Below are 144,179 nucleotides of genomic sequence, written 5' to 3'. Positions count from 1 at the left end.
TCTTTCAAAGAACTCATCCATGCACCCTAACTTTCTGTTTTCAGCAATCAAAATCCACCAATCACTGTTACTGCTTCATTAACACAGAAACTCCACAGTTTTTTTCATTTTAAACTCTTATTTTTTCAACTGCCATTTCATTGCCACACTTCATCTGACTGCAGCAGAACTTTCTCTCACCATGTTTTCTGTCTGGATTGTTGGACATAGTTACATCTATTGGGCTCAGAGGTATGCTGAGAACAGAAATTTACCTAACCTCAATTTACAAGATGTGGAAATTAAGTGGTTTGGCCACAGAGGATAAAAATGTCACCAATTGATACCATTTGTGAAAACCTTTATGCAATTGCCAAAACCTGACCTGTTAATTGTGCACTGTGGAGGTAATGATTTGGGCACTTTGACTGGGGTAGGTCTGGAAATGCTTTTAAAGGACACCTTTGAGCAATTGATGGCACTTTTTTCCTCAAACTGCCTTGGTATATTCAAATATATGCCAAAGACAGAAATGGAGGTGGTCAAACCAATTTTGTCCACAAATTGAGAAGTCGAGGAAGCATGTAAACAAATCTGTTTCAGCTTACATGAGAGACCATGGAATGGGCTCCATGTACAACAATAACTTGCGTTACTACATGCAAGATATCTACAGAGGAGATGGAGTTCACTTCTCAGATGAGGGCAACAGAATTTTCATTCTGAATTTAAGACTGTGCATTGGTACCTACTTATAAGTACCTAAATGTACCATAAACCCAAAAGCTCTTCTCAGAGCTACCCTACATCTGATCACTCACAATTATTATTTTTCTCTAACTTTTTTCACTAATTTTCAACAAAGTACGCTCCCCGGGGCGCTACCCGGTACGCGAACCGGAAGCTAACCTCGCGAAATTTTTAAAAAAAATGGTTTTTTTCGCACATATAAGCCTCCTCAGCCACCCTCAGAAAACCTAGGGGGTCAAGATAAGTCTACCGTGCCCCCTTCTACCCATTCTGAACATTATTTGCCCACCATCTTGTATCTTAAGTCGACCGAAACACAAAATGGTGGACTCCCGTAACGCTTCAGGTTCGCGTACCGGGGCGCTCGCCAGTTCGCGTACCGGGGCGCTCCCCGGGAAGCGCACCATCAAAAAAGGTGGGAAAGTAATTTACAGAAAAACGACTGGAGACACTCTCACCAAATATAGATTAGCTCATACTACATACCAATCCCTATCATTTTCACAAATTTGATTGAAATTCCATTTAGCCATTTAGCCTGTAGACCTCTCTAAATACCGTGAGGTAAATTACTTCTCAAAACACATCTGAAGTGCTGGAATTGACAACCAATGAAAATGTTACTTTCATTTTCTACTTTTATTACCTGACATTTGATTGGTTATATACCTGAATATATATAAAGGAAGAGAAGGAAACACAGCCATTTTGACTACTACTTGTTGTACATTTCAATTGGATTTTCACTAATCACTTCAACTTCTTTGTAAAGGTAAGTTGTTATTTTTAAAACTGAAGTATATTGTGCACCAAAAGTTAATATGGTAAACTTTTTCTGATAGTTATATACTATCCCTCTGTAGTAGTTATAGATTTAGATAGACTTCTCTGTTATAGTTATTGATGGAGTTAGGTTTCTCTTGTATAATTATGAAATTACTTACGTTAAATCACATACACTTTTTTATATTCCTACTTCCACTCTGATACTATACACTGCCCAAAGATAAATTCACTGATAAAAACTGCCTATCTAAAATTAATCCCAACAGTGCCCTATCTCTACTAATAAATAATTTTTTTATCCAAATTTCAGGCAACATGGAAGGCGAACAGAAAGTTTCATTTCAAATTGTCCTGCAAGAGAGCAGCCAAGAATTAATTGATCCAAATTATATAGAATTTATGGATGAAACTTGGGACCAAGAACTACTGCAATGTGTTCAAGCAGTAGATGACCTCCTTCAAAATGAGGACATTTTACACCCTCAGAGATTACAAACTATGTTCAATGAAAATGATGACATTTCAGACAGTGAAATGTTAGAAATGTTATTAAATTTTGAAACACAATCACAATAATAAATAATTGCTTAAAAAATAAAGAAATTAAAAAATAATCAACAAAACCAACAATCAATTAACATACAGTATTTGAAAAGTCTATCATTCTTTTTTCCTTATAGTACGCTCCCCAGAACGCTTCCCAGTTCGCGGGGCCCTTTTAAAGCCTCCACATCAAACCTAGGGGGTCAGGGAGGATCTACTATGCCCCCTTATGGTCATTTCCCCCTTTGTTTTGGCCTCCTCTTGTCTCTCGATCCTACCGAGAGACAAGATGGCGGCCGCTCCGGACTGTTTAGAATGTTGACAGACATCGGAGAGCCAATCAGCTTCGCTTCGCGAAGTTCCGTTACGCGTAAAGTAAGCGAACCGGAGCGCTGCCCAGAGCGCGCTTACAGATATATATCTTTTTTTGAACGTTAATTTCTCAAAATCCACTGGAGCACATATATTGAGACCTAGCAAAGGCACATCGGGCTAACAGTCCCTACAATTTTGCCAAGTTTCGTGCAAATCCATTCAGCCGTTAGGGCTAAAAGTGAGGCCAACCGCCCTATGGAAATTAACATTGGAAAAACATGTTTTGGGACCCCCCTTTTTTCTCGGCCCCCCCTTGACGAACCCCCCCCAAATTTTCAGGGGCTGCTCAGAAACAAAATGTTCCATTTTCCTGAAATTTTCAGCCAATTCCGTCCACAAACGCCAAAGTTATTAGACATAGAATTTTCAAAAATCCCATAGGGAAAAAATCCTAACTATATATACCTACTGGCGACCGCCAGTAGGTAATATATATATCCAAACTGAAAGGGCTCCATCTGGTAATCCCTCGCTTGTTAAGGGGTGGCTTGTTTCAGGCGGAGCAGCCGGTGTAAATATCCCTTCAAAAACGGCGTTCCAAACGAGCGCTCGGGCAAAAAGAAATCACAGATCACGTAGTTATTCCGAAAATTAAGGTTTATTCCACCATAAACCCGACATGACGCATTTCGCGCTCCAAAGAGTGCTTGATCACACCTTGGAGCGCGAAACGCTTCACGTCGGGTTTATGGTGGAATAAACCTTACTTTTTGGAATAACTACGTGATCTGTGGTTTCTTTTTGCCCGAGCGCTCGTTTGGAACGCCGTTTTTGAAGGGATATATATATATATATATATATATATATATATATATTACCTACTGGCGATAGCCAGTAGGTATATATAGTTAGAATTGTTTTCCATAGGGAAATCGCAACATTCTATTGGGAATAACTTTGGCGCCGGTTGAGGAATCTTCCTGAAATTTTCCTTAACTTTGCCTCGCGGCGCTCCGCTCCTTTCCTGAAAGTTTGGGGGGATTCGTCAAGCGGGGGCCGAGATAAAAGTGGGGTCCCAAAACGTGTTTTCCCCATGTTAATTTCCTTAGGGCGGTTGGACTCACTTTTAGCCCGAACGGCTGAATGGTTTTCCACCAAACTTGGCAAAATTGTAGGGACTGGTAGCCCGATGTGCCTTTGCTATGTCTCAAGATATGTGCTCCAGTGGTTTTTACGAAAATTAACTTTGAAAAAATATATATTGGGCTACATTGGGCTATATATATGTTAGAGCCCAAATGTAGCCCAATGTAGCCCAATGTTGCCCAATGTAGCCCAAAGATGGCCACCAGAGACAAAAAAAACAAATGCAGCCCAAATATCAGCCAGATGTAGCCCAACTATAGCCCAATGACAGAATGTCCCAGAGTGTTCTAAAGAACAGTCTTACTTATGACAAAAGTATGGCACACCTGAAGTCATCTTGATTGGAATAAAGTGTTAACACTTAAAACATTTAGTTTGCAAAGGAACAAAATGAGGGGGTTCATTTTGCCATAGAAATTATGATTAGTGCTGAAGAAAGAAAAATTAGGGCACATTTTGAGTGACTTCTCAAATCCTCTTATATTTCATTAAAAAAATTCTGATATGCAGTCTCCCAAGATGGCCACCAGAGACAAAAGAGCCCAAATGTAGCCCAAATATCAGCCAGATGTAGCCCAACTATAGCCCAATGACAGAATGTCCCAGAGTGTTCTAAAGAACAACTAGAAAGCTAACAGTCTTACTTATGACAAAAGTATGGCACACCTGAAGTCATCTTGATTGGAATAAAGTGGTAACACTTAATACATTTAATTTGAAAAGGAACAAAATGAGGGGTTTAATATTGCCATAGAAATTTTATATATATATATATATTCACATAAAACCTTTGAAATTCACTGAAAAAACCATAGGTTTCAGGCCTTATATAATTAGGAATTAGCATTTAAAAACCTTTGAAATTCACTGAAAAAACCATAGGTTTCAGGCCTTATATAGTTAGGAATCAGCATTTAAAAAACCTTTGAAATTCACTGAAAAAACGATAGGTTTCAGGCCTTATATAGTTAGGATTTAGCATTAAAAAAAACTTTGAAATTCACTGAAAAAACCATAGGTTTCAGGAGTTATATAGTTAGGAATTCGTTTTTAAAAAACCTTTGAAATTCACTCAAAAAACTATAAGTTTTAGTGGTGTTATAGCTAGCTGGACATTTTACTCATACAAAACCAATAAAATTGCTCCTATATAGTTAGTTGTACTAACTATATTTCGCGCACCCGCAATCCACTGCTGATGATGTCACATATTAGATCATTCTGTAGTGTAGTTCCTATTATCCCAATAGGCTCTGTGCATTGGAATAATACCTCCAATAGTATAGACCTAGACCAGACGTTAACTAGGTCTTCTACTGTCGATATTAGACTTAAAGTTTTGGGTTTGCCAGCTAGCTCAGAGTTCACTAGAAACTTTCTCGAATAGACAAGGAGGAGTTGAACCTCCCTGGATAGACAAGAAGGGATTTAGTTTCTGACAACCATAGAACATGACAACTTTGCTCTCCCCTAATCAAGAGTGTATCTCTAGAGTCGTGTCAAAACAAAAGACAACTTATTTTACTCAGTCAGTACGTGCATTCTTAGTTTCACCAGATTGTAGAGAAAAGGAAGAGACGGGCGTGTTCAATAAAAGATGTTATTTATTGATCAGTCTCTTTTCTCGTACAAGAGAAATGGATCGATATTATTGCAATACTTATGGTTAAGTAAAGTGCATACAATAAAAGCAGAATTATAAAATAATACTGTAAAAACATTGATATGGTTTCTAAGCCATACGTTATATAAAATGGACAGAATAGATACATACTTATAAACATTTGACTAATCGTACTCAACTGGTGCTTCTAACTACGCCTACCCCGGTGTACCTGACCTAAGCCTAATACGTGGGCGGGGATAGAAAGTAGCAGTTTAAGTTAAGTTTGTTTTGCCAAGTGACTGACTCAAGAATTCTCTGCAAGGGGTTATTCAGCTCCGTACCTGAGGTCTAGGATGGTTGAGGGATAGTATCTCTCGTCTGAGGTCTCGAGATTCCAAGCTGCCTGCGAGGGCTGCTCGGAAGCGCCGGAGCTGGATTTCTCGGCAGGAGAAAGCAGCGTCTCGTTCTCAGCGCGTCAGGAAGGCGGGGCAGCTAGTGGGCTTCGCTCTCTGCTGGGCTTCGGCAAGTCTCGCTGCTCCGATCTCGTCACCACCGCGTGTGTTTGCTTAAGGCAATGTCGGTAATATTTATACCTGTAAGGTGCCGAGATTGACGTAAGGATGGACATAGATACGTCAATAAGGATGTCATACGAGCTGGTCGTTAGCACATTCTTTTACTGAAGTTCTCGGTGAAATCAAAACAATGGCCGCAGGGTTTTTCCCAGGTTGTCATAGGTTTGATTTGTTTTGAGGACTCCGTATGCCTTATCAGGGGCTGGAGGAATATTGCTTTGCCTAATTAGATGGCAAGCGTTATGACCTAATCAGATAACGCGCTCCTGTGCCGTGGTCTGGCGTAATCAAATAACGGTTTCTGCATCATGGGATGGCTGCTAATTAACTCGTTAACCAGAATAGGGTCAGGAATAGGGGGATCGATACAGAACCTATAGGAATACATCACACCCACTCCACGCTAACTATGGCCATATTTACGAATCTAGGGATAGTAAAATATACTGTAGAGTATCGTGTATACCTTACCACCCCAAAATACACATAATGCATTTCGAAATTATGTAATGTACGGGAAAAATAAAATAGCCATATGTACTATATGCACTTAAGCAGTAGACTAATGCTAAATTAATCACGCATGTATACATTATTAGTAATCGAATATGAGAATTACACATGAAATGGCTCTTAATACAGAAGAAAGGTTCGAGACCACTTCATCACAGTTCAAAAAACATTTACGAACATACCAGCGGGCAGCTAATGTCTATGAAGTTTCTAAAAACAGAAATTAGTTCTTTAAGAATAGTTCTTACTTTAAGCAGAAGATAAGTGTCCCGAAAAATCGTAAAAAAAAATATTTTGAGGCTGCTAAAAAAATTGCTGTCCGTGGACTGGAGGAAAAGTTGATCTTTCTATTTTATTATTAAGGTTGAAGGCCAAATTCAAGGTGTCGGGATCGCCGTGTGCTAGCTTGTTCAAGAGTCATTATTTCTGCTCTGGTGAGAACATCATATCATTGAGACTGCTGAAAAAGCTGTCAACAGCTTCCTGTGAGAGTTCCACTAATTCGGAAAAGGATGTAACCATGAATTCATGTGCATGATTGTCTCCATTGACGTTTTGAGTAGTATTGCTGACAGAAGGTTGTACCTGATCGATGCTGCTTTCATCTTGATCTTCACTACCCCTTAATCGTAGTGGTGAAGTTTCCACGAATGCCGTCATCAGGATTGGCAGTCGTTGAGGGCAGCACAATGCATGAGCCTTTACCGGACCCAACAGTGTTTCTGCATCCATTGGCGCATCCGATTGTAGCGTCAGACAGGTGTCCAACACGCATTCTTCTCCGCACAGCATGCACCTTAATACAGGTAAAACACATCTTTGCCATATCGGTCCAAATGAAAGAAACCAAGTCATGTTCAGGTCTCTAAGCCGGGGTAGTCCCAGGATTTTTGATATCCGGTCCCGGTATCCAATGGCTCGGATTGTTTCTTCCCTTGTCGCAGGTGTTTTGTCTGTGACATGGTTTGCCATAATGAAATATAAGGACTAAGAATAGGATTCCTGCAATTAGTCCCAAAATGAGGGGAACTCCTCCAAAAATCGAATGGACGAAGTCTGGAAAAATACCCAGTATGGCTTTGAATGGTGTTAATGCCATCAAAAATACTGTCTTAAATACATTTGAGACTCCACTGGTATCAGAAATATTTAAGATTTCATTCAGGATTTCTGCGAAATGTATGGGGGAATTAGTTGATAACAATGAGTGAATCTCTGCAGTCGTCCTTGCGACTAGGAGATCATACGTTTCTTTTGATGACGTGAGCCTGGTCGGCGTCTGAAGAAGCACTGTTTTCATTCTGCTTAAAGTATCAACTCGAATAGAAGTAATTTTCAAGTTAGGCCATGCCCTTGCCTCCCTGTCTGGAAAGGAGCTGGGGAACAATAAGCGTCCACAGCACATGACCTTCGCAGTCGTACTTATGAGATAAGGAACCCCGGGCAGTAGACTACAACATCTGCGATCCACAATTAGAATGTAACTCCCGTTATAGAGTCTTTTAAAGAATGGTTCTATCTCTGTTGCAGGTGCGCCTAGCTGGTGACATGAAAGGTTATTTGAGTTCCCTTCACAGGCTCCATGCAAACTAATTCCATTACACAGAAGTGTACAGCTTAGTGACATTGCACAATTATTGCCACTAAGAAACACTTTCTGTCCTTTATTACTGACACATGCATGTGAATAGGGCAAGTTCCATGTTGTCTTAATGTACCCTTTTCCCAATTTTTCGTACATGCCAGCCTGTATATATTTTTGGCAGTATTGAAACCTGAAAGTAGATATCGGAATATTAATTATCCCATGTATTATCCATTCAATGACAGGTCGTTCTGACATTGTCAATGGTAATCTCTCGAGTTTCTCAATGCTCAGGATTGTATAATCAGCACCCTTCTGTGCCATACTGATCTGTTTATCAGTAAGGTTAAAGATATTGAATAGTGACCTTGTGTTGATTAAACGCCAAGGCACATAGCCTGAACGCAGGTTTTGTAACGTCCAGCCAAGCTGTACAATAGAACGCAATTGAGACTGACCGTGTTGTAACAACAGTAAGTCTTGCGATATTATGTCGATTGCTGATGACACAATGCTGTCCAATGAAAAGATTCTGGAGGACAGAGTCATTAACCCATTGTCCACTACAGAAAGCGATTTTTCCAAATTAATACGGTCAATTTCCCGTATACTTTCTGCTGTCTCAATTTGAGTTATCTTCCAGGCCTCGTTGTAAGCTGCATATATGGAGGCAGCTATGAAGCGTTTTTGACACTGTTTGCGTGGTCCCATAATGATATCACGCAAGTCAGCACCATCAGTAAGTAAAGTTAGGTGTTGCTTAATTTCTGTCAGTGTTTAAGTTTTTAGCCATTGAAGGCAGAGTTTGCCCACACTGTAGGTGGTGATTATCCCTGGGTGTTGTCTTTGGGAATATCTAGGGTCTGGCCTGGTCAATGTGAACCCCTGTGTTTTGTTCAGGAATCTGTCTTGACAGTTATTAGTATCTGTGGGCCAGATCAACCATTGTTTCCAATCAGGATTTGTTCTGTTTTGGTTTAATACATAGTTTACGTCTATCTCTTCATCTGCAGAGTTATTGCTGTTCATTGTTGGTTTTGGAATAGACGGTTTATTTAAGTCTTTGATTTTGGCTAATCCAAGACAGGTAGTTTGTTGAATACTTTCATTCAAGTATATAATTTGTTCTGGGATCATGCAGGCTCTAAACAATGATTCTATACCTTGTACTTGCCATTCTTTTGTACCCTAAACACTTTTTACTTCAACATTTTTGTCCCAATAATCAAAACCAAATGTATTCATTTGTTCAAAAAATGAGTCAGAATATATCAATTTCGTGTTTGTAAGCATGGTTTTTGTTCCTGTCTTATTTGACAATTTGAAATAAAATGTTTCAGCATTACTTGTGTTGAACCCTGAAAAGTATGAATATTTGTCATAAAAGGTTCTTGAGCTTCCTTTTGGAAGGGTTGCACAATGTTCCCATTGATTATAATTTAAAACATTTCTAGGTTGTGCCGATTTATGTAAAAAATGGTTACCATAGTGGTTGTAGCAGTACATACTATCATAATTAGATGAACCCTGCAAATAATCATGTTTGGTAAATTTAGCAGACATCACTAGATCAGACATCATGTTATTAATACTTTCAAAGTCCCAATCATCAGCAAATGTGTTTGGTTTTACAAAGTCACTCAACGAGATCTTGATTTGGTGTGGATATTTGAGGATCTCAACCGGACCATAAATTTCATAGTCAGTATTGTCCCATGCTACCCCACCCGGTATAGGATTGGCTGTGAAATTGACTGAAGAAAGTTCTCTTTTCTTGACGTGTGAAGACGTGTGTGGCTTGAGGATCAAGTTGATTTTCTGGCTTGCTGTGTCCATTTTTGCATATTTTCCCTCAATGAAGCATCCCAAGCATAGTACCATGATGAGCCAAAGTATGAGGATAAATACACCAAAGGACACCCAAAATTCAATCCACTGAGAAATCAGATAGGTTTCTTTCAGCTGTTTCAAAAGTTCCTTAGCTTTATCTTTAAAAGTTTTTGTTGATGGCTGTGTCTTTGATTCACTTAGATCTTCAGAAGGATCATCAAAGTTGATGAAGTAGCCGGATGCCGTTCTGTCTATTGTTCCAATTGCTTCAGGATTACTGTTTCTTGCAGCTTCAGCATATTCATTTGTTACTTCATTGTAGGTTGGTGTGTCTCTACTAAATGTTTTTATTTGGGTTTTCAGAGGTGTGAGTTCCATTGCATTGTTGTATAGTCCTTGTTGTTGTTCTGTAGGCGTTTCGAATGTGATTAGCCTTTTAGTTAGCACCTCTGTACTTGTAGCAAACCTTGATGTTCTACTACTTATCGGGAGTCCACTTGGCCTACTGTTTGTTACCGGCCACATGATTGTGGTTTTACCAGGTCGATGGATACAACTCGGTTCTCCTTTTTACCAGCAAGTGGCGGTAATACAACTGATCTTGTCCCGTTGATGGACAAGACAGGAACTGCTTTTCTGTAAGAAGGCCCAAATTCCTTCTTTACCGCGATCTTTTCTCTGACTAGATCCCCGATTTTTGGAATCCAGACAGGTCTTGCTGGGACAGGTGGTGGTTCTTCAGTGGTTGTTGGCTGCTGTTTCAACTTTATGTTGCTCAGGTCTTTTCTTGTTTCGTTTAAGTCCTGTAAAATAGCCAAACGATCTTTGATATCAAAGCTTTTTTCTTTCACCACTGAAGTCTGACTGTCAAGATCTAAGACTAGCATCCTAGTCCCAAACAGTAATTCGTATGGACTGAATCCCTTCAGAGAATTTCTTGGCAGGTTGTTTAGACTACGTTGGACACTTATTAGATGTTTGACCCACCCAGCTCCCGAACCTAATACCTTTGCTGTTATAGATTGCTTTATGCCTTGTTTTTTTCTTTACACCATCCCGTATCCCTCAGGAAGGAAGTGAGAAGAATCCCGCTTCGCTATGCTCATTTGGCCGTGCTTTCCCACAAGCTTGAGGGCTAAAGTGAAAACATTGGTCAAACGTAGCATGCTCCTAGCGTATATGCCATTTAGACTCGCAAATCTTTGTATAACAGTCCCGACGTCAGCCGAGTGCTGGGGTCTACATTTATAAGTGGAAACTAGTCTTTATTTGTTAATGGGACGCATTATTTACACTTGTTTCACTGATTATTGTTTAACCCTTATTGAGTGAAACGCCATACTATTATCCCGTTCCTCTCGCCGCTGCGATCTCTGTTGCAGCCCGGGCATTTTTTTACAAAAATGTGATGATGCAGGCTCATGCCTGGCCACCAGTACACTGATTGTAGTTCTTCCAGAGAATCTTTTAGTTTGAGGTGTCTGAGACCCTCGCCCATATGTGCGTCTGCTATTAACAAAGTTCTCCTGTCCTTGTTTGGAATTACTCTATCCCCCACTCCAGGGATTCGAGCAAAAGGAACGGAGTTCGCATCGATTATGTATGTATATTTGAGTGGATAACTGATCGGTAACGCTGAGCAGTCGCCTTTTGATGACGTTTTCACCGCCAGCATTGTTTCACCGTCAATGTATTTTACTGCACGCTTTTTTCTAGCTACGGAAGCCGATTCAGTTGCTTCCGCTGTGGCTTTCTCAGCCAATGAATTCCCTGCAACGTGAACGCCATCACGCTGATGACTCAGTGAGTGTATCACATGAGTCTTTGGTAGTTCTTTTTTTAACAGAACTATTTGTTCCCAAAGCAGTTTTTGCTTTATTGTTGCACCTGTGTCATCTTTGTAACCGTTTTGAATCCATTTCTCTAAATCGCTGTTATATGATTTGACGCAGTAATACGAATCGGACACTATGAGTGTCGGGAATTCGCGATCTGCATTATCTAGCGCCATTTTCAATGCTATTATTTCAGTCTGTTGTTCTGAATTAGTTTCTACTGAGTGTGTTTTTGTTAATAGAGGTCTTAGTATACCTCCGCGCCACACTTCTTTTGTAATCTCACATGTGGGGTTGTATGCTTGTTCTCCCCAAACGGATGGTTGAGCATGTCCATCTGTATAGATTACACAAGCGTACTGTCGTAATGGCAGAATGTCGATTGGCAGAGGGAATATTCTTTCATATTCTAGATATTTTAGTTCCTCTAGTTCTGGATCAAAGTAGTATTTTACTTTGTCCATTGTAATGGAATTCACCCATTGTATCCATTCCGGATTCAATGCTGTTGTTGGTAAATTACACGGGGTTGTTAATGCCTCAAAGGCTGATTCTGCTGTTCTGACTGTGATGTGTCTACCGTCAGCTTTATCTTTTTCTCTAGCTATTGCGGTCTGAACTGCATGAACAATGTTTTCTTTAATGCTGAATTTCTTTTCAGCTTCTGTGTACAAGTGTGATTTGAATGCAATTGGTACCTTTTCTCCCTCGTTAGAGGTCAGGTATGTGAATCCGCATCTTCCTGGGATGACTCGAATCACAAAGTTGCGTGTGTTATCACGTGTTTCTAATTTTGTTTTAAGTAACATATCTGTTTGTAAGGATCTCAGAATTTCTGTGTGTTTTTGAGTCCAATTGTTTTTTTTTTAAATCTGGTTTTATTAGATCATAAAGGGGTTTGACCCTTTCTGCGTAATTTGCAATGTATGTTCTTCCGAAATTTAGGAAACCTAGAATTGACTGTAGGTTTTTTAGTGTTCTAGGTGCTTGGAGTACGGCACATTTCTCTAGGAAATTGTCAGCCAGGCTTTTGCCTTCACTTGATAATTCATATCCTAAGAATAGGACTGTTAGATGGGCAATTCTAGATTTTTTAAAGTTGAATTTGTAACCCTCTGCCGCGAACCCAAGTATTATGGTGTTCACTCTCTTCAAGTGAGTATCCAAGTCATCATCTGTTAGGTATATGTCATCGACATAAGATAATGCTTCGTCATCATATGTTTGTAGTAACTCTGTTACCCTCGCTGAGAATACTCCTGGGCTGTTCTTGTACCCCTGGGGTAACCGACAGAATTCTTTTTGAGCGCCATTTATTGAGAACGCTGATAAGTATCTGCTCTCTGGTGCTATATTTTGACAAAAGAATCCATTAGAGATGTCTAAAGTTGTTTTGTATTTTTTGCGCACTATGTTATTCATTAGTGCAACACTATGCGAGTTTTGTACTGCAAAAGTTTTGCAACATGAGTTAAGGTGTCTGTAATCCAAAACTAGATGATATGAATTGTCTGGTTTGGAGACAGGAAACAAAGGGTTGTTCATTTGTGAGGTGCAAGTTTCAATCACCCCCTGGTATTCTAGTTGATCTAGAATTTCTTTTACCTGTTTTTTAGCTTCTTGCTTGATTGGATACTGCCTTTGTGCAGTAGGTTGTGATTTTAACTGGATTTTGTGTGGAGGAGATTCCTCATCCCATCCCACATGATTTTTATATAAAGCAGGAGCTTGAGCTACTGCCCACTTTCTTGCAAGTGTATATTTTTTATGAATTGGAATATGATTTGAGAAGGCAGGCATAATTATTTCTTCGCCATGTGGGCACTCCCTGGCGAACTCTGGTGGCCAATCTTTTTCAGCTAGAAGGATGTCATAGCCCTTGGAGAGATTATCCCAAAAAAGGCCCCTTATTTTCCTAGTCTTATCCCCTTCTATACGTAAAGTTATTTCATATATTTTGTGAGGTTTGCTAACTCTGGTGTCTGCAGTTTCCACCTGAATGTATTCATTCGTGTCCACTGTCTCCAGATGATTCATAAGGACTTTGCATGCTATGCTCACTTCTGCTGCGCTGTCTAGCATTGTCTGAGCCCACTCTCCGTTTTTCAGCTGTGTCCTCAGTATTCTCGGCATTGTTGAATACTTTAATACTGGCTACCTTCTTTTTTGGAAACTGTAATTTTTTATTTGGATGAGCAGGTTCCTTGTCTTTGGACTTGACGTGCCCTTCCCTGGGTTCCGATCGTCCTCTTCTTTCCGATTTCTGCGAGGAAGTCTGAAAAGATTGAGAGGGACGTGTATCAAAATCTTGATATCTATCCGGTTTCTTTATGTTATCCCTATTTCTAAGGTTGTATTTTTTCACAGAGGGCTCCCTTTGGGGAGACTTGGGTCCTTGGTCCGGAGATCTTTCTCTCCGCCGAGGAGACCTTCCTCTGGACTGGAATCTCTTTTCTTTTGGATTGGATTGTTTGTTTCCATCCCAGTTCTTCTTTTGACTGTTTAGATTATTTTTAATAAATATTTTTTCAGGACTTTCAATTAGTTGGGGCTACACTGGTATTCCACCCAAACTATCTCTACCTAGTTCTTCATAGGATGTTTCTATAATTCTGGCAATTTCAGCTGGTTGGTCTGCTATATCTGTCTCTTTTAACCTCTGGCGGATCGCCACATTCGCTGCTTCTCCTTTTATGTTGGCTAGTAATATTGCCGAGACCTGCTTGAAGTCTTTTAGTAATTTCATACCAAGAGTTAAAGCGGGTTCTGGACCGTATTTGTCTTGAATTTGTTTTAGCACATCTGGTATTACCGACATGGATGGTACACCATGTGTTTTTGTGTAAATGGAGGCAAAGACTGTACCCCAAGTGTCACAGTCCTCCACGTGTGGTGCGATTCCCATTGGAAGACAGATAGTCAGAATCCTGTGTTTATCCACAGGGGTGGTGTCTGGAAACACCGCCTCTATTTGGGTGATTTTTTGTGCTAACCAGAATGGTATTTGTTCCCGTTTAGCTGGTACTTTACCTAGGCAGGACTGTATGTTCTGTGGTGTAATTTTATTTGTGTTCCCCTGATGTGGGGTCAGCTGTGGAATTTTAACTACAGGTTGGATGGTTGAAGTCCGCATTACATATTGAACTAGTTGTCTATATATTTTAATTAATTGTTTTAGTTGTACTAAAACATCTGCTGCAGACATCCTTTCGATGTCTGGATGTGGTGTGTATCCGGCTAGGACCGGCCACGTTGCTCCTGGTCTACCTAGTGGACCGAGCCTGGTGATGTGATTATTATGTTTTAGGGCGCCATTAAACAAGAGCAGATGCTCTTGGAATTTGAGTGGTACTTCCACTTCCTCGAAAGGAGTGTAGGTATCCGGTGGTTCCTCTATTTTATAATAGTGGAACTCCTTTGTTACAGCATTTGCTGCTGGAAAGTGTATCCATGAATAGAATACCTCTGTCTGCCGATATTCGTGTGCCTCAATTACGAATATGACTGTACCACCTCTTGGTGTCAGTCCATTGTCTATAAGTTTTAACGTTATAGATCTTCTTATGTTGACCGGGATAAGTTTTATATCCGGGTCTGCTCCTTGCATAGTATTATCAGCTTCTATTATTTCAGCTGCTAATCTAGCTCTCTCTCTTTCATCATCACTTTCTGGCATTTTACTGTCAGGAAGGTTATTCTGTTTGTTTGCAGATCAGGTTTCTTACGGAAACAAAGATTAGATGCACAATATTTTGGAACAGTGCATCCTTCAACATTGATTGAACCAAGAACCATACATAGGAGTTCCCTCCTGCGAGGTTTGGCGGATTTTACCTCTCACCCACTCCAGACGTCTTTGGAGTATTATCGGAAAAAGGGGTCTGAGTGAAAAAGCACGACTGAGTTACTCTAAAGTCTTGCGTTAGTTTTATCGCCTATCCAAACACGTTGGGCGCCATGTAGTGTAGTTCCTATTATCCCAATAGGCTCTGCGCATTGGAATAATACCTCCAATAGTATAGACCTAGACCAGACGTTAACTAGGTCTTCTACTGTCGATATTAGACTTAAAGTTTTGGGTTTGCCAGCTAGCTCAGAGTTCACTAGAAACTTTCTCGAATAGACAAGGAGGAGTTGAACCTCCCTGGATAGACAAGAAGGGATTTAGTTTCTGACAACCATAGAACATGACAACTTTGCTCTCCCCTAATCAAGAGTGTATCTCTAGAGTCGTGTGAAAACAAAAGACAACTTATTTTACTCAGTCAGTACGTGCATTCTTAGTTTCACCAGATTGTAGAGAAAAGGAAGAGACGGGCGTGTTCAATAAAAGATGTTATTTATTGATCAGTCTCTTTTCTCGTACAAGAGAAATGGATCGATATTATTGCAATACTTATGGTTAAGTAAAGTGCATACAATAAAAGCAGAATTATAAAATAATACTGTAAAAACATTGATATGGTTTCTAAGCCATACGTTATTTAAAATGGACAGAATAGATACATACTTATAAACATTTGACTAATCGTACTCAACTGGTGCTTCTAACTACGCCTACCCCGGTGTACCTGACCTAAGCCTAATACGTGGGCGGGGATAGAAAGTAGCAGTTTAAGTTAAGTTTGTTTTGCCAAGTGACTGACTCAAGAATTCTCTGCAAGGGGTTATTCAGCTCCGTACCTGAGGTCTAGGATGGTTGAGGGATAGTATCTCTCGTCTGAGGTCTCGAGATTCCAAGCTGCCTGCGAGGGCTGCTCGGAAGCGCCGGAGCTGGATTTCTCGGCAGGAGAAAGCAGCGTCTCGTTCTCAGCGCGTCAGGAAGGCGGGGCAGCTAGTGGGCTTCGCTCTCTGCTGGGCTTCGGCAAGTCTCGCTGCTCCGATCTCGTCACCACCGCGTGTGTTTGCTTAAGGCAATGTCGGTAATATTTATACCTGTAAGGTGCCGAGATTGACGTAAGGATGGACATAGATACGTCAATAAGGATGTCATACGAGCTGGTCGTTAGCACATTCTTTTACTGAAGTTCTCGGTGAAATCAAAACAATGGCCGCAGGGTTTTTCCCAGGTTGTCATAGGTTTGATTTGTTTTGAGGACTCCGTATGCCTTATCAGGGGCTGGAGGAATATTGCTTTGCCTAATTAGATGGCAAGCGTTATGACCTAATCAGATAACGCGCTCCTGTGCCGTGGTCTGGCGTAATCAGATAACGGTTTCTGCATCATGGGATGGCTGCTAGTTAACTCGTTAACCAGAATAGGGTCAGGAATAGGGGGATCGATACAGAACCTATAGGAATACATCACAATTCATGACATGGTCAGTGACATCACTGATGACATCTCAAATGACATCACTGATGACATCACTGATGACATCATCCACGTGACAATCACATACACCTTTTCATACACTATTACAATTTTTCATCACTGTTTGTAAAATACAGAGTATCATATTTAAATCCATTGTCACAGCAATACAAGTATCTAAAAATCCACTCAGTGATTCATAGATGTATACACACATCTAATCACTTACCTATGGATTCACTCATACATGCTGTCAATGAACAATAGAACACTATAAAAAATACTTATACATCTATATCGACATTAAACAACAGCACGCATCCTATTCACATATGAAGTCATCCTACTCACTTATTCAAACAATGGATCATACTTACATATTTACTTAGCAAAACACTTATACAAACACCACTTCTTCTATTCATTTAGATAGTAAGTCATACTTAGTGAATTATAAAATCATTATTACAAGTATACAGTTATCCATACAGTCACTCACACAATCATTGAGTCTTATGTATACTTATTTATATACAACTGACACATACACTGCCTTTTATTTTTCTAGTTTGTTGGACCTGTACAATTGAGAAATATATTTGCTCATCAACACACCCATAAAGAGATTCACTCACCCAAACTGTTAGAACATGTAGTTTTAACTTCATATATCTACTGAATCAACTATTCACACATCTTTGGACAGTCACACACCCCCCACCGAACCACACACACTTTCACACTCCCATACAAATACTCAGTTAACTAATCAATAACTAATATAGACTTTCACAGAGCTAGTAACCAACTGTAGAATCAGTTTACACAACAACTGACAAAGTGATACAGATATTCACACAGTTTAGTCACTATCCACTATATTTAGTGAGACATTATAAATTGGTCAAGTAAACAGTCAATTACACTGCTACTAAATCCTCCATCCAAATATTTATTTATATATATCCACGCATTCTTCAATGTAAATTGCTATATATAATGCATATTTAAATAACGAAGCAAACCACATTCACTGGATGATGTCATCAGTGATGTCATCAGTGATGTCATTTGAGATGTCATCAGTGATGTCACTGACCATGTCATGAATGATCTAATATGTGACATCATCAGCAGTGGATTGCGGGTGCGTGAAATATAGTTAGTACAACTAACTATATAGGAGCAATTTCATTGGTTTTGTATGAGTAAAATGTCCAGCTAACTATAACAGCACTAAAACTTATAGTTTTTTGAGTGAATTTCAAAGGTTTTTTAAAAACTAATTCCTAACTATATAACTCCTGAAAACTATGTTTTTTTCAGTGAATTTCAAAGGTTTTTTTTAATGCTAATTCCTAACTATATAAGGCCTGAAACCTATGGTTTTTTCAGTGAATATAGATATATTATATATATATATATATTACCTACTAGCGGTCGCCAGTAGGTATATATAGTTAGGATTTTTTCTCTATGGGATTTTGGAAAATTCTATGTCGAATAACTTTGGCGTTTGAGGACGGAATTGGCTGAAATTTGTTTCTGAGCAGCCCCTGAAATTTTGGGGGGGTTTCGTCAAGGGGGGGCCGAGAAAAAAGGGGGGTCCCCAAACGCGTTTTTACCATGCAATTTTCCATAGGGCGGTTGGACTCACTTTTAGCTCGAACGGCTGAATGGATTTACATGAAACTTGGCAAAATTGTAGATATTGTTTGCCCGATGTGCCTTTGCTAGGTCTCAATATATGTGCTCCAGTGGATTTTGAGAAATTAACGTTCCAAAAAATATATATATCTGTAAGCGCGCCCCGGTTCGCGTACTTGACGCGTAACGGAACTTCGCGAAGCGAAGCTGATTGGCTCTCCGGTGTCTGTCAACATTCTAAACAGTCCGGAGCGGCCGCCATCTTGTCTCTCGGTAGGATCGAGAGACAAGAGGAGGCGAAAACAAAGGGGGAAATGACCATAAGAGGGCATAGTAGATCCTCCCTGACCCCCTAGGTTTGATGTGGAGGCTTTAAAAGGGCCCCGCGGGGCAAAAAAAATAATTCGTTTTTTTTGCGTGGGGAGCGCCCGGTACGCGCACCGGGAAGTGGTCCGGGGAGCGTACTATGAGGAAAAAAGAATTATAGACTTTTCAAATATTGTATGTTTATTGATTGTTCGTTTTGTTGTTTTTTTAAAAAAAAATTTATTTTTGTGATTGTTTTTCAAAATTTAATAGAACGTCTAACATTTGACTGTCCGAAATGTCGTCATTTTCAATGAACATAACTTGCAACGTTTGAGTGTCTGAAATGTCCTCATTTTGAAGGAGGAAATCTACAGATTGTACACATTGTAGTAGTTCATGGTCCTGTGATTCATCCATGAATTCAATGTCATTTGGTTCAATGTTTTCTTGATTGGTCTCTTCAAGGACAATTTCAAATGACACTTTTTGTTCTCCTTCCATTTTGCCTGAAATTTGCATAAAAAAAATATATATATATCAGTAGAGATAGGGCACTGTTGGGATTAATTTAACAGTGAATTTATCTTTGGGCAGTGTATGGTATCAGACTGGTAGTAGAAATATAAAAATGTGTATGGGATGAAACCTTAGTAAATTCATAATTATACAAGACAAGCCTAAATCCATCCATTACTATAACAGAGAAGTCTATCTAAATCTATAACTATTACAGAGGGATAGTATATAACTATCAGAAAAAGTTTTCCATATTAACTTAAAGTGCACAATATACTTCAGTTTTCAAAATAACATCTTACCTTTTAAAAACAAGTTTAAGTTGTCAGTGAAAATGCTCTTGCAATGTACTTCAGGAAGTAGTAGTCAAAATGGCTGTGTTTCTCTCTCTTTCTTTATATATATTCAGGTACATAACCAATCAAATGTCAGGTAAAAAAAGTAGAAAATGAAAGTAACATTTTAATTGGTTGTCAATTCCAACACTTCAGATGTGTTTTGTGAAGTAATTTACCTCAGGGCATTTAGAGAGGTCTACAGGCTAAATGGTTAAATGGAATTCCAATCAATTTTGTGAAAATGGTAGAGATTGGTATGTAGTATGAGCTAATCTATATTTGGTGAAAGTGTCTCCAGTGGTTTTTATGTGAATTACTTTCCCACCTTTTTTAAGCGAGCGCTTCCTGGTGCGCGCCCCGGTACGCGAACCGGCAGCATTACGGGAGTCCTCCATTTTGTGTTTCGGTAGAATTGAGATACAAGATGGAGGGCAAATAATGTTCAGAATGGGTAGAAGGGGGTAGACGTATCCTGACCCCCTAGGTTTTCTGAGGGTGGCTGAGGAGGCCCATATGTGCGAAAAAAAAACATTTTTTTTTCACATTTTTGCGCGGTTAGCGTCCGGTGCGCGTACCGGGTAGCGCTCCGGAAAGCGTAAATCGTGAAAATTAGTTAAAAAAAAGTTACATTTAAAATTTGTTTACAGTGATCATAGTTAGGGTAGCTCTGAGAAGAGCTTTTGGGTATGTGGTAGATTTAGGTACTTATAAGTAGGTACCAATACATAGTCTTAAATTCAGGATGAAAACTCTGTTCCCCTCATCTGAGAAGGGAACTCCATCTCCTCTGTAGATATCCTGCATGTAATAACGCAAGTTATTGTTGTAGATGGAGCCCATTCCATGGTTCCTCATGTAAGCTGAAACAGACTTATTTACATGCTTCCTCGATTTCTCAATTTGTGGACAAAATTGGTTGGCCCACTTCCATTTCTGCCTTTGGCATATATGGGAATATACCAAGGCAGTTTGTGGAAAAAGTGTCATCAATTGCCCAAATGTTCTATCCCTACCTCTCATTCCACATCCTTTACTATTTTTCTTCTTATTTTGAACATTCACTCACATTCTCTAAGAAACTCTTGTTTATTATTCTTCTACTCTCCTTTTTTTCTTTCACTTCCTTATCTATTTTGTTTTTCACAATTATACCCTCTTCCATCTTTTCTTCTGTAAATAGATCTATTAAACAGTATCTCTGTGTTACTCCCTCTAGCTGTCTTTCTTTTAACATTACTTTCTGTTTCCTTCCCTTATACTTACTCTTCTTTTATAAAAAAAAAAAAAAAATGTTGGTTCGCTTCCGGTTCGCGTACCGGCGCGCGAACCGGGAAGCGAATCAAAAGAAATAGAGGTTGCCAGAGTGCTAAACATTCTAGCAATTTTTTATAAAGGGGAGGTAGTTCTGAAAAGAACTTTTTTTTAAATTATTTTTGTGGTTTTATATTTTTTTTATTATTTTTCTGAAAATTTTTTTGTACTTTTTTTGTATTTTTTGAACGATTTTATATTTTTTTGTTTTTTTGGGGGGGAGAAACGAAAATGATTCATTATAAAGGGCTCAACAGGAGCAACAAAAAAAAAAGATAATTTATTTTCTGGGGAGTTTTGGACAAATATGATTGTCGATAGCTCTGTTGATTAGAGTGATGCTACTTTCCCTGTAGCAAATCAATTGGCCGCAATAAACGCAGACTTGTTTGACACTCCCAAACTTCATCTGTATATTTGGGACCGTCTCCCTCGCCTCTGGTCCCGTCACTGCCTCTACATTTGATGTTCTGGTAACAGGAGGGGGGTTATCCTGCAGGTCACGTACCTGCGCAGCACTATAATTAATAGGGTGCCACCTCTGCATATGGCGATGCATGGTATAATTGCCATAGCTATATTTCTTGTCTGTCCCTCTGGACAGATCTTTCTTGCAGATAAGGCAAGTAACATAACGGGCATTCACTTTCTTTTGGCCCTGGGGAAATGAATAAAATTGCCATATGAAATCTTCCTTTACATGGGAAATTCTTGGCTCCTCAGGCAAAAACTGCCTCTCCCCTTGCGTCTCTTCCTCTTCTTCCTCTTCTTCCTCCTCTTGCTGAATGATAATCTGAGGAGGTGGTCCTCTCTTCCTAGGAGGTGGTGGTGGTGGTGGGGGTGCACCAGCTGCAGCTACAAGACTTGCCATTTCTAAGTAATCAAAAAAGGTCTTCCTCTCACAAAGTTGAAAGTCAGAGTGAGGAAACAAGGAGGGGTTTTCATCATTTGGGAAAAAAAATAATTCTAAACCAATGAAAAGTGTTATTTTTAGGTCACATGACCTAGCCTTACATCATTAGGAAACCAAAAGTGAAATGAACCAATGAAAAGTTTTGATAACAAGTTACATGACCTGTTACGCTTACGTTACGCGCTGCGCGCCGCGCCCCGGATCGCTTCCGGGGTGCTGCGCTTCGCGCCTCGGTTCGCGCTCCGAAGCACTTCCGGGTGCGCTAACGCGGCGCGTCATAAGACGCATTATGCGAGAACGCCATACGTCGCGATTACGCGACGCGTCACGATGTTGTTTTCTAACACGGCAGTTGCGCAAACGGAACGTTTACCGGTTCGCAGACTGGGTCGCGGCACCAAATTGAGCTAACGGGAAGCTACCCGGTTCGCGGACCGGGAGCAAAACAAAAAAAAAATAATAAAAAAAATACATTAAAAAATTGTATTAAAAACATATAAAATACATTTTTCGAATTAAAGAAGAATACATTTTAAAGCTTTTGATATTTGCTATTAAAAAACCATTGAAATTCACTGAAAAAACCATAGGTTATAGACCATATATAGTTAGGAATTAGCATTTACAAAACCTTGAAAATTCACTGAAAAAACCATAGGTTATAGACCATATATAGTTAGGAATTAGCATTTACAAAACCTTATTTTACTCACACAAAACCATTGAAATTCGCATATATAGTTAGTTGCACTAACTATATATCGCGCAACCGCAATCCACTGCTGATCATGTCACATATTACATCATTCATGACATAGTCAGTGACATCACTGATGACATCACTGATGACATCTCAAATGACATCACTGATGACATCACTGATGACATCTCAAATGACATCACTGATGACAGTACTGAGCACATCACTAATGACATTATTCATGTGATAATATGGTGAACCTCTTCAGACTCTAATATAACCTTAGATACACTCAGTGTAAACAGACACTCACAGACTGTCACTCATCCATGGAGTTACTCACACACCTATTCAGTCATGCAAAGAATCAATCACACCTCCATTTTCTCAACTATACAGTTATACACACCTTACTTATTCAAACATATACTAACACATATTTACTCTCTTATACAATCCCTGATACAAGTTCACAATGATCCATACAGCCACTCACACATTCACTAGCTCTTATGCACAGTTATTTATATATGTCAACTCTCACATGTACTGTGTTTTACATATGTATTTACTTTGACATGTAGCACTGAGATATCCATTCACTCACCAATACACTCATGCACACAGTCAACCGCCCATACAGCTGTTTCCACATGCACTTTTGAACCCATACATCTAGTGAATCAACTGCTCACACATCTATGCACAGAGTCATACACCTCCCAGCCACCCACACACACACTCAGTCTCCCATACAAATACTTGGGCAACCAATCAATAACCCATATAGTTACTCATATAGCTACTGATCAACACATGCAGCATTTTATAGAACAACAGACATAATGATGCACAAATTAAGACACTTTAGTCACAAACCCATGCACTCAGTGAGACACATTTAATCACTCACTCATACAGTCAGTCATGCACCTACTAAAACCTTCATCCAGACACTTATACATCCACTCATTCTTCAATATGTAAGACATATTTTAACTTTACAGAAATACACAGTCACTGGATGTTGTCATCAGTGATGTCATTTGAGATGTCATCAGTGATGTCATCAGTGATGTCATTTCAGATGTCATCAGTGATGTCATCAGTGATGTCACTGACCATGTCATGAATGATGTAATATGTGACATGATCAGCAGTGGATTGCGGGTGTGCGATATATAGTTAGTGCAACTAACTATATATGCGAATTTCAATGGTTTTGTGTGAGTAAAATAAGGTTTTGTAAATGCTAATTCCTAACTATATATGGTCTATAACCTATGGTTTTTTCAGTGAATATATATATATATATATATATATATATATATATATATATATATATATATATATATATATATATATATATAGATATAGATAGATAGATATATATATATATATATTCACAGAAAAAACCATAGGTTATAGACCATATATAGTTAGGAATTAGCATTTACAAAACCTTGAAAATTCACTGAAAAAACCATAGGTTATAGACCATATATAGTTAGGAATTAGCATTTAGAAAACCTTATTTTACTCACACAAAACCATTGAAATTCCATATATAGTTAGTTGCACTAACTATATATCGCGCACCCGCAATCCACTGCTGATGATGTCACATATTACATCATTCATGACATGGTCAGTGACATCACTGATGACATCACTGATGACATCTCAAATGACATCACTGATGACAACATCCAGTGACTGTATGTTTCTGTAAAGTTAAAATATGTCTTAGATATTGAAGAATGAGTGGATGTATAAGTGTCTGGATGAAGGATTTAGTAGGTGCGTGACTGACTGTATGAGTGAGTGAATAAATGTGTCTCACTGAATGCATGGGTTAGTGACTAAACTGTCTTAATTTGTGCATCATTATGTCTGTTGTGATGTAAACTGCTGCATGTGTTGATCATTAGCTATACGAGAGGCTATATGTGTTATTAATTGGTTGCCCAAGTATTTCTATGGGAGATTGAGTTTGTGTGGGGGTGGCTGGAAGGTGTGTGACTCTGTGCATAGATGTGTGAGCAGTTTATTCACTAGGTGTATGAGTTCAAGAGTGCATGTGGAAACAGCTACATGGGCAGTTGACTGTGTGCATGAGTGTATTGATGAGTGAATGGATATCTCAATGCTACATGTCATAGTAAGTACATATGTAAAACACAGTACATGTGAGAGTTGGCATATATAAATAACTGTGCATGAGAGCCACTGAGTGAGTGGTTGTATCGATCATTGTGAACTTGTATCAGGGATTGTATAAGAGAATAAATATGTGTTAGTATATGTTTCAATAAGTAAGGTGTGTATAACTGTATAGTTGAAGAAATGGAGGTGAGATTGTTTCTTTGCATGACTGACTGGGTGTGTGAGTAACTCCATGGATGAGTGGCAGTGTGTGAGTGTCTGTATACACTGAGTGTATCTAAGGTTATATTAGAGTCTGAAGAGGTTTATCGTATTAGCACAAGAATGATGCCAAATGAGACGTCATCAGTGATGTCATCAGTGATGTCATTTGAGATGTCATCAGTGATGTCATCAGTGATGTCACTGACCATGTCATGAATGATGTAATATGTGACATCATCAGCAGTGGATTGCGGGTGCGCGATATATAGTTAGTGCAACTAACTATATATGGAATTTCAATGGTTTTGTGTGAGTAAAATAAGGTTTTCTAAATGCTAATTCCTAACTATATATGGTCTATAACCTATGGTTTTTTCAGTGAATTTTCAAGGTTTTGTAAATGCTAATTCCTAACTATATATGGTCTATAACCTATGGTTTTTTCTGTGAATTTCATTGGTTTTTTAACAGCTAATATCTGTAGCTGTAAAATGTATTCTTCTTTAAATCCAAAAATATATTTTATATGTTTATGAATAATTTTTTTTTTTAATATTTTTTTCTTCGTTCCCGCTTCGCGAATCGGGAAGCTTCCCGTTAGCTGACCTTGATGCCGCGAAATAGACCGCGAGCCGGTAAACGTTTCTTTACCGCAAGTGCCGCGTTAGAAAACAACATCGTGACGCCTCCCGTCCGCATGACGTTTCACGTTGTCGCGTGATACGTCATATGACGTGCTACGTTAGCGAACTGGTACGCGAAGCGAGTCGCAAAGCGCAGGTTTCTGGAAGCAAACCGGGAGGCCCTGCAAAGCGCTTAACGTAAACAAAGCAAGTCATGTGACTTGGTAATAACACTTTTCATTGGTTCATTTCACTTTTGGTTTCCTAATGATGTAAGACTAGGTCATATAATCTAAAATGAACACTTTTGATTGGTTGAGAACTCTTGTTTTTCCCAAATGATGAAAATCCCTCCTTCTTTCCTCACTCTGACTTTCATCATTGTGAGAGAAAGACCCTTTGTGATCACTGAGCAATGGCTTCTTTAGTAGCTTCAGCTGGTGCTTCCCCACCACCTCCACCACATCCAAGGAAGAGTGGACCACCTGCTCAAGTTGTAATTCAACAAGAAGAAGAAGAAGAGGAACAGGAGGACGAGCACGAAGAGAAGCAGTTTTTGCCTGAGCAGCCCAGGACGTCTCACCGGAAAGAAAACTTCATTTGGCAATTTTTTAAAATTCCCAAAGGTCAGAAAAAAGTAAATGCAAGATACGTAACTTGCCTTATATGTCAAGATAGACTGTCCAGAGGGACCGACAAAAAATACAGTTTCGGAAACTACACAATGCATCGCCATATGACTAGGTGGCATCCTAACAACTACAGTGCTGCACAGTTTCGGAACGACCTAGATAATCTCCCTATTATGGCCAGAAGATCTGTTGTACCGGAAGTAACGGGACCAGAGGGCAGGGAGATGGTGCCAAATATACAAATGAGATTTGGTGAAGTAAAACACACCTGCGTATTTTGCGATGGATTCATTTCCTACGGAGAAAAAAGCATCACTCTGATCAACAGAGCTATTGACTATCATATGCAAGTTTGTCCGAAACGCCCAAAATAATAAATACTTCTTTTTTTTGTTTTGTTGCTCCTGTTGAGCCCTTTACAATGAATCGTTTTCATTGCCCCCTCCAAGAAAAACCCAAAAAAATATAAAACTGTTCCGAAAAATTCAAAAACAGTAAAAAAATGTTCAGAAAAATAAAAAAAAAAGTTCTTTTCAGAACTACCTCCCCGTTATTAAAAAATTGGTACAATATTTGGAACTGTGCCAACCTCTATTTCTCTTAGTTCGCTTCCCAGTTCGCTCGCGGGTACGCGAACCGGAAGCGACCCAAAAACAGTAAGTATAAGGGAGGGAAACAGACACTTATGTTAAAAGAAAGACAGCTATAAGGGAGTAAACTAGAGATACCATTACCCGTAATCCACTGCTGATGATGTCACATATTACATCATTCATGACATGCTCAGTGACATCATCAGCAGAGGATTGCGGGTTTTTTGGCAACATGCCTTATCCACGGTTTAATAACGCTGCCTTTTGCTTTATATAAGTTTTCAAATTGTATGAAATATATACCAATAGGTCGTTATGAACCTTTAGGTAGTGCTTTTCTTCATGAGGTCTGGTCGCTTCCATACACATACAGATGTTTCAAAGATGATCAAGAAGTTTATCTGAATGGAGAGGAATGCACTGAGACGCCAGATCATTCACTAATGTGTAGGCACATACAGTTACACGGTTCATGCAACAAACACCGACCAAATATGGCTTGCGTGTTGCAAGGCACGCCAGTTCCTGCTATCATCCCCACGTTCAAGTTGTTGGAAAATGGTAGTTATTTGATGCTCAATAATGAAGATTGTTCTGAGTTAATTAAAAGTATTCCTTTTATCGTAACAGTAAGTGAACGGGTTATTTGCTGCAGAAATGTTCTATTTCCTCCCACACATGAACATAGGGAGTTTTCAATCTGGCCACAAATACCAACCTTGAGACACGTTTCAACGGCATGGCAAGAATAAGAGCTCTTTTGTCTCAGAGAGAGGTGGCCTTGAGTTCGGCCCGTGAAACTTTCGTACTTCACATAGCGAACACCCATACAGAGGTGCAAAACCTTTTTCAATTAACATTTGCCTTTCAATTTCAGCAACATGTTTCCGACTATCTTTAACGCATCCTCCACAAAGTCCCTGGTGCACTTTTTTAAAGTTGTTACCAGTGGTCTCGTGACTTCATTTGAGAAAATCTTTGGAGTCATCCCTGCTTCCTTTCATTGTATTTTCTGCACTCAGGTTCGTGGATTGGCATTTTTACTTGCATTACCAGCGGACGCTCTTGTGCTTTTTTACATTTTTAAATATGGATGTCCCTCCTATGCAACCTCCGACCCTGCAGCTGCTGACACTGTTCCGCAATCGCATGCTAGAATATTATGGCACAATGCCGTTGGCGATATTAAGCACGGCATATGGATTATCTTTTCGGTTCTCCTACTTCACCTGTGTCCAGCCTGTATTTCACTGCCTGACCTGTGATTTCGATTGGGCCATTGATTTGTGTCTCTGCGGACCGGTTTCTCCTGACGTCGACTTTAATCAGCTGATGACTCCTATCATTACTCACGAGTTGGTTTGTCCTGGCGAAAGGATTATGGCTGTGGCATTGATGCATGGACTACTTGGTCCCTGGAATTTACTGGCGGCAGCACAGTCTTTCTTGGAACAGAGCTTTCTTGAAAACCCACCGAGCTGTCCTCTGATGGTGATAGAGGATCCGGTGCTGGGAGAGCACGTATGTTCTTTTCCGCTTTTAAATTGGATGGCTGAACTGTTTTCGGATGAAGACGGTGACTTCCTATTGGAGGCTGTTGCAGCTTATTTTGCATACACAGTTATGTCATAGACCTTTTTCATGTTTGATATGCTGAGTACTAGCATTTCATTGACAATTCATTGACTTATTTGTCAAGTTTTTATTATTTACCTTGCCTATTGGCTTAAGACTCGATAAAGTACTTGGCTGTTTTATTTTTCTTTAGCATTAAATTTTCCTGGTTTTTAATGCTTTACCTTGCGGACCGTCCACATATAAACTTGCAATCTGCTCTCATGAGATGGCACTTCTATTATCTTATTCAGTTCGTTTCCGGATCATGAGGAGGTGTCATCTAGGTCCTGGATATCTTTACACCGTGTTAAGTTAGCATGGGCTCATTACCGGTTTAAACGCCATTTTTCCTTTTTTGCAACTTCTGCACACGACACTTAGTTGTTGCTTTAGCTTTCCACCTAGTAGTTTATCGTGGTTTACATGAGAATAATATGTTATTGGTCTACTATCTGCTTTACTTGTTAAACTATATCTGTACAGCGAGTGCTAAAGTTTCAAGAACAACACGATACAGAATTGTTATGAGGTCTGATCTCCACGACTTCATACTCATAACATAAGTGCAACTTCTGCCAATTCTGGGCATGAGGCGGGTTTTATATTGCTTTGCCGAACACACATACACAACAGTTGATGCGGTTCACATGAAGAGAGAGCTGGTGTATGCTGATGTGATTCCTTCAAATCTAAGACACTAAAGTATGGGCACGCCCTAAACCAACACAAAGAGACCTTCTTAGCAAATAATATAATATGTGTATTAGGGAGGGTGAGATATAAGCAGCCGCGGGCCGTGGAGGGAGTTACGATGGGGCAGGGAGGCGGGGAGGGGAGAAGCAGGGTGGAGCCCTCTCTACCTTGCCCCTCCCCCTCCCCGCCTCCCTGCCCCACCGTAACTCCCTCCACGGCCCGCGGCTGCTTATAAGTGTTGCTAACTCTTATTCATTTACAGCATGTTAACATACTATCACCATTCACTTTTTATGTACTAGTAACTATGCTGGTAATTTTGCTACTGATAATATGTGTACTTTTATTATCTAAGGTACTACGCCTGAGAAGACGGCATTAGTAAATAAACATTTCAAATACACATCTGTTCTTCTTAACTCCATGTTCTGGTTTCTAAGAAATCTATAACGACCGACTGTTCATGAGTTCCACGTATCCTGAGGTACTATAAGTTCATATTGTGGATTGTCTAAACATTGAGAGTTTGTTATATCCAATGTGACACTGTACCTAGCTTGCTAAGGAGTTTTTGATTACTAACGTGAGTTTTGGGACACCCTAATTCGCCGAGGTTCCAATCCTCTGTCCACAGTTCTGTGTGAGAACAGAAACCCTGCGACAGGGGCACCCCCGACCCTTGCTGGAGCTTCATCACACTTGCGATACAACTCCAGCAATGCATTCGCCGAGGTTCCAATCCTCTGTCCACAGTTCTGTGTGAGAACAGAAACCCTGCGACAGGGGCACCCCCGACCCTTGCTGGAGCTTCATCACACTTGCGATACAACTCCAGCAATGCGCCACCTTTACGGCACAGATACATCACGCATCTGTGCTGTTTTTGCCCCATGATGCGCCGCATTGTAAATGCAGCACACCATAGGTGACGGAACAGCGGCACAGAATGACTAACACATCCCTGGTGATGCGCCAGTCATCATAAATGTATCCCTATGCTTCTTATCTTGTTAGAGATGAACCGCCATATGTATCATCAAAGTTATTTGCATTTCCTAAATAGCGAACTTTAAGGAATAAATAGCGATTCTTTACCATTCCTAGTTTGCGATGAGCTATTTGCTAATTAGCCGAATGTAGCCCAATGAAGCCCAATGTAGCCCAATGTAGCCCAAAGATGGCCGCCAGACACACAAAAAAACAAATGTAGCCCAAATATCAGCCAGATGTAGCCCAACTATAGCCCAGTGACAGAATGACCAATCAGCTTCGCAAACCTCCGTTACGCGAAGCGGAGCGCTGTTACAGATATATATCTTTTTTTGAACGTTAATTTCTCAAAATCCACTGGAGCACATATATTGAGACCTAGCAAAGGCACATCGGGCTACCAGTCCCTAATATTTTGCCAAGTTTCGTGCAAATCCATTCAGCCGTTCAATTATTATTATTATTTTTTTTTTTTGCCCCGCGGGGCCCTTTTAAAACCTCCACATCAAACCTAGGGGGTCAGCGAGGATCTACTATGCCCCCTTATAGTTATTTCCCCCTTTGTTTTGACCTCCTCTTGTCTCTCGATCCTACCGAGAGACAAGATGGCGGCCGCTACGGACTGTTTGGAATGTTGACAGACGCCGGAGAACCAATCAGCTTCGCTTCACAAAGCTCCGTTGCGCGAAAAGTCCGCGAACCAGTGCGCTGCCCGGTCCGCTGTTACAGATATATATCTTTTTTTAAACGTTAATTTCTCAAAATCCACTGGAGCACATATATTGAGACCTACAAAAGGCACATCGGGCTACCAGTCCCTACAATTTTGCCAAGTTTCGTGCAAATCCATTCAGCCGTTCGGGCTAAAAGTGAGGCCAACCGCCCTATGGAAAACTCAATGTTAAAAACACGTTTTGGGACCCCCCTTTTTTCTCGGCCCCCACTGGACAAACCCCCCCCAAATTTTCAAGGGCTGCTCAGAAACAAAATGTGCCATTTTCCTGAAAATTTCAGCCAATTCCGTCCACAAACGCCAAAGTTATTAGACATAGAATTTTCCAAAAACCCATAGAGAAAAAATCCTAACTATATATACCTACTGGCGACCGCCAGTAGGTAATATATATATATATATATATCTATATATATATATATATATATATATATATTTATATATACAAATTCACTGAAAAAAACCATAGGTTTTAGGAGTATTATAGTTAGCTAGAAATTTCAATCGTACAAAACCATTGAAATTCCTCCGTTATAGTTAGTTGTACTAACTATTACCCGCGCGCCCACAATCCACTGCTGATGATATCACATATTACATCATTCATGACATGGGCAGTGACATCCCTTATCACATCGCTGACGACATCTCAAATGACATCACTGATGACATCATCCAGTGAATGTGGTATGGTTCCATATTTAAATAAGTATTATATATAAATATAAGAATCTGCATTGAAGACTCAGTGGATGTATAAGTGTCTGGATGGTGGCTTTAGTACAACTGTAATTGACTGTCTAAGTGACTAATTTAAAGTGTCTCACTAAATATATGGGATAGTGATTTAACTGTGGGAATATCTGTATCACTCTGTCTCTTGTTGTGTAAAGTAGTGTATAAGTTGGTTACCTTCTATGTGAAACTGTATATTCGTTGTTTAATAGTTAAGTGTGCATTTGTATAGGAGAGTGAATGTGTGTGTAGTTGGGTGGGAGGTGTGTGACTGTCCAAAGATGTGTAAAGAGTAGATTTAGTAGGTATACGAGGTAAAGACTGCATGTGAAAACAGTTGATTGGGTGAGTGAATCTCGTTATGGGTGTGTTGATGAGTAAATATATTTCTGAATGATACATGTCCAAAAAAGTAGAAATATAAAACGCAGTGAATGTGACAATTGTTGTATATAAATAAGTATACATAGGACTCAGTGATTGTATAAGTGACTGTATAAATGTTTACTTGTAATAGTGATTTTATAAGTCACTATGTATGAGCTACTATCTATTTGAATGAATAAAGTGGTGTTTGTATAAGTGTGGAGCTAAGTAAATGTATGATCAATTGTTTGTATAAGTGAGTAGGATGACTGTATAAGTCACTAAAATGTGTCCTGGTGGGTAATGTTGATATAGGTGTATAAGTATATTTAATAGTTTTCTATTGATCTTTCTCAACATGTATGACTGAATGTATAGGTAAGTGTTTAGATGTGAGTGTAGACCTGGGAAACACTGAGTGGGTTTTTAGACATTTATATTGGTGTATCAATGGTTTAAGCATGGTACTCTATATTTTATAGTGAGTGATGAAAAGTTATTCTAGTGTATGATGAGGTGTATCAGATAGTCACGTGGATGATGTTATCAGAGATGTCATTTGAGATGTCATTACCTACTGGAGGTCGCCAGTAGGTATATATAGTTAGAATTGATTTTCAAAGGGAATTCGTAACATTCTATTTGGAATAACTTTGGCGCGGGTTGAGGAATCAGCGACTTTGTCTCGCGGCTCTCCGCTCCTTCCCTGAAAGTTTGGGGGGGATTCGTCAAGCGGGGGCCGAGATAAAAGGGGGGTCCCAAAACGTGTTTTCCCCATGTTAATTTCCATAGGGCGGTCGGTCGCACTTTTAGCTCGAACGGCTGAAAGGATTTTCACCAAACTTGACAAAATTGTAGGGACTGGTAGCCCGATGTGCCTTTGCTATGTCTCAAGATATGTGCTCCAGTGGATTTTGAGTAATTTAGGTTTAAAAAAATGTATATATCTGTAAGCGCGACCCAGTACGCGCACCGGGGAGCGCTCCGGGCGTGCCACGCGACTTGCGCACGGCAAGCTGATTGGTTCTCGGGTGTCTGTAAACATTCGAAACAGTCCGCAGCGGCCGCCATCTTGTGTCTCGGTAGGATCGAGACACAAGAGGTGGTAAAAACAAAAGGGAAAATAATGAAAAGGGGGCAGGGTAGACCCCCCCTGGCCCCCTAGGTTTGATGTGGGGGCCATAAAAGGGTCCCTCGGGTAAAAAAAAAAATAAAAAAATCTGATTTTCGCGTGAGGAGCGCCCGGTACGCGCACCGGGGAGCGTACCGGGGAGCGTACTTTGGTGAAAAATAGTGAAAATAATAGTGTAAAATAATCAGTTTGAGTGATTACAGGTAGGGTAGCTCTGAAAAGAGCTTTTGGGTTCTGTGGCTGTTTTATGTACCTACAAGTACGTCCCACACAACCCCACACCCCCACACCCACACACTCCCCACACATACCTCACACACGCACACCTCCACCTACACCCAAACACCCCACAGCCCTACACCGACACCTTACACATCCACACCCACAACCACACATCCCACACACCTAGACACACACACACACCTCACCCCCCCAACACACACACACACACGCACACACAGATACGTCACAGACACACCCCACACATCCCACACACACACCTCCCCTTCACACACACACACACACCCACACCTCACAGACACACCCACGCATCCCACATATACACACATATCTTACACACATACCCCCCACATCCACACACCCCCACACACACCTCACACACCCACACCTCCACCTACACTCAAACACCCCACACACTCACACCCACACACACACACCTTACACACCCACACCCCCACCAACACCCACATACCCCACACACCTACACACACCTATAAACCCACATACCATAGTCTGTCAGGAAAACATAAAGAACATGGAGGCAGGAGATGAAAAAGAGATGTCAAATACACTTTGGAGATAATATAGTGGGAGAAAGGAAGTATCTATGAGCAAAATTACTCTGTAAAACAAAAAAGTTGCCCAGTATACTATAAGTCTCACATTATATTATATTCATTTTGGTACTATTTCATTGATTACATATAAAAAAGAATAATGTCTGGAACAATTTTTAATTATTAAATATAAATGTATTGCTCTGATTTTTCAAAATTTAATAAGACTTCCAACATTATCTCGTCGGTAATGTCCTCATTTGGATTACATGATTCCATTTCTTCCACATATTTCAGAAACTCTTCATCAAGAGACTGATCGAAAAAATCTGAATTGTTAATCTCTTCCTCTGGGTTGTCCTGAAGATCAAGTTTGAATGAAATATTAAATTTATTTTGATCTCCTTCCATTATGTTGCTGTAAATTGCATAAAAAATAAATATATCAGTAGAGATAGGGCACTGTTGGGTTTAAGTTCAGACAGGTAGTTTTGATTTTTTAATAGTTAAGTTATCTTTGGGCAGTGTATGGTATCAGGCTGGAAGTAGAAATATAAAAAAGTGTATGTGATGAAACCTAAGTAAATTCATAATTATACAAGACAAGCCTAACTCCATCCATAACTATAACAGAGAAGCCTATCTCAATCTATAACTATTACAGAGGGATAGTATATAACTATCAGAAAATGTTTTCCAAATTAACTTAAAGTGCACAATATACTTCAGTTTTCCAAAAAACATCTTACCTTTGATAAAGCAATTGAAGTTATTACTGAAAATCCTTTTGAATTGTACACCAGGAAGTAGTAGTCAAAATGGCTGTGTTTCCCTCTCTTTCTTTATATATATTCAGGTACATAACCAATCAAATGTCAGGTAAAAAAAGTAGAAAATGAAAGTAACATTTTAATTGGCTGTCAATTCTAACACTTCAGATGTGTTTTTGTGAAGTAATTTACCTCAGGATATTTAGACAGTGCTACAGCTCAAATGGCTCAATGGAATTCCATCGAATTTGGGAAAATCGTAGGGATTGCTATGTAGTATGAGCTATTCTATATTTGGTGAAAGTGTCTCCAGTGGTTTTTATGTAAATACATTTTTAAAAATTTTTGGGAGCGCTTACCGGTGAGCGCCCCGGTACGCGTACCGGTAAGCGCAACGGTAATCCTCCATTTTGTGTTTCGGTAGATTTGAGGCAGAAAATGGCGGACAAACAACGTTGGGAATGGGTATAAGGGGGCACGGTAGGTACTCCCTGACACTCTAGGTTTTCTGAGGGGGTCTTAGGAGGCCCATATACGCCAAAAAAAAATATATATTTTTACATTTTCGCGGGGGTATCGCCCGGTACGTGCACCGGGAAGCGTACCGGGGAGCGTACTTTGGTGAAAAATAGTGAAAAAAGTTAGAAAAAGATAATCATTTGGAGTGATCAGAGCTAGGGTAGCCCTGAAAAGAGCTTTTGGGTTCTGTGGCTGATTTAGGTACCTACAAGTAGGTACCAATGCACAGTCTTAAATTCAGGAGGAATATTCTATTCCCCTCATCAGAAAAGTGCACACCATCTCCCCTGTAGATATCTTGCATGTTGTAACGCAAGTTATTATTGTATATTGAACCCATTCCATAGTCTCTCATGTAAGCAGAAACAGATTTATTCACATGTTTCCGTGCTTTCTCAAATTGTGGACAAAATTGATTGGACCACTTCCATTTCTGCCTTTGGCATATATTGGAATATACCAAGGCAGTTTGAGGAAAAAGTGCCATCAATTGATCAAAGGTGTCCTTTATAAGCATTTCCAGACCTACCCCAGTCAAAGTGCCCAAGTCATTTCCTCCACAGTGCACAATTAACAGGTCAGGGTGTGGCAAATGCAAAAAGGTTTTCACCAATGGTATCAATTGGTGACATTTCAATCCTCTGTGGCCAATCCATTTAATCTTCACATTTGGTAAGTCAAGGTTGTGGAAATTTCTGGTAGCTGCATACCTTTGAGCCCAGTGGATATAGCTATGTCCAATAATCCAGACAGAATACATGGTGAGAGGAGATTCTGATGCAGTCAGATGAAGTGTGGAAAAGAAATGGCAGTTGGAACAATAGGAGTTCGCAAAAAAAAACCTGTGGAGTTTCAGTGCTATTGAATCACAAGCAATGATTGGTAGAATGAGATAGTTGAAAACTGAAAGTTAGGGTGCATGGTTGTGTTCTGTGTAAGAAGTAATTTGAATGGTTAAAAAAAAGTCATTTAAAGAAACATTGCACCAGACAAGCTGGTGTATTCGCAGGTCAAACATCCTTGCTGAGGTGATTTGCAACATTGTAAAATAAACTTTTAACCCTGGGAGCTCAGTGAGGAGGGAGTTGCTATGGTAACAGGTAGAAAGGGCTGAGGGGGGAAGGGTGTTGGTTTGAAAATAGAGAGGGAAGAGATTTGATTGGTTAACAAAAAGGGATATCTGTGTAGAATTAGAGGTTTTCTGTGCCTTTATGGTTTGCAGTGTCTGGAGAACATATCTTTTGCTCTGCTAAAGAAATATTGGTGTGTGTATCTGACACTGTTCTGAATCTCCTAAAATATTTGTAAAGGTGAGTTATGATTCATTTAATATACATAGAGACTTGTATACTCTATGGAGAAGATTTGGAAGGAAATTGTGGTCTTTACATGTTGCTTTGTGTCATGCTTTTTGATAATGCTTGGTAAAAAGTTTTTACTGCATAGAGTAATTGTATTTTGTAAAATTGTAAATTTTTAGTCGTGACATGGAATGCTTCTACGTAGGACCTGTGCTGTGTTTTGTAAATGTGATGTAAAAAACGATTTTGGGGGAAAAAAATAGTTTTTACATTTTTCAAAAGGAATAAAGAATGTGTGCATGTTTAATAGAAATACATTTGACTCTTTACAATGATGTTACCTGTGTTAACTCAGTGTAGGAAGCATATTGAGTTTGTTTGCATAGAGGAATTGTATTTTGTAAAATTGTGAAGCTTCATGTGCAAGATTTCGCCTCAGTATTATCCCTGCTGTGAGGCAGATGGTTGTAAATATGATCTGTGCTGTGTTTCCTAAATGTGATGTCAAAATCGATTTTGGGGAAAATAAATGGATTTTACATATTTGAGTATAATGTGGCGCAAAGGTTTAAAAAATGACGCATACATGCGTCACTTTTTAAATATGGGGAAAAAAGGTACATGTTTGGGCTTTCCTGGGGAGCCTAGGTGGTGAGGATTGTATCTAAGTGTGCAGTGGACTAGGCTTCATGAAGCATAAAAATAGTTTTTACATTTTTTAAAAGGAATAAAGAATGTGTGCATGTTTAATAGAAATACATTTGACTCTTTACAATGATGTTAGCTGTGTTAACTCAGTGTAGGAAGCATATTGAGTTTGTTTGCATAGAGGAATTGTATTTTGTAAAATTGTGAAGCTTCATGTGCAAGATTTCGCCTCAGTCTTATCCCTGCTGTAAGGCAGATGATTGTAAATAGGATCTGTGCTGTGTTTCCTAAATGTAATGTCAAAAACGATTTTGGGGAAAATAAATGGTTTTTACATTTTTGAGTATAATGTGGCACAGAGGTTTAAAAAGTGACGCATCTACCTACATGCGTCACTTTTTAAATATGGGGCAAAAAAGGTACTTGTTTGGGCTTTCCTGGGGAGCATAGGTGTTGAGGCTTGTGTCTAAGAGTGAAGTGGATTAGGCTTCATGAAGCCTATCTCTGCTGCTTTCTTAGACACAGGTGTTTTGAGGCAAAATCTTGCACTTGTCTCACAACAGGAATAAGACTGAGGCAAACGCTTTCTCATGGAGCTTCACAATTTTACAAAATACAATTACTCTATGTAAACAAACTCAATATGCTTCCTACACTGAGTTAAAACACAGGTAACATCATTGTAAAGAGTCAAATTGACACCTATGTCTAAGAATGCAGACAGCGGTATGCTTCATGAAGCCTAGTCCACTGCACACTTAGATACAATCCTCACCATCTAGGCTCCCCAGGAAAGCCCAAACATGTACCTTTTTTCCCCATATTTAAAAAGTGACGCATGTATGCGTCATTTTTTAAACCTTTGCGCCACATTATACTCAAAAATGTAAAATCCATTTATTTTCCCCAAAATCGTTTTTGACATCAAATTTAGGAAACACAGCACAGATCATATTTACAATCATCTGCCTCACAACAGGGATAAGACTGAGGCAAAATCTTGCACCTGCCTCACAACAGGAATAAGACTGAGGCAAACGCTTTCACATGGAGCTTCCCAATTTTACAAAATACAATTCCTCTATGCAAACAAACTCAATATGCTTTCTACACTGATTTAAAACACAGCTAACATCACTGTAAAGAGTCAAATTGACACCTGCATCTAAGAATGCAGACAGGTATATGCTTCATGAAGCCTAGTCCACTGCACTCTTAGACACAAGCTTCACCAACTACGCTCCCCAGGAAAACCCAAGCAAGTACCTTTTTGCTCCATATTTAAAAATTGATGCATGTAGGTAGATGCGTCACTTTTTAAACCTCTGCGCCACATTATAATCAAAAATGTAAAAACCAATCATTTTCTACAAAATCGTTTTTGACATCACATTTAGGAAACACAGCACAGATCCTATTTACAATCATCTGCCTCACAGCAGGGACAAGACTGAGGCAAAATCTTGCACCTGCCTCACAACAGGAATAAGACTGAGGCAAACGCTTTCTCATGGAGCTTCACAATTTTATAAAATACAATTCTATATAACTATATAACTCAATATTTTCTTGGGAAGCATAGGTGGTGAAGTCTGTGTATAAGAGTGCAGTGGAGTTAGACATAGGTCTGATCTTCTTTGTAGTTGTGGACAGAGCTGTCTTCCACTATATTTTTCAATACAGGCCTCACCTTTTGTGCACCACTGGAGAATCCTCACCTGATCTGAAACCCTGTATTGATCGTTTGCTTTTTGTCATTGCTTTGTTGTTTGGTAATAGTGGTCTATAATGTGCTACTGTTTTTCTTTAACACAGATTGAAATCGTTATTTGAAGAAAAAGCAAAGATGCCCACAAAGGAAAGGACAAAGAAACAACGTAACCGGGAAAAATCAAAAACAGCAACGGAATTACAGCATTCTTCCACAACACATACTTCAAAAAACAGGAACAAAGCTCCTGGTAAGACAACTAAGTCTTTTTTACGCAACATATGTACATCCAGAAAAAATGATGGACACCATGTAGAAAAAGAAAATGAGAGAGTAAAATTGAAAAGGAAGGAGAGAACTTCAAAGAATCCTAAAACTGGAGCAGGAGAGAATAATATGTATTGGAATAGAAGGCAGAATCAGTTTAGAGATATTCGTAGACGAATGTTTCGCAATAGAGTGGTTTTAAATTTGTTAAAAAATATTAAAAAAGGTAAACGGAGAGCTGCTTTTTATAAGAAAAAGAAAAGTGTAGAGAAGATTGTTGATCAGGTTTCTGAAGTTAAGAAAAAATTATTTATTTTAATAATCAATAGAATTAGGACACTTAACAAGACAATTGATGTTTTCAAATCAAACAGTAGATGGAAAAGAGTAATTAATCGGACTAATTTTTGTAAAGTTTTTTCTGGAGAATGGATGCACAGTTCAAGTTTTGAGCCATTTTTTCATGAGGAGAGTTACTTCCAGGAGAATGATTTAGTGCATGCAGTTGACACCAGTGGTCGAGCGTATGAAGTGAAAGACGGTTGTCCGATTGAAAAAGAGAAACTTGTGCCTAGAGAACCAGAAGAGGTGTTATCTGATGGAGTTTTAGGGAGACGTACTAAGGGTCCAGTGTACACTTGGAAGTGTAGTAGTATTTGTAGTGTGCGACAGGAATCAATTGATTTGTTTTGTAATTTCTTACGTACATATAGTAAAAAAAGTATAACGCAGAAAGTGAAGTTGTTGCAAGACTTAGATCCTTGCAGAGTGAGAGGAATCACATGTTTGCAAGGCCATTCACTGGCTTGTCTTTCTAGAAAAGTCTGTCAGAGTGTTTTTCATCATTTTAGGATGTTCGCAGTGCATCATACCAAAATGAGGAAATTAGTGAGAATGTTGTATTATGCAAAAAGTCCAGCACTTAAGCTTAAACAATTAAACAGTGCTCTTTTGCATGGAACAGAATTAGATGTGAAGAAGATTTGTGAAGAAATTGAGATTTGTTATTTTCGTGAGCAAGAGGACAGTGTAGAAATTGAGACAGCAATTCAAGGTAATGTGGAAGACAATGTACAGATTTTAAATACAGAAAAGTTTGAGAAGGAAATTACCAGGTTTAAGGTGAAATCAAGTGAAAGGCCGAATTTTACTTGTGTGTGTTGTCGACGGACTCATTATAAGATTCAGACTAGGTTAGTTGATTTATATGCAAAAAGTGAAAAGATGGATAATTATGAGTGGAAAGATTTAGCAACTTATTTGTGGGTGGAGAATTCTTTTGATTTGAGTTCTGATCAGCGTATTTGTAAATATTGTTATGACAAATTAAATCAAAACAGAATGCCTGCTAGAGCTGTTCATAATAATCTGGAGTTGATAGACATTCCCCGTGAATTGATGGATTTAAATACATATGAGTCTATTTTGATTCAATGTGTCCATCCTTTTCAGGCAATTGTTCGCATGGAGCCTAAGATAGGGAAATTGCCTCCTACAGATTTGCAGAGAGGATTAAAGGGAAGAGTTGTTTATTTGCCCCTAGATTTGAAAAAAAATATTGATACAATTGGTATAGAAAAAGTAGAAGAGGAACCTTTAGTTATTCTAGTTCATGGGGTTCCAACAAAGAGTAAAAAAATCTGGCAAGATTTAGTGGATGTTAGGAAAGTCAAAAAGGCAACGTTGTATTTAGTCAAAAACAATGAGTACTACAAAGATGTATGTGTTGCAGCAGAGGAAACAGCTACAGATGAAGACAGTGATTGTTCAGGCGGCCAATTGAAAAAAGTTGATGTGTCTAGAAGTGAAGAAATATATGAACATTATACTGTTCATCCTTTGCATTCCAAAGAAGTAATGGGGAGTGCAATTGAATTGTTTCAAATGAAAACAGCAAAAGGAAGTCCCATTAGTGTATGGGAAGAAAGTTTGGAAGCTCGTTGTTTTCCACAGCTATTTCCAACAGGTCGAGGTGGACGATATGACGATCGACCACTTCAAATTCCAGCATCTGAATATCGAACTGTAAGATTATATGCTGAAGATGCAAGGTTTCGTCAATGCATTCCCTATTTGTTTCATCTACTGTATGAAAGTGACTTGTCTGGGCTTTCTTATGCAGTAAACCATATTCTGAAAAGTGGAGCACATCTACAAAAGGTTTCGGCGAGGGACTTTATGGAGAAAGTGAATCTGCAAGATAATATTTTAGAATCTCATCTAATCAATCTCATGGCATGTCAGCGGGTACAAATGAGTATTGGTACCGTCACCATCGGGAATTGAAATGTATGCTAAGAAACTTAGGAACTCCTACATGGTTCCTCACTCTTAGCTGTGCCGAGTATGCATGGGAGGACTTACTTCAATTTCTACGAGAGGCCAATGCTAATATACAAAATATAGAATTCAAAACACCTGGAGAACTGTGTTCTTTGGATCCAGTGAATGTATGCAGATATTTTAATCATAGATTTGAAGCTATGATGTCTTTTATTACCAACAAAAAAAATCCTCCCCTTGGAGAGGTTTTTGATTTCTTTTGGAGAAAGGAGTATCAAGCGAGAGGTGCTCCTCACATACATATGTTGTTGTGGATTAAAGATGCACCCAAATTTGGAACAGATTCGGATAAGACAGTGATGAGTTTCATTGAAGAGTATTCAACATGTGCAGTTCCGAAAACTACGGAAGAAAACAGTTTAAGGCAACAAGTTTTACGCTTTCAATCCCATCGTTGTGGAAAGTACTGTAGTCGAAAATTCAGAAACAAGGACAAGTTCTACACAAAATGTCGTTTCAGCTTTCCACGACCAGTAATTTCTAAAGGAAGAATAAATAATTTGATGTCTTCTCTGCGACATACTGTGACGAGGAAATCACCAAAAAATACATACAATTTAAAAAGAGACGAAGAGTCCAAGTACATCAACGACTACAACCCAGTGATTTTGTCCATGTGGAATGCTAACATGGATATTCAATTTGTTGCTGACAACTCTATTGCTGTGGCTCGATATGTGACGTCTTACATCACAAAAAAAGAAAAGACAGAACTAAAGGAAATGTGGGAGGACATTTCACATGAAAAGAGTCTAAGCAAGAAATTATACAGTTACAGTCTGAAGATGTTGTCGCATCGAGAAATTGGAGCGTATGAATGTTCTGATTGATTGTCGTCAGCAAGTCTCTATGCCAAATCTAGAACCATCATTTGGGTGAGTCTAGGTCTTGCTGCAACACGAAATCGAGTTTTGAAATCTGTACAAGAGATAGAGTATTTGGCGGAGAAAGAACCAGAAAGTACAGCTATTTTGAAGACAAACATGTTGGATACATACTATCCAAATAGAAGTCATCACCTTGAGAACGCTTGTCTCTATGAAGTTCTGCAGAGATATATTTATAAGAGGAACATCAGAGAAGATATCAATAATGGAATATATGGAGTCATTGGATGTGAAGGATGTCTAGTGAAACAGAAAAAAGGTCATTTGATTAATCATCGCAAATTGAGTTGTGATAATCCAGATAAAAGAGAATTTTATTATTTGGCTCTTTTGCAACTGTTTAAACCATGGCGTGAAGAAGAGGAACTTCTTGGAGATTTTCTCTGTTATGAAGACTCCTTTAATGCAATGAAGGATACCATAGAAGGTCCTGTTTTTCCAAATTATCTGCAAATGTTGAATGAAGAAATAGAGCAAGAAGCCACAATTGCTGCAGAGATTGCGAGAGACAGTTCTCAAGGCAGTCAGAGTTCTGCTTCATTGAGTCAGGATCCACTAGGAGGACCAATTATCCAAAATGAAGCTGCTACTGCCATGGATGAGGTGGAAAGAGCTATGGAACAAGGTCAAGATGATGAAGTTAATTTAGAAGATTTGGTGAAACAACTAAACCTTGAGCAGAAACAGATATATGACGAAGTCACAGAACAGATTGAACATGGATTCAGTCATGAGAAAAAAGAGTGCTCATGTACATCATTTAAGCCTGTCCAACTGTACGTGAGTGGAGAAGCGGGAACTGGAAAAAGTTTTCTGATTAAAGCTATTGCAACTTATCTGCAGAAAAGGACTGAATCACCGCTGTCTTGTGTTGTTACTGCTCCAACTGGACTGGCAGCACATAACATTAAAGGGATTACTTTACATCGTTTACTGATGCTGCCAGTGGAGCATGATAACAAATTGGAGTATCACAAGCTATCAGGAGATGCGTGTTCCGAAGTTTCCAGAGTCCTGAAGAAAATGAAACTTCTTATCATTGATGAAGTAAGCATGGTGTCAAATATCATGCTTGTTTTTGTGCATTTGAGAATGCAAGAAATTCTTAGAACAGACTATGATGTCTTATTTGGTGGAAAACATATTATTGTTTTTGGAGATCTTCTGCAGTTGACTCCAGTGAAAGGACAACCTGTGTTCAAAATGCTCACACATGAAGATACCAGGAAGTGCTTAGGGAGCATTGTAAATGTTAATATATGGTTACACTTTAAATATGCATAACTGCTTCAAAATATGCGGCAGGCAAATGATGAAGATTATAAAAATATTCTACAAGATGTAAGGATCAGAAAAGTAAGTCAGCAAGGGAAAGAAGCTTTACATGCACGATTAATTTCAAATTTGTACCCAAATGAAAACATTCTTCCAGAGAACATATTTAAGAAAATTAACGAGAAGAAATCTGGCATATGTTTGTTGCCAACTCTGAAAGAATGTTCCATGTTTAACAACAAAATGTTACAGTTAGAAAATCAAGAGATAGTGAAACTGGAAGCTATTGATAAAATAGAGCATATGGGAGCAACAATTATTTTGTCTGAAAATTTGAAATCAAAATTGAATTCATTAGAGAAGACTATATCTAAAACTGCTGGTTTTGAAAAGACTCTGAATGTGTGTTTGAATTGTCGTGTCATTTTAAGAAGGAATTTAAATGTTGAAAGAGGTCTAGTAAATGGAGCAATGGGTTATGTTGTTGGTTTTGTGAATTACAAAAATAGAGATGGAATTGAAATTTTAAAATTTAAATTTGATGACATTGATGAAATAGAACAAATTTGTCGTTGTTCAGCTAGATTTTTGCTCGTGAAAGACTTATATGTTCGCCGAAAACAGTTTCCTATTTGTTTGGCATATGCGGTGACAATTCATAAGTCTCAAGGTTTAAGTGTAGATAGCGCTTTGGTGAACATTGGAAGTTCTGTGTTTAAAGAGGGTATGGCATATGTGGCATTATCACGAGTCAGAACTTTATCAGGATTGTACTTGATTGAGTGTGATGAAACAAAGATTTGTGCAGATTTAGATTGTGTAAAAGAATACAATAGGTTAAGAAGAGAGTATGCTCCACATTTGCCTCAATATCCTCTGATTGAAAAACGTGTGGTAGGCCGAAAAAGAAGAAATGAGAGTAATTGCAGTGAGGTATCAGCAAAAAGGCATACAGTAGATAAAAGAGTAATTGTAAAGAGAAACAAAAAGGATTCTGTTGAAGATGTTGTTGGATTTCAGTTTGAAAACAGTTCTGGTGTCAACTGCTAGGCTAATGTAGTAGTTAATGTTGGTTTTTTCTTCAAAATTTACAAAGACAGATTGTTGAAAATCGGGAACAAACATTGTGCTGTTTATTGAATTCTGTGTTAGACAAATGTAGTAGTGATAGAGCAAAAATAGAAAGTGTTTCAGAAATTAGAAATCTTCTAGATATATGTTCAGGTCAAAATCAATTTTCACAGAATATTCAGCAGGATTGTCAGTAATTTTTAATATATATGTTTGATGTATTACAAGATGAAGGAGTAGATATAAAAAATCTATTTGGCCTTTCTTATCAATGGCAACATGACTGTGATAACTGTGCTTCATCAAGTACTACTAGAATAGACTCGAAAGATTTATATATTTAACTTTACCAGACTGCAAATCAGTGTCTTTCAATAATCTAGTTAAAGCAGCGGATCACAATATGGTGTGTACCCAATGTAAGTCTGCAATGCTGTCCACATTATTTCTACAAAATTATGGTCACTATGTTATTTTAATGTTCCAACGATGTAGACCTGATGGAACTAAATTGACAACTTCTATTAAAAATGTTGTGGCTTCTCAGTTATCGATATCAGGAAGAACCTTTGCAACTGTAGCTATTATTTTTCATGATGGTTCTTCTACAACATCAGGGCATTACACATGCTATTTAAAAACTTCTAAGGGTTGGACCCAATGTAACGACAATCATTTGACTTTCAAACAACGTTTGCCTTTTGGCTTTATAAATGCATATCTAGTGGTTTTACAGCCAAAATTTAGGTAAAGGTAATTGGCCTATGAAGGCGGGAGGAGTACTCATATATACTCATACATCTGACACTATTTGGCCAAATGGAAAGGTGCAAGAATGAGTAAAGAGTCATGACTGAAAAAAAGGAGTATATTAAAATTTTGAAAATATTTCAGATGTTCCTGGAGCTTTTCTTGTAGAAAGTCGATGAAATGGATTTCTAAGTGAACAGCAAAATACTATGCAACGAGAAAAGGACCTCCATGATATACTATTTGGCCTCAAGGAAAAGTAAGTCAATTAAAGATTAGCGTACATTTGTCATTTGTCAGTATGTAAGGTTTTTTTTAAAACACAATCTTTTAGATTGTGTTTTTTTATCCCGCTGTCATATGATGAGTAATTTGAACTCACTACTTTAAGTGAAATTCAATATATTCTGAGAACAGCAAAAATAAACTATGTAACATGTTGTAGAAGTTATTCTATACTTTTGATTGTGTAAATTAAATTGTATTCCCATTCTCTGACACTTACTTTCCTTTTTTCATCTTCTTTCAGCTCTTTTTACTCACTTATAATGTCTTTCTCTCACTCTCTGTAACCCCCGTTCCCTTACTCCACTTCTTTGACAACCCCTCATTTTCATTTCAATTGTGTGTATCCCGTCTCTCCCTTGCATAACTTTTCAGCTTTCAGTCTTTCTGCTTTTCTTCTCTTTTCCGTATATTCCTCCTTTGCTCTTTTAGTAATTCCTGTTTACTCACTCAGCAGTATTATTGCACTCTATCACTATAAATCACCCACTCTCCTTAGCTTATCTTTGTTTGCTCTTTACTTTTGACCTCTTCTCTCTGTTTTTCGTTCACTACTTCTATGTCCTCAGTGCCTCACTCTACTTGTGTTATTTTTACTTGTGTTTATCTACCTTCTATCACTTCTTTTACAACAACTTCACTGCTCCTCTCTCATCGTTCTTCATCCCATTTATTTTACTCTGGTTCCGTTACTATCCATCATTTCCTTTCTTTTAATGTCCTTCTCTTTACTTTCATCACCAAATTATTTTCTCTCAGTACCACTGTTTTAGTCGTCTTCTCCTCTCTTTCCTTTTTTTTGCAGACTTACTTTTTTTCTTTTCTCACTCATTGTACTCCACCTCACTTAGTTTTTCTCTTAGTGTGTCTACGTTATAACTTCCTCAGTCCATTTCCTTCAATTGTTGTATATTATTCTGTCTCCCTTCATCCTTTCACTGTATGACTGTTCTTCTCTTACTCTCAGTTATCTTCTATTCCTCATTCTTCTAAATGCATCCTTAATTAGACTGTTTTCTGTCTCAGTCATTATCTTTTTACTTACTTCTGTTTCCTGATTTAGTTTTGCTAACTCACATTGTTTTAGTATCTTTCTTACCTTCAGTTCATTTCTCTGTACTTCTCTCTCTTTTTCTTAGTGAATCTATATGCCTTACTCTTTGTAATTTGCTCTCCTTCTATTTCTTTTTCCCTCTTTTTGTCCTTCCACCTTAGTTTATTTCCCTTTCTGTGTTCTTCACTCTCACTTTATTTCTAAATACAGTGTTATGATGTTTTTAGCTCTTCATTTGTATCTTTTAATTTAAAATACATATTTTACTAATTATAACTTATTTTTTCTTCTCTCTTTCACAGATACCAACTGTAGTAAAAAAAAATAAAGTTACATTTATTATATGGTAAGTATGACTAATAAAATGTAGTTTGTTATCACCCTTTGCTTTAAGGTCACTAACATTTTCTCAATCTACCTCACTCCTGTGTTTTTACTCTGCTTCTTTCACTTATTCTTATTCTCCATGTTTACTCCCCTTTCCCTATTTACCCTCTCATATTCAACTTCTTTTGATCCCTATTCTTTACTTCACTTACCCTCTGTTCCCTTCCTTTGCTTCTTCACTCATTCTCTTTTTCTTAATTATTTACCTTACTCCTACACATATAGCTCATCCCCCTCCCAACACATGCACACACCTGTAACATACACCCACACACACACCACACACACACCTCATACACACAAAAAACCTCCCACACACACTCTTCAAAAACACACACACATTCCATACATACACATACATCAAACACATATACACCCCACACTCATACACTTTTCAGACATATTGCACAGACCCTCATTTCTACCCACACCAAAACAGTCATAGTCATAGTCATAGTCAAGAATCTTTATTCGGTGATTAAAAAACACCATAAAAGCACACATATATATACATAGATAAGAGAAACATCAAATATTAGTCAAGATCCTTGTACATAATTAATACAATAAAAATCCCAACATACAGGGCCATAAATTTAAAACATAAAATCCCAGGTCTTTCATTCCTCTCCCCTCGTCATCCTTAATCGAACCGCCACCTTGATAAAATTCATAACACAACATAAGGTTAGCGGGTCGGAAGCTTTTTGCAGATAGACTAAAGCATCCCTGGCATGTTCCAATTGGGCTTTTTTTAAGATATTTACTAGAAATCTACGCCTGGGCATAGAAAAATAGGGGCAGAGCAAAATAAAATGAAGGGAATCCTGCGGAGACCGATTGTCGCAGCCGCAGGGTCCCTTCTGCTCAATTGACATGGTAAAACCTGCTGGAGAGGCCAACCTAAAAGGAAGTAAGTTCAATCTAAAGCGACACATAAGAAATCTGTCCTGTGTGTTATACACAAGATACAGATAGGGCTCCATACCCTCCACACTCTTCACCAAGTTATAAGCCCTCACGGACTTTTTCTCTCCTTCGACCTCCGCACGGCATTGGGTTTTCCGCTCTAGGAAAATTTCCCCTACTTGTTTCTTGTGCTGTGCTAAGATGGTTGTGGGGTTCCTGAAGAGATTTCCAAACCCTAAATCTTCAAGAGTGTTTCTCACATATTTAAGCCAAGGGATGCGCATGCAGTGAGTCCTACCCAAGCAGTCCAATAAAATGTCTCTGCTTAAGTGTGCATCTGGGTTTGCCCAAATTTTTAGCCACGCCACAATTGGCCTAAGTTTTAATAAGTCAACCAGGTGTGGCCTCCCTAGCTCCCTATGAGCTATGTATCCAGCAGTACTAGGTGGTACCCTCAGGACAGATTTCAGGTGTCTGTTTTCTTCCTGTTCAATTCTAGCAGTATTCACAAAGCCCCAAACTTCTGCCCCGTAGCTTACTTTAGAGCATGTTATGGAGCCGTACAGGTTCATCACCTGTTCCGGACTCCATCTGCCCAGCCTCCTACCATAACCGGCTATGGCCCCATTGGAGGCAATCATTTTATTACAGCGTTCTGCCACCAAGGAGTTGAATTGAAGAGCACCATCAAAGGTTACTCCGAGATAGGAGAACGTTTTGACCTCCTCTAAGCGATGGGTACCTATTGTGTAAGCGGATTTAGAAGAAGGTTTTTTGCCTGCCAGGAGCACGTAAGACTTACTTAAGTTGACAGATAGGTCCAGGTCACTCATAAACTTGACGAACCCATCTATCAAAATTTGCAAGCTTCGGGGTGTACGCGCAAGCAAGACCGCGTCGTCTGCATAGAGCAGGACAGGGATATGCCGCGACCCGACCCTTGGGGAATCTGATTTTAAACCCAAAAGAAACTGCTCCAGATTATTAATGTAAAGGGAGAACAGAAAAGGGGCAAGGATACAGCCTTGTCTGACTCCACTTTTGCATGAAAAGGAGTCAGACAGTCCACCCTCCCTATTAAATCTTACTTTAGCCGTAGTATCGCTATGCAGCTCTCTTAATATGGTGATTAGACCACTCTCGATCCCCAAGCCTGCCATCATGTCCCACAACTTCCCTCTATTGACGTGGTCGAATGCTGCTGCCAGGTCCATGAATCCCATATAAATGGGTTCATCACTGGCCAGAGTGTATTTGGCAGTCAGCATATATAGGTTCAGGCATTGATCGCTGGTGGACCTCCCTGCCCTGAACCCATATTGAGTGTCCGAGAAGATATTATTCTCTTCGGTCCACTCGGACAATCTATTCAAAATTGCCCTTCCCAAAAGTTTAGCTGAAACGTCAATCAGGGAAATAGGCCGATAACACCTAGGATCGTCCTTATTGCCCTTTTTAAAAATTGGCACAATGATCGCTTTAGACCATGATGGGGGGAGACCACAGGAGATAGCAGTGTTTAAGACCCTAGTCATCAAGGGGGCCCATAGGTCTATATTGCTAAGAAAGAGGTCAGGGGGAATTCCGTCCGGACCCGGGGCTTTGTTCTTAGTTAGACTCTCCATCCCTACCATGATCTCCTTAAGAGTGAATACTACCGGGGGAGCCTGGCTTAGATTTGCTGATGGCTCTACAAAAATACCCGGTTCGTGGTTATACAAACTCCTAAAGTGGGTAACCCACTGCTCTGGTAGGATATTGGCCCCTATTTCCGGAGAATCATTTTCTAAAAAGGTCGGTTTATTAATGATTGTCCAGAACCCCGCTAGGTCCCTTCTTTCCCCTGCCTCTCTCAAATCTGCCCAAGCTTCTGCCTGCAGGGTGAGTTTCCTCCTTTTGGTCTCTTTTCTGTATTTCTCTCTGCTTGCCCTAATTTTCTGTGGATCCCGTGGTTTTGACTTAAGATGGCATTTCAGTTCCCTCAGTGCTTTAGAACAATTCTGATCAAACCACCGGGGATTGACCAGGTTGCGTATGGGCGCAGTGGTCCTTAATAGTCCATCTATCAGCTTTACAATATGGTCAAACGTTTCTAGTAATCTTGTGCCCTGTACTTCCAGGTCCAAACAGTCGTTTATGGCCCGCAGACCCTTGTTGCTCACGTTTTTATAAAATTTTACCCCATCTATTCTAGACCACTTCAGTCTCCTGCCTTGATCGGTGACCCTCTCCCCAATTAAACGGTGGGCATTGGCTCCTGAACCAGCCCTATATATAAGCATTAAAACAAGCGGGTTATGGTCACTGAAGCTGTTCCAGTCTATCCCTACACTAGTTACTTTGTTAACCAGGGATCTCGAGACCAAAATGTAATCTATAATAGATGAACAACCCCTGCCTTTAAAAGTTGGTGGGAGTGTGCCGTCCGACTGCGGGCCTATCATATTGATAGTATGCTCTAGGTCGTACTTAAGCCGAAGCGACCTGAGAGCCGACCCAGTTGATGAGTGTGAAAAATTAGGCCCCTTCTCAATTGGGCATTGCGCCCAATCTGTGTTTGCTTTAATTAGTGCCGGGCAGAGATGACAATTAAAATCCCCCACCACAAGCAACCCATGGGATGGGCCCTTATTCTGAGATACGATTTCTTGTCCCAGCCTTTGATCGAGTTCAGTCAATACCGGGGTAAGGTTATTTGCTGACTCGGTGTTATACAAGTTAAAAACAGAAAATCGTAACCCCTTTCCATGGAACCGAACTGCCTGGATCCCATGTGAGGACCAGTCTGGGAAGGACCAGGTGCCTGGAAGAACTAAATCTACATAGAGGGACAAACCACCCATTGCTCTCCCAGAACTAGATTTTCGGGCGGGAACAAAAAAGCACTTGTACCCCTGCAGGTGGTAATTATTCTCCACAGCCCATGTCTCCTGTACACATATAATATTAAATTTTCTAATGTAATCAACCCATTCCTTATTATGAAATTTGCCCGCTATGCCAGCTATGTTCCATGAGATAAATCTCACCCCCTCTCCACTCCTTTCTGCACCCCCCTGGTCCCTTGATCTTATTTCCAGCATTGGCCTTTGCGTTGCCTGTTCATGTACCCCTCCTATACTGTTTTTGACTATTGCCTCAAGTTCAGCGCACATTGAATCCCCCACACCAATCGCCGAGGATTGTGGAGCCTTAAAACTTTGCTCCTCCAATGTTTCTGCCAAGTCGCCCTTTTCTATACAACCCTGGGGGGTATTATCTGTTTGTCAATCGACCCCCTCTAGACCATACAGGCAATTGAACTGGTCCACACAACCACACCCACAGACACACCTTACACATCCAAACTCCTACCTACACCCACTGACTCCCTGTAAGTCACACACATTGCATTACTTAACTTTTTTTGCTGTTTTACTCAAGCCCATTCAGGTACTGTTTCCTTTACTCTCTATGTCCACTCTCTATGTCACTCACCATGTGTTATCCTAATTCAATATTTCTCCCTCTTTCACCCCTCTTTACTTATACTATGGGTAGCGCACCGGGGAGCGTAACAAGGGGAAAACCAAGAGAAACAGTAAAATAATATTTAAGAGTGCTTTGAGGTAGGGTAGCTGTTGTGTTGTGTGGGTGATTTACTTACTGCACTCCTTCCACTCCTTTTCTCAGTCCCTCTGTTCTCACAGTTCCTCACTCCCGTTCACTCAGTCCGTCTCTCTTACTCTAATTGTCTCTGTCTCTTCACTCTTTCACTACTTGTTCATTATGTTTTCTCCCTGAAGTTCAAGCACACTACGTTATTTACATTTCTTTGCTGCTTCAATTATTCCCTTTCTGTTACTTCTTCTTTTCTTCTTTCAGTTTTTTCTCTCTGTCAATCCACATGTTTTAACTTTAGTCGATTTTATCCATCTTATTTCATCCCTCTTTAGTTATGGACACTACTTTTTTTTCTCTCTCCCTCACCAGTGTTATTTAAATCTGGTTCCGTTAATACCTTTTATTTGTACATCATTTTTTCACTTTCCTTTTACTCTTTACAGCCACTCACATTCTTCATGTGCCTCTGCTTTAGTATTATTCTTCTCTCTTTCTTTGTTTCACAGCCATATATTTTTTTCATTTTCTCTCTTACACTTTCTTATATCTTTTACACTGTTTTACTATGTAGTATACAGTACCTCTGTGTTGCTCTCTCTTGCTGTCTGTCTCTTAACATTACTCTCTCTTTCTCTTTCTCTTATGCTCCCCTTCTCTTGTTTTTTTTTCGTTTTTTTTTTATTTGCGCTAACGGGGCGCTCTCCGGTGCGCGCACCGGGAAGCGCACCTATGAGAAAAATGAAGTCAAGAGTGCTAAAAATGTTAGTAATTTTTTAGAAATGGGAGGTAGATTTGAAAAGAACTTTTTTTAATGTTTTTGTTGTTTTATATATTTTTTTTATTTTTCTGAACATTTTTTATTTTTTTGTATTTTTTGAACAATTTTATGTATTTTTTGGTTTTTTTGGGGGGAACAACGAAAAACAGACATTAGAAAGGGCTCAACAGGAGCAAAACAAAAAAAATTACTTCTTGGGGCGTTTTGAGCACTTGTGGTTTTCAAACGCTCTATTAATTAAAATGATACTCATATTCCCATATGAAATTAGTTCACCACAATAAATGCACACTAGCTTCATGTGCACAAAATTCTGTTGAATGTTTGGGACCGTCTCCCTCGCCTCTGGTCCCGGTAGAGTTACCTGTGACGATGTACTGGCCACAGGAGTTGGTAGGTTATCTTGGAGGTGACGCAGCTCAGCAGCGCTGTAATTGTTTGGATGCCACCTCTGCATGTGGCGGTGCATAGTATAGTTACCAAAACTATACTTTTTGTTTGTACCTCTAGACAAAACATCTTTACAAATGAGGCATGTCACATATCGGGCATTGACCTTTTTTTGGTCTCGAGGAAAAGAATAAAATTGCCATATAAAATGGTCTTTGTGGTGTGATTTGCGGGGCTGTTAGGCAAGACCTGCCTCCGCTCTACGTCCTCTTCCTCTTCTTCTTCCTCTTCCTCTGGGTTTGGAAGGAACTGCGCAGGTGGTCCTTCCTTCCTAGGTGGTTGTGGTGGGGGTGGGGGTCCACCAGCTGCAGCTACTACAGATGCATTATTTCAACAAGGAGAAACACGTCTTCCTCTCACAAAGATGAAAGTCAGAGTGAGGAAAAAAGGAGGGGTTTTCATCATTTGGGAAAAAAAATAGTTCTAAACCAATGAAAAGTGTTATTTACAGGTCACATGACCTATCACGCTTACGTTACGCGTCCCGCTCCGCGCCCGGAGCGCTTCCGGGGTGCTGCGCTTCGCGCCTCGTTCGCGCTCCGGAGCACTTCCGAGTGCGCGAACACGGCACGTCATAAGACGCATTACGCGGCAACGCGATACGTCGCGCTTACGCGATACGTCGCGCTTACGCGACGCGTCGCGATGTTGTTCTCGAACGCGGCAGTTGTGCAAACGGGACGTTTCCCGTTGCGCGGACCGGGTCGCGGCATAAAATTGAGCTAACGGGAAGCTACCCGGTGCGCGAACCGGTAGCGAAACTAAAAAAAAAAAAATATATATATATATATATATATATATACATAAAAAATTATATTAAATACATATAAAATATATTTTTCCTTTAAAAAAAGAATACATTTAACAGCTTTTAATATTTGCTATTAAAAAACCATTGAAATTCACTGAAAAAACCATAGGTTATAGACCATATATAGTTAGGAATTAGCATTTACAAAACCTTGAAAATTCACTGAAAAACCCATAGGTTATAGACCATATGTTAGGAATTAGCATTTTTAAAACCTTATTTTACTGACACAAAACCATTGAAATTCGCATATATAGTTAGTTGCACTAACTATATATTTCGCGCACCCGCAATCCACTGCTGATGATGTCACATATTACATAATTCATGACATGGTCAGTGACATCACTGATGACATCACTGATGACATCTCAATTGACATCACTGATGACATCACTGATAACAACATCCAGTGTCTGTATGTTTCTGTAAACTTTAAATATGTCTTACATATTGAAGAATGAGTGGATGTATAAGTGTCTGGATGAAGGATTTAGTAGGTGCATGACTGACTGTATGAGTGAGTGATTAAATGTGTCTCACTGAGTGCATGGGTTAGTGACTAAACTGTCTTAATTTGTGCATCATTATGTCTGTTGTTCTGTAAACTGCTGCATGTATTGATCAGTAGCTATATGAGTAACTATATGGGTTATTGATTGGTTGCCCAATTATTTGTATGGGAGACTGAGTGTGTGTGTGGGTGGTTGGGAGGTGTATGACTCTGTGCATAGATGTGTGAGCAGTTGATTCACTAGATGTATGGGTTCAAAAGTGCATGTGGGATCAGCTGTATGGGCGGTTGACTGTGTGCATGAGTGTATTGGTGAGTGAATGGATATCTCAGTGCTACATGTCAAAGTAAGAACATATGTAAAACACAGTATATGTGAGAGTTGACATATATAAATAACTGTGCATAAGAGCCAGTGAATGTGTGAGTGGCTGTATGGATCATTCTGAAATTGTATCAGGGATTGTATAAGAGAGTAAATATGTGTTAGTATCTGTTTGAATAAGTAAGGTGTGTATAACTGTATAGTTGAGGAGATGGAGGTGTGATTGATTCTTTGCATGACTGACTAGGTGTGTGAGTAACTCCATGGATGAGTGACACTCTGTGAGTGTCTGTTTACACTGAGTGTATATAAGGTTATATTAGAGTCTGAAGAAGTTCATCGTATTATCACATGAATGATGTCATCAGTGATGTGATCAGTCATATCAAATGAGTTGTCATCAGTGATGTCATCAGTGATGTCATTTGAGATGTCATCAGTGATGTCATCAGTGATGTCACTGACCATGTCATGAATGATGTAATATGTGACATCATCAGCAGTGGATTGCGGGTGCGCGAAATATATAGTTAGTGCAACTAACTATATATGCGAATTTCAATGGTTTTGTGTGAGTAAAATAAGGTTTTAAAAATGCTAATTCCTAACTATATATGGTCTATAAACTATGGTTTTTTTCAGTGAATATATATATATATATATATATATATATATATATATATATATATATATTCATGCTCCAAGGTTGTCCACCATGTGAGTAGCACGCGAGCAGCAGCTTTATTTATGTGTAGGTGAGGACGGGGATCCGCTTGTAGACGCCGCTCCGTAATGGATCTGCCCGACGCGTTTCGAAGCTCCATCTGCTTCTCTTCAGGGGCTTTAACGGAAGCGGTGTGCGCACCCGCTACACTTCTCCAATTATATAACTCGCCCGTCGATGGGAGGCTCCAGTGAGACTTCTGGGAAGTGTAGTACGGAAAGCACACAATCAAGTCCTGTATGGACTCCACAAGTGGGCCCGTCCTCGATTCCATGTACGGCTGCTACTTCACTGCCGTGACCCCCACGTTAACGGGGTGGTGCATACTCTGCGGCTGGACTGCCACATATAGATTCACGCTCCAAGGTTGTCCACCATGTGAGTAGCACGCGAGCAGCAGCTTTATTTATGTGTAGGTGAGGACGGGGATCCGCTTGTAGACGCCGCTCCGTAATGGATCTGCCCGACGCGTTTCGAAGCTCCATCTGCTTCTCTTCAGGGGCTTTAACGGAAGCGGTGTGCGCACCCGCTACACTTGGCGGGTGAGTTATATGAAATTGGAGAAGTGTAGCGGGTGCGCACACCGCTTCCGTTAAAGCCCCTGAAGAGAAGCAGATGGAGCTTCGAAACGCGTCGGGCAGATCCATTACGGAGCGGCGTCTACGAGCGGATCCCCGTCCTCACCTACACATAAATAAAGCTGCTGCTCGCGTGCTACTCACAAGGTGGACAACCTGGAGCGTGAATCTATATGCGGCAGTCCAGCCGCAGAGTATGCACCACCCCGTTAACGTGGGGGTCACGGCAGTGAAGTAGCAGCCGTACATGGGATCGAGGACGGGCCCACTCGTGGAGTCCATACAGGACTTGATTGTGTGCTTTCCGCACTACACTTCCCAGAAGTCTCATTGGAGCCTCCCATTGGCGGGTGAGTTATATGAAATTGGAGAAGTGTAGCGGGTGCGCACACCGCTTCCGTTAAAGCCCCTGAAGAGAAGCAGATGGAGCTTCGAAACGCGTCGGGCAGATCCATTACGGAGCGGCGTCTACGAGCGGATCCCCGTCCTCACCTACACATAAATAAAGCTGCTGCTCGCGTGCTACTCACAAGGTGGACAACCTGGAGCGTGAATCTATATGCGGCAGTCCAGCCGCAGAGTATGCACCACCCCGTTAACGTGGGGGTCACGGCAGTGAAGTAGCAGCCGTACATGGGATCGAGGACGGGCCCACTCGTGGAGTCCATACAGGACTTGATTGTGTGCTTTCCGCACTACACTTCCCAGAAGTCTCATTGGAGCCTCCCATTGGCGGGTGAGTTATATGAAATTGGAGAAGTGTAGCGGGTGCGCACACCGCTTCCGTTAAAGCCCCTGAAGAGAAGCAGATGGAGCTTCGAAACGCGTCGGGCAGATCCATTACGGAGCGGCGTCTACGAGCGGATCCCCGTCCTCACCTACACATAAATAAAGCTGCTGCTCGCGTGCTACTCACAAGGTGGACAACCTGGAGCGTGAATCTATATGCGGCAGTCCAGCCGCAGAGTATGCACCACCCCGTTAACGTGGGGGTCACGGCAGTGAAGTAGCAGCCGTACATGGGATCGAGGACAGGCCCACTCGTGGAGTCCATACAGGACTTGATTGTGTGCTTTCCGCACTACACTTCCCAGAAGTCTCATTGGAGCCTCCCATTGGCGGTGAGTTATATGAAATTGGAGAAGTGTAGCGGGTGCACACACCACTTCCGTTAAAGCCCCTGAAGAGAAGCAGATGGAGCTTCGAAACGCGTCGGGCAGATCCATTACGGAGCGGCATCTACGAGCGGATCCCCGTCCTCACCTACACATAAATAAAGCTGCTGCTCGCGTGCTACTCACAAGGTGGACAACCTGGAGCGTGAATCTATATGCGGCAGTCCAGCCGCAGAGTATGCACCACCCCGTTAACGTGGGGGTCACGGCAGTGAAGTAGCAGCCGTACATGGGATCGAGGACGGGCCCACTCGTGGAGTCCATACAGGACTTGATTGTGTGCTTTCCGCACTACACTTCCCAGAAGTCCCATTGGAGCCTCCCATTGGCGGGTGAGTTATATGAAATTGGAGAAGTGTAGCGGGTGCGCACACCGCTTCCGTTAAAGCCCCTGAAGAGAAGCAGATGGAGCTTCGAAACGCGTCGGGCAGATCCATTACGGAGCGGCGTCTACGAGCGGATCCCCGTCCTCACCTACACATAAATAAAGCTGCTGCTCGCGTGCTACTCACAAGGTGGACAACCTGGAGCGTGAATCTATATGCGGCAGTCCAGCCGCAGAGTATGCACCACCCCGTTAACGTGGGGGTCACGGCAGTGAAGTAGCAGCCGTACATGGGATCGAGGACGGGCCCACTCGTGGAGTCCATACAGGACTTGATTGTGTGCTTTCCGCACTACACTTCCCAGAAGTCTCATTGGAGCCTCTCATTGGCGGGTGAGTTATATGAAATTGGAGAAGTGTAGCGGGTGCGCACACCGCTTCCGTTAAAGCCCCTGAAGAGAAGCAGATGGAGCTTCGAAACGCGTCGGGCAGATCCATTACGGAGCGGCGTCTACGAGCAGATCCCCGTCCTCACCTACACATAAATAAAGCTGCTGCTCGCGTGCTACTCACAAGGTGGACAACCTGGAGCATGAATCTATATGCGGCAGTCCAGCCGCAGAGTATGCACCACCCCGTTAACGTGGGGGTCACGGCATTGAAGTAGCAGCCGTACATGGGATCGAGGACGGGCCCACTCGTGGAGTCCATACAGGACTTGATTGTGTGCTTTCCGCACTACACTTCCCAGAAGTCCCATTGGAGCCTCCCATTGGCGGGTGAGTTATATGAAATTGGAGAAGTGTAGCGGGTGCGCACACCGCTTCCGTTAAAGCCCCTGAAGAGAAGCAGATGGAGCTTCGAAACGCATCGGGCAGATCCATTACGGAGCGGCGTCTACGAGCGGATCCCCGTCCTCACCTACACATAAATAAAGCTGCTGCTCGCGTGCTACTCACAAGGTGGACAACCTGGAGCGTGAATATATATATATATATATATATATATATATATATATATGTATATATATATATATATATATATATATATATATATATATATATATATATATGTATATATATATATATATTACCTACTGGCGGTCGCCAGTAGGTATATATAGTTAGGATTTTTTCTCTATGGGTTTTTTGAAAATTCTATGTCTAATAACTTTGGCGTTTGTGGACGGAATTGGCTGAAATTTTCAGGAAAATGGCACATTTTGTTTCTGAGCAGCCCTTGAAAATTTGGGGGGGGTTCGTCCAGTGGGGGCCGAGAAAAAAGGGGGGTCCCAAAACGTGTTTTTAACATTGAGTTTTCCATAGGGCGGTTGGCCTCACTTTTAGCCCGAACGGCTGAATGGATTTGCACGAAACTTGGCAAAATTGTAGGGACTGGTAGCCCGATGTGCCTTTTGTAGGTCTCAATATATGTGCTCCAGTGGATTTTGAGAAATTAACGTTTAAAAAAAGATATATATCTGTAAGCGCGGACCAGGCAGCGCACTGGTTCGCGGACTTTTCGCGCAACGGAGCTTTGTGAAGCGAAGCTGATTGGTTCTCCGGCGTCTGTCAACATTCCAAACAGTCCGTAGCGGCCGCCATCTTGTCTCTCGGTAGGATCGAGAGACAAGAGGAGGTCAAAACAAAGGGGGAAATAACTATAAGGGGGCATAGTAGATCCTCGCTGACCCCCTAGGTTTGATGTGGAGGTTTTAAAAGGGCCCCGCGGGGCAAAAAAAAAACAAAATAATAATAATCGAACGGCTGAATGGATTTGCACGAAACTTGGCAAAATATTAGGGACTGGTAGCCCGATGTGCCTTTGCTAGGTCTCAATATATGTGCTCCAGTGGATTTTGAGAAATTAACGTTGAAAAAAAGATATATATCTGTAACAGCGCTCCGCTTCGCGTACTTTTCGCGTTACGGAGCTTTGCGAAGCTGATTGGTTCTCCGGCGTCTGTCAACATTCCAAACAGTCCGTAGCGGCCGCCATCTTGTCCCTCGGTAGGATTGAGAGACAAGAGGAGGCCAAAGCGAAGGGGGAAATGACCATAAGGGGGCATAGTAGATCCTTCCTGACCTCTTAGGTTTGATGTACCATTTTGCCAAGTTTGGTGTAATTCCGTTCAGCCATTCAGGCTGTAGACGTATGTAAATGTCCTATGGAAAATTGCATGGGGAAAACACATTTGAAAGTGTTGAAATTTAGAACCAATTAAAATGTTACTTTGGTTTTGTATTTGTGTGTGATGAAAGTTAATTGGTTATGTATATATGTCAAATGAGAGGAAACCACAGCCATTTTGTGATACTACTGTCTGAGGTACATTTGTGAGGAATTTTTTGGTGGTGAATTTCTGGTGTTTGATTTACACAGTACTAACACTTCTGCTACTTTTAAAAAGGTGAGTTGTTAATTTGTATGGGGAACTATGTTGTACACTTGAAGATAATTTGAAAAATGTTTTCTGTTATTTATTTGCAGTCCTTCTGTTATACTAAATACTTGATAAAGTTAGTTTTATATTATGTATTACTAAAGACGATAAATGAAAGTGATTATTTTTTTCTGCAATTTACAGCAAGCAATTTCAAAATAAAATGGCTCACAATGAAGAGACCGTGGCAATTTCTTTTGAATTGTCCAACACATTGATTGAAATTGAGAGCACCAATAATGAAATATTGTCACAAGGAGGACATGACTTGTATGATTCCATTAGATTGATTGAAATGGACAGCACCAAGAATGAAATATTGTCACAAGGAGATGACTTGAATGATTCCACTACATTGATTGAAATTGAGAGCACCAATAATGAAATATTGTCACAAGGAGGAGATGGCTTGTATGATTCCATTAGATTGATTGAAATGGACAGCACCAATAATGAAATATTGTCACAAGGAGGAGATGACTTGAATGATTCCACTACATTGATTGAAATTGAGAGCACCAATAATGAAATATTGTCACGAGGAGATGACTTGAATGATTCCACTACATTGATTGAAATTGACAGCACCAATAATGAAATATTGTCACAAGGAGGAGATGACTTGAATGATTTTTTTGATCAATCTCTTGATGGCGAATTTATCGAGTGTTTGGAGACCATAGAGTTACAAGAATCATCATTGGAGACTTTTAATGAGGACATTGCTGATGAGGACATGTTACTAGTTCTTTCAAATTTAGAAAATTCTGAAGAATAAATTTATATTTAGAAATCAAAAATTGTTTGAGACATTATTCATTTTTATTTTTAATTTATGAGGTTGTAGCGAAGTGATTGTAGTATAAAATGAGACTTATAGTATAGAGTGCAACATTTTTATGTTACATGGTAAGTTTACTCATATTTACTTCCCTTCTGCCACTATATTATCTCCAATGTGTATTTGACATGTCTTCTTCATCTCCGGCCTCCTTTCTCTCACTGTGTGTCTCCGATGCATCTTATCGCTGATATTTTGTGTAATTACAGAAGAGAGTAAAATAAAATAGTTCGGAACGTGAAAAGGGGGCAAAGTAGAGTACTCCTCACCCCCTAGGCCTTTTTAGGCGGTCCCAAAAGGATCAGTTTCTGCTTTCCTGAGAGATTATGGTATGAGTTCCATATACCACAATAACTTGCATTACAACATGCAAGATATCTATCTCCTATTACCAACTTTTGGAGATATTCGCGCTAAGCGCGAATATCTCCAAAAAGTAACACCTGCCCTGAGCAGTTCTTAGCCATGTTATCCAATGGGAGGTGGATAACATGGCTAAGAGTATTAGCTCGGTAATGCATGAATATCGCTGAGTTTTTAGCGATATTCATGCATTGCGGCCGTTTATTATCGCATTTGCGATAAACCTTGATAATAGTAAGGTTTATCTTCGATAATTTCTGACGATGCTTAGTGGTAAAAAATTGGTTGGTAAGCATCGTTAGCGATAAATATCGCTTAACTTTGGTAATATGCCCCAACGTCTGTTAACGTTCGATTCGAAGGAAATGAGGAAGTGTTGAAAAACATTGTCTGCGCCATCTTGCCTTTTTTGAAATGCCACACTTTTGTCGTGCACGGCAGCCATTTTAGATGTCTTGACCAGACCCACTCTCTGCACGCTGTCGATTCGTAGCATGGCTCCTCACCCTCGTAAGCATCTCCCCCAGGCACTGGTCACCACCGCTCTCTGTCTTATGCATGGGCAATAAACCTCCCCCCATCTGCGCTGCTCTTCCCTGAGAATCACACTCTGTGCCCGCCCGACACCTCCCTTTCGCCCTATTCACTACCGCACCCTCTGACACTCCTCTTTCTCTGTGTCCGATTGTCCAGGCTATCAGCTAGCCCTGCAGATGTAGTTTATGGCCCCAGCTGTAAAGAATCACCCCTCTTCAAAGGAGTTATAGTAGATCAAGGCCCACACTCGATGAGATCCGTCACACCACACGTGTTCCTACTATCTGAAAACCATCCTGTATTGTGATTGGGGAGGGGACCGAGCCTGAAGCGGAAGATTCCAGGAATGACTCTTTGTACATCAAAGTTTTTACAATTATGTGTCACATTAAAAATATATAGCACTCCAACAAAGTAGTAGGAATATAAAACTTTAATAACATATAAATATATACAACAAAACAAAAACAGTAAAAACATTTAAACAACGAAGAGACCGTGGCAATTTCTTTTTAATTATCCAATAGATTTATTGAAATTGACAGCACCAATAATGAAATATTCTTGTCAGTAGCGGTCTGTTGTGCGAATAGTTCCAAGGCAGCAGAACGCGCTGAAATCTAGATGGCACGAAAGTGATGTCTAGTAAGTTGCCGCCCAGCAAAAAACGGCGTGGGGCGCCGCGGGGGTGAGTGAGTCCAGTAGGCACCACAGCTATTCTTACCGGCATTGCAGAATTACTGCTGGGGACAATGCCTGTGCTGTAGCAGGGTCACAGCAGAAACAAAAAGGATTCTGTTGAAGATGTTGTTGGTTTTCAATTTGAAAACAGTTCTGGTGTCAACTGCTATGCTAATGTAGTGGTTAATGTTTTGTTTTCTCTAGAAAATGTAAAAGAGGGGGAGGCAGTCCAAAGTTCCGTTAAAAGGGCAAAGGAAAGGATCGGTGGTTTGAACTATCAGTCAAAAAGGGGAGGGGGTGCAATAATTTTTCCTACCGGGTCACACTGTGCTTTCACCGGAAGTGAGGTCTGCAGGATTGTAGTAATTCAAAGTGAGGCTGGCGCCAGCATGGGAGCGCCGACGTCCCGCGGATACAGTTTCGTCACTCCACGGGCGATCATGGCAGTCATTCCCCATCGGGGGTCGGAGACTCCCGCGGCTCCTCTAGAATCTTCAAGGTCGTGGAGGACTACGGTGGTGGAGTCAACCAGTGACCGGGCCATTTCTTTATGTTGGGCCCGCTCTTGCCAGGTCGACCGCCATTTTGAGAGTTCGGCAGCTACCGGCGATCGCGGGGTCACATGAGCGGACGGGCTCCACCCTGCCGGGCGAGACGTTGCAGCATGGCCACAGTGGAAGAACCGTTATCTAGGTCGTTCCGAAACTGTGCAGCACTGTAGTTGTTAGGATGCCACCGCCTGGAGCGCTGAGGGTGCAGCTGGGAAGTCTCCACCTGGGGAGGCGGGAGAGGCCTGTTCGCACCGTCTCTCCCTCCCAGTGCACCCCACGGCGTCTCGCTTGAGATTTGTTATGGCCGGACCAGGCGATGAGGACGAGGGGGGGTCGGAGGCATGTGCAAGACATCCCCCCCCAGTGTTGTCGCAGCCATTATAAAAGAAAGAAGTGTCCCGTCCGTCTTCGGGCCGGGCTTCCGGTGGATGTCGGCCGGACGCCCCTGGCTCTGGCCCCATGAACGGGTTTCTTGGTTTATCGGCTGCAGCCGAATCCCGTCGGCCTCGGCCCCCCGACCGTTGGTGGTCGGACCGGAAGAGCATGTGGCGGGACTACCTGCAACTCTCAAGGGCCACCGCGGCCGGACTGGGAGAGAGAGGGGAGGGTCGAGGAGACATTCCCCCCCCCTGCAACTGTTCAGCGTTGTAAAGGCAATCCCCTGGCCGGGTCCCGCTGGCCTCGGCCTCTCCTTCGGCTACACCCTACGTTAGGATCTCCTGGCCGAGGCGTGGCAGCAGGACCTGCCTTATATGGGCTGCTCCCGGCTGGGCGTAGCCGGAACCCTGCCCCACCTTGGAAGTTTCCAGAGTGGGGGTGGATGTTCTACTGACTTGCATTTTCCCTAGTCTATCGATTTTTTTGGCGTGGCAGGCGGTGGGACAGCGAGGGGTGATTTGGTTTCTCTTACTGTTTTTCTGGTCTCTCACCACTGGCATATTTTAACGTTTTCTTGTTTCTAGGACATTAATAGGTTTTATCATTACGTTATGTTATCGTTTCTTTGTTCGTTGTTTAATAAAAGTTCATGTTCATCAGTGGCCTACTGATTTTCGTTTTCCTATTTTTTTCTTTCCAGGTTGTTTCATGGTAAAGTTTCTGTTAACAGGATACAGTGATCACTTCGTTATTATTGCATATGTCCTTTTCACTAGGGGTGCTCTCTGGTCGGGCCAGATGACGTATCTCTAGTAAATGGTCCGGGTGAAAAAGGTGCATCAATCAGTGGGGAGTAGATAGGCATGACAGATTACAACGGGGGAGAACGGTCCGCATTACGTACCCTTTCACTACTTGCAAAGATTTTCCTACGTTTATTTGCAAACAGGGAATACCTCCAAAAAGAACTAATTCCCAAACAGTCAATGTTCGGACAATCAATCAATCAATGAGGAATGAAATAGGTACGACGTGTTAAAGGCTTGCGTTACCTACCCTTCACTATCTGCAAAGGGAGATAGAATATTCCTATTCTTCCTCGTTTGCAGGTAGAGAAGATCGTTAAGAGAATTAACTTCGAACAATTCAATGCTCGATTGAAACAATCAACAAGGGGTACTGTGAACACAAATGAACGCCGCTTATATACATACGCATTGCTATTTTCAACAGGTTGTTCCTAATGTTTCTATTTTAGCGAGGTCAAAAGAGATCCCATTAGTGGCCTACTGATTTTGCTCGATTCCTTTTGTTTTTTTACACGATTTTTCGCTATCTGCAAAGACTAAACAGAGTATTGCGACTCTGTGCTTGTTTGTAAATAGAGAATGAACCAAAGAGAACAATCAATCAAATGGAGAGAGAAGCAGGCACGACGGATTACAAAGGGGGAAAGGGCTGCGTTAACTACCCTTCACTATCTGCAAAGAGAGAGTACTCCTAATAGAAATGAGGGGTGGGGGGCAGCAATCAAAGCAGATCAGTGTGCATAAACACGAAAAAAAAAATTCTTACCACGTACTTGACATTCGACAGCTTATGATATTTGCTATTAAAAAACCATTGAAATTCACTGAAAAAACCATAGGTTATAGACCATATATAGTTAGGAATTAGCATTTACAAAACCTTGAAAATTCACTGAAAAAACCATAGGTTATAGACCATATATAGTTAGGAATTAGCATTTACAAAACCTTGAAAATTCACTGAAAAAACCATAGGTTATAGACCATATATAGTTAGGAATTAGCATTTAAAAAACCTTATTTTACTCACACAAAACCATTGAAATTCCATATATAGTTAGTTGCACTAACTATATATCGCGCACCCGCAATCCACTGCTGATGATGTCACATATTACATCATTCATGACATGGTCAGTGACATCACTGATGACATCACTGATGACATCTCAAATGACATCACTGATGACATCACTGATGACATCTCATTTGACATCAATGACCACATCACTGATGATATCATTCATGTGACAATACAATGCATCTCTTCACACTTTAATATAACCTCTGTTACACCCAGTGTTAAATACAGAGTATAATTTTTGAAACCATTGACACACCAATACTAGTTACTACATACGCACTCAGTGATTCCTATGTTTACACACACATTCACTCATTTACCCATACAATCATTCATACATACAATCACTCATCTTTACAACACTATCATATGCACTCATACACCTATACAGACTCTCACACTCTGTCACTCATCCATGGAGTTACTCACACACCTAGTCAGTCCTGTAAAGAATCAATCACACTTCCATTTTCTAATCTATACAGTTAAACATAGAGCACCTTACATTTTGAAACATATACTAACACATAATTACTCTCTTATACAATCATTGATACAAGTACACATTGATCTGCACAGAGTCACACACCTCCCAGCCAGCCACACACACACTCAGTCTCCCATACAAATATTTGGGCAATCAATCAATAACCCATATAGTTACTCATATAGCTACTGATCAACACATGCAGCAGTTTACAGAACAACAGACATAATGATGCACAAATTAAGACAGTTTAGTCACTAACCCATGCACTCAGTGAGACACATTTAATCACTCACTCATACAGTCAGTCACGCACCTACTAAATCCTTCATCCAGACACTTCTACATCTACTCATTCTTCAATATGTAAAACATATTTAAACTTTACAGAAACACACAGTCACTGGATGATGTCATCAGTGATGTCATCAGTGATGTCATTTGAGATGTCATCAGTGATGTCATCAGTGATGTCACTGACCATGTCATGAATGATGTAATATGTGACATCATCAGCAGTGGATTGCGGGTGCGCGATATATAGTTAGTGCAACTAACTATATATGGAATTTCAATGGTTTTGTGTGAGTAAAATAAGGTTTTTTAAATGCTAATTCCTAACTATATATGGTCTATAACCTATGGTTTTTTCAGTGAATATATATATATATATATATATATATATATATATATATATATTACCTACTGGCGGTTGCCAGTAGGTAGTTAGGACCTAGTTTCCATAAAAAATCTGCAACATTCTATTTGGAATAACTTTGGCGCCGGTGGGCGAATCTTCGCGGAATTCTCCAAGAAGATAGCCTACTCCACTCCGCCCCTTCCCTGAAAGTTTGGGATTGATTCGTCAAGCAGGGGCCTAGAAAAAAGGGGGGTCCCAAAACGTGTTTTACCCATGCAATTTTCCATAGGACCTTTAGCCAGGGCTACAGCCCGAACGGCTGAACGGAATTACACCAAATTTGGCAAAAAGGTAGAGTTTGTTTCGCAGATCACCCTTTTTGTTAAATGGTGTAAATCCGTTCAGTAGTTCCTGAGAAAATCAAAAGTAAAATCATAAATATATCTATAGGCGCGTACCCTACGCATAACTTCCCGAGCACGAGCTGTATGCTAATTGGCTGTCAACACTCCAAAGCAGGAAGTGTTGGCAGCCATCTTGAAGCAGAAAAACAAACGTGCAGAATGCAAAAAGGGGGCAGGGTAGAAACACCCCGACTCCCTAGGCCTGCTCAGGGGTCCCACAAGGACCCCCAAGGCCCCCCCAAAAAAAAAAAATGTTAATCGCGGGTTACACGCAGGTACGCGTACCCCGTGAAAAAAAAAACCCTGTCTGCTTTTTTGAAATTAGCCCCCGGGGGCATAATGTAACAATGTGTGGGGGGGCCCAATCCCCCCCACACTGCCCTGGGGACCGCCACCCCCGGGGCAAAGTAATTATGATAGTGGGGGGCTCACAGCCCCACCGCAGCCCCGGGGACTGCCACCCCCTGGGGGCTTTGATATTGATGATGGGGGGCCTCTAAGGCCCAGGAGCCCCGGGAACCACCATTCCCGGGGCTTTATTACTAAGTATGCGGGGGCTCACGGCCCCCCCGCAGCCCCAGGGACCACCACCCCCCTGGGCTTCAAATAAAATGTAACAAAAAAAACCTGTGTGGGGGCGTAAGCCCCCCCACACACCCAGGGGACCGCCACCTCCCGGGGGCACTAATATTTAAAATAGGGGGGTCTGTGATGGACCCCCCAGTCCCGGGGACCATCACCCCCTGGGGCTTTACAATTGTTGGGAGGGGGGCCAAGCGGCCCCCCTCCTGGAGCCCTTGATGGCCCTGGGGACTGCCACCCCCCACGGCCGACTCCTGCAATGTGCCGGGATGCCTACCCCCGGGACACTGCTGCTTGGTATGGTAGGGCAGAAACCTGCTCTCTCTTCCAAAAACCAAAGACTATTGCTTTTCTGCATGGGGAGCAGCATGGTAGCTGCTCCTCATGCAGAAAAGAAATGCCAGCTCCCGCAGGATGCGGGGAGCCGGCAAGGACCTTGGGGGGCCTGGGGACCCCCCACAGCCCCCAACGAGGAGAGCTAGGCCACAGGGGATGGGGTCCCCGGGCCCAGAAGTGGCCCAGGAGGGGTCCACGCGTCCCGTCCCAAAAAAAATGAAATAACATTTCTAAAAAGGCCGCCCAGGGAAATGGGGTCCCCATGGCCAAATGTGGCCACAGGAGGGGGGGGGCAAAGCAACCCCTCCTAATTTAAAATAAATAAATAAATAAAAGGCCCGTCTCAAATGACATCACTGATGACATCATCCAGTGAATGTGTATCTTTCTGAAAAATTAACATTTTTTATATATGTATATTTAAAGGTCAATGGAAGAATAAATGGGTAAATAAGTGTCTAAATGGATGTTTTTTTTGTAAAATTGATTGTATAACTGACTTATTAAGTGTATCTTAGTGAATACATGTATTAGCAAGTAATGTTTAAATATGTAAATATCTTTATCAGTGTCTCACTTTGTATATAAGTGCTGCATGGGTTGGTGAGTAGCTACATGAGTGTCTAAATGGGTTATCAGTTGGTTTTTTTAATATCAGTATGAGTGTCTGTATGGTTTGGTGGGGGGTATTACTTAGCGCATAGATGCATGCATGGCTGACTCACGGTATGTGTTTTGAAGACAGTATGTGTGCAGGACTGTTTAGGTGGTTGAGTGTGTGTATGGGTGTGTTAGTGAGTGAATGACTGTCTCAATAGTAAATTTATGAGTAACTACATATATTTTAAACTAGTATATGTGAGTTTTGATGTATATAAGTGAGTATATATGTGAGAGTGAGAGATTGGAAGAGTTCCTGTATAAATAAGTATGTGTTTCTACAAGTGATTGTTTACGAGAGTAAGTATGTGTATGTTTCTGCAGAAGTAAGTGTAGTGGTGTGTGTATAGCTGTATATGAAAGTAAATGGATGTTTGATAGTTTATTTGCATGTGTGAGTATGTGTTTGAGTAACTCCATGGATGGTGTGTAACAGGATGTATAGGTATATGAGTACATATGATGAGTGAGTACATGTATGAGTGGCTATATAGAACGGTTGGTGAATGAGTGGATGTGTATGTAGATGTTGGAATTACTGAATAGGTTGTTATAACTGGTATTGGTATCTCCATTTTTTTGAAAATTGTTAGTTTCTATTTTTGAATGTGTGTATCAAAGGTTATATTACGGTGAGAGGAGCTCTGCCACTCTTTCACAAGAATGATGTAATCAGTGATGTCATCAGTGATGTCATTTGAGATGTCATGAGTAATGTCACTGACCAAGTCATGAGTTATGTAATATGTGACATCATCAGCAGTATATTGCGGGCGCCCAAGTTATAGTTAGCTGAACTAACTACAGCAGGGGAATTTCAATGGTTTTGTATGAGTGAAATGTCTAGCTAACCATAACATGTGTGAAACCTATGTTTTTTCAGTGAATTTTTAAGGGTTTTTTAAATGCTAATTCCTAACTATAACAAGGCTGAAACCTATGTTTTTTTCAGTGACTTTCTAAGGTTTTTTAAATGATAATTTTTAAATGTGTTAATTGTTATATTTCTTTTTATACTGACTTACTGCTTGTTTTAAACTATTTCTAGATATTTTCTGTTTTAAATTAAATTACATATTTTTAATATAAATTGAAAAAAAACATGTTTTTACAAAATATTGAAATTATAATATTTGTATACGGTTAAAATCACTTTTCAGGATCAGTACTGGGCTGAAAGATGCAGCACTGAGGTATCTCCTGATAACAGGTGAGCAAATCGGAATTCATAGTTCGGCTGATTTAAGAGGAATATTTTAAAGTACCCAAAACTCCACATTTAGAAGAATTTCCAAGTGAATCCAGTCAATGTTACCCTATGGAAGGAAATTCACTTGTCAGGTAAGTAGTGTAATTGTCACTTTTTCGTACTCAGTGGTGGATCCTGGATCCAGCACTGGTGCATCTCCTGTAAACAGTTGAAAGAATGTGTTTAAGTCATACAGGCGATTCTTTAGGAATATTTGTAGTTTGTGAAAATAGACACTTAGAAACTTTTCTGGTGAAAACCAGACAATGGATTCCTATGGAAGGAAATACAAGTTTCTGGTAACTATGGTTAGAATTACTTTTCAGGGTCAGTGCTAGGCTAAAAGATGCAGCATTGGGTTATCTCTTGATAACAGGTGACTAAAATGGAATTTGTTGTTCGGATGATTTTAGGTGAATATTTTAAATTTGCAAAACTCCACACTGAAGACTTTCCAAGTGAAACCAGTCAATGTTAGCCTATGGAAGGAAATTCAAGTAACTGGTAAGTATGGTTAGAATTACTTTTCAGGATCAGTACTGGGCTCAAAGATGCTGCACTGAGGTCTCTCCTGATAACAGGTCAGTAAATCAGAATTCATAGTACATCCAGTAAGCGCCACAGAGCTGCGTAGCAGAAAGATGTAAAAATGGGCACGGCCTGCACCACCTCTCTGCAATGCAGCACAGTGGCACTCCCTGGAAGCACCTGGCGGGCTACTTGGCCACCATGCTCCCTCAGGTTTGAAGTGGAATTTTTTCCCCAACTTAAAGCGCGGCACAGGGCGTGTTTGCACTCATCACGTCAGGCCCCTCCCTTCCCTTCACCACTGTGTAAACGTGCCCTGCCACCATTCTAAGTTGAGAGATTAAGTCCCCTTCAATCCTAAGGGTCCCTAGGGTCTAACTAGCCCACTAGGTACCTCCAGTAAGTGCTACAGAGGTGCGTTGCAGCGAGGTGTAAAAAGGGGAGTGGCCTCTGAACACCTGTCTGCAACGCAGCTCCCTGACACATACTGGAGATACCTGTGGGCCTATTTGGCCCTCAGGGACCCTCAGTATTGCAAGAGAATTAATTCCCCAACTTAAAACGTGCCACAGGATGCGTTTCCACAGTGGTGAAGGAAGGAGGCGTGGCCTATGGTGATATGTCTGCAAACACCCCCTTTGGCACGTTTTAAGTTAGAGAATTAATACCTCCTCAATCATGTGGGTCACTGGGGGCCAACTAGCCCACCAGGTCCCTCCAGTAAGCACCAGGAGGTTGTGTTACAGAGAGGTGTTCAGAGGCCATGCCCCTTTTTACAACACTCTGCAACGCAGCTCCGTGGAGCTCACTAGAGGTACCTGGTGGGCTAGTTGGCCCCCAGGGACCCTCAGTATTGACAAGGATTTAATTCCCCAACTTAAACCGCACCACAGGGTGTCTTTGCAGACATGTGAACTCTGGCCCCGCCCCCTCCCTTCACCACTGTGCCTGGTCGTGGTACAGTTGACCATATCCAGAGAACCATTGCTTTATTTGACTCTTCAAAGATTGCCGGAGACCCTATGGCATTAATCCTTTTCGACGCAGAAAAGGCCATCGATAGGGTCTCCTGGCCTTATTTGTGGGCAAATTTGGAGAGGAAAGGTTTGGGTAGGGGTTTCATCAGCGCAGTACAAGCCATGTACCGGAATCCAGGTGCTTGAGTAGTGGCAATGGGAGGTATGTCTGATTTAATTAAGTGGAGTGGTGTGGCTCACTGGTTAGAGGCGGCATACCTGGGAGCAGAAGTCGGCCCGGACCAGGGTTCAATTCCCGACGCGGCAGGGTCGTGGACCAGGGTCAGCGGACTTGACAATTCTCGCCTCGGTGCCTACTATAACCTGGGGGCCCCACTCGGCAACTCTGGGCATTAGCTTGCCTAATCTCCACAACGGCCCCACCAACGCCGGGGATGCCTGGCTCCACCTTGGGGATTCCCAATAGGGACCATCCTACAGGGAAAGCCAGGACGGGTTCCCCAGCGGTATACAGCGCCGGGACGGCCCTTTGCTGGGGCAGCTGTGCGCTTTACAAGTATACGACATTTAACATTTAACATTACTGGAGGTCCAAGACAAGGTTCCCCCTGTTCCCCCTTGTTGTTTGCCCTCTATATTGATCCTTTAATTAGGAAGAGCTAAGGAAAACAGTGGTATTCTGGCCATGCATAATAATGGAGGGAACACGAAGATTTTAGCATATGCGGACGACTTGGCAATTACTACCCCTAACCCGGCCGATGCCCTTATAGAAATCGAAGGGAAGCTACCAACTTTGGATATATCTCAGGTTACCAGCTTAATAAAAGTAAGACGCAAATTTTGATGAATGGCACGATACAATTAAATGATGATCGAGTAGTTGCGAATGGCAGGTATCTTGGCGTGCAGATCATGGCTAACGTGGAGAAATTGTTAAACTAAATTTGGACCCAGTGCTCCGGAAATTCTAAACTGACTTTGCCAGATTGAACAATTTGAAACTTACATTGATGGGGAGAAGCAGTGCTATTAAAATGATCTTTTTACCAAAAATATTATACTTCTTCAGAGCCATTCCCTTATATATTGACAACTCGTGGTTCAAAGCTTTAAACCAGCTGATCTTTGGGTTTTTATGGGCCGACCAACTCCTCTGAAGAGCCCTAACATTCCTGACCCTCCTAAGAGATGGGGAAGGATGGGCCGTTCCTAACTTTCAACTATATTATTGGGCAGCAATGTTTCAGTAAATAGCAGGCCTATTAACAGGGGAAAGAGCAGAGCTAGAGGAAGAGCCTTCTGTCTCCATATTTGAATTATTATTAGGAACAGAGGCTAGAGGTTGTCTCATGCGCAATATTGACCTTGTTTATTTTAAGAGGGTTAGATTTAAGATCTTGATAGGCACATTTAAGGTATGGACAGCAGTTTGGAAGAAGCTTGGTTTGGGCCGGGTTCATCAGATACCCTCCATGTATAACAATGACTTACTCCCAGCTATCTTTCATGATGGGTATATGAAACATTGGGATGAGAGGAGATTGAAGAAAATAGGGGACTTAGTTGCAGATCGGGGATACTTCCTTTCGATGCAATCAAGGATAAATACCGGCTCGGGAACAGCCAATTTTTTAAGTATTTAAAAATAATGACTTCTTGGCTAAAAAGTCAGGGGGAATGGCTGGTTTCTCCAGGGTCACTTAACTGTGTTAAATAGAGAAATGGTGGATGATCTTACGAAACACATGGATCGCCGGCAGGACCTTTTACAAGCTGGGACTAGAGAGTGTGAAGACTCGCTCCACTTGGCTCAAACAGCATTCTTTGCGGCCCATCTGCAGGTACAGTGCTTTAAAACCTGGTTTAACCTACATATCACGCCGGCACGGATATCCGTGCGGGGGGGGGGACTTCAGGTCTTCACTGTCCACGTTGTAGGTACTTTGCCGCTGATAGCGTCCATATGTTTGTGACATGTCCCAAGCTTAATATTCTTAAAGCAGAGATTGCTAAACGTCTGGGAGAACAGCTGGGATGGCGATTGATCTGACCAGCAAGTTGATAGTTTTAGGTGTGAGTGATATGGAAGTACCTTGGTCGACCCAAATATTCTTATTTACAGCTATGGCTGTACTGAAACTCTTTTAACAAAGGAGGGACTGGAGTAGGACAATATTTTACGGGGTCCAGTGTACTGGTCCAGAAACTAGTAGCAAAAAGAGGGTACAAAGTTCCCCGGGAAGAGTGACGGAACAGAGGAGAGTGTGTGCTAGTGAGAGGGGGGAATCCCCTAGTTGGAACTAAAACCCTCACACACCCAGCAAGCTAGGTGTCATGCTTCATCATATGGGTTCTGCTCCTCGTCAGACTGGCGCTGCAATGTCTGACGGGCTCCCGAAACCGGGGCTCTTTATCGGAGATCTTTTGTTCCGGCCATATGGTGCATGCGTGTGAGAGGGCAGGGGGAGTGTGGTCGTGTTGTGAAAGTGAAGTTTAAAAAAGGTGAGTCAGTCCACAACCTAATTTATTCTCGTGGTTGACTCCCTTGGTTAAAAGGGGTGTGAGAGGAGGTAAACTGCCCTGGAGCTACCCGAGCAATATTAACTACTACCCTCAAGTATGGTCAACATGTTTCTTGCCTGATGGCAATTCTTCAGGACCTCGGTAAACCAGTACCACACAGTGAAAAATAATGGTGAAGGATAAAAATTACAATGAGGTATACAACCTTTTATGGTCGGTAATACCGGAATGCAGGCCAATTGGTCCTGCTGCAGTATTATAACCTGTAAAGATGAAAATGAAAACAATTCACAAAATAGCAGCGTCAGTGAAGTCTTCAAATGTGAAGGATTTACTCAACTGTAGTGCAGGCACACACACACAACAACCGTAGTGAAGGATTAAAAAACGTGCATATATCATAACAAGTTGGTGTTGGTTTCACGTGACCAACTAGTTTATGGCACAACATGCAGCGGTGACATCGATAAAGGCAAAAAGTGCTGTATTGCAGGAAAGGGCTGTTTAAGAGAAGGCTTACCCCAGAAGATTCCCTGAGGTACCTCACAGGCTGCTCCCGTGGGACCGGCTAAAGAGGTATGGTACCTGATAGGGGGGAATCATTGTAGAATGGTAAGGCGATTTGTTTGTGAAGGTAATTGGGCCGTTGGTAGCAAAGGGGCGTGTGGGCTCCCCACCATCAAGGGCAGACACTGGGAGGTTGGCAGTCTACCTCTACCCACAGACAGTTCATTGTAAAGAGGTTAGAATCTCAGACACTTTTGTGTGGCAACTTCGCAAACACACTAATTGCAACAGCACAAGATGTATCTACATGATTACATGCCCCTGTGGGAAAAACTATATCGGGATGACTATGAGGCACATCAAAGTGAGGATTATGGAGCACAAAAGCAACATCAGGTGCTCCAAAACACATACCAAACTGTACGAACATTACTGCCAAAACAACCACTCTGCAGACAGTCTCACATGGCTGGTCCTGGAATCCCACCCAGCCATTTCCAAACAAGCACTGTTCAGGATTGAATAGAGATGGGTCATTCGCCTCCGACTGGACTCACTTGGGTTAAACGACTCTGTTCCATGGGCTTCCTTGGGTGTGTAATCCCTCTGACCCTTTTAGCAGGCTATCTGTTTTCTCCCCTGAACATCGCTCTGGTCAAGAAATACCCGTTGTACAGACCGTGCACATTAACATTCTGGCAGAAAATCATCTGGGCGATATTTTACACCCCCGCAGGCTATCTGATTCCTTCCTGTAACATCCCTCTGTTAATGTAGTCTCCGTTGTACTCCTCCCAATATGTACACATACCATGCACTATTACATCTGGGCAGAGAATCATATGGGTAATACTTTACACCCCCGTAGTGAAGTTGTCATTTGCTGATTTCCTACTCTTGACTCACTTTAACCCGCCGATTCCTCCCTTCCATAATGGCCGCCGCTGTCACCAAACTGCCTAAGTTTAGGTTTCCTTAGCCGACGCACATGCGCGGTTGCGACTAAGGGGGCAGTACCCCGGCGGTAAGATGCGACTGTGCGCACAGAGGCTAGATACTTAAACATTGGCTCTCTAACGCTGGCCGTTACCAGCTGCTCTGCGTCTTGGCTCAGACGCCGTTCGTGGGGTAGGTGCACCGGTTAGGACCGGATGCCGCAAAAGGTGAGGCACACTTCCTATTCTGCCCTTCGTCCACCAGTCTTATAATCGGTGAGTCTTGGCTGTTGTATCTCTTGGATTCTCGGGAGTTCGGGTCTCTGATTAACCCATCGCGACCGTGCTGCGGTACTGTCTGTCGCTCTGTCTGACTGACGGGTGGGTAGGTGCGTTGTGCAGGGCTGCCTCGCTGCTCCGTTTTGCGCTTCCTCGACGATTCTGTCTGGGGCGCGATGCGGGTGCCTGTCTCAGCGCACCCTGAACCCTAACGCTTTATCATCAGACCTGCCCATACTAAACCGGGGAGCGGGGGTTATATCGGGCTACTCCGCCACTTGAAATGAGAGGTAGACTGCCAACCTCCCAGTGTCTGCCCTTGATGGAGGGGAGCCCACACGCCCCTTTGCTACCAACGGCCCAATTACCTTCACAAACAAATCGCCTTACCATTCTACAATGATTCCCCCCTATCAGGTACCATACCTCTTTAGCCGGTCCCACGGGAGCAGCCTGTGAGGTACCTCAGGGAATCTTCTGGGGTAAGCCTTCTCTTAAACAGCCCTTTCCTGCAATACAGCACTTTTTGCCTTTATCGATGTCACCGCTGCATGTTGTGCCATAAACTAGTTGGTCACGTGAAACCAACACCAACTTGTTATGATATATGCACGCTTTTTAATCCTTCACTACGGTTGTTGTGTGTGTGTGCCTGCACTACAGTTGAGTAAATCCTTCACATTTGAAGACTTCACTGACGCTGCTATTTTGTGAATTGTTTTCATTTTCATCTTTACAGGTTATAATACTGCAGCAGGACCAATTGGCCTGCATTCCGGTATTACCGACCATAAAAGGTTGCATACCTCATTGTAATTTTTTATCCTTCACCATTATTTTTCACTGTGTGGTACTGGTTTACCGAGGTCCTGAAGAATTGCCATCAGGCAAGAAACATGTTGACCATACTTGAGGGTAGTAGTTAATATTGCTCGGGTAGCTCCAGGGCAGTTTACCTCCCCTCACACCCGTTTTAACCAAGGGACTCAACCACGAGAATAAATTAGGTTGTGGACTGACTCACCTTTTTTAAACTTCACTTTCACGACACGACCACACTCCCCCTGCCCTCTCACACGCATGCACCATATGGCCGGAACAAAAGATCTCCGATAAAGAGCCCCGGTTTCGGGAGCCCGTCAGACATTGCAGCGCCAGTCTGACGAGGAGCAGAATCCATATGATGAAGCATGACACCTAGCTTGCTGGGTGTGTGAGGGTTTTAGTACCAACTAGGGGATTCCCCCCTCTCACTAGCACACACTCTCCTCTGTACTGAAACTCTGTCTGGCTATTTTTTGGCTAGACCCTGAGCCACCCTCTGGGCACCAATGGTTGGGTAGACTTCTAGCGGTAAACCGATAAGAGATGGTGGCAAATGAGTGAAGGGGACATGGGGCCCAGAAGAGAGGCTCTGAAATCTGGGCCCCTATCAGGCTGTGGACTAACGAAATTGAGGGAGCTACCGAACCCAGCTCGGGATAAGAAGTATGGGTGCTCATCCACTGCCATCTTTTTATCTCTCTTGTTTGATTATGAGTAAATCACGTGTTATGTGTATTTATATTTTCTTCTTTTGCCCAAATCTGCATGTTTTCCAAAATGGATATCAACTTCAATTTTGATGAAGATCAAGGGCATGGAGGTGGGTGGGAGAAGCTAGGTAGAGTGGGAAGCCTTTATTGTTTTTGTTTTGTGAAATGTATGTAAAAAAAAAAAATATTAAAAATAAAGAAAATCCAATTTTGAATCATTTTTGTTGCTTCTCGAGCAGAAAATATACAGACCACTGAATATGACCACTCACGACCGTATGCATTAGAAAAAGGAAATAGAAGGCGATAGCAAATCGCGCTAGGGGAACCAATTCATGGTTCTGCTCTTCAGCTTGATTACTGGTGCCTCATGTTGATCCCATTGTCATCGGGTTGCTCGAACAGGATCAAAATTCTCCCATTTGGCAATTGGCAGAATTTTGGCTGGAACGCCACATTAAAGGGTATCTTAGAGTGATGAACATTATGCCAATTCTGTGAGCAGAATTAAGTTTTCCACCCACCCCTATGGTAAATATATGTTAATGTACATGAATGTATATGTAAACGTTTTTTTAAACAGGTGACAGGCTACTGCATTTTTCTTTCCTTAAATAGTAAGTAGCTGAAGATAGTGATGTGGAAATCACTGCATATGGTGCTTCATTGTGGTATAGTCCCTTTAGGTATCTATGATTTTAACATCACTTATTTATTGTAAATATTGTTATTTACCATAAGTCTCCACATTTGCGACTTATTAAATGGGTAAGTGACCTTGCTTGTGTTGCATAGATGAAAAATCTCCTGAATATTTTTCTGTTGTGGCATTTTGTAGTGTTCTAACATAAAATGTTGACACTGATGACTTCATTGCAGTGTGTGTTTATAGGAATGGCTAACACTCTTATGTGAGTATGTACATATATATTGCGATGGTAATGGTATATACCTAAAATTGTAATTCTGAATATATTCTAATACATTAGGAACTTAACATGATTTTTTTTCTTATATGTAATAAATGGAATTTTCATCTAAAGAACATCGATGTTTGTGTTATTTTCTAGTATAAGCTATAAAGATGTTAGTAAATATCACTATTTATCTATGAATATTGATAAATGCTACATGTGACACTATTCGAAAAATGTTTAACACAACATTCGACAATCAAGCAAAGAGCTGAACAATAAAGTTTAAAATAATTGAAAATCACAATTTATTCTGATTAACACATACAATGAATAACGTGACATAAGATGGCAAGAGAAATAATTAAATATCCCAAAAATAAATTGATATTTATATCAAACACAGAATTCCCAATGATATTGGATTAAATGTATGAGGGTTTAGACAGAATTATTTAGAGTACTTGTCCATAATACAGAATTTTTTCACACGTGTATTTCTCTCTTGGAGGCCAGGGGTCACCAGGAATGCACTAGATGTCGCAGAAGGCAAGCCATGGGTTGCAGCTGCGACCCCTGGTGACCACTAAATGACGTCAATGGGTGGGGGCTAGTTCTGATCCTGCATTTGTTGTAAAGGACAGAAAGCATTGCCTCTTTTACTGTATTAAGAGTCATGTGCAAACTACATTATTGTATTGTTTGATTCCTTTTGCACAGAACTTGCACAAGGTCAGATTGCAAGCAGAGATCTAGTTCCAGTGAAATGGTAGAAAGAATGGAAAGTCCTTTTTGGCTATTATAACACGAGCAGCAGAAAATAGCACTTACCTTGTCTGCTATCAAGAGTGGAGCTAAGAAATGCACATTGATGAAGCCCTGATTTTTTCGATTAGGACTTCTATTATACACTCAAATCTATTCAGTGAACAAACAAGAACCATGGTAACGCATCTCAAGGCCTGTCACTCAGTAACATGATCAAAAACAAAGGAAAAACGTGGTGCACAGAACACTGCTTTCTTGTGAGATAATTGTCACTTGTTGTATGCCCTATCTAATATGCACATAAGTCTATCTTAATCCGGTTGTTGGGTGCATTAATCAATGTATAGAAACATTATAAATGACTTGTCTACTTTTAGTGTGCCATTCTATTGGGTATTGGTACTGTAATTTAGCCAATAATTCAACTGATCTTTTCTTATTGGTGTCCTTTTTCAGAGACCTATTTTGTGAAGAGTTGTGTTCTGGATGCGGGCTTGCCTACCTTGTTGTTCAGAAATTCTCAAACAGATATGCTCTTGTGGATCAATGTTTTTCTTTGTTTCAACTTCTGTTACTTTGATTCAGAAACTCTTTTTAAGGGTAGGTCAGAATAGGAAACCATTTGTCTGCATCATTTTCTCAGTGCTCGCTTGCACACCTCGTCTTCGGTTCACTTGGTTTAGACTGCTGTAATCTCTAAAGTTGTTTTCTACGAACAGCAGTATGAGTAAAATTATTCCAGTGACTAACATTTCTAGAGCCAGTCCAAAAAAAATACAATGAAATACATTCATTTGTTCTTTCCCAGCCGACTTCAAATGTATAACTAACCGCGATGTGATAGAAACATATACAATTGTACCTAAAGTTTCAATAAATGCTGGTGAATTGGGAATTTGTAACAATTGCCTTACTTGGGTGGCACTTTGTGCTACTTGAGATGTGTATTAATCAGTGTCTTATGTTAATTGTGTGTTTTTTCTCAAAAGCAATGAAACTATGCATGCTAGTTTGTGAAGGTAGGTGCCAAAGCTGTAATTATTTTCCAGCCTCTTTTAGTTATGAATAACCATGTATCCTTAATAAGCATTTCTATATGAAGTGTAATTGCAATTAGTGAGTTATCATTAGATTACATTCAGTAGAATGTTCCTGTTCTGTATGTTATAACCTGGTTTTACATTTCGCTTTAGATACTTATTTGTGTGCACATTACAAATGCACGTTCGTAACTTACTTTATAACATGTATAATTTACAATGAATGCTTTAAGTTCAGAACCTCCCGCACCTCCAAAAAACGACCCTACTTTTAATCAAATACATGTGTATAGTTTTGGCATAGTATTGTTAATTATCTAGCACTAGCAAGTCAAAATATATTTTGTATTATACGATACAATGTAAAAACACAAACTCCTGTGGCTAATAACACTTTGAGAAAAGAGTGTCTGCTCCTTAAATTTAACAAGCTTCTGTTTCCTAGACCTGCTTTAAAGGAATAACTGCGTCATAAATTCTAATTTGTTTCACATGTATTCATTTAAAAATGAAGGTGCATTTATAACTTCATGCCAAGAAAGTAAGACACTTCAACTTTTCATAATGCAGATTATAGAAATCGATGCAAAGTTGAAACTAATATTTTGTGGGGGCTCTGAAATGGTGAATAATATCTATGCATTCAAGGGAAGTGTCCTAGTTTCAAATAGAGTGGTGCTCCCATTACAGGTGGAGAAGCATAATCCTATAATAAGTGTAAGAACCAGTTTGAGTACATAATGTAAGAATTTATGTTTTTGACGTTATCTGTGTTTAAATACAGACTGACATAGATAAGGACTGTAAATCATTCAGTTTATTCAGGAGATTCTTGACATGTCTATAACCAATTTACAGGTAAACGGTCCTAGTGAGAAAGGATGTCACTGAAATAGAGATGAAAAGTATTAGCCATCTGCGTTGTCCGAATTGGTACTGCAGCTGCTCCCTGTAAAACACCATTCTGCAATATTCCCCTTGAATATCTGGAGCTCAGGAGAAAAAGTCTAGAAAAACTTTCCAATCTTCTTTTGGTGCCCAAACAACCACTGAAGTACATTTCCAAGGCCACCTGACCTCAAGGGGAGCATTTAGAGATCTCAGGGTGTCAGGCCAACAGCAAAATCCAGTCTAGGTCCAGTTGCCACTGATCATCTGGGATATTTCATAAGAATTTCAACTTAAACGTTGTTATGCTACTGGAGCCACCATGTAGATCAGCCTTATGATCGTCGAAGATCGTTCTGTCTTTGGAGTTCAAATGAAAGGAGGATCCAAACTCCCCAGGCCCTTCTCACAGGTTACAGATGTCAAGTACAGCAGGGTGCTGCCTGGTATCCTTTTGTAAGTCCAGCAGTGTTCTGAGGACTGCTGGGTGAGGGTCCCGCTTTGTAGGGTTAACCAGCTTGTGGTTGGATGTCAGCCTAAAACTTTCCTCATCCCTCTCTGACCAGTGGAGTAATAGTTAATCTTGGCCCTGGTCAAAATACTTTTTTCAATACTTTCTGTTTGATTTACTGTAAACAGGCCCAAAATGCACTGTACCAGGTCAAATCGAGGTTGACGAAGGCCTTCAACCATACTGAACTTGGTCATTTGAGGCTGGGGATGTTTAGGGGAATAAACCATGGTAATCATAATTGTCCACCCACAAATAACACCAACATCCAGTTTAAACAGGTACTTTAACCACAATAAAACCAGAGACAGAAGTCGTATAGGCCAAAATCTGGCTCCTTAAGCAACCAGGTAAGGCATACACAATACTTCTCCTGGCATCCTGTTCTGTCACTTTCAAGTGACCTGTCATGCAGGATTTGACTGTGGTGTCAACAGAATGCCCCGGTCACTACCTTGCATATTTGATTGAGCTCAGATGAGCAAGCTCTGCCCATTCAGGTTGACCTGTCATTTCCATTGACCTTTTGTGTAGCTCCTGGGGGGAATTTCACATCTCATTCACATGTTCCGGTAAGTACAGGCTTTGAGTAGCCAGAGAGTTCATGCAAATTAGCCTCAAGAACTGTCAGGCAAGGAAAAAAAATTGAAAGTGACCTCGCATTAATCATTTATTACAAATCCAACTTCAGCATTGAATTGAATTTTTTAGTACTTTAAATGATGTTGCCTTATTATTCTTCTTGCTATCAACATTCCGGAGATACAGTACATGTATTTTAATCTGTGCTCTGGTTCTCTATGTAAGACAAATAGACCTGCCCTAGTAAGGATAGCTATTATGGCATTGTCACTGTAGAGACACAGTAACACATTTCAACATGCCCTGCTTTTAAATACCATGCACCCTACCTTGCGAACAACAAGGTTTACATGAGATGACTTGCTAATATTTAAAAGGAAGGGGAAGGGGATTACCTATGAAAAAGATTTATCTTAGCTAGTCACTCTGTAGGTTTTACACTGCAGTAGTCAAGCCACAATTGCAGGCCTGAAGCCATATTTTCCTTGTCACATTTGTGGATGGGATAATCAGTGCCATCAGTGCAATTTGACACCATACACTATGGCCTTATAAGAAGGGTAAATACATCAATTGGAGATTAGCCAATATCTACATGTTTAAGGGTCAGAGCATATACACTGGGTGATGCATGGCAGGGTCGCAATGTGCAAAATCTAAAAATCAACAATAACATTCATCAAGAATTTGGGATGGCCATGCAACAATTGCCATTTTACTACATGCTGCTTCCCCACTTATCCAAGCTGAAGATTTTACATCTTGAGCAGCAGCAGAATTGCCTTTTGAGTGCCTACTTTGCTGATGTTTTGAAGGCAGTCATCAGTAACCAAAGCTATTTCACTCCTATTGTTACTGCTCATGAGTATTATTAGTCATCCAATTCCCATGGGTTAAATTTATGTTATAAAACCTGGACACAAAATTATGAGTCAGAAGTAATCAATGTTGGAGTTGAAGGATCTCTGTTCCTTAAGGCCATAAATATGAATTTAGTTCTTCTTTGTTTGCAGTTCAATCTCCTAAAAGCTTCACATGTGCATGTGTTTGGCTTTAAACCTTGTGCCCTCAAATATTCACTTTGCCAATGTTCATGCCCCTGAGCAGTCCAGGCAGCATTTTCTAGTGTCCAGTGCATACTGTGTAGTGGTGAGCCTAGCTCATGTGATTTGCTGTAGCATAATTTAATGAAATGGCAGTAAAATTAAGCAACATTATGTAGAATTATGCAAGGAGCATGTCCAGGCATTTAGCTCAATTTTCTTAGCAGAAAATGACCCCTAATATCCAAAATGGACCACTAAGAAAATAGAGCTTAATTAAACAGAGCACAAACAGCAGCAGCCAGAAGCCGCACAACTAATTACAGTCATTCTTCTGTCTTCATGTTGGAGATGTTTTTGAACTTATCACCAATGATGTATCTGTCATTCACATAGGATAAAACTCTCACAATTTGTTGCAGCAATTCCATGATGTAAACTGTAAAGACTCCCATGATATTCTTATAATTTGGCTTTGGCGAACTTTTGTTACTCCAGAAGAGTCGGAGTAATTTCAGTAAGTTGGTGTTACTCTTATAATGGGAAATATGAAAAAGTGTGCAATTACTCCTGCTTGTTTACTTTAGAATAATTTGAGGTAAAAATGGCTAGCACAAACGCACAGGAACAGAGCACAAGAGCCCAATAGCTGTTGCTGTTTGTGTACTGCTGCATTTAGCGCTATATTCTTGGTGAAAAATGAATACTTGGGCCCATTTTGTATGCAAGCGTGAATTTTGCGCTAAGAAACTGGTACAATGTTATGACATGCTCCTAGCGCAATTTCACATAATCATGCATAATTTTGCAGAAATGTAATGTAATTACACTAGCAAATTACATGTATGATGCCCACTCCTACTTAAACTATTCTATTAATCAGGCAAATCTATGCAGTGTCCCTCCAAATGTGAATGTAGTTAAGCATTTTGCCTCTGGGTCAATTCTTTAATAATAATAATAATAATAATAGGCATTCTTGTAGAGCGCAATGGTGACGCACAACGGCGTGTCCCCGCGCTGAGATGCGAGCGTGTTCAGAGGAAATTCTGAGGGGAAGGCCCGCTATCTGGCAAAGAGAAATGTTTTCAGCTTAGCCCTGAAGATAGACTCTGATGGTTCCAGGCGCAACGCTACCGGGAGTTTATTCCAGCAGGATGCGGCGAGGTACCTGAAGGATCTGCCACCCATCCTCGCTCTGGACACCTTTGGAATAGTCAGGCGCCCTGAGCCAGAGGATCTTAGCGCACGGGATGGCTCGTATTGTGTCAAGAGATCCTGAAGTGGAAAGGGTGCCCTGCCATTGATGATCCGATGGCAGGTGCAGAGGGCCTTGAATTCTACCCTGCTCCTGACTGGAAGCCAGTGCAAGGCTTGGAGCGCGGCTTTGGAGGCTGATCTTCTCGGTAGTCTGAGGACTAGCCGAGCAGCGGGGTTTTGCAAGACCTGAAGGCGGCTCAGATTCTTCTCGGGGATTCCCAGGTAGAGAAGGTTGCCATAGTCCATCTTGGACGTGACTAGAGCATGCACTAGTGTTCGGCGGGCTTTGGTGGGAAGGAGCTCCAAAACCTTCCTGAGGGTCTTGAGGATCCCGAAACAGGTGCCGACCACCCGGTTGACCTGGGTGCCAAAGGTTAGATCGGAGTCGAACCAGACACCTAGATTCCTCGCCTCCAGGCAGGGGGTGGGTGCTATTCCCAAGCAAGGAGGCCACCACGCTCACGTCCACGCCGCTCGGTCTCCCCCTACCACCAGCACCTCGGTCTTGTTGCCGTTAAGTTTAAGGCAGTTGGCAGACATCCAGGCAGCAAGATCTTGCATGCATGCTCTGAAGATGTCCGCCGCAAGGCCGGGTGCACGCGATAGGGAGATGACCAGCTGCGTGTCGTCAGCGTATGACACCAAGCGCAGACCGTAGCTCTCCACTATGGAGGCGACTGGGGCCACATATAGATTAAAAAGCGTTGGGCTTAGGGACGAGCCCTGTGGTACCCCCTGATCCAATGCCACTCGCCTGGAATAGCAGTCGCCCTGCCTGACTTGGAAGCCACGGCCCGATAGGAACGACTGGATCCATTTTAGCGCTGCATCACCCAGCCCTGCTTTGTTCAGACACTGTAGCAAGATGGGATGTGCTACAGTGTCGAACGCGGCGCTGAGGTCCAGCAGGATCAGGGCCATAGTGTGGCCCTCGTCGACCCCCTGCCTGATGGATTCGGAAGCCATGAGGAGTGCCGACTCAGTCGAATGTCGAGGTCTGAATCCGAATTGGGTGGGGTGAAGGAGATTAGACTCTTCCACAAACTGCATTAGCTGCCGATTCACCAGCTTCTCAGCCACTTTCGAGAAGTAGGGAAGGAGGGAGATGGGGCGCAGGTTCTCCAGCTTTTCGAAGCTAATATTAGGCTTCTTGCGGAGGGGGAGCACAACTGCTTGTTTCCATTCCCAAGGCACAATGCTGGACCTAAAGGAAATGTCCAGCAGGTGCCTGATATATGGCTCTAGTGTTGTCAGGCTGTCCCCCAGCCGTTTAGGAGATGCTGGGTCCCGTGGGGAACCTGATTTCACTGATCTACATATGTTGATCAGGTCTTCAGCTGGTGGGGTGGAGAAATTGAGCAGCAGATTGTGACCATCTACCTCTCTAACTGATGCCTCGACCTTTCCATCTACCGCTGGTTGGGCAGGGAAGGCAGAATAGATTTTGGACACTTTGTCGCTGAAGTAGTCGGCAATGCGATTGCAAGCAGCCAAAGAGCAGTCCTCTGATCCTGCTGAGGATTTGGGGACAGCAAGAGATTTGTATACACAGAACAGTTCTTTTGCTGAGTTCTCTGCATCCAAAATTCTCTCGGCGTAGTGGGCAGTTTTTGTTATCCTGATAAGATTATGATATGCTCGTCGGTGGGTGAGATATCTCTCTCTCGCCTGACTGTCATAGGCTTCCCTCCACTGCCTTTCCGCTCGCTTACACTCCCTCTTGGCACCACGCAATTCTTCGTTAAACCATGGTGCCGATCTCTGTTTACGACCACCCTTCTTAGGATGGTCTAAAGGGGCCGTTTGGTCCAGCGCAGCCGTGATTCGGTCGTTAAGTAGTTTATTTACCGAATCCGCATCATCGCCTCCAGGGGGGCCATAGGCTGTAAGAGCCTCATTAAATTTGGGCAGGGAAAACCTAGCCCATTTGCGCCTGAGATAGTTAAGGGGAGTGGGAGCGGTGACCTTATTCTTAGGGAGAGAGATTTCAAAAGGCACCAAGAAATGGTCAGTCCACGGGAGAGGCACTGGAGGAGCCACCCTAACATCCTCCCAGTTGGCAAAGACTGGGTCAAGCAGATGACCATGTTGGTGTGTTGGAAGGTGGCCCTTCAGCTCTAATTGTAGTGCTTGGAGATCCTGCCGGAACTCCATCGCTCCCTTGTCTAGTGAATCTTCGAGGTGCATGTTAAAGTCTCCGAGTAGCAGAAACTTATCTCTCTGCAGCGCCATCTCTGTGGCACACTCTATGAGGGTGCCCTTAAACCTTGCCAAGGGGCTAGGGGGGCGGTAGACTAAATAACCTTTCACAGTTGTACCCCCATTGATTTTTATCGTGAACATCCCCACCTCACTTGCCGCCAGCTGGACTGATTCAATTTGACAGGCGAGGTAGTGTTTAAATGCAAGCGCTATGCCTCCTCCTCTGCCCTCAGGTCTATCCAGTCTTACCATCAGATAATCATCCGGTAGTGCCTGAATGATGTCAGGGTCAGAGTGTGTATCCAGCCATGTTTCTGTTAGAAATAGCAGATCCAATTGTCTGTCCACGAGAAGGTCGTGGATGTCGAACTTATGGCAGGGCAGCGACCTCACATTAAGCAGGCCGCACGACAGGGTGGGGCTGTCCCGAGTATCTGCCATTACAGTGCGGAACCGATATTGGCAGAATCTGCAGCCTGTGTCCACCCCTGCATGCATAGTGTGGAGGCAGTGACTGCATGTGGCGGAGGACAGCTTCAACAGCTCGTCCCTACTCCACTGGATCCGGTTGACCGGATCAGGGGGTTTGGCCCTGGGCCGTGTCCGGTCGCGGACGGGCGCAGACGGGCTTGGCTTTGGCGCGGCTTCGGCGCGCGCCCAGCGTGCCCGCTGCGCTCGTCCGCTGCGCTTCCTAGGCCAGGGTACCATTTTGTAGAGACAGGGGCGGGCGGGTCTGAGCACTAGAGTGCTCGCCCAGCTCGTCCCCCTCACCCAAGATGGCGGGACCGGTGAGGAGGGAACGGGGGTTCGCGCCCTGCTAGCTACAGTATAAGTTTTAAAAACACAATGGGGCAGTATTATACAAGCAGTCTGTATAAACACAAGGCAACAATTTAAAAATAATAGCAGCAATTTCTGATCCTAAAACAGTCCCGGCTTTCCGCCTCAGGACATCACTCTTACCGCGCTAACAATCAGCGAGGCACGGGTGTGAGGAGCTTTTGTAGAGACAGGGGCGGGCGGGTCTGAGCACTAGAGTGCTCGCCCAGCTCGTCCCCCTCACCCAAGATGGCGGGACCGGTGAGGAGGGAACAGGGGTGCGCGCCCTGCTAGCTACAGTATAAGTTTTAAAAACACAATGGGGCAGTATTATACAAGCAGTCTGTATAAACACAAGGCAACAATTTAAAAATAATAGCAGCAATTTCTGATCCTAAAACAGTCCCGGCTTTCCGCCTCAGGACATCACTCTTACCGCGCTAACAAGTAAAGTAAAGAATTCGTTTGCTATATTTATTGTGTTGTTTTTCATATATTATGAATAAGTTGTGGCTTTGAAACTGTATGGTAAGTAATCTGTCCTAGGTTGTGCATTCTACCTACCCTGTGAAACACGGAGCAGCTTTGAAGCAGCTGCTCCGTATTTCACTTGTTAGCAGTGAAATACGGAGCTATTCACTGCTTTCAGTGAATAGCTGATTTGTTTCCAGTCCAGGGCCAACCTGGCCTGACAGTTCGGGCTGGACTGTTCCCATTAGGCGCAGGGTCAAGACTGATTTGCATATGGCTGGGTCCAAACTGTAATGGCACGGTGAGCAAAAAAACGATCGATTTAGGCCCAGATCTCTGTACTCGGGTGAATGTATGACATTGTTCTGCATTCTGTCCATCAATTGTTGATTTTGCATTTGTCTACACACAAGAGAGCATCAACAGTAGATTCAGGGACTACTATAAAGCATTATATGCACCCCCACACCCAGTGCTGCCCACTCACTTTATTTCTGATTATCTAGAATCAGTAAAACTGTCGTTGGTCACCTGTCAAGAAGCGTGTGAGCTTGGTGGAGAAATAACCTTTCAGGAAGTGCAAGCTACAATAAAACATACAGCAGTAGGGAAGTTCCCTGGGACGGATGTCCTTCCTGTGGAATGTTGTGCAGCTTACACAGAGGAGTTGACACCAATATTGGTTACCCTCTACACTACAGTTCAAGATGTTGGATGCTTGCCCTCTACAATGGCTAAGGCATTTGTGGTCACACTGTTAAAGCCATGAAGGCATCCTGAGGATATACGGGAATTTTGCCCTCTGTCTATGCTAATTTTGGACTGCAAATTTCGTAGTAGGATTTTAGTAACACACCTTCTTCCATTGATGCCCAAGTTAATACACACCGATGAATCTGGATTCATTCCAGGGCACATTATAAAGCAGAGCATTTGGAAGGTTCTTGCGATTATGGAGGCAGACATTGAAGGGAAAGTTACGACGATGTTAGCAGCAATAGACATAGAAAAAGCTGTTGATAGCTTTGCGGAGTCCAATGCACTAAACTCCTGTATTCAGCACCCACTCTCTGAGTCAGGACTGGAGGACATATTTCAGAGAACTACTTGGTGGGGAGAGGTGCACGACAGGGATGCACTCTCTTTCCAATATTATTTGCTATTGAGATTGCACCATCTGCTTGTAGCGCAAGGGCTGGAGGTGCCTACATGGGATTGGAAATACAGGACATCGCACATTACTTAGCACTGTATGCAGATGATATGTTGTTATTCCTGAGGGATGATAATTAGGCTGTGCCCCATGTGATTGACCTCCTGAGCATTTTGGCCAAGTATCCACTGCATCAACTGCAGTGAGTCTCACCTGTGTCTGTTGCCTAAAGATGTGCCTCAGCTGAGGGTTAGACTCTACCATGAACCCTCTGACCTTTTGGAGGGCAACATTGGTGTGGCCACTAGAAGTCTTTGCTATTGTTTGGACTTCTAGAAGACTCTGCCGCTTTTGAGGCTGGAACATATAGCAGTAGCAAAGATGGTGGGGCTCCCCTGACTGGTATACTTTTTCTCTGCGCTACATATAGCGATACCCTATAAGATCTTCAATGAACTACATTTATTATTGATTAGTCTTATATTGGTAATGGTTAGGTGCAGAGGGGCTTTATCTAGATTACAACGCTGGACAAATATGGAGGGAATATCAGCTCCAGGTTTTGATGCCTATTATTTGGTGTGCAATTGCAGTGGTTTGCTCAATGGATCTATTCTCTGAGATTTCCTGAAGAGCTGAATATGGGGTTATTGCTGAATCTATGTCTATTGTACAGAATTCGTCTTGCAACCAGGAGACCCGTTTGGGTGACTCCTTCTGCATTGTAGGTTGAGCGACACTGCTGGCACCGTGCTTTCCAGCATACTCATGTCATTGCGCCCTATGACTCAGCTATCCCACTGAGAAGTTTGGAGCAAATTACACTGGGTGAGTTATTCAGGGGCCTGGTAGAATGGTCTGTCCATGGGATGCATAGAATTGGGGACCTTTATAGAGATGCAGAACTTATATAATTTGAAGATTTTTCAGCTACCTATGAGATCCAGAGAAGTCACTTTTTATTACACCAGGCAGTAGTAGCCAAGGTGCATCTCGTTGGGGCATAGGTGCGGAAGAGCCTTATCAGCCAACTGCTTGCCAGGTGCTGTGTACTACGTCGGGCCTGATTAGGGCAGTGGCGTGTCTTTATCAAGTGATACGCAATGATATTGTAACACCTCTAGTGGAACTCTGAGAGAAATGGGAAGAATACTTTCCACATCCTATTTCAGAGGTAGATTTGGCAAACATACTTATTTATTTTATTTTATTTTAAAAGTTTTATATAGCGCTGCTGGATATACTGTATCGTTCTTATACTGTATCTAGGAATTCTCGATTTCAGCTGATTCATTTTTATTATTTGCATAGGGCATATTTGACTCCGCAAGATTTCCCGGATGCAGTGTGCAATTACTCCTGCTTGTTTACTTTAGAATAATTTGAGGTAAAAATGGCTAGCACAAACGCACAGGAACAGAGCACAAGAGCCCAATAGCTGTTGCTGTTTGTGTACTGCTGCATTTAGCGCTATATTCTTGGTGAAAAATGAATACTTGGGCCCATTTTGTATGCAAGTGTGAATTTTTGCTGCTGCTGCTGATGCGGCATGTCCTTGATGAAGTGAGCAAGGAGTGGAAATGCTTCACATGGTGTGGTCATGCCCCCTATTTGTGGATTTTTGGAGGGAAGTAGGGATCTGTATTAATGAGTTGATTTAAAGATCTATTGACTGTGCACTCTTGATTTGCCTTCTATAGGTATTCCCTAGACCAGCCAAACACCGAAATACTACTGTGTTTATAGATTTGGCTCTGGTCCTTGCTAGGCTCTAGATTACTATGCATTGGAATGCTAGTAGGCCCCCCAGGATTGAAAAATGGAGGGAGGAGTTGATCTGTTGGGCAGGTTACGAGAGTGCTGTGTTGCACAGAGAAGTGAGGAAAGCAAGGGGATCAATTGATAGGGCTCTAGCACGGGATCATTTACTGGATTGTTTTACAGAACCCAACACAAGAGGATATATCTGGAGAGGGATGCATGTAATAGTAATTTCTGAACAATCTGGAAAGGAAAGCATATAGTAGAAATTTTTGAATAAATATACCTTGGGGTGAGAGGTATGTAGACTATCTATGCAAGTCAGCGAGTCCTGATGTGATTGAGGTGGGATTTTAAGGGAATGGAATGGAGAAAGAGTTATTGGTTAATTCTAGTAGGATTAATTTCTTTGATGGATTGTGACGTTTATGTGATTTTTTTTGTATCCTGATAATATTATTTTGGAAATGTTTGTCTTATCTAAAATGCCAATAAAATCCTGTTTATACACATAAGTATAAGGAAACTATGGGGCATATTACCAACAACTAGCGATAACTATCGCTATGTTGGCTTAGCGACAATAATTTATCGCCGTGTTGCGGCGATTTTTATCGCTTAGGAGCCTTGCTATTATCAAGGTTTATCTCCTAAGCGATAAAAATCGGCCGAAATGCATGAATATCGCTGTAAAGTCAGCGATATTCATGCATTACCGAGCTAATGCTCTTAGCCATGTTATCCACCACCCATTGGATAACATGGCTAAGAACTGCTCAGGGCAGGTGTTAGCTTTTGGAGATATTCGCGCTTAGCGCGAATATCTCCAAAAGTTGGTAATAGGAGATAGGGATGTTAGCGACTGTTTCCAGTCGCTAACATCTTGGCACGCCCACTTTGCATGTCATTAGTGATAAATATCTCTGACATGCAAAGCGGGGCCCAAGATGGTCGCTTTAGCGACAGCTAGGTAATAGGGAAATAATTTTATCTCCGCTTTCTTGGCTTTTAAATCCAAAAAAGCAGAGATAAATCCCTTGATAATATGCTCCTATATTTTTATATTATAGAAAAACAAGGGTCCTAAGGAGTTACAATATTACCACAAGATACCAATATAGACCACAATCGGTACTATATTTTTCAACGCCCAGCCGGGCGAGGAATAGTTTATTCAGGAATAACACAGAATTTCAATGACCTGGAGTGGGTCAATTATGAACATCAAGATAGGGTACAATCCTGTACCTATCCCAAGGAGGTAGAAAATCCAAAAGGATCAAGAGAGATAGAAGGAAGGAAAGAGGTTTTTCAGGCAAGAAAAATTCGTTTGGAGCCAAGGAGTGGCTTGCAATTTCAAATGAGCATTACCACAAGACACACTCAACAGTGTAAACAATAGGATATATACATAAATTATATGTTACACTGTTTTAAAGCGTCAACGTTTCGATCCCTAAAGGCTCTTAATGAAACGGGATCATCATCAGGACAATTTAAGATCACTGCCTGTTTTACAATGCGAACGCCTGTAAAGAAAAGGAGGGAAAATAGGAAACACAAGGTAAGGCATCCGCCTGAAATAATAAGGTTTAAAAACATTCAACAGGGTAACTATAAAAGTTTTAGGCCATTCACTATTAACACTCACGAGAAGTGAACCGAAGGTGAGTTGAAGTGTTGATATCGTGTTTGTTTACACATTAGTGAAAGAACAGTGAGAAACGGCGCGGTGACTTAGTGACAAGTTTGTCATTCATTCGTGATATAGTGCTTTTAACGATGTGGGTAGTGATATCATGGTTACGCACACATCGCCCGGTTGGGTATAGATGGAGTGGGGTGATAGTGAGAGTGGGTGAGGGGCAGGGGTGGGCTTAGGACTGTCTGTGGACAGTCACAGGCCGTTAATTTCCGGGGGTTCGGGAAATTACCTTCACGAGTCCTGGGTCAGGGGCGTGATGGCATGCTGGTTCCTTGTTGGGAAAAGTATAGAATTCAATTCTCTTTCCGGCTCTTGGGGCTGGTTGCTGTGTGGTAAAAGATTTTTACCTATTAGCAGGATATTTATGCTAGGGCGCCGAGATCGACGAGTGAAGGTTGAAGCTTACCTGGCTACAAATTGAGCAGCCATGGTAGGGAAGTAAAACGCAAGGGTTTCTTCCAGTTTGATGGAGTGGGTTGTCTCCTTTATTTGGTCCGCAGACTGAATGCTGAAACTTGTCACTAAGTCACCGCGCCGTTTCTCACTGTTCTTTCACTAATGTGTAAACAAACACGATATCAACACTTCAACTCACCTTCGGTTCACTTCTCGTGAGTGTTAATAGTGAATGCACTAAAACTTTTATAGTTACCCTGTTGAATGTTTTTAAACCTTATTATTTCAGGCGGATGCCTTACCTTGTGTTTCCCATTTTCCCTCCTTTTCTTTACAGGCGTTCGCATTGTAAAACAGGCAGTGATCTTAAATTGTCCTGATGATGATCCCGTTTTATTAAGAGCCTTTAGGGATCGAAACGTTGACGCTTTAAAACAGTGTAACATATAATTTATGTATATATCCTATTGTTTACACTGTTGAGTGTGTCTTGTGGTAATGCTCATTTGAAATCGCAAGCCACTCCTTGGCTCCAAACTAATTTTTCTTGCCTGAAAAACCTCTTTCCTTCCTTCTATCTCTCTTGATCCTTTTGGATTTTCTACCTCCTTGGGATAGGTACAGGATTGTACCCTATCTTGATGTTCATAATTGACCCTCTCCAGGTCATTGAAATTCTGTGTTATTCCTGAATAAACTATTCCTCGCCCGGCTGGGCGTTGAAAAATATAGTACTGATTGTGGTCTATATTGGTATCTTGTGGTAATATTGTAACTCCTTAGGACCCTTGTTTTTCTATAATAATTAATTGAACCCATGGTCCGAAGGCCCCATTCGGGTTTCCTTGTGTTCCAAAATGATTTGAGCGCAAACGCTGGTTTGCAAGGTCTCACATCCCGTCCAAACTAATGGGTTTGGGTCCCCTAGTACCTAGTACATCTATACCCCACTGTTCTTATACTCATCCCACACAGGGATCTCCCCTTCCCTTTTCTTCCTTTTTCTAACAGGCTAACTATGTCAAATCTGGCCCCATTATACACAGATGATTATCTTAAGCAACTCTGTTCAGGACCCTCGCTGCTTTCAGACAATGCAGACATCCCTAACCAAGCTAATACTTCAATTCCGGAACAATTAGAAAAACTGAGGAAAAAACAAGTCCGCCTACAGTTAATGATACTGATGCTAACCGATTACCTTAAAGCTGAGGTAATCCCCCTGGGCCTCCAAGTTCGGAATATACCAGGTATCTTCACAGATAACCCGAAATATATATCAGGCTTTAGCTACATAGGGACAACCTGTTCCCGCCATTGGTTGGCATTAGGCATTGATACAGCTTCTGAAACTTTAAAATCACTAGAGATAGAAATTGCTGAAATTCTAAAAGAGCTGGAGGATTCTGACAATACCGCTGACAGCAAAAAACGTATAGAACAGGTAGATAAAACCGTTGCAGAGTTTTACAGAACTGAGCAAAATAAAAAATCAAATAAAGTTAAAAAGGATATAAAGTCCTATAGCACTGAAACAACTTATCCTTACTTACAAAAGGATTTTTACACGACTAGGTCATACAACAACCCCCGACAAAATAGACCGTGGGGGAGATTTAACAGGAGACAAAACTTGGTAGGTTTCTCCGACACCTCTGCTGAGTCGTCTGATAATTCGGACGCCGGCGAAGGATCTAGTACATCAAGACGGGGTGGAGCACATCAAAATTCAAATTCTTTTTATCCGAGAGGCCAGCAAGAACCGCCACAACGAGGGCCTGTCAAAAAGCCCCAGAGATGGGTCAACCCTCCAGGGGAACGGAGCACCAGGAACAACTATTACCAATGGTAACACAAACTGCCTCCGCAATAGACACCATTCACATTTTTAATCTCTCCACTCACTTGCTGGCTCAAGATGAACTTTCCCTCCTGAAAAAAGGCCTCACTTTTGTTCCCACTGTGGCACCTAACTTCATGGAGCTACACACCGAACTATTAAGATTTTTCAGACGGGTACGCTTAAAGGCATTTTTCCAAATTCACCCTTCCCCGGAATTAAATGCACAAACTCCCTTCCGCCCTCCCTCAACCTTTTTACCATCTGCGAGTCTAATACCGCCAGAGGTAACTACATTTGAGAAACTAGTGCTTAAAGATCTCTCGAATTTGAAACAACAAAAGAAGTTTATACCATACAATATTACACTCAAAGAAAAAGAGGCCATTTGGTCTTTGAAAAACAATGACTCAATTGTGATCAAAAGTGCAGATAAAGGGGGTGGCATCGTTATACAGGAGCTTGATTCTTACAAAGCTGAAATTCAAAGACAGTTAGACAATACAGACCATTATGTTAGGCTTGCATCTAACCCAACCAAGGCCATTCAGGAACAGATACGTAAAATAACAGCCGAGGCAGTATCGGTCGGTTTTCTGACCAAAAAAGAATTCAACTACCTAAACGTGAAAAGTCCTAGAACCCCGGTAATATACACTTTACCTAAGATTCATAAAAATCTTACCACTCCTCCAGGCCGTCCGATTGTCTTGGCATGCGGTTCAATATTGGAACCCCTGGGGGCATTTGTCGACTTTTTTATAAAAGAATTTGTCCCCCCTAAACTCTGCTATGTACGTGACTCCATGTCCATGATCAACCTGATCGAGCACCATCCCTTCAATCCCCTAACCGATACCCTGTGCACCATGGACGTGGAGTCTCTGTATACAAATATTCCACAAACAGCAGCTTTACTTGTCATACAAAGAACTCTAGATAGCCGTCCACGGCCACATGCCATTCCAACATCCTTTATCTGCAAGCTATTGGAACTCTGCCTGACTAGGAATTTCTTCACATTTCAAGGCGACTTCTATCAACAAATCAAGGGTTGCTCCATGGGCGCAATTTTTGCCCCTAACCTAGTCATATTGTTTATGGATGAGATAGAAAGACAGGTAATTCTGCAACCCTCCAATCCCTTCTTCTCTGGTGTCATCATGTGGCGCAGGTACATTGATGACATCTTCATGATATGGAGATTAGACACCAATGTACTGTGCCACTTCTTACACTGGATGAATAATAATTGTCTGGGACTTCATTTCACCTTAACATCTGACAAGAACTCCATACATTTCTTGGACCTGACAATTTTTCATCAGGACAGCGAGTTGCTAACTAAACTTTATAGAAAAGCCCACTGAGAGAAACACCTTGTTAGAATACTCCAGTAATCACCCGAGGGCATTGAGGGACTCTTTACCATTTTCCCAATTCCTACGAATTAGGCGAAACTGTTCCCATAGGGATGATTATTTTCAAGAAAGCACCACCCTGGCAAATAAACTAAAAGACAGGGGTTATCCAAGGAAAATAGTGAAAAACGCCCTTAAAAGGGCTTGGTACCGCCCACGTGAGACGCTCCTTGTCCCTAACCCAAAGAAAAGTATGGACAGAATAGCCTGTGTGACTACTTTCTCCCCTATTTCCAATAACTTAAGAAAAATGATCCTAAGACATTGGCCAGAAATTAATGCAGGGACTTTAGACATCGAACGTCCCCTCTTTGCATTCAAAAAGAGCAAGAATTTAAAGGACCACTTGGTTCGCGCAGCACTTCCCAGTCCTATCCATTCTTCCACTCTTGAGTCAGCATGGGGTCTGTCCCCCATAGTTGGACACGTCAAACGTGGTGGTTGTACAGTTTGTAATTTAACACTGGAAGGAAAAAGTTTTGTGTTTAACAATGTCACCTTTAAATGTAAAACACTCACAAACTGCAATACAAGCAACGTAATTTATCTTATCCAATGTCCGTGCAACAAAAACTATGTTGGGCAAACATCACAAAAAATCAAGACCCGCATCTCCCAACATCGGAGCCGCATTAGATGTCAGACGCCAAATGCCCCTTTGGTGGAACACTTCTTGGCGACCCAGCATGATGAGAACGACATTCGATGGACTGTACTAAAGGCATTGAAACTTCCCCAGAGAGGGGGAAGCATGTCAAGTCTCCTGAACAAAGAAGAGCTGAAGTGCATAATATTGTTGGACTCTATTCGTAACGGGTTAAATCGCACAGAGGATTGAACATCGTTACTCTGATTGCCCAATGATGCACATTTGGCTGTGACTCTTATCCTTATAATCTGGAAATAATCTTGAAAGACTGAAATTTTGAAAACTGAATATGTAAATTATACATTGTGGTTTTAATCTACTGTCTAACCTAATGTGTATAAATGAGGAGCACAGACGGCCTTCACTTCCCACGGGTATGTGCCAAATCTGCACTATAAGCCACCCCTTTTAATCACTTTTAATCACTATCCATGCCCACCACAACATGGTAACCGTAACACTCCAGTTGCATACCGGCAAAGCCAACTTCCCCTTCCCAATATGGCCGCCAATTAGCAGGAAGTCCTAGTCAGTCCTCCCTTTATCTTTAGTCCTCACGAGGCATCCCCGCACAGCGGATTCGCGCTGCCAACGAAGGCGGAGAAGACCATTGTGTTTCCCCGCCCTACCCACCGCCGCTTCCACCGAGAAGTAAGGTAAGCTTACTCCCCAATTTAGCTCGCACTCCATTCCCGCCCCACAAGACAGAGCCGGTCTCAGTTTTAATTATCATTATTTTTGTTATCCAGCATTCAGTCTGCGGACCAAACAAAGGAGACAACCCACTCCATCAAACTGGAAGAAACCCTTGCGTTTTACTTCCCTACCACGGCTGCTCAATTTGTAGCCAGGTAAGCTTCAACCTTCACTCGTCGATCTCGGCGCCCTAGCATAAATATCCTGCTAATAGGTAAAAATCTTTTACCACACAGCAACCAGCCCCAAGAACCGGAAAGAGAATTGAATTCTATACTTTCCCCAACAAGAAACCAGCATGCCATCACGCCCCTGACCCAGGACTCGTGAAGGTAATTTCCCGAACCCCCGGAAATTAACGGCCTGTGACTGTCCACAGACAGTCCTAAGCCCACCCCTGCCCCTCACCCACTCTCACTATCACCCCACTCCATCTATACCCAACCGGGCGATTTGTGCGTAACCATGATATCACTACCCACATCGTTAAAAGCACTATATAACGAATGAATGACAAACTTGTCACTAAGTCACCGCGCCGTTTCTCACTGTTCTTTCACTAATGTGTAAACAAACACGATATCAACACTTTAACTCACCTTCGGTTCACTTCTCGTGAGTGTTAATAGTGAATGGCCTAAAACTTTTATAGTTACCCTGTTGAATGTTTTTAAACCTTATTATTTCAGGCGGATGCCTTACCTTGTGTTTCCTATTTTCCCTCCTTTTCTTTACAGGCGTTCGCATTGTAAAACAGGCAGTGATCTTAAATTGTCCTGATGATGATCCCGTTTCATTAAGAGCCTTTAGGGATCGAAACGTTGACGCTTTAAAACAGTGTAAAATATAATTTATGTATATATCCTATTGGTTACACTGTTGAGTGTGTCTTGTGGTAATGCTCATTTGAAATCGCAAGCCACTCCTTGGCTCCAAACTAATTTTTCTTGCCTGAAAAACCTCTTTCCTTCCTTCTATCTCTCTTGATCCTTTTGGATTTTCTACCTCCTTGGGATAGGTACAGGATTGTACCCTATCTTGATGTTCATAATTGACCCTCTCCAGGTCATTGAAATTCTGTGTTATTCCTGAATAAACTATTCCTCGCCCGGCTGGGCGTTGAAAAATATAGTACTGATTGTGGTCTATATTGGTATCTTGTGGTAATATTGTAACTCCTTAGGACCCTTGTTTTTCTATAATAATTAATTGAACCCATGGTCCGAAGGCCCCATTCGGGTTTCCTTGTGTTCCAAAATGATTTGAGCGCAAACGCTGGTTTGCAAGGTCTCACATCCCGTCCAAACTAATGGGTTTGGGTCCCCTAGTACCTAGTACATCTATACCCCACTGTTCTTATACTCATCCCACACAGGGATCTCCCCTTCCCTTTTCTTCCTTTTTCTAACAGGCTAACTATGTCAAATCTGGCCCCATTATACACAGATGATTATCTTAAGCAACTCTGTTCAGGACCCTCGCTGCTTTCAGACAATGCAGACATCCCTAACCAAGCTAATACTTCAATTCCGGAACAATTAGAAAAACTGAGGAAAAAACAAGTCCGCCTACAGTTAATGATACTGATGCTAACCGATTACCTTAAAGCTGAGGTAATCCCCCTGGGCCTCCAAGTTCGGAATATACCAGGTATCTTCACAGATAACCCGAAATATATATCAGGCTTTAGCTACATAGGGACAACCTGTTCCCGCCATTGGTTGGCATTAGGCATTGATACAGCTTCTGAAACTTTAAAATCACTAGAGATAGAAATTGCTGAAATTCTAAAAGAGCTGGAGGATTCTGACAATACCGCTGACAGCAAAAAACGTATAGAACAGGTAGATAAAACCGTTGCAGAGTTTTACAGAACTGAGCAAAATAAAAAATCAAATAAAGTTAAAAAGGATATAAAGTCCTATAGCACTGAAACAACTTATCCTTACTTACAAAAGGATTTTTACACGACTAGGTCATACAACAACCCCCGACAAAATAGACCGTGGGGGAGATTTAACAGGAGACAAAACTTGGTAGGTTTCTCCGACACCTCTGCTGAGTCGTCTGATAATTCGGACGCCGGCGAAGGATCTAGTACATCAAGACGGGGTGGAGCACATCAAAATTCAAATTCTTTTTATCCGAGAGGCCAGCAAGAACCGCCACAACGAGGGCCTGTCAAAAAGCCCCAGAGATGGGTCAACCCTCCAGGGGAACGGAGGACCAGGAACAACTATTACCAATGGTAACACAAACTGCCTCCGCAATAGACACCATTCACATTTTTAATCTCTCCACTCACTTGCTGGCTCAAGATGAACTTTCCCTCCTGAAAAAAGGCCTCACTTTTGTTCCCACTGTGGCACCTAACTTCATGGAGCTACACACCGAACTATTAAGATTTTTCAGACGGGTACGCTTAAAGGCATTTTTCCAAATTCACCCTTCCCCGGAATTAAATGCACAAACTCCCTTCCGCCCTCCCTCAACCTTTTTACCATCTGCGAGTCTAATACCGCCAGAGGTAACTACATTTGAGAAACTAGTGCTTAAAGATCTCTCGAATTTGAAACAACAAAAGAAGTTTATACCATACAATATTACACTCAAAGAAAAAGAGGCCATTTGGTCTTTGAAAAACAATGACTCAATTGTGATCAAAAGTGCAGATAAAGGGGGTGGCATCGTTATACAGGAGCTTGATTCTTACAAAGCTGAAATTCAAAGACAGTTAGACAATACAGACCATTATGTTAGGCTTGCATCTAACCCAACCAAGGCCATTCAGGAACAGATACGTAAAATAACAGCCGAGGCAGTATCGGTCGGTTTTCTGACCAAAAAAGAATTCAACTACCTAAACGTGAAAAGTCCTAGAACCCCGGTAATATACACTTTACCTAAGATTCATAAAAATCTTACCACTCCTCCAGGCCGTCCGATTGTCTTGGCATGCGGTTCAATATTGGAACCCCTGGGGGCATTTGTCGACTTTTTTATAAAAGAATTTGTCCCCCCTAAACTCTGCTATGTACGTGACTCCATGTCCATGATCAACCTGATCGAGCACCATCCCTTCAATCCCCTAACCGATACCCTGTGCACCATGGACGTGGAGTCTCTGTATACAAATATTCCACAAACAGCAGCTTTACTTGTCATACAAAGAACTCTAGATAGCCGTCCACGGCCACATGCCATTCCAACATCCTTTATCTGCAAGCTATTGGAACTCTGCCTGACTAGGAATTTCTTCACATTTCAAGGCGACTTCTATCAACAAATCAAGGGTTGCTCCATGGGCGCAATTTTTGCCCCTAACCTAGTCATATTGTTTATGGATGAGATAGAAAGACAGGTAATTCTGCAACCCTCCAATCCCTTCTTCTCTGGTGTCATCATGTGGCGCAGGTACATTGATGACATCTTCATGATATGGAGATTAGACACCAATGTACTGTGCCACTTCTTACACTGGATGAATAATAATTGTCTGGGACTTCATTTCACCTTAACATCTGACAAGAACTCCATACATTTCTTGGACCTGACAATTTTTCATCAGGACAGCGAGTTGCTAACTAAACTTTATAGAAAAGCCCACTGAGAGAAACACCTTGTTAGAATACTCCAGTAATCACCCGAGGGCATTGAGGGACTCTTTACCATTTTCCCAATTCCTACGAATTAGGCGAAACTGTTCCCATAGGGATGATTATTTTCAAGAAAGCACCACCCTGGCAAATAAACTAAAAGACAGGGGTTATCCAAGGAAAATAGTGAAAAACGCCCTTAAAAGGGCTTGGTACCGCCCACGTGAGACGCTCCTTGTCCCTAACCCAAAGAAAAGTATGGACAGAATAGCCTGTGTGACTACTTTCTCCCCTATTTCCAATAACTTAAGAAAAATGATCCTAAGACATTGGCCAGAAATTAATGCAGGGACTTTAGACATCGAACGTCCCCTCTTTGCATTCAAAAAGAGCAAGAATTTAAAGGACCACTTGGTTCGCGCAGCACTTCCCAGTCCTATCCATTCTTCCACTCTTGAGTCAGCATGGGGTCTGTCCCCCATAGTTGGACACGTCAAACGTGGTGGTTGTACAGTTTGTAATTTAACACTGGAAGGAAAAAGTTTTGTGTTTAACAATGTCACCTTTAAATGTAAAACACTCACAAACTGCAATACAAGCAACGTAATTTATCTTATCCAATGTCCGTGCAACAAAAACTATGTTGGGCAAACATCACAAAAAATCAAGACCCGCATCTCCCAACATCGGAGCCGCATTAGATGTCAGACGCCAAATGCCCCTTTGGTGGAACACTTCTTGGCGACCCAGCATGATGAGAACGACATTCGATGGACTGTACTAAAGGCATTGAAACTTCCCCAGAGAGGGGGAAGCATGTCAAGTCTCCTGAACAAAGAAGAGCTGAAGTGCATAATATTGCTGGACTCTATTCGTAACGGGTTAAATCGCACAGAGGATTGAACATCGTTACTCTGATTGCCCAATGATGCACATTTGGCTGTGACTCTTATCCTTATAATCTGGAAATAATCTTGAAAGACTGAAATTTTGAAAACTGAATATGTAAATTATACATTGTGGTTTTAATCTACTGTCTAACCTAATGTGTATAAATGAGGAGCACAGACGGCCTTCACTTCCCACGGGTATGTGCCAAATCTGCACTATAAGCCACCCCTTTTAATCACTTTTAATCACTATCCATGCCCACCACAACATGGTAACCGTAACACTCCAGTTGCATACCGGCAAAGCCAACTTCCCCTTCCCAATATGGCCGCCAATTAGCAGGAAGTCCTAGTCAGTCCTCCCTTTATCTTTAGTCCTCACGAGGCATCCCCGCACAGCGGATTCGCGCTGCCAACGAAGGCGGAGAAGACCATTGTGTTTCCCCGCCCTACCCACCGCCGCTTCCACCGAGAAGTAAGGTAAGCTTACTCCCCAATTTAGCTCGCACTCCATTCCCGCCCCACAAGACAGAGCCGGTCTCAGTTTTAATTATCATTATTTTTGTTATCCAGCATTCAGTCTGCGGACCAAACAAAGGAGACAACCCACTCCATCAAACTGGAAGAAACCCTTGCGTTTTACTTCCCTACCACGGCTGCTCAATTTGTAGCCAGGTAAGCTTCAACCTTCACTCGTCGATCTCGGCGCCCTAGCATAAATATCCTGCTAATAGGTAAAAATCTTTTACCACACAGCAACCAGCCCCAAGAACCGGAAAGAGAATTGAATTCTATACTTTCCCCAACAAGAAACCAGCATGCCATCACGCCCCTGACCCAGGACTCGTGAAGGTAATTTCCCGAACCCCCGGAAATTAACGGCCTGTGACTGTCCACAGACAGTCCTAAGCCCACCCCTGCCCCTCACCCACTCTCACTATCACCCCACTCCATCTATACCCAACCGGGCGATTTGTGCGTAACCATGATATCACTACCCACATCGTTAAAAGCACTATATAACGAATGAATGACAAACTTGTCACTAAGTCACCGCGCCGTTTCTCACTGTTCTTTCACTAATGTGTAAACAAACACGATATCAACACTTTAACTCACCTTCGGTTCACTTCTCGTGAGTGTTAATAGTGAATGGCCTAAAACTTTTATAGTTACCCTGTTGAATGTTTTTAAACCTTATTATTTCAGGCGGATGCCTTACCTTGTGTTTCCTATTTTCCCTCCTTTTCTTTACAGGCGTTCGCATTGTAAAACAGGCAGTGATCTTAAATTGTCCTGATGATGATCCCGTTTCATTAAGAGCCTTTAGGGATCGAAACGTTGACGCTTTAAAACAGTGTAAAATATAATTTATGTATATATCCTATTGGTTACACTGTTGAGTGTGTCTTGTGGTAATGCTCATTTGAAATCGCAAGCCACTCCTTGGCTCCAAACTAATTTTTCTTGCCTGAAAAACCTCTTTCCTTCCTTCTATCTCTCTTGATCCTTTTGGATTTTCTACCTCCTTGGGATAGGTACAGGATTGTACCCTATCTTGATGTTCATAATTGACCCTCTCCAGGTCATTGAAATTCTGTGTTATTCCTGAATAAACTATTCCTCGCCCGGCTGGGCGTTGAAAAATATAGTACTGATTGTGGTCTATATTGGTATCTTGTGGTACTATTGTAACTCCTTAGGACCCTTGTTTTTCTATAATAATTAATTGAACCCATGGTCCGAAGGCCCCATTCGGGTTTCCTTGTGTTCCTATATTTTTATAGTTAATGGGCCTGATTCACAAAAGTAATATGAGGCAAATGTTAGGATTCCTAACTTTACTACTCCTAAACTGAGAAAAATCCTAACATTTACGACTTTCGGTAATCACAAAAAGCATTTAGGAGTTGTAAAGTTAGCATTCCTAACTTTGCTACTCCTAAACTGAGAAAAGTCCTAACTTTACAACTTTCAGTATTCACAAAAGGCATTTAGGAGTTGTAAAGTTAGGATTCCTAACTTTACTACTCCTACACTGAGAAAAATCCTAACTTTACGACTTTCGGTATTCACAAAAGGCATTTAAGAGTAGTAAAAGCCCAATATATATTAGCACTCTAGATTTGTGTAAAGGGTACTGAAAAATCCATCTCAACCATAAGGATAAGGAGAAAACTGCCTACTCCACTCATGGAAGTTATATCACTTTATTGTCCTGACCTTTGTTCTCCATGGGGACCCAGTTAACTTCCAAAGAATGATGAACACAATCTTGCAACCTCATAATACCAATGCTGAAGCATATACTGACAATATCATCATATATACTGCCACATGGAAAGACACATAAAACATCTACAAGCCATGTCAGGGCCGTTAGGTAAAGGTTCAAAGTGAACCCAGAAAAATTCATTTGGCCAATAAACAAATAAAATATTTGGCACACTAATTGGGAAGGAGTCAATTCAATGCCAAGCAGAATACGTAACAGCTATTCTGCAAATACCCTTTCTTAAAGCAAAGAGAAATCTTAGGGCCTTCCTTGGGTTGGTGGGTTAATATAGACAATTTATCCCATGATTTTCTCATTCGCAGCTCCCTTAACAGATTTATTACAGAACAATATGAAAGTAGACCAATAATTAAAACATCTCTCACCAGAAGTGTTAGACTCCTTAAAAAGCTGCAAACATCCCTCTCAACGGATCCTGTCCTTTTTACACCTGATTACTAAAAATGCTTTACATTACAAATGGATGTTTTCAGGGGTGGGATTAGGTGCTGTCCTTTGACAAATGATGGAAAGGGAATAGAGAGACCTATACTTTATGTCAGCTGGAAACTCTTCCCTCGAGAAAGGATATATGTAATAGTAAAAAAAGAGGGGCTAGCTGTCAAATGTCTATCGAGACCCTCAGGTATTATTTAGAAGAACGAAGGTTTGACTTATATACCCATCATGCTCCAATAGCATGGCTGTCTAAAAAAAAAAGGGAATAATCCAAGCATTTTGAGGTGCTTTTTGACCCTTCCAGTTTAAAACCTACCACAGAAAAGGGGGTTGAACAGACCAATGAAGAAAGTAAAGGAGGAGACATGTGAAGAGGGGCCACACTTCCCCCTAGACCTACATGAAATAAATAGCCACAGCTCCTTCATCATAGCCCAATCTGCATTGGCAGCACCAGGAAAGAAAATCAATCAATCAATCATACTACTTGTAGAGCGCGCTACTTACCTGTGAGAGTCTCAAGGCACTGAGGAGAGGGTGTGTGCTGCTACTGCTCGGAGAGCCAGGTCTTGAGGAGTCTTCTGAAGGGGAGTAGGTTTGGGTCTGCCGTATGTGGGTAGCGAGGGTGTTCCAGGTCTTGGCGGCGAGGTAAGAGAAGGATCTGCCGCCGGAGGTCGTTCCTTGGATGCGGGGACAGCGGCGAGGGTGAGGCTGGTGGAGCGGAACTGGTGGGTGGGGGTGTATAAGCTGAGTCTGCTGTTCAGGTAGGCTGGTCCGGTGTTGTGGAGTGCTTTGTGTGTGTGTGTGAGGAGCTTGAAGGTGATCCTCTTGTCAACAGGGAGCCAGTGTAGGTCTCTCAGGTGGGGGTGATGTGGCTGCAGTGGATGTGGCTGCAGTGGGGGACGTTGACAATCAGTCAGGCGGAGGCGTTTTGGATGCGTTATGTCGTCGTGGATGTTTGACTGGGATTCCTGCATAGAGTGCGTTGCCATAGTCCAGTCTACTGCTGACGAGGGCCTGTGTCACAGTTCTTCTTGTTTCGGTCAGGATCCACTTGTAGATCCTGCAGAGCATGCAGAGGGTGTTGTAGCAGGAGGAGGAGACAAAGCATTAGAACAGGGGCAGGCTGATGACAGCAATATGGTCACAAACAGTAAGAAAAGACTTGCTATTACAGGAAGAGGAGGGCAGACGAGGGAACATAAAAGCAGCAACTGAACAGTAAGGGGTGTTCCCCAGAGAGGAGAGAAATACCGACACAGGCATAGAGGACAAAAATGCCAACAAAGGAGGAGAGGAGAATAAAACAGAAACAGGACGAGAGTAGAAGGAACTTTATAGTAGAAATTGGTGGCGGTGAAGTGAGTTGCCAGGAAATGGAGAGAGTTTGAGTGAAGCTATACAAGGCCGTAACTGAACGCGGAGGCATGGAGGAAGAAGAGAGGAGTGATGGACACCACCAGCCTTTGTCTACAAGCCTGCCACAAATTGGGCGAGTTGTAGTTACCCATTTGAGTGACTTGAGAATATGCTCACTCACGGAAGATAATTGCTTTAGGGAATTTTATGAGAGCTATTTTCCTTTTTTTGTGTTTCTCTTTTTGTCACTATTCCACAGCTCATATCAAAACATTTAGGAAGATATTTTGGGCGATATTATCAAGAACGGGCGATATATAATCGTATCGCCGCTTTAGCGGCAGGATAAAGTGGCGATAAGGGGCTCTAAAAGAATTCCTATAGAAGCCCAGGTTTGATGTCTTTCACACCAGAACCAGGGCTTCTTTAGGAATTCTATAGAGCATATTATCAAGCCCCTTATCGCCGCTTTAGCTACAGTTTCTTGCTGCTAAAGCTACAATAATGTTATTGCCGTTCCTGATAAAGAGTTTATAAAAGGAGAAGTGTTTGACTATGCTATACATGAAACACATTGATTTCTTTTGTATAATCTCCCAGATACAGAGGTTCTGTGCTATCCCAACCATCTGTCCTCCCTGTATGTACGAGAAAATAGGACACCTGGCCTAAAAGTCCTAGGATCCCATGAACAAACACTAATTAAAAGCTGCAGCCACCTTGCGACATTGAAGTAGAGCTTATCAAGGCTTAGTATGATGGACTGGCTTCACTCTTTTTGACTTTCTTAATATAAAGCAATTTGACTCTCTTATACTTTTTGAAACATCACTGGACATATTATCATTTGTGACCTACATAAGAATTGGTTTTCAACCACTTTTCTTCGAGCGGCAAGGTGCCAAAGGAGAAGATTATGACTGCTGGCACATATTGGATGCATTTCCACGTAACTCCATTTCTCTGAAGACCTTTTGAGCCTTGAAAGAGTTGTTGAATACGACGAAATACATGCCTGCTGTTTTCAGTTCAAACTGTGCAAAAGAGAAAAAGATTGAACACTCTAAACAATATTAAAGCAATTGGAACTACCATTTTCGCTTAATGTCTTCATATTCTGTGGATTGTGGTTTACAACTCTGGACCTGATGGATTGACTGATTCTGTATTAACAATCGGTGGTGCTCTGGATTCATTTCCTATATTTTATGTATTTCAAAATGTTTTTCTTATATACTCAACGCTATTTGGTGACATAGTGTAACTTCATACATTGAGCACATGCTACCTGTTGCTTTATGTATATATTTCCTGAAATTGTGATGTGCTAGAATCTAATGTAGACCACTGTCATCTTTTTCCTTTTTTTATTAATTATAATCTATTTGGAAGGCCACAGTGCCTTGAAACGCGTCGGCAAGTCTGTAACAGAGGGAAAATATTGGCGAGCTGCACAACATTGCTGGAGAGCATGAGAGAGGTCGAGTTGCTCTTCAAATGCTTGGGGCGCTTTGTTCTTGAATCTTACAACACGGCCGGTCCCTGCCGTGGAAGAGGCACCATCTCCGTCAACAAAAGGAGAGGCTGAGAGCTGAACTTTTCAACTTTAAAAGCACCTCTCTCCGCATATGAACGAAACTCGCCAGCTAAGACCCCTCATCCTACTTAAGGATAATAATGTGCTCAAACCGAATAAACATACATTGAACTGATTAAAAATGCAGTTTTGCCTGTAATGTGGTGCATACATGTCCCAGGAGGTATTGCAGCATCACTTTCTTGGGAGTGGCTGCTGCAGGGACACGTGATGCAAATAAAAATCGGAGGAAGAAACTTTTGCAGGCTTCAATGGTGTCTATGAGCAGCCCAGGAAGAAGAGGCCACAGTGCCTTGAAACGCGTCGGCAAGTCTGTAACAGAGGGAAAATATTGGCGAGCTGCACAACATTGCTGGATAGCATGAGAGAGGTCGAGTTGCTCTTCAAATGCTTGGGAGCGCTTTGTTCTTGAATATTACAACACGGCCGGTCCCTGCCGTGGAAGAGGCACCATCTCCGTCAACAAAAGGAGAGGCTGAGAGCTGAACTTTTCAACTTTAAAAGCACCTCTCTCCGCATATGAACGAAACTCGCCAGCTAAGACCCCTATCCTACTTAAGGATAATAATGTGCTCAAACCGAATAAACATGCATTGAACTGATTAAAAACACAGTTTTGCCTATAATGAGGTGCATACATGTCCCAGGAGGTATTGCAGCATCACTTTCTTGGGAGTGGCTGCTGCAGGGACACGTGATGCAAATAAAAATCGGAGGAAGAAACTTTTGCAGGCTTCAATGGTGTCTATGAGCAGCCCAGGAAGAAGAGGCCACAGTGCCTTGAAACGCGTCGGCAAGTCTGTAACAGAGGGAAAATATTGGCGAGCTGCAAAACATTGCTGGATAGCATGAGAGAGGTCGAGTTGCTCTTCAAATGCTTGGGGCGCTTTGTTCTTGAAACATATATATATATATTTCCATTTATTGCCTTTTTTTCATATTATCTACCTCGTCATTAATAAAGTTGTGGCAAAGTCATCCTGAGCCCTGGGCGCCCCCACTTTTTTTGCTGACTGGTGCTGATGGTAACTGACTCTGCTTGTCCCTAGGCTCTGCTTAACCAGGCCCAAGGCCAGTGCTCTGGTGAAAACACAGTGAAAATGCACACACACACATTAGGATACACTACGTGTTAGAGTACCCCTATGATTGGCCTGACCTACCCTATAAGTCCGTAGTACATAATAGGGTAGGGGGATTAAAACTACCTTTAAGTCCATAGAATATAATAGGACATTGCAGTTTAGAGGCCAGCAGCATGTGTGCACCGGTGAGAGCCTAAGGTCAGTTTAAAAGCAGACCTGTGTTGCAGGACTGCTTGTAAGTGTAAATTGTGCCCAAAATTGACTTAGGTGTTAGAGGCACTTACAAACACGATAAACCACAATATTGTGGCCTATTAGGCACCCCCAGGCTCTCACTTAGGTGTCCCGGGGGTGGGGTCCAGGTACTTATAATGAGAACCCCTTTGAAATATGCTTTATATGCACTGGGGATAGAGAGATTGCACATTTCACTTCCCCCATTGTAGTAAAGTGCTTCCCACAATCTACTTTTGTGCTAGGAGCACTATGGAATAAGGATTCACATTTCTTTTGCATATTCAGAACCCCTAAGGTCTCCTCTAATGATGTCGCAAGGGTGAGGGGTCCTGTAGTTATAAGTAGGGTCCTTATATACACTGGTGTTGGTGAAATTGTACATTTAATTTTTCCCATTGTAGATCTTCAGCCACATAGGTTAACATTGCAATAGTTTATGAACTTATAACTACTCAGAAGAAATAAAGAAATAAATAACAAATATCATTCAAGGACTTAGGAGAATGGTATTGATGAATCCAACACTGTGCTATTGTTGAATTTATCCTGCAATATACAGAACAGGAGTTGTAAGGCTTTTTTGCCTGTAAGCCAAAATTCAGCCTTCCAGTGGTGTGCCATGATTGGTGAGAGTTTACAGGAGCTGCTTTGGTGTAGTGATAAGTGGCACCCAGGGTGAGGAGCCATCTGGGAGGAAAGGGTTCTGCTGAACAAGAATGCCAGAGCAAGGAGGAGGGGTCATAAACAATGAGCTTCAAAGGAAGAAATGAACAAGCAGAAGAAGGCAAGTCCATCTACACTCATTCCTTCTGAAACCAGCCAGATGGCAGACTTAAGGAAGAATGTACAAATGCCAGGGGGAGGGACACTACAGAGAAGAACCACTCTGAAGGTTGGTTTAGCTAGCTCTTGCCTCTTTGCTCAGACTTCCGCCATATTGAATTTTGGCAGAATAGTGCTTTATGGGAGACCGTTGTGTCACTCTTCAGAGGAAATGGTCATGCTATGGGATGTTGCCCTGTGTCTCATTGGACAGAATTGCACTCCTGTTTGACCCCATGGAACACTGAATAAGTATCTGAGAGGGGCAGAGGCTCTCAGATCTGCTGCTTGAAACAAGAAGAAGAAGAAGGGTCCATGCTGGAAGATTGATTTGCACCAACCAGACCCTGCACTCTGACTGACTGCGCCTGCTGCACAATCTGGAACTACAGCCCTGTGCACCAAACTTTCTTCAAAAAGACCAAAGAGTGGATTCCATGCAACCTACATGTTAACAGATTTCACCTGGATCATCACCACCATGAATCCCCAGCCTGGAGTGCTTCTAGTGGATTTTTAAGGGTTTTGAATTGTGGGAACTTAGGGCCATATGTATCATCATCACCATTTGCGATTTCTAAATAGCGATTTTTAAGGAATCGCTATTTAGAAATCGCAAAATGGTATGTATGTAAAAATCAGCTTCTGTTTAGCGATTTCTTACAATTCCTTAATTGCGATTAGCAAATTGCTAATTGCAATTAAGGAATAATTTCCCATTCATTTCTATGGGCCAGGAGGCCCATAGGAATGAAGGGGAAATGTGCGACTAGCAATTAGCTAATCGCAAATTGGGAATATTTTCAAGGGTGCAGGGGTGACCAAAGGACACCCAGCTGCACCCCTGAAAATGACATGTGTGCGCATATGGTGCACATACATGCCCTGTATGAGCGTCACATGGCACCTTTTGTTTTAAAAAAAGATGCTTTTTCAAAGGAATTCGCAACCTACCACCAACTTGAAGTTGGATATATCTATCCTCAGATTAGAAAAAGCCGAGCAAGTGCCAAACATATGAATGATATCGGCTTCAACCAGTGAGCAGCGTGGGCAAGTAGTTCCCTGTCCAGTGGCCCATTTGGCAATTTTATAGGGGGTGAAATATAGGTCGAAGAATGGTTTATAAAATTGCACTTGCAGTTTAATTGACATAAGACATGTTTGTGAGACCTCCAGCGCACGTACGGGGGTTGCTTGTTGCACCGCTAGATTGGTCTGCCACCCAACATAATGCTTATCTAGATCGTTTGGTAGAGCGCTATTAAAATTCTTGTAAATTTCCCCAATTCTAGGAGTTGTTTTCATACACAAACTATCTATTGCTGCATTAGTTTGAAATTTTACTCAACCCTCCATTTTCCTTGATAAAAAATCCCTAATCTGTAAGTATTTAAAGAAATCCCTATTGCTGATGTTATAGTCGGTACGAAGCTCTGAGAAGCTTTCCAATCGATTTGCTGTAAAAAAAACAACACAGCTGGCTAATCCCTGTCCCGATCCACCTAGACATGCATCCATCCTGAAAAATCTCTGGGAGATCGGAATTACCACTAACGGGGGTATAGCAAGAGTATCGCCCCAGCCCTAATAGTTTGCGGATATTGGTCCATACCTTACAAATGCTGGCGATAGTCTTAAGTTTTGTTTTCTTAAAATGATTGTCATTGATGTGGCGCCATAAGCACCCATTGCTTCTATCCCCCAGTATCATTTCCTGTGGGGTTGGGATTGTGCGGTTACTAGGTTCATTAGCTATCAGATTCACACAATATTTGGCCACCGTTGCCCAGTAGTAGATCTTAAAGTTTGGCAAAGCTAATCCCCCTCTATCTTTCGGTAGCATAATCCATTTGAGAGCCCTTCGTGGTCTCTTAAACCCCCATTTACATCTAGAAAACAGAGTTTCAATATTTTTCAAGTATTGTGGAGAAAACTCAAGACAAATTGTTCTAAAAAAATATAAAAATCTAGGTAAAAACAACATTTTAATCACATTGCACCTGCCGCCAATGGTCAGATGTAAATTATCCAGTCTAATCAGTTCTTTTCTGGTGCGGCCTATTAATGGATCAAGATTTATCTGCACAATATTATCTACCTTGGAGCTTATACTGACGCCAAGATAAACGGCATGCTTTACTACCCTATTGTCCCTCATCTGTATTTTATCATTAATAACAATCTGAGTTTTCCCTGTATTCAATTTATATCCGAAGGTGTTACCGAATCGCAGTGCCTCTTCCTCCACAATCTTAATACCCTTGTTCGGATTGGCGGTGACTAAAGCTATATCGTCCGCGTAAGCTAGTATTTTAGTTTCATGATTATTGATCAGGATGGGTGGGACAAGAGGATGGCTTTCAAGTTTGCAGATAAAATGATTGATATACAACGCAAATAAGAGAGGCGAGCAGGGGCACCCTTGTCTGGTTCCCCTCGTAATCATAAAGCTCTTGGACATGGTTCCGTTTATTGCAACTCGAGCGCTCGAGTTGACATAGAGTCCTTGTATAGCCTTAATAAATCCACTAGCTACTCCACGGTTTGACATAGCTGCCCATAAAAACTTCCAGGAGACCCTATCAAATGCTTTTTCTGCGCCCAGCAAGATAAGGGCCATATGGTCTCCTGTTGTCTCTGCATGGTCAAATAGAGAAATCACTCTCTGTACATGATCGATTGTTGATCTACTGGGGATAAACCCATGTTGGCGGGTTGAAACAATCTTATGGATTATCGGTGCTAGTCGCCCAGCAAGGAGTTTGGAGTAAATCTTTGAGTCGCCGTTAATCAGAGTTATCGGGCAATAGGAGCCCATTTCCAATGGGTTTTTATTTTTCTTCAAGAAGATCATAATCTTCGCAAAGGACCAAGATGGAGGTGGATTCCCACCCTGGAGCAAGGATTTGAAAAGCTCCATCAAAATTGTTTTAAGTTGATCTGCGAATTCTACAAAAAACTCTGTAGGGATCGCATCCACCCCTGCTGCTTTGCCAGCTGCCAATGATTTCAAGGATAGTAATATTTCATCCCAGTTAAGGGGGGAATCCAATACATCTTGATCCTCTTGCACCAAGCGCACGCTCAAGACTTGCGCAAGATATTCCCCCGGGTCCTCTTGGTCCCTTACCGGCTCCTTGTACAGTTCTAGATAATACCTTTGGAAAGCCGCTCTAATTTCAGACGCCTCTAGTCTCAACACGCCATCAATATCTTTAATAGACTTAATTATATTAGCAGTCATCTCCTCCCTTATACGCACTGCTAGCTGGTGTCCTACTTGTTTGCTGAGCTCATAAGATTTTTCTTTGTACATCATACCTTTGGTGATGAATTTCCCTGAAAGATCTCTGATATCCTGTTTCTGGCGATGGCTACTTGCGCTAATTCATCCGTAGCCTGACCTGTTTGTACGGCTGTGATCAGGTCTGCCCCCGCTCTATTCAAGTTCTGTCGTAGCGTGGCTAATAGCTGTTTACCTTTTTTTATCTAGAAAGTCCATGCCCCATTCTCCGCGCAGCGGACGCGCGCGGCAGCGCGCCAAAGGCAAGCCCGTCTGCGCCCGTCCGCGCCTGGACTGGGCCCAGTGTCAGAAACCCTGGTCCTAAGCCCTCAAACACCACCTCCACAAAGAAGAAATAGGCAATCGTAGAGATCCAGGCTGCTCACATCGCCCATAACAGCAATTTGCCATTACTTAGGTACAACTCGGAGCAGCTCTGGGCTCTAAGAATCCCTTTTTCACCGAAATGCTGTAAATTACATCTGGAGGACGAAATTACTTCCTGCCCCAACTGTAGTTTCAGAGCTGCTCCTGGCGGTAAGCAAACTGTGAACAGGGAAAATGATAAGAGCGACCAAAGTTTATCCCAATATAAAACATTCTCTTTTCTTAGCCTGAATTGCAGGTCCTTACCCAAACATAAATTTGAAATTTTCAACCTATTAATGGATGAAAAACCTGACACCCTTTTCCTCACAGAAACGTGGCACCAGGAAAGCTCAGGTCCGGACATTGCGGTGGCGGTGCCCGACCATTACGCAATAGAAAGATTTGATCGTACTAACAAGAAAGGAGGCGGGATTGCTATCCTCTTTAAAAAAGAGTACAATTGCGACTTCACTCACCTGCCCATGCCCAATTGTGAAGCAGCAATATTTAAGCTTGCCCTCACCCCCAATTGTATGTTTTCTGGCATACTTGCGTATCGCCCACCTGGTTCTGCTACAGCATGGGCAACTGCCCTCCCGGATATCCTAAGTCCTTTTGTGATGAGGGCTGCTAACTTTTCCTTTGTAGGTGATGTCAACTTACATTTGGATAATCAAACCTGCAGAACAACTTTCGAACTTATCTCAGACTTACCCTCCTTAAACTTAAGCCTGCTAAATTCTGGATCTACACATTTGGCAGGTCATCTACTTGACCCTATCTTTTCTAACTTCAAGGGAATCAGTGTTCTTCCCGCATTGCCAATCTGCTGGTCAGACCACTACTTGATTAAGTTCTCATTTCAAGTGGCTATGCATGAATCTAAGGTTCCTTCCAACGAACCCACACTAATAAGGAACTGGAAAAAATGAGTTAAAGAAACACTAAACACCTTCCTAAACTCTCATCTTCCTTGTACAAAACAATCAATACATCCCCTATCCACAGCAGTGCGAAATTGCCTCCTGACGGCAATTGACACTTGCCTACCTTTGACTAAACTAAAACGTAAGGGCCTCCGACCCCCCGCCCCATGGTTTACGGAATTACTGAAAAAAGAAAAATCGGAATGTAAACTTTTGAGGGCAAATGGAGAAAAAATTATTCTTTGGAAGCTAAAAAAATGTATAAAAGTAAATTAGCTAAATACCATTCCCTTTGTAATAAAGCACGAGCTGACCACGTGTGCTCCACCATCTTAGAAGCTCTAAACCAATCCAAAACCCTATTTAAAATGGTGAAAGAACTTGTGGGATCTAAAACATTAGCCATGCCACCAGATTTAAATAAACAGCAATGTGATACATTGGCCACCTTTTTCATACATAAAGTGGACAAAATCAATAAAAATATCTGGACAGGGGAGGCAAGGGGAGGCCGGTTAGTGGTGGGAAAGACATGATGTGAGTGCAGTAGGCAACGCAGCGAAGTAAAACACTTACATGTAGGTGATGGCATAGAAACGGATCACCGTTCTGGCCGGAAAAGCAACATGATGGAGTGATAGCGAGGGTACTTGGTCCGTAGATTGCGTCTGCTCGATGGTTCCTGGAAGGCGGAGGCAGGGGGAGGTCAGTAAGTAGCAGGAGGGGGAAGGGAGCACGTAATCGGAAAAGGGCGCAACGTTTGTTTAGGTAGTGCCACAGAAACGGAGCCCCATTCTGGCCCGTGGAACGAATCGAGGTTATGTAAATAAAATGTGGCAGGGTTGAAGGATCCGCTGCCTGGGTCCCAATCACGATACCTGGAAATGGGAGGCAAAGGGGAAACCAGTTGGCGACGAGTCGAAAGAGGTATGGGGCGGGGGGCTGGGGCGCGTGAGTGAGAAGAAGCGGGTTTACCGTGAATTCGATGTAGAGCCGCCTTCTGAGTCTGGGAGCCGTGTGTGATCTGATTAGTAGATCACAATCCGCGACTGGCAAAACAGGGTAGAAGTGCCTGGGATTCTGCAGCAAGTATTTCTGGGGTGGGCGTGGCCAGGTGACGCAGGAGCGGCTGATAGGCGGTGAATACATGTGTGTCACAGGAGGGTCGGGGGCAGGGAAAGGGAAAAAGAAACTTGCGTTTCGCGTGTTCTGCAAAAGACGGACTGGAGCAAGTCTGTGATATTGTGTTATAGGAACAGTAATGGTGTGTGAGATGTAAGGCAATTGTAAAGGGCCACATAAACCGGCAATAGAAGTAAACACATTACATAGTTAAAATGAATAATTATCTTGTGTGTGGCTGTCACCTGAGGGTATTACACACAAGGGGGTGCCTATGGTAGCTGTGGTACAACAGGAGGTACCCCATATGTAGGCTATTTAGGTGTGGCTATGGCACAAGTGCTTATTAATATAGAGATATGTGCCCAATCAATTAAACAAATTAGCAATCTATACATTCGGAGCATTTTATGAAAAGAAAAAACATTGTGAGTTATAGTTACATGGTTTGGTGGAGACTGTGAAATGTAATCAAAACAAAAACATTAGGACTTAATCGAGACAGGAAGGCAAAGGGGGTACTGGGGGTACAATTCGGGGGAACTCACAGGTATTAGGTGTTACAGTGATAGAGACATGAGAGGAGTGGGGTTGGCCAACTGATAGCTAAGATGTAGGTTCTACACTAATGGGATGTTTGAGAAGGTATAGACATGGGTCCCAGTGGGTGAAGTTTCAGGGATGGTTAAAGGCTTGGTATCTGCATCTAATGTCAAGATGGTGAGCAGTGGCGAACAGGGCACAGTCAAGGTATGGTGTAGGTGTGCCAAAAGAACCCTCGGGGCAAGTTTGATAGGACCGGAATGGTCTGACAAAAGGCCATGGTGTTATGCTTGTATGGTACTGTTCCATTTGTCAAATGTATTCAATCCCTGGTTTACAGAGTTGCAGATTGTTATCCATTTGCACTCTCTGCGATTCAGGAGGCTTTGGAGATTACCACCCCTTAGAGGTAGGGGCGGCTGTTCAATAACTTGCCAGGACATTTCGAGCAGATAGGACACAGATGGACCCCAAAAGTCTTTTGGCCTTGAAGACGGGGGTAATTCTTCGGCACATGTTTTAAGCTGAGTCTTACAATACACTAAGTCTTGGAGTCAATCAGCATGTTTGGGAGCCCTCCTCCCACCCCAACACATTGACACACTACATTTAGCTAACAACAGTGATACTGCTACTAGTTTGCGATTTGTGGGCTGACGTGATTTAGAAAAAAAAGCCCAATAGATACTCCTTGGGGAGTTGTCTACCCGTTCCACTACCATCATTGATAAGGTATGTGTGACGTGTGTCCAGAATTGGGCCACTGCATAGCATAGCCATGCCAGGTGGAGAAAATCTGCCTCAGTGGTCCCACAGTGCACACAGGACACCTCCACTCGCAGTCCAAATTTATAACGTTGAAGAGAGAATAATAGACCTACTGTAGGAATTTAAAGTGTATAATCTTGAGATTGCAATTGGACGTGAGCTTGTCTAATAAGGTACAACAGGATTCTCACTCTGCCTGTGTTAATGAGTTGTCTATGGCCTCGCTCCATTCACCTCTTGCTGTGTCAGTAAGCTCACCCTGGTCGGTCTGGGGTGAGTTATATAGTCTGGTGATGAGTCTCATCTGCACAGGATAGCAGGTTCTGTATAGATCAGAATGCAGATGGTTCTTGTAGAAGGGATGAGTATAAGGCTTTTATAGTTGCACTCATTCAACAGTACACAAATGTTTGTACGGAAGACAGTCCGAGTGTCCCCCAAACTTCATGAGTGTGATGAAGTATCCATCGGGGAAGGTATCTGCTATTACCCAGAGCCGGCCTCCCTCACTGTTATGAGTGCTCCCGGCTCTCTCATGACTGATATGGATGGGTGGTGTAGTAGGGATAAGGACGTGGCATACAGTTGGATATTTCCTGCACATGTAGCTAGTGCCTGCCATTCTCTGGTTGTGCTGTTTAGCGGACTACTGACAGGAGTGCAGCTGCCAGTTGTACATATGGCAGAACAGCTATGAGAGGAATTGGGTAAGCTTCATCATATTCGATAGCGGTGTGGGACATGCAGCATTGGGGGCGAAACCAGTAGTGGGCAAAGTGGGTTTGAGCACACAAGTAATATAGGTAAAAATCCGGAGCATTGAATCCTCTTTGGGCTAGAGACGGGTAAGCGTCTGCCATCTTATCCTAGGTTGCTTGCCATCCCACGTCAAATACGTCAGACAGCATTGCAACAAATTAAAAAAGGTCTGTGTTAGTGGGATGGGGATGTTTATAAAAATATATAGAAACTTGGGTAACACAACCATTTTTATGAGTGCCAATTATCCTCCAGTGACAGAGGGAGTTGTGTCCAGAGGTCCACCTGATCATGCAGTTGCTATGTGGCCATCCAATAGTTTTGGTGGATCACAACTTCAGGGACTTGATGTATTCATACCTCCAAGTGTTTCAGAGGTAGCGTACACCACACTAACGAGTATTCTGATACATGGGGTACAGTGGCGGGTGACAGCGTCAAAATAACTGAGTTAGACCAGTTAATGCACAGGCCAGAGTACCATTCATATTTAAAATACTCAGGCACCAATGGGTCTAGGTTCACTCCTGGGTCTCTCACATATACCACTAGATCATCGTCATGTATGCAGGTGGCTAGGGGGCGTTGCTGAAAGCGTAGGGCCGCAGACAACTTTTTGTCTGATAATGCAGGCAAGGGGCTCTCGTGCTTGGATGTAGAGGATCGAGGAGAATGTACACCCTTGCCGCTTTCCCCTACTGATGCGCATGGGGTCAGAAATTAACCCGTTCACCAGACTCGGGCAACTGGATCAATGTATACTAGACAAAAAAGCTTGGTGGTATTCTCATACCGGCCAATACAGTGAACATGTATGGCCATTGTATAGAATCAAATGCCTTTGCGGTGTCAAGGAAGACCGCCGCAGCTGGCAATGATGGATTCAATTTATGTAAGAATGCAAAGAGTGTGCGGAGGTTGTGGGTGGTGGATCACAAGGGGATAAATCCCACCTGGTCCGGCAGAACAATAGGCAGTAGTAGAGATTTTAGCCGGGATGCAATGATTTTCACCAGGATTTTGATGCCGATGTTGATTAATGGTAATGGACCGTTTGAATCAACCTTCTCTGGCACTTTGCCTGGCTTCAGGAGTGTGAATAATGCCTTCCAAAGGGTAGGGTGCAGTGAGCAGCTTTAATGCACCTTCAGGAACATCTTGATGAAGCAGGGTATTAGTGGCTCTGAGAACATCTTATAGTGCCTTCCAGTTTGGTAATGCGCGAATCACTTTGCCAATTTCCTCTGCCAATATTGGTTGGGTCAAAAACTTTTGTTGCCCTGGTGAGAGCCACTCCAGCGATATATTGTACAAATACGTTGCTGTATCATGCTCATCAGCTGAGAGACATGTGCTGTATAAGTTTGTATAAACCTCAGCAAAGCTATTTAGGATTGCTCAGGATTTGTGACAGCACTCCCTATCCGTGGTGGTTATGGTTCGAACATGCAGATCATCTTGAGGGTCCCAGACGCTGGCTGCTAGGTTGTGCCCTGGTCGACCAACCTCCCCATATGCACATGCCACCGGCACTTGGACCGATAACGGATCTCATGGTCTGCCACCTCAGTATACTCTGTCAAGTGTTCTGATATCTGCTAGTGTTTTAGGATCTGGAGTGGCCTGGTAAGCACTCTCTAGTGTCTGCAGGGTGTGCTCAAGAGTAAGTAGACAAAACTGGAGGGACTTCATTACCCCGGCATGAAGCCCTATGGAGGGGCCATGAATGGTAACCTTGACGGCTTCCCAAGTATGCCAGCTGACGCGAATGAGCCTTTGTTTTCATCGAAGTATTGTACAATGGCCGTCTTCACCCCTGTCTCTAAAGACCACATCTAAGAGGGCAGTGACCTGCAATTTCCATTGAAAGGGTTGAGGTGCCCTGGTAGGAATGCCAAGGACAGTAAAATGGGAGAGTGGTCCGGCAGCGTCCAAGGTAGGTGATGCACATCCACTACCCATGTGTTAGTCTCCACGGAAACTAGCCTGTAATCCAGTAGCAACCACATGTTGTGTGCGGTGGAGATGAACGTGTTTTCCCAGCCTCCTGGATGACGAACCCACCATACATCACTGAGTCTGAAGTCCCTCATTCCCTCTGTAAGTACTGTGGTCGCCTGTTGATCCTGTCCTAATGAGAGGGTGGATCTGCCAATATCAGGGTCCATTGGGATTTAAAGTCTCCTCCCAAAGTATAGTAGAATGGTTAGATCATATGAAATGAAATACCAGTATTTGTAAAGTGCACAGCTCCCTCCGAAGTGGTGTCCCAGTATTGGGGGCCCTCGGAAAGATTAAGCAAGCTTTTGCTCAGAGTCACATGGTGCTGGGCTGACCTGCCGCTGGTGCCGGGGATTGAACTGTGAGCCCCAGATTCCAGCGTCAGTTGTCCTGGCCACTGCGCCACACTTCTTCCACATATAGGCGGGTGCAGAGTGTGGTGTATAGTTCGGAGTCATCAACATTAGGGCCATATATGTTAATTAAGGCTCCCTGTTTTCCGTTTTTACTGATTTTTACAGCTAATTACAGACAGGAAAAACATTTATTTCCTGTCTGTATTTATTTTTAAATATGGATAAAAACGGAAATATGGGTTGTTTTTCAGTGATTCTAAATGCTGTCAATCGTGACTGCCATACCAATAGCTGTGTTGATTGAAAATCAAGGGGGATCAAAAACAATAGGGATTTTAGTAAAGAGCCTTAAACAGCAGTAGATTTGTACAACCTTGATACTAAAATGTACATATCTTCTTACAAGTGCATATTTTAGCATTTGACTGCGTATATATCATTGAAAGAAACAAAAAACACACACTGGGGGTCTAAAGCTGGGCCTAGTGTGCTTCAGACGACAAAATCACAGAGAACACACTGCTAACCAAGTCAGTGGGCGTTGCTAAGGTTATACAACATTTAGCTTACTCATGGGGTGCCAAACAGACCAAAATATATATTGGGATTCACTTCAAATATAGAAAAGACCCATAAAGAGAACAGTTGGATGTCCATCAACGTCAGATGTAGATCATATATTTTCATTTGGTCATCCACATAGGAATGGTATGTCCCATGATCATTGGGACTGATCCATAACCTAGGGTTGTCTGGGTCTCATTTCCAAATGCAGTGAAGACCATGAGAACAAAGGGATCGTGATGGAGTCCAGTGCAGTGCAAAACAATAAAGTGTAGTGAGATTAAAAAAGGATAGAAGATCAATACAAAACTTTAATATACCTTGAAAACATATCAGGCAGTCCCCTTCTGAACTACATTTAAGATATTCACTCCTTGGATATGGGGGACATTTTTTCAAATATTTGGCGTGTGATATAACATCCAATACAAAAATGGGATGCAAATTTGTCCCTTTAAACTAGATTAGCTAAATCTAAATTATATTTCTCATTGCCAATTCGCTATCACGCCCTCATTTGTTGTTCCCATTTTGATATCATTTCGCTAGCGTTGATGCTGGATTTTATCCCAAAAGCTGAAGGATAAATTAATTATTTCTCCAGTTAACATGTTTTTACTACGTTTTTCAAGGAACGAATGTCTTGGCTGTGCAATTCACGTACACTTTAATATCTGTGAACACATAAAAAAGATGATAATGACTGTGAGCTAGGTTCCTATGGGAAGAGATTGTGATAATGCAGATGTCATCCCCAAAAGCTGTTGCTAGCTGCACATGAAACTCGGTCACTTTTACACCCTTAGCAAGTACGCATAACTCGGGTGAGCGCACATAGCGCCTTCAAGAGTTTTTTATAGTGAGGTGAAGTGGTCCTTTGATGGACACACCGTGGGCAGTGAGGAGAGGACACAGTGGCAGATGCAGACAGTCCCTCCGTGCGCCTATGTGGTTCCTGTGAACACTGCACATGTTCCACTTAAACTTGCATTTCTAGGCATGGTTGGTTTTTCCAGGATGTTGTTTAGTATTGTTTTTGTTAACAGCATATAGCTTCAAAGTGTCTGTGATTTCTGGTTGTAGGTGGACCATGTTTGAGCCCTCTGACTGGAGTTGAAGCTGAAGGTAGTGCACGTTTCTCACAGGGCAGTCAGTGGGTCATAAACGTGTTCAGAACACATACTCATCCACACCTTGTGTTATTCTATCTATTCTTGTTCTGCCTATGATATCACTGAGGTTGCAACTCCTGTGTTATGTCTATGCAGAAGTCTGTTTTGAAGGTACTTGTGCACTAATTATATGTGTTGTCAAATTATGATTTGAGTTTTGAACTTTACTTCTGTCCTTCAACTCTGGATGTCCCATTTGTAGAACTTGCTGTTCCATAGCTTCACGGCAAAACAGACAGTGTAGTGTCACTGTTGTCGTTTGCATCTAATGACAAGCTTATGTATAACACTTAAAACATATATAATTATTGCTTGCTTAAGTACTCAGGATATTTTATATTTGGTTTAACTATAATGCATGGTTCTGTACCTTTGAATAGCTGTAGTGTGTATATTCACCATAACTGAGCAGAAGATGTACCACGCATCAGGTGACCGACTCCATTTCGTTTTTGCTTGTTGTGCATAATCTTTTTGTCGTTCCAGGAACCAAGAGCTGCTGTGTTCTTGTTTGTCTGAAATTTTATTGCTAAAAATTACATGTGAATGTTGTTTGTGGCAGTCAGAGTAGAACACGTCCTCCCTTTGTCTCATATCTCAGAAGGAAGTGGGATTGAAACTTTTTGTTGCCTTAGTCATGTGAAAGGGTCTGGCACTTACTCCGAATTTGTTGTGAATGTTTACGTTTGATTGGTTGATTTGACAGAGCAGGGTGAAAAAGATTATTTTATTGATAATCTGTTTACAGTGGTAGTGCTACAACCAGGACATTTTGGGCGGAGCTGGTTAGAGGAGGAGGTGTGAAAACATGAATTGCACATGGCAAGTATCTGAGAGTTTTATGTTTCAATTTGGTACTTCTCTTGGGAGGGAGGAAGGGAGTAATTTACAGCAGCTTTCATTTGAGACACCTGTAGTGTCCCGGTGTGGGCCTGTATAAATCACACGCTGAGACACATACGCTTACAGTGGTGGTTAGTTGCGTACTGACCACGCCCAGAGCTCTGGGCTATTTATTTACTCGGTGGCGCTACTGCGCTCACGTAAGGGGGCTACCAACACTCAGCACGCCTCAGGGGGAAACACACATGAGTCAAGGGGAGGGGGCGTGTGCTGCAGTGGTACGCCCCACTGGCAGCAACACTACATTCCTCCTTTACCTAGGGATAAAAGAACCAGGAAGATACGAAACATTCAAAAGCTCAAAGTCTATATCTCAAAGTCCATCTGGTCGGTGACCATGTTGTAGTCAGGGGGTGGCAAATATCCATGTGATAGCTTACAAGATGTCTCTGGTTCAGTCTCTGGTTAACCTGCAACATGATATAACAATTTAACTACAAAACAGAACAGTCTTACTTCAGTTCTCGGCGGGATCAGCCATCTCGATCACTTCAACGCCAGCACTGTGCCACAAAGTCACGATATCTTTGGGAAGGCTTTGGGCACGGACGTAGGCTGTATCTCGTCTGGCTTCGGCTTTCCCCTGTGGCTGCAGGTGGTTCTTCCATATTGCTGGGTTCCTGAGTGGTGGAATTCTCCACGGGTCTCTCTGTGATCTGGATGCTCGGGACACCGTCCTCTGCTTGGTTGGCGGCAGTGTTGGTTTCCACGGAACTTGAGGGCCGATGAGGAGGGGCCGGGTACCACTCATCTTGGTCGCAGTCTATGTTCTCCTCGGGCACTTGCTTGAAAAATGAAACATTTCTAGTGACGGACTCGCCGTGCCTGGTAGCTGTGATCATGGTCCCATTGACCTCCAGCACAGTCCATGGGTCTAGTTCAAAAGGCATTCGGAACTTTCCTCCGGGGTGACGGTCCTTCACTAGAACCTTATCTCCGACTTGTATGGGACTGTCCATTGCTCGCCTTCGTCGGGACGCCTCATGATTGGTCTTGGTGCGCTGCTCCATGGACCGGTTCTTTGGGTGAGGGGCGTGTTCCCACATAGGGTGGTGCGGGATAGTGTCTACTACGACTCTGTTGAAGGAGAGCCGGCTCGGAGAGACTCCTGTAGTGCAATGTGGGGTCAACCGGTATTCTCTGAGGAACTGGTAGATTGCTAGTTCCAGACATTGGCCGTCGGCGACTGCAATCTGTATGGTCTTGTTCAAAGTCCTCATTAGGCGTTCGACCTCTCCATTAGCCTGAGGCCACCGGGGCGTGATCCGTCTGTGTTTGATACCTTGGCTTTGGAGATAGTCCGTGAACTCGCTGCCGTTAAAGGGGGGCCCGTTGTCGGTGCGGATTTCTTTCACGAGCCCATGGGTGGCCAGTATCTTTTCGAACTTCGGTATCACTTCCCACGTTGCGGTTGATGACACGATCTCTACTTCCGGGTACCGGGAGAAGTCATCCACCGCCACGAGCATGTACTTGCCTCCGGGGAGGCTACCGAAATCCGCGCTCGCTCGCACCCACGGGGACGTGGGGCCCTCTTCGGTCACTATTGGTGCCGGAGGGTTCGGGAGGCTCGTCGCTAGACACACTGGACACCTGTGGATCACTTCCTCCACCGCTTTGTCTAACCCTGGAAACCACACCTTGCTCCGGAGCCTGTTCTTGGATTTGACGATTCCTTGGTGCGATCCGTGTGCCAGGACCGCTGCTTGTTGGGTCAGACCGCTGGGCAGCACGAGACGAGGGCCACGCAGGAGGCATCCTTCCGGGGAAACGGACAGTTCGTGTCGGACTTGATACAAGGCCTTCAAGATGGCTTGGGCATCCAAGGTGCGGAATGACGCCGGGCTCTGGAGCGCCTTCCAGTCACCGCTCTCTATGGCATGGATCGCGATCTGGAGGCAATCATCGTCCTTGGTGGCACTAGACACCTCGTCCAGAGACATGGGACGTGGTCTTGACCTTTCGACAATCAGTCGGACGTACTCCTCGGTGTCTGCTGCTTCAGCTGCTTCTGCATCAGAGACAGGCCGGGCGTGCCTCGATAAGTAGTCCGCAGGGTTGCGCGAGCCGGGCCGATACTCTACTGTGAACTGGAACTCCTGCAACTGCAGCACCCACTTCTCGATCCGTGGTGGAGGGCGGGAGGAAGAGCCTTGGAACAGTGGTATTAGGGGCTTGTGATCAGTCACTACTGAAAAAGGGTGTCCATAGAGGTAAATGTGGAAATGGCGGCACCCCCACAGGATCGCAATGGCCTCCCGCTCTATTTGGGAGTAGCGTTGTTCGGTGGGTGTGAGGGTGCGGCTGGCATATGCAACGGGGGCCCACTCCCCGCATGGTTGACGTTGCGATAAGACGGCGCCCAGGCCAGTGGGGCTGGCGTCTACAAGCAGTTGCGATTCGTTCTGAGGGTTGAAGTACACCAGCGTCGTGTCGGCTGAGAGAGCCGCTTTCGTGTTCTCGAACGACTCCTGTTGGTCTGGACCCCACGTCCAGGCGGTGTTGGATTTCGTGAGATCCCGGAGTGGTCCAGTTAGGTCGGACAGGTCCTTCATGAAACGCCCGCAGTAGGTCACCATGCCTAAGAAACTGCGGACTGCGGTCACTGAGGTGGGTGCGGGCGCGTTGTGGATGTCTTGGACCTTCTCTGGGTCCGGGCCTACTCCTTGGTCGGAGAACTTATACCCGAAGAAGCTTATGTCTCTTCGCAGGAACTCGCACTTGTCTTTGTGGAGAGTCAGCCCTCTCTCTTTTAGGCGGTCGAACACTGCGTGGACGCGCCGGATGTGTTCCTCCAGAGTCGGGGCATGCACCAGGATGTCGTCACTTACGTTTAGCACCCCGACGAGGCCTTGAAGGACATTGTGGATAATGTTCTGAAACACTTCGGCGGCGCTTGAGATGCCGAAATTTAGCCTCGTGTATCTCCACAGGCCAGCATGGGTAGAGAACGTGGTGATGGGGCGTGAGTCTGGGTGAAGCGGGATCTGGTGGTATCCTGATCTCAGGTCCATTTTGGAGAACCACTTGGACCCTGCGAGCTCCCCGATGATGTCGTCAATGGTCGGCGTTAGGTGACGTTCCCTCTTGATGGCCAGGTTGGGGAGTCGCATGTCCACACATATCCTTACCGCATCGGGTTGCTTCGGTTTTTTCGCTACCACGATGGGGGACACCCACGGGGTGGGCCCGGTCACGCGTTCGATGATTCCTGCTTGTTCCAGCATTCTCAGTTCAGCTTCTACCTTGGGTCGGAGGTGGAACGCGATCCGCCTGTGTCGTAGAGCGACAGGGGCCACGGATTGGTCAATGTGGAGCTGGACAGGAGGCCCACGGAGGCATCCGATGCCCTCGAACAGCGAGGAGTGTTCAGTGACCAGATTATCCAGGCCTTGAGCTTGTACGGTCAGGGCAAAGTGTATGAGTCCAAGTTCACGTGCCGTCTTGCAGCCAAGGAGGAATCCTGACCCTTCTTGGGACACGTAGACTTTTGTCTGCAGTTGCCTGGCGTCGTGGGATATGGTAGTTCTGAATACCCCGCACAGGCGTAGGGGCCGCCGAGTCCCGTAGGCAAACACCTGCACTCTGGTGGGGTGAAGGGCGGGAGCGTCCACCAGGTCCCGGTATACACTGGCCGCCATGAGGTTTATCGCGGCACCGGTGTCGATGAGGGCTCTGACCGCCTGGTCGTGGACTTGGACAGTGCACATCGGCTCGGATGATGATGCGGCCGTCAGGGAGTTGAGCATGCGCACCACGTGGACAGATGCGGCATCTTCTTCGTCGTCGTCCATATCGCTGCCGGGTGACGTGTCCGGGAGTGGCGCCACCTGTCGCGCCCTCCTGGGTGGGCCGCTGAGCTTCTTCCGTTGAGACGACAGACAGACACTCGCGAAGTGGTTGGCCTTGCCGCAGGCACTGCAGATTTTCCCTTGAGCTGGGCAGGCTCCTTTGTGCGGAGTGGCACCTCCACACCACATGCAGTTTCGATCTCGGGCGGACTGGGAGTGATGGGGCTGAGTGGTCTTCTGAGGCCTCGACCGGCTATCTGGACGTTGCGTCCTGACTGCGCACACTGGCTCCGATTTGATCTTGACGGCCGGGCCTGGCTCCATGTGGGCCGCCCGGGCTTTGGAGAGTTCTTTGGATCGTCCTAAAGCGAGTATGTCTCGCATGGGCATGGCGTCCGTTTCGAGGACTCTCTCTCTCAGCTTCAGAGATGCGCACCCCTGAATGAATTGGGCGCGAATTTCGTCTTCCGCGTCCGGGAGTGTACACGTGCTCGCCAATTTCTTAAGGCGCGCGTAGAACACATCAACCGACTCCTCGGGGAGTTGGCGCGCTTGTCGGAGCAGGAAGCGTTCGTAGTCTGCGCTGGTGAAGGGTTCGAAATACTTGGTGATAGCATCCCGCAGGGTGGCGTACGTGTGGGGCGGGTCGCCTTCCATAATGTCCTTGGAGATGTCGTGGATTGCCTCTCCACCCAGGTGTAGGAGCATCGCCCTGCGTCTCTCCACTGCGACCTCAGCCGCAATAAAGTAGGTCTCCAAACGTTCTACCCACTTTTTCCATCGAGAAGCCTGGGAGGGTGGCGTGCCGGTGATGGAGAAGGGCTCCAGGGGGGGCACATTGGCCATGCTGGCGGCCGGAAGGGCAAACGGGACACACCCACAGCACCTGTGGGCAGATGCAGGTCTCTCAGGGCCGCACAGGCACAACAGGAAGAAGCAGGCACCTCCGGGGCACTTGCAGGCTCCACTCCGCTAGATGCGTGAGGAACGGCAGCCTCACGGCCTTGATGACACGCCAGATGCGTGAGGTAGGGCCGCCGTGTGAGCCGCGCATGCGCGGGATCGCTGGGTCGACGTGCGGGCCTGGCGGCTTGCAGGGAGTGGATTGCGGGCCTTGGGCGGCAGTAGTGAGGCGGAGGCAGGGCACAGGGGCAGCCGTGTGGAGCGGCAGGCAGCAGCCCGTACCTTGTGGAGGCCACGTGGATGGGCCGGACGGCAGCGCCGGCAGCCGGCAGGCAGGACGACGTGCAGAAGGTAGGCGAGGCAAACACTGGATCCTCCGCCGCTGGAATCCCCTCCGCTGGGGAACGGGCGGGCCAGGCGAGGGCAGGAGACGTGGTCGAGGCTGCGGGGCGGCCTCGGAAAGCAGGGAGGCGCACCGCCGTCAGGAGGCGTGCCGCGGGGCAGCGGGGCCGGGTGCGGGTGACCGGCAGGGTCACGGAGCAGTAGGGCACGCAATGAGCAGGGGGCAGACCCCCTCGTCGCCAATGTAGTGTCCCGGTGTGGGCCTGTATAAATCACACGCTGAGACACATACGCTTACAGTGGTGGTTAGTTGCGTACTGACCACGCCCAGAGCTCTGGGCTATTTATTTACTCGGTGGCGCTACTGCGCTCACGTAAGGGGGCTACCAACACTCAGCACGCCTCAGGGGGAAACACACATGAGTCAAGGGGAGGGGGCGTGTGCTGCAGTGGTACGCCCCAATGGCAGCAACACTACAACACCCATGAGTCACTTGAAACCTAAAGCAAGCAGATAAAAGCATCAAAGCGAGTTTTCATTTGACAGTAACGGTTATTAGTAAGCCCTTAGACATACAGCAATGCAAGGGACTTGAGAAGTGAGAACTGTTGGTAACAATATGTATTCTGACTTTAGATTTGGAATTCTAATTTCATGACAATCGCTCATTTAATTTATTTGGAGTGAACCTCAGGTCAGGAAATGAAAATGTGCACATGATTTATTACAACACGGTTGATCTGGGGGCAAGCCAATTACGCTTTTGTGCATCTTTTTGTGTGAACGTTCTGTTTCTCAGTTTATTTGTGTGTGCACTGTACCTGAGTAATGACCTAGACAGGATTGTATTGTTGCTTTGTGGTGTTTATGTTCAGTTAGGCTCGAAACTGGATGGTAGAATGGACCTTGGCGTGGGTGAGGCAGAGGGTAGCACTGCCGCTAGTCTCATAACCAGCTCCAGAGTGCTTAGCCTCCCTCTCTAGTGCTTCGCAAACCTGTGCTTCACCAGTGGCAATTTGCAAAGGAAAGCATGCACTGTGTTCTTGTGAACAGGCCAATGAGTTAGCCTAGCAATTCTCTGAATATACTGAATAAGCAGCTCCCAGTGACACTATCATATGAAATATTTTTATTGATGTCATTAGTACAGTTTCAAAATTGCTTTATTACCCTTCTTGCTTTCTCAAATTTGTTTGAAAATGCACCATTTGCCCACTTGTTTGTAAAAAAAGTTCTGAGGGAGAACCCCCAGACGCCCTTGTTATGATAGTCTGGCTCACTCGCTACGCTAGCTCACCACAGGGCACGCATCATGAACTTTTACGCTCACCACTTTCAAATGTCACCAGCCGCCACTGGGGTAAAGGCAGGTCAAAAAGGGGTAAATCAGCACAAAAGAATCAGCAGCAGACCCTGCCAGAAATATATACTAGGGTCCTATAAGAGGATCCCCAAATTCATCAACGGGTGACAACAGATAGTTTCAGAGCCAGATACACATAGGAACTTTTTTGGATTTCTTTATTTATCAACCATTTTATCACAGATTTTTTTTGAATTTCATAATTATTTGTTTAGAATGAAGAAATATTACACATGTTAAAATATATTCAATTTCAATGAAGATGTACGTCCCACACACACCGCACACATCAAGACTCAATTTCCACTATCTTACATTCAAAATTTCTTACACACATTCATACACCAAATTCACAAAAGGTACATCAATGCCTATGAGTGCAATCAAGATGGACAATATTACACTGACAAAAGGACAAAGCGGGGCAGGAAAAGGATGGAAAAGGTCATCTAAAACAGATGAAGTTCTGCCACCAGCAGGAACTATGCTTCCGCAGCCCTCACTATATGTACTGTTCCGCCCCTGGACTGTATGCCCTCCTTCAAGGGATCCACAATCGAAGCAGGGCGTGCAAGGGCAGATGATCCAAGGAGGAAGAAAGTGCGACATGCAATCCACCAGGCAGTGGGACGGCCTAGACACACCAGACACCAAGTTGTCTTCTTCTACGTGGCCGACCCGTATTGTCCCTGCACCACAGTCAGAGCAGTAATGTGCTACTCTGATCGAATAGAATCATTGATGGCAAATACATTACACGTCAAGGCGCTATCTCCGAATAGAACAACCACCTGGGCTACCTGAAGCATTTTCAGGTACGTCATTTAGTAGGGGCTTTCAACCATGCTCAGCAGGTGTTAGCTATAGAGCTTCACCTATGGCTTGGCCCTGCACCTATACTTCGTTGTGGCTAATCCCTGCTGTGCATGGCCATTCCGCCAGGCACTGTGGAGAAGTCCGCATGACTGCTCCCACCAATCTGTCCCCCCGACCCCTGCTGCAATCCCTGCTGCACGTGCCCTTTGGCTGTGTGCAGTAAGGTTAAATGCAAGTCCTGGCATACGGGTAGGGCTTTTTTCAGCTCATCCTCATACAGAGGCAAGCCAACGTGCAGTCAAAACCAGCTGCACATAGCCACAAGGTAGTATATGCAGTGGGCAATGTCAAAATCACAGTCTTGCATAGCATATTCTGAGCAGGCAGCCTAAGTCAAGCAGCCTCTGGGGCGCTGAACCATAGAGATGCTGATAGTCAAGGCAGAGATATCGGTGGGGAGGGGGGGCAGTTAACTGTGCCCCCCGCCGATATCCCTGCATGAAATTCAAAATATTAAGAGTAAGCTCAGCTGCCAATTGTCTGTCAAGTTTTGTGCAATTCATGAAACTGAGCAAAAGTTAAGCAAATAAAATGTTTTTGACCTGTCCCTTTAATTCTGCACCCCTCTGCAGTGAATACTTTGCCAAATGTTATGCAAATTCATTAAACGACACCAACGTTATTAGCATAAATAAACATGGTTTCCCCACCTTTAACTCTGGTATGACGCCTTCGCCTCAGATGAATTGGCATGAAACCTGACACATCAACAGTAAACATGTAAATTAAGTTTCATATCGATTTTTCAAAACATGCTACAGTTATTAGAAAGTGAACCCTTTTTACTCCTTCCATTTAACTGTGCCCCCGTTGACAGATTTTCACTACTTTAAAATGCATGCCAACAGCGCTAGTTATAGGCAAACCAAAAACATCTTTATATATATATAATGTTTCTGCACATACACATTGTTGTAAAGAGACGCTTTGCCACTGTGTTGTCACATTTAGCCACACCTTTTATTAAAAAGTTATTTTCATTGTGTAGCGAGGGACATTTGGTATATAATCTCATCCTGTTCATGATGCGCGGGGTGCAGTGCTGTCATCCATTGTTTAACTTAAAGGATAGATTAATTGTGCCTGAGACTCTGGGATCCTATTCAAACATCTGGGCTGCATACTCTATTAAACTGTTATCTCATTAATAATGTCAAATTGCTTAGGAGTGAATCAGCTGCCATTCAAGCTCCACACTCCTAGCTACATTTAAATGCCTTTATACGTTTTGTTTCATTAATGCCGAAGAACAGGGCTCTTTTATTTATCTGATATTGGAAGATTGAGCTCATCTCTGACATAGTAAATTATTGCGACAATGCAAAGCAATTCCATCTTCCACAGGCAAGTGAAAGACACTTAAACAAAGACGTTTCACAAACTCCCTATATTAAATAAAAACATTATAAGTCAAGCCATGCAAAACCTTTGGGATGCACTTTTCAGTTCGGGCTTGACAGTCGTCTGGCATGGGTTCTGAGAAGCTCAGACTCCAATTGTACTGCTGCAGGGGCAGGTACAGGTGCAGGTATACTCAATATATACCTTTATTTAGGTCAAATGCCTACAGTACATGAAGACTAAAAACAAGCATACAAGGTTAGGTAAATGTAGGTTTCCAAAGACCACGGTAGATGGTATTCCGGGGCAACAATGAAACAACCAACAATGCACAGATATACATGAAAAGGTCAGTAGCTGCATGATATAAGAATCCAAACTAGGTAATAATCTTAAACAATAGTATAAGCACCAAAAAAGTGCAATTGCATACAGTACATGAAAAATGAAGCTAAGCATACTGAAGCTAGTAGCAAGCAACTATCACAGTCCATCTTAAGCATTGATCCTAAATAATAATATGAGGGGTGATAAAGTGCAAATACCTGCAATACAAAAAAGGTAGATGTAAACATACTAAGAGCAGTAGATGCAGCTCATCAATGGCCGACTTGGGCAAAATTACTCAGCAATAATGAAACTGTTAAAAAAAGGTTTGCAGGGCAATTAAAAGCGTATGTCTGCATAAGTCTATGCAGTAAATTATCAACGGCATGACCCGTTATGCAGTCATAATGCTAAAAATAACACTTGATCCGAGCAAAAAATGTCTATATACCTAAAAAAAGTTTAAAAGAATTGATTAAAAAGGTATTTTACCCAGGAATGTGGTGACTGCACAGGCAATGAAAAGACTTGAGTCAGATTTTAAAATGTGCAAAGCTACACTGTGGCAACGGGTACCCAACCGCCTCCAAACAAGAGCTAACCACACAGTTCTCAATAAATAGTACCTAGGGCACACAAAGAGAATATGGCTGTTTGACTCGGCGGCGAGAACATAGCCTGGACAGAGCTGTGATACAGAAGGAGGCTGGTGCCAGGAGGCAGTGAAAGTATTCACAGGAAGGTAGCCAAATCTAAATTGCATGTCGAGCTTCCTATCGTGCGGGATTGTGATAGCGTCCAGGTATTGTTCAAAGACACCGACCAATTTAAATTCCATGAAATCAAGTGTCAGGCGGCCCAAAGATGGATAATAAGTAGAAGACTGTTCCACCCATTCCCAATATTGCTTCTTGATCAGGGCTTTACTAGATAAATGATCTTTGGTGTCCCAAGCACCTTCAAACCCTGTAGTAGTAATCAGAGACTTCACCTTAGTCAACCAGCCAATTTTCCTGAAGTGGTCAAGTGCATAAACTTCATCCAGGGCAACAGCATATGGGTGTAACTCAGGGGTAGTTTTTAGATGTAAAAAAAGAGTAGAGGGCGTAACTGAGCTTTTTCTACAATCGAGGCTCTGCCCATGTCTAGTTTCATCGGATACAGGGGAGTACTCTGTGGAAGTGAGCATAGTGATCTTAAGTTTTCATTTTCAGTCACTAGTAATGTATCCAGTTTTTCAAACCCCCAGAGTTTAGCCCCATATAAAGCTGCACCCACAGCCTTATGGTCATAAATACTAAGAGGGGCAGCTATTGGCTTGCTCGATGAAGTCTTAGGCTCTTTGATCAGGGCCCCGGTAATTCGCCTATGCTAGAGATTCCACCTCTTAACATGATGTTTCCAAGACAAATCTTCAGAGTGAGTGATACCCAAATAATCAAAGTTGCTCACTCTCTCAAGGGTAATCCCATCAAGGTGCAGGTATAGCTGTTAGCTCATCAGGGAGAGACATGATTTTAGGTTTAAAAAAAATAACAATTAGCAAAAGGCAGAGCAAAAATGCTTACCAAGGAGAATGGTTTCGAATTGGTTTTAAGTATAGAGTTGTAGTGAACACTGAATTACTCTATAATACTGCACAAACACAAGAACTATCCTCCCAGCTGATCATCAGTGTTGGAATTCGGGTTTCTGATTGGCAGAGGTTGGCACCCTCTCCAAGAAGAGACCATCACTCTAGTCAGGGTAAGTCAGATACACACCCTAAATTAAGCTGTGCTCACCCTCTGGTAGCTTGGCACAAAGCAGTCAGGCTTAACTTAAGAGGTAATATGTAAAGTATGTGTTCAACACTTAAACTTCAGTAACTCAATGAAAACTGAATAACAATTCAAAAATTCAAAAATGCAGAAGAATCATCAAATCATTCTAAAATTCAGGGGCATATTACCAACGATTAGCGATATTTATCACTAACTAGGCTTAGCAACAGATTTTTTATCGCTAAGCATCGCCGGAAATTATCGCTGAGATAACGTCTTATTAGCAACCTTTATCTCTAAAGCGATACATTTTCCGGCGATACCGTGAATATCGCTGAGAATACAGCGATAATCACGCCTTAGCGACAAAATGCTATTAGCCATGTTATCCACCTCCCATTGGATAACATGGCTAAGAACTGGTCAGAGCAGGCATTTTTGGCGATAGCTGGAATATTTCCATCGCTACGCCTGCCTTGCTAATAGGCGATAGCGACGTTAGCGACTGCTTTCAGTCGCTAACAGGTTGGGTACGCCCACTTTGCATGTCATTAGCGATAAATATCGCTGACATGCAAAGCGGGACCCAAACCGCTCGCTATCGCCAAAAGTTGTCGCTAACTGCTGTTAGCGACAGCTTGCTAATAGAGCGATAGAATTATTGCCGCTTAGCGGCTAAAAACGGCCGCTAAAGCGGCGATAATTGCCTATCGGCCTGCTTGGTAATATGCCCCTCAGTTTGGTAAGATGGAAATTACATAATAGTCCATATAATAGCATAGTTACTCAGTACTAATTCATATTGACTTCTCCCAATTCTTCCAATTTTCCGACACTTTTAAGTGCAGACCCTATATGTTTTCCATATTATATTTCACATGAATGAACTCTATGATTTTTATTTCTCTACTGGGATATCAAGGGGACTGTATCTGACTTCCAATTTGCCAAAATTAACGATCTTGCCACTAGCATTCAGATAAATAGTAGCTGACGCTGTTTAATTGACACTTCTCCTGATTGAACCAGTATTCCTAATAGTGCTCCATAGACATCTGGAAGTATATTAAGCTCAAGTCTAGAGCTAATTTCAGCAAATATATCTTACCGGAACCCCATTAAATGACCACAAGTAAACATAATATGGGGAGAGTCCCCATTCATATTATTGCATCTAAAACATTTAGGGCCTTATTTACGAAGGCCTTGCGCCGCCGGTGCGTCACTTTTTCCCATTTTAAAAGTGACGCACCGGCGGCGCAAGGCCTTCATAAATACGGCCCCTAGACTCTACTCAAGGGTATAGGTTATGAACCTTAGCTGGAGTATGATACAGCATCCTTTTAATTAAAAAAATAATTCCTTTTAAATTGGGAGCTCACATTGCCTTAGAACTTATACGATTAAAATATTTCCACTCTGACATATCCAAATTATACCCATTTGATGATTAAATTAGCTGTACTAGATCTGCAATCAATGTCTTGTAACCTTTACCATGCAGCAATCTATACGAGTTCTCCGTGCCAAGTAATTTAGACACAAGAAAGCTGTAGTAAGGGAATCTGCAAGAGTTCGCTCCCTTATTGCAAAACTAGCACAAAAGTGCTTGATTTGTACAAAGTTATTAAAAAACGAGGGATTGTTATGGAAAAAATATAATATCCTCCAAAACCGGAGCCTGCCCCACCTACTACATTATGGAAAGACATACGCAAGACCAATAGCATACAGTCTGCTATTTTCAGCTGGGGGTGAAGCCTAGGAATTTCCCATTTTTCCCATATCCTAGTGAACCTTTCTGAAATAATTCCTGATGTGTTATATCTTTAATTCTTTGGAAGCCTTGGGATTTTAAAATAAGGAAATAAACCAATTTCTTACAGCTTCACCATTTGTTCTAAATACAAATTAGCGTCACTGGAAGCTCTGGAAGAAGACCTCACATGCCAGTCGGGAAATTACACTTAATAATAACATTTCACATTAGGCAATGCCAACTCTCCTTCCTCGAGATCCAGCTAGATAGCATCCATTTTATTCTTGGGGTTTTTACCCTGCCAAATACAATTTTGAATAGTCACATCCACAGACACAAAGAAAGACTGTAGGACTTTAGTCAGGATGTTTGTGGACAGAAATTAAAAGCAACAGGAGTATACGCATTTCTATGAGGGCAACTTGACCCATAATTGTCATACACGACTTTTGCCATTAACTTAATATCTTATGGGGTTTATCTAAAGGAGATTTAAAATGTTGCCTAAACAAATCCCCTACATTAAAGGCTCCAAAAATCCCTCTTACCTTATAGGCATAACAGGGGCATAGCGAGATTACATAATAAGAGGTAATACATCTGAAAAGCAATTAAAGAGAAGAGCTTCCAACTTGGCATGGTTTAGCTTTTACCCTCCCATTTTAGCAAACTCACCTATTTTCTAAATTGCATTTAATACATTAGTTTTGTACACAGCTAGATAAAGAACCATGTCCTCCACAAACAATTTTTATTTTGCAGCCTCCGGTACCAGAGCTTTACTATTGGGATCCTGATGTATACCACAGGCAAGTGGCTCAATAAACAGAGAAACAGAATTGGCAAAAGAGAGCAGCCCTTATGTGTCCCGCAGCTTATTGCAATATTTTCAGCTGTCTACCATTTATAACTATACACTTTTTAATGCCTTTACCGTGGCGTTTTTTCCGCCGCGGTGCGGGCGTTTTAAAGGGTGGGCGGGGCTGCGTCACCCGTTGGCCGTCGGCAGCACTGGGGAGGGAGTGCTGGCCGACGGGAGCACCGAAGGGGTTAAACTTGAACCACCACAGATGGAAAAGCAAATTTTGCAAGCAAAACATCCCATTGAATGCGGTCAAATGCTTTCTCTGCATTCAGCATTACAACGGCCGCCCTAATGTTCAGTACTGAAAAAAATGGTATTGTCTGAGTTAGATAAAGTGTATTATTTGCCATCTGTTGACCCAAAATAAAGCCATTTTGATCCCTATGATCCCTATGAATGTTTGGTGGAACTACCAGGGCTAGGCAATTAGCTAAGATTTTTGTAAACAGTTTATAATCATGGTTCAAAAGGCTAATTGGGCGATAGGAATTCACATCTTGCTCAGGCTTGCTCTTTTTCAAAAAGCTAATGACAACTGACTCCGTAAAAGAAGTTGGAATTTCAGTTCCAAACAGCATAAAAGTAAATAATCTAACAAAATGGGGACAACGCCAGAGGACACAGCTTTTCCTACCTGCCACACAGCCCTGGGGCCCTAACGCTGTAGTCTCGCCGCGCCGCTCAGCTTCATCGCGCGGCCAGCGGCTGGAGACTACAGCTCCCAGGGGGCATAGCGGTAACATCCGGTTTACCGACGCTGCGCGCCCGGAGGCGCTACAAGAGCAGGGCGCTCCCTCGGTGGAGCGGGGGACAACGCCAGAGGACACAGCTTTTCCTACCTGCCACACAGCCCTGGGGCCCTAACGCTGTAGTCTCGCCGCGCCGCTCAGCTTCATCGCGCGGCCAGCGGCTGGAGACTACAGCTCCCAGGGGGCATAGCGGTAACATCCGGTTTACCGACGCTGCGCGCCCGGAGGCGCTACAAGAGCAGGGCGCTCCCTCGGTGGAGCGGGGGACAACGCCAGAGGACACAGCTTTTCCTACCTGCCACACAGCCCTGGGGCCCTAACGCTGTAGTCTCGCCGCGCCGCTCAGCTTCATCGCGCGGCCAGCGGCTGGAGACTACAGCTCCCAGGGGGCATAGCGGTAACATCCGGTTTACCGACGCTGCGCGCCCGGAGGCGCTACAAGAGCAGGGCGCTCCCTCCGCGTCGCGGACGCGCGCTGACGGCGCCGGGCGGAGCCCGGGCAGAGGGCGGGCCGTCTGTGGCCGTCCGGGGACGACGAGGGACGGGACGGGCCCCCCCCCTTTCGATCTGCTCTTCAAAATGGGTAAGCGCAAATTACAAACATTTAACCCTGGGGGACCTGTTAAAGCTAAAGTTGCACGTACAGCTACAGCCTCAGCCAGTATCCTGACATACCTTACTACTGCTGTGGGTAAATTGAATCAAGAAATTGCTGATAAAGAACGGGAATTGGCCTTGAACCCAATAATTCTGGATAGTCAACTATCACCCACAGTGAACAGACTCCCTATCCCTTTGGAGCCAACTATACATATTGATAATTTGATTGATATTGGGCCACAAGAGAAAGTAAAGACTATGAGACATGAGGGCCAAGAGATCAGTCAACCAGACGCGCAAAAACACATGTCAAACTGTACTCAGGGCCCTGTACCTCAAGTTACAAAGCGTTTCAAACGGCTAATCCAAAGCACAAAAGTTCAAAGATCACATGCACGTAAAAAACATCGCAATTCATTAAGTAACCTTGAATCTTCAATAAAGGCTTTGGTAGAGAAAGTGCTTGTGGACAAGCTTGAAGTGACACTTGTACAGATCTCGACTGACATAATAGACACTCTAAAGGAATGTGTAGCGGAAATTCTGGGGAAATGTGAAAGGATCAATGCCTTTTTAACTTCAAAACAAAAAGAACCTCAAGTAACTCCGACAAACACTTCACCACGACTCCCTACTGATCAAAACCTGGAATCCCACTCTCCTATGGAACTGGGGAACAACGCCCCTTAACATCAACTGTTCCATCACTAGACTCTGAGGTCTGTGCAAATATGCAAAAGGTAAATAGTAAAATACCTAGGGCTCAAGTTATAAGAAAAACCTGCCCTCCCCAGGCTAAGCCTATGGCACCAATATTAGCTGAGCCTAAACCGTCAGAACCTAGGAGACAGCGTCCCAGACCACCAGTGCATCTTCCCCCGGACGCTACACCCTTTGTTGCCGTTTTGGTGAACATACCTGTACTGAAACCGGGTGAATTTGAATCAAATGGTGTACAGTTAGACAATATTAAGACCTGGTGTGATGCTAACTGTACGGGCCCAAATAATATATCAGAGTGTATTCAGACGGGCAGAAGGGTTGAATGGGTGGGGTTCACAGAAAAGAAATTCGCGGGTGATTGTATGATTGTTAATTTTAACAGACCCCATGAGGCCCTACGGTTATTCTGGGATGCCACTGAGGTAAAAGAAGACAGGATTGGAGCAGTACCCCATGGTTCTTTTACCCTCGACCCGCTACACACAGTCTAGGGTCGGGTAAGTTTGCTCATAATGTCCCCCCCAGTCATACCCCTTGTCCTAGCTCATGGGCCACGCAAACAATAGGCATGTTACCAAAATCCGGGGATAGCCGCGGAAGTGAACTAAGGTCTGGTCTGATGCTAACAAATAGGTTTTCTGTTTTCTCAAATTTAGAGGAAAATGATTGACTGATTTCCCCTGGTAGAACCCTTAACCCGTCACTACCAACCCTGGCTACTGGAAAAATAAAGGGCAACACTGTGAAAATGATGAGTTGGAACATCGCAGGTTTACGCTCAAAAAGAGATGATATAAAATGGCTGGGTCTGCTAAAAGAATGTGATGTGGTTGCCCTACAGGAGACGTGGGATAGGGATTGTGATTTTTGGTTAGATGGATATACTTCTCACTTTTTAGCTGCTCAGGTATCGAGCTCAGGCCGAAATAAAGGGGGTTTGTTGTTCCTAATATCTGTGAATGTGAGGGGCACTGTAAAGGTTCTAAACACATCATCCATAAACTTTTTAGTTGTGGAGATTACTATGCCTAACAACTATAAATGTGTCTATATTAACCTTTATAATAGCATACAAAGCACAGTATTAAATAACAACATTAACTCCTTGACTGAGTTTTTATGTAAATATAAGGAGGGTCAAACAACTTTTGTATATTTCTTCCTGATGGGGGATTTTAATATACATTTATGTCAGCAGAACTGCCAGCTTAGAGATACTATTAATACTGATATGCTCCCCTATTCACATTTCGAACACTCTGTAAAGGGGTCTGCCCTAGAAGAACTTCTCTTAGAGAATGATCTATACGAACCAGAGATCTATGACATTAATGAGAGGGTGCCAACTTACAGTGCTAGGGACAGCAATACTATTATTGATTATATATTTATCTCGCCGGGCATGCTACAAAATGTAATCTTTTATAATGCTGTACACACAACATTTAGTGATCATAATCCTGTAATTTTAGAAGTAGATAACAACATGTTGTTTTTTAATAAAGGAACAAATGTGGAACCTTTTACAGATTTATGTGTTAAGGACCAGGGAAGACGGGTTAAATGGAACAAAGTCATCCCAGAGGACTTCTTATATTCCTTAAACGAAAAGGTGGGCAAAGAAATTAACATCTGCAGGGACCCACTACAGTTTGAGGGGAATATAATTCTATCATTTGAAACAATTTGTCAACAAGTAGCGGATGATTTAAAATGTAAATCGAAAAGTAAGGAGAAAAAGGAAAAGGGGTGGTTTGACAAGGAATGTTCCAAATCTCATAGAGAATTACATAAAGCACTAAACAAGACACCCAGAGATAAACAAGAGGTGGCCATACTTAGGAAAAAGTATAATCTAAATATCCTAAGACGAAAAATCGAAATTAAAAGACATGCTTGGGATGAGCTATATGATAAGGCCACGCTGAGGGATAGCGCTAAATTCTGGAAAATTGTTAATACCCCCTTATTTAATGGGAAAGATAACGCGTTATTGCAAGTAAATATTCCTGAACAGGATTGGCTGGATCATTTCCAAAAAATATATGGTAGTAATCTCAATCTAGGCCCAATAGACCAAATTCTGTTGGAAACGCAGGAGAATCTACCCAGTTTTACCATTAAAGAGGTACAGAAAGCCATTGAAGATACAGCAGGCAAAAAAGCCCCAGGCCCAGATGGCGTCCCGGCCGACATGTTTAACCGCATGCGTGCGGGCGGAATTCCGCCCGTACGCTGAGTTTTTTTAAATCGCATGTTACGTGACGAGCTGGGCTCGTCATGAGCGTGCGAGGAGGCTACCTCATGACGAGCCCAGCTCGTCATGAGCGTGGAAGGGGTTAAAGCTAACCTGGACATGTGGGCAGTGGTTCTTACCAATGTCTTTAATGTGATTAGTTTGGATAAATTAAGAGCCCCAAAATCATGGTCAAAGTCCATCATAATCCCCATTTTTAAGAAGGGCCAAAGGGGGGACCCAAGATGCTACAGGCCCATATCCTTGTTAGATTCTTCTTTTAAAATCCTAGGCAAGGTTATCCTAGAAAGAATCTCATCTTGGGCGACAAATAAAAATATTCTGTGTGAGGCTCAGTATGGCTTTCGCTCAGGAAGAGGCACAGAGGACCAATGCCTAAATCTACATCTTACACTGAGCAAATACACAGTAGCAACAAAGGGGATGATGTACCGGGCATTTATGGACCTGTCCACAGCCTTTGACCTAGTAAATAGGTCAAAGCTGTGGACAATTCTCCCGGAAATGGGCCTGGAAAGAGAACTTGTGGATTTCCTGGCACAGCTCCACAGTGATCTGAGGGCAACTATTCGCATGTCTCAAGAGGGAAACTGCACTGCTTTCTTTAAGTCTGGAAGGGGGGTGCGCCAAGGGTGCATTTTGGCCCCTATGCTTTTCTCCCTTTATATCAATTCACTGGGAAATTCCCTAGAAGCAACCTCTATTGATGTACCACGTATAGGTGGCTCTCCCTTGCCGGTTCTATTATATGCCGACGATACGGTTTTATTGTCAAGAACCCCAAATGGTTTACAACTCTTATTAAATTCCTTTGGGGCATTTATGCAAGATTTGGACCTATTAGTAAATATAGAGAAATCCCATGTAATGACAGTAGGCAAATGCAAGAATAGCACTAAAACACTCTCTTGTAATGGCTCAGTGCTTACCAAGGTCAAAGTTTTTACCTACCTAGGTGTGGTGTTCGATGAGAGGGGGACATGGGCATCACAATTTACAAGTAAAACAGCGGCAGTCAAGAGATCGGCTGCCGCTATCCTGGGTTTCGCAAAACGACTGGGTGGTAAACCAGCTGAGGCTATATTGTCCATCTATAGAGCCAAAACCTTGGCCATTGCCAGGTATGGGGCATCGATCTGGGGCTATAAAAATCTGGCTCAAATACAAATAGAGGAAAATATATTCTTGCGATCTATACTGGGCCTCTCTCAATCTATCCCAGCTTTTTCTGCCCATATGTAATTGGGGATGGGATATATCGAAGACTCACTGTCTCTGGCCCCGCTATTGTCATGGATTAAGACATGGCTTAACCCAGTTTTAACTTTAAACCATAAGAATATTAGGGATTGTATGGGGCGGGACAATGCGGCTGAGATCGGGTGGCTAACACATATTAAAAAATCTGCAGTATACCTTGGCCGTCCCGATCTATATATTAAACCAGAGAGCTTGGTGAGAGAGGATATTAATTGGGTTAAGACCCACTACATAAAGAAAAAGGAGGCAGAAAGAGAGGCTAGAGAAATTTTGAAGCCAACTGTAAGGTCCCACTACATGACGATTACATCGATATCCATTCAACCATACCTGACGATAGTCAATAAACCTTTTCATCGGTGGGTCCTTACAAGATTTCGCCTCAATCAAGCTCACTTTCTCCTAGGAGAATATGATAAATGGTGTAAGCCTCACGAGAATGCTCCCTGCAAATGTGATGACTTTTCTGACCAGGACCTATTACATTTTGTGTTCTTCTGCCCTCTTTTTAAGAGTGGGAGGGAAAAGTTAATCAAGCCAATACTGAAAGACCAAAGGTTTATGCAGGTTAAACCAGCCTTATTGTTCCTGCAGCTTATGGAATCCCCATTAGTTATGTATGGGGTAGCTAATTTCCTGATTACGTCCATTCGATCCAGACAAAATAGAATGCGGACAACTCTGACCCTGAACCATGTGGTACTGTGATTTATTGAACAATTAATTGATTGAAAATCTTTTTTTCATTCTGGTAACATTTTAACCATTAGTAAAAACTAATTATGAACTACGTAAACTTTGCACATTTCTCCCTGGCACTTAGCACTTTGTATATAGAACTGTAATAATCCTACAATGTATTACATTTTGTAGGATTTGCACACTTTGCTATGGCTGTAAAAATGGTTGCTTTTAATTTTGATCTGCTTTGAAGATGTGTACATTGAATTCATGTTTTTTCCTTCTTTTAAAAATTTTAAATATAAGTTTTAAAATTGTTTGTCTAATCACCTGTGTTTGTATGATCAAAAATGGATGTATAGCATACTTTTATGATTTTAAAATAATCGAATAAAGTACATTTGACTCTGACTCTCTGAACAAAATGTTGATTAAGCTGAGGAGCAACTAACTTTTATATTTCAGCGGGAATCCCATCATTGTTGGACTGACAATGTTTTTGCTGGATTGGCTTGTGCATTGTAAGTTAGCATTCACGGCACCATTTTCTGCTTGGCCTCCATTTTGAACCATGATCGAAACTAACATCTGTCTCTCTGAAGAATGGTTTCTGGTGAGTTTCATTTCTTCAAGGCCTTGCTATGCTTATGAATACACTGTTTATCTTACGGCTTACCTTTCCCTCTTGATAGAGGCCTTCTCTTACCAGTCTAGTAGCGGGCACGGACAGAGTGACCTTGGGTAGGAGATAGTGTGTGCGCAGCCTCGGAGTCAAAACCTATCCTACAGTCCCTCTTTGTTTAGCTGCATCTGCCTGGAAAATCACATTATGGATGTGCCTTATGTGGTTCTTGTGAGAACTGGGGGTCTCTAGTTGGCTGAGGTAGGTACCTTAGTCCAAATAGGGACCCTTGCTTCTAAGTAAGGGAAAGGAAGGACACCTTCGCAGATAGCACCTGCTCACCCTCTTGGTAGCTTGGCATGAGCAGCCAGGCTTATCTTCAAGGGAAATTTGTAAAGTATTTGCAACCATGCTCTCAGCAACCGAATGATGACACCACAAATGGACTCCACACAAGTTTCATAATTATATGTCAATTATATGTTTATAAAAAAAGATATACGATGAGACCACATGATAAAAATCCAACATATGGGTATTGGTAATATTTCACCTTGTCGGTTATTAGGTGAGCGAGCCCTTGTAGGTTCTTTTAGTATTAATGAGCAATTCTCAATGATCCAATGCAGTCTTAATGCAATGCTATGCAGTTCGTAATGCAAGAATCAGTAACTTCGTTATGCAAAAATAATGCATTCGTAATGCAACAATCAGGCTGTTTGTTATTCAATAATAATGCAATTCATAATGCAACAGTCAGGCAGTACGTAATGCCAAAATAATGCAATTCATAATGCAACATTCAAGCAGTTCCTAATGCAAAAATAATGCAATTCGGAATGTACAGGAATTTATATAGCGCAAATCACCGAGCGGTTTCTAAGCGCTTGCTTAGGGAACCCGTCCTGGTATTCCCCTGTGAGATAACCCCGACAGGGTGTCCGCAAGGTGAAAGCCAGGCATCCCGCCGCGAGGGACCGTTGTGGAGATTAAGCAAGCTATTGCCCAGAGTCACAGAGTGTGAACCCGTGAATCAAGTAGGCACCGGAGCGAGAATTGTCAAGTCCATGGACATTTTAGGACTCAAGACCCCGCCGAGCCGGGAATTGAACCCTGGTCCCGGGCTGACCTCTGCTTCCAGGTCTGCCTCCTCTAACCAGTGAGCCACACTTCTCCCGGAATGCAACAGTTAGGCAGTTTGTAATGACAAAATAATGCAATTCGTAATGCAACAATCAGGCAGTTCATAATGGTAAAATAATGCAATCCGTAATGCAACAATCAGACAGTTCGTAATGCAAAAATAATGCAATTCGTAATGCAACAATCAGGCAGTTCGTAATGCCAAAGTAATGTACTCTGGCACCATTCGCGGTGCTCTGGACAGTCTCTATGCCACTCTTACTGACTCACGGTCAGCTACTGCCAACATATGCCCCCAACACTTATGATGGAAACCAAAGTGCAGTTCCACACTCCGGTCCCAGTACTGCCACTCCTCGGCAAGTACAGGCTGCAATACGGACTTGAGCGGAGGCTCGCACTGCAAAGATGGGAAAGGCCGAGAGCGTTACTCTCGTAGTCGGCATCCCGCCCCAGGCAGCGACATACGCACGCTCACTGAGCGTTACCTAGGGGTACGATCTCACTCTCCTCGTGGCTCGGGCCTCCGATGTGACTTCGTTGATCTTGGGCAGTGGAACTCGGACCCCCTACGGTGATGGTTCGAGGTCTCTTTTTGGCAAAGGCAGGCTCGGGCTGGTGGCGGTAAATTCCCACACCTCCTTGGGATGCCAGGCCGGGGAGATGGCAATGACATTCGTACCACTTCTGGTCACGCTGTTGATCGAAGCAGAAAACAAGACTGCTCCGGGACACACAGTCACAGGGCAAATTCTCACAAAAGTTTCAGGTTGCAACAGAGCACACGCACTCAGTGTCCCTGAGACTCACTTGGGCTCCGGGTGCACAAGATCACAGGGCCATTCTCACAAAGGTCTCATGCTGCAGGAAGCACACGCACAGAGCGTCCCATGGAGGTAGTAACAATCTGTTCAACAACTAGGTGTCCCTAAGGCTGTGGAGGTTGTTAGAGAGGTGCAGTTATATACAGCAAACACTGACATCCCAGGCTGTTCAGGTCCCACTTCCACCTCTATTGTCA

This window comes from Lissotriton helveticus, chromosome 1_1, assembly GCF_964261635.1.
Source record: "Lissotriton helveticus chromosome 1_1, aLisHel1.1, whole genome shotgun sequence".
NCBI classification, from domain to species: domain Eukaryota; kingdom Metazoa; phylum Chordata; class Amphibia; order Caudata; family Salamandridae; genus Lissotriton; species Lissotriton helveticus.
Note: the sequence above shows the minus strand (reverse complement) of the source record.